This window comes from Nilaparvata lugens, chromosome 3 (assembly GCF_014356525.2).
Source record: "Nilaparvata lugens isolate BPH chromosome 3, ASM1435652v1, whole genome shotgun sequence".
In the NCBI taxonomy this organism is placed as follows: Eukaryota; Metazoa; Arthropoda; class Insecta; order Hemiptera; family Delphacidae; genus Nilaparvata; species Nilaparvata lugens.
Window position 1 is genome coordinate 87,261,203 of NC_052506.1, and position 108,896 is coordinate 87,370,098.

At 35.1% G+C, this 108,896-nt stretch overlaps 5 protein-coding genes and 1 long non-coding RNA gene across 9 annotated transcripts in view; 4 read left to right on the top strand and 2 right to left on the bottom strand.

The window, feature by feature from the left end:
* Positions 1-449: 449 nt before the first annotated feature.
* On the bottom strand, positions 450-7,150 carry LOC120350622 (mitochondrial fission 1 protein-like). Its single transcript, XM_039424928.1, has 4 exons — positions 6,792-7,150; positions 3,605-3,814; positions 2,829-2,934; positions 450-1,238 (listed from the first exon to the last, which is right to left on the bottom strand). The coding sequence occupies exons 1-4, from the start codon at positions 6,840-6,842 to the stop codon at positions 1,117-1,119; spliced, it is 489 nt and encodes a 162-aa protein (XP_039280862.1). The 5' UTR covers positions 6,843-7,150; the 3' UTR covers positions 450-1,116.
* LOC111062277 (protein FAM92A-like) lies at positions 6,330-16,168 on the top strand. Of its 3 annotated transcripts, none has more exons than XM_039424927.1 (8): positions 6,330-6,463; positions 9,611-9,712; positions 10,183-10,311; positions 11,550-11,730; positions 12,406-12,630; positions 13,465-13,497; positions 14,251-14,439; positions 15,804-16,168. In XM_039424927.1, exons 2-8 carry the CDS (start codon positions 9,684-9,686, stop codon positions 15,939-15,941), a joined length of 924 nt encoding a protein of 307 aa, XP_039280861.1. In that variant the 5' UTR covers positions 6,330-6,463; positions 9,611-9,683; the 3' UTR covers positions 15,942-16,168. The 3 variants fall into 3 exon arrangements, with proteins under 3 accessions (XP_039280861.1, XP_039280860.1, XP_039280859.1); XM_039424925.1 differs by lacking the exon at positions 6,330-6,463 and adding an exon at positions 7,441-7,682; XM_039424926.1 differs by lacking the exons at positions 6,330-6,463; positions 13,465-13,497 and adding an exon at positions 7,429-7,682.
* A 1,447-nt stretch (positions 16,169-17,615) lies between these two features.
* Positions 17,616-44,222, top strand: LOC111053133. The gene is made up of 17 exons (XM_039422933.1): positions 17,616-17,834; positions 19,837-20,000; positions 20,146-20,315; positions 20,523-20,667; positions 22,152-22,419; positions 23,748-23,873; positions 25,166-25,340; positions 27,827-27,962; positions 28,129-28,326; positions 33,860-34,105; positions 34,678-34,847; positions 35,483-35,659; positions 37,558-37,844; positions 39,467-39,592; positions 39,740-39,914; positions 41,103-41,238; positions 43,821-44,222. The coding sequence occupies exons 2-17, from the start codon at positions 19,896-19,898 to the stop codon at positions 44,004-44,006; spliced, it is 2,826 nt and encodes a 941-aa protein (XP_039278867.1). The 5' UTR covers positions 17,616-17,834; positions 19,837-19,895; the 3' UTR covers positions 44,007-44,222.
* Positions 44,223-46,878: 2,656 nt separating this feature from the next.
* Positions 46,879-74,225, top strand: LOC111053002 (UNC93-like protein MFSD11). 2 transcript variants are annotated; one of them, XM_039424929.1, is made up of 8 exons: positions 46,879-47,355; positions 62,819-62,988; positions 63,845-64,021; positions 66,041-66,297; positions 66,758-66,883; positions 68,722-68,896; positions 70,997-71,132; positions 73,195-74,123. In XM_039424929.1, exons 2-8 carry the CDS (start codon positions 62,900-62,902, stop codon positions 73,384-73,386), a joined length of 1,152 nt encoding a protein of 383 aa, XP_039280863.1. In that variant the 5' UTR covers positions 46,879-47,355; positions 62,819-62,899; the 3' UTR covers positions 73,387-74,123. The 2 variants fall into 2 exon arrangements, with proteins under 2 accessions (XP_039280863.1, XP_022195525.1); XM_022339833.2 differs by lacking the exon at positions 46,879-47,355 and adding an exon at positions 49,132-49,451 and having other exon boundaries at positions 73,195-74,225.
* A 20,353-nt stretch (positions 74,226-94,578) lies between these two features.
* LOC111056706 lies at positions 94,579-101,010 on the top strand. Its single transcript, XR_002606456.2, has 3 exons — positions 94,579-94,833; positions 97,855-97,970; positions 99,813-101,010. It is a non-coding gene; the product is annotated as an uncharacterized LOC111056706 (long non-coding RNA).
* Positions 101,011-101,957: 947 nt separating this feature from the next.
* Positions 101,958-108,896, bottom strand: part of LOC111056704 (cyclin-dependent kinase 10) — a 14,549-nt gene continuing 7,610 nt past the window's right edge. The window contains exons 6-9 of the mRNA XM_022344094.2: positions 107,513-107,674; positions 104,529-104,813; positions 102,732-102,898; positions 101,958-102,089 (exon numbers count right to left, since the gene is read on the bottom strand). Of these exons, the coding sequence (XP_022199786.1) occupies positions 102,054-102,089; positions 102,732-102,898; positions 104,529-104,813; positions 107,513-107,674 (650 nt within the window). The 3' untranslated portion in view covers positions 101,958-102,053. The remainder of the gene's footprint in view (positions 102,090-102,731; positions 102,899-104,528; positions 104,814-107,512; positions 107,675-108,896) is intronic.

Below are 108,896 nucleotides of genomic sequence, written 5' to 3' on the forward strand. Positions count from 1 at the left end.
TTGAACAAAGTACACGTATGATATAATATTAAAAATACTCTCTTCAACATTTCAAGACCTAATAGCTAATGCACTGTCTATTATAAACAATTATAGCGTTATCCAGAATAAACATCAATCTAATTATCAGGTACAAAATAAACTAATGTGTAAAGGCTAGAATTGATTATTGATCAGCCTCAACATAATTTAACAGACATAACCTTGCAGTGATCTTGTGAGACCGTTATTACATAATGTTAATAATAAAGTTCAACAATGATACATTTATGAATTATCAACAATAACTTATCCTGACTAGTTAGAAAGGATGACATTTTTTTTTAATTCAGTCTTGTGGAGGTGGAAGATTATTAAATTGGAATGAAAGATTGCATGAATAATCTGAAATGTTAATAGATTTAGTGTATACGTAGTAAATCACTGATATTGATATCGCAAAAGTTTTAAACGTTAAGTTTGCGTAACGGGCTATACGTGTACACAGTAAGTACTAACAGCAAAATTAAAAATGAAAACTATACGTCTCATCAATAGGAACAGATTATAAATAACCTGCTATGATTAATGACGATTCAAATCTCAAAGCATCTGCAACCATTGATTTGAAATGGAAGACAATACAATGCAATCTTAGAATGATGTACTAAATAAAACAGATCACAGCTAATAAATGAGATTCTTGTATAGATTTAGTTCTCAACTCCTAGAATCGATTATGGGTCTCTAAAAAGACGATATTTTTGCTAAAAATAAAATACCCATAAATCGATAACAGTGGTTTATCAAGCTAATCTTTTTTTAGTGAGAAATTAAGAAAGGGTAATTCAAAACTTTTCAACTTACTCCACTTTCTGTATAAATTAGTTCTAGATTACTATAAATAACTTACTGCGCATTAGAATCGGTGGTGGATAACAGACGTTATTCTCAAGTTCATTGAATATGAATATAATTATTATGCATTAAACTAACTAAAACCTCTTACAACGGTTTGTAAGATGTATGAGACCACTGCATTATAAAAACTAACTTTATATAAAAACTATTATTATATAAAACTATTATTTATTATTATATAAACACTTGCAAACATAACTGGATCATTTTTCAGTTTCACTTTTTGCATTCGTCATCATTTGATGATTTTTTCTTTGAAAGGAGAGCATAACCCAATCCTATAATGCCACCAATTGCTAGTCCAGCCGCTCCTGCCACAGCTGCGCCTTCTAAGCCCTCTGCAACACAACAAAATAATTGATTATACGTTATTAGACCTTGTACTTGATCTGCCTCAAAGGTGATTTCAAAACATGATATAAAACCGTATTTCTCACCGAATTTATGGGTTGGAAATAAACAACAATGTAACATTTCATTTATTACTTCTTGCCTATTTCCTAGGATATACTATGATATAGGATTATGAAAGTTGAGCCTAATAGATATACATTTTTTCAAAAGCGTCATAAAAATATAAGACATATGAATAACTGAAGCTCAGATTAGAGATCTTCAACTACAAATAAGTGATAATGGCCAGAATAATATTTTACCAGTAAAAAAATTAATAATTATTAAACCAAATTAAATGCTATAAATCACCCAGAAGATTTCTGCTACTGCAAACATTGACAACAGGGTAAACAGCTAGATGGAAATCCGATCAGCATTTAATTTGGATTTCTGTTTAATGATAATTATTAATTACTTTGTTGTAGTTCAGACACTCTGTTACTTGTAAATACAGTATTTGAAAAACATTCCTCAATAAAATGCATTCCTCAATACTCCAAGAAAAGTAAGTGTTTTTCAAATATTTACAAGTAACACAGTGTCTCAACTACAACAAAGTTATAATATAGTGTTTCGTCATGGAAAGCAACATCAATTATTAATTCATTAGTATTTGAATGAATGCAATATCTCAGTAATTTCCATCTGTAAAAAATAATTACACTTATCTCCCTTACACTCTCTTGAATGCATTGTATTTATATTTTGACAAAGTTTTTCAACCTAATTCCTTGGAATGAAGAAATGATTTTCCGAGTCAAGAACAAAATGAGTTGATAACAAGTAACAATGATCAACATTATGCATTCTATTTCACAAAAGCCAAGGCCAAAATAATGAGGCAGAGACGAATTCAAAGCCACACGCCTACATAATGGCAATTGTCACTTGAATAGAGTATAAATACTGATGACAAAGATTATCAGAATCGCTACTTCGTGAAGCTTTGATAGCATTCGGTTATCGAAGATCAGACGATTGAAGTAAACAAATTTAATTTTTGCCAGGTAAGATTTGAAACATAGACAGATAAGAAGGAAATGTAAAAAGCACAATTCCAATTGAAGAGTTCAAAGTATATTCATATTCAAGAACTAATCTATAATATAATAAAGGAAAGCTTGGGTAAGGAAAGATATCGGTACGGGATAGGAGATTAACGAATGACGCATCATCACGTCTGAACCGCTGGACTAGATTCTTAATTAACCAAGGATGGTTATAGATCTATTTTAAATTCTTCAAGATTTCAGTAGGTCAAGATTGCCATATCTGTATTTGTACAGCTTTTTTTTGCAATAAAAATATTTATTATTATTTCAGTTTGTCATGTTTTTAGTCAGACCTTGAGGAGCACGGGTTACCTGATAGTATTTAATATTCAGAAATTGAGTCCCAACTGAAAACCATAAGGGTTATTCTCTTATCAACATATTTTCACAAGATAGAAATAAAAACGTTTTGAAAATGGAAACTGTAGATCAATTTAATGTATCTTAATAAAATTAAAATGATAAACAATTCAAACATACCACGTCTAAGCTTTTTCTTGACAACCTCTTCCAATGCCATAACTTGTTTATTATTTGGTTCTACTGTGAGAAAAGCTTCAGCAAAATGTAAGGCCTTTGAATATTCCTGAAAAAAGAAACAGATGGTATTAAGTAACAGACAATTAGAGTAACTGACAAATGAATTGTGGTATAATAATAATATCGAGTGACCTGGCTGGCTCAAGTCTGGTGTCAGAGTTTTCAGGTCGCAGCTGATCAATTTCAGGGCCTCTGATTGACCTAACGACTGATTTTTCGGCAGTCGGGACCGACAACTAAAGTGTCCATTCGAACCGCGGGAGTGGCCCGAGAAAAAAATTACCCGGGCTGGGATTCAAACCCGGGCCTTTGGATTATAAAGCCAGCATCTAATCCACTCGATTACGTTCACTCATTTGATTATATGGTGAAAAGTAGTTTAGCCAGTCTCATCACACTAAACTTTATCAATATACTCTACTACATATTTATCAATATTATTGCTTGATTATAGATAATGTATAGACCTACAAGGTAAATAAAGTATAGTAGCCTAAAAATCATAGTATCCTTTTTAACTTAGATTTTTATTTGTCACATTTTTCAACTTTAAAGCCAGTTTCAATGCCAAATTCACTTGAAAATGGCATTTAAGTTGAAACATGTTAGGAAAAATAAAAACATGTAGTATGTTCATGTAAAACAAGTTTCTGAAGGAAAATCACCCCTTATTTTGACGAATACTTCGAGTGTTGATGAATTGAAACAATATTTACCTTGATCCTTGCATTTCCAAGAGCTAAGAAGTAAATGTAGTCCCTCTTTTCCTCTTCTCTGTATTTCTTGCACATTGCTTCAAAAATCGAGAGGCCTTTGCGTACATCAGCTGGATATTTACTTCTTACTAAACAATTTGCATAATAGAATTCAATTTCCTTTGTCATTTGTCCTGTCTCCGATGCTTTATAATATGATTCTTCAGCTTTCTGGAAAGAGAAAGTTTATGATTATGATTTAAGAGAGCACAGCTTCAGGTGTACAAGGATAATTTTACACAAATCTCTATTTTATCAAGCATTAGGCCTATTATAAGCATTCTGGAAAGAGAATGTATATTAATAATTATGATCTAAGAGTGCACAGTTTCAGGTACAAATATAATTTTACACAAATCTCCATTTTATCAAGCATTATTATCAAATAATACAAAGATTTACTTTCTTGATGAGTAAAATATATTTCAAAATTGATTATTATTAAAAAATATATCAACCAATTCTAGATTAGATATAGCAGGATAACGAAGACACCAACTATACGGGCGTTTTAGACGCGCTGAATTGTTTTCGCTCGTTGACCAGATGCATTCTCTTATGGGGTTAACTATACGAGAGAAATAGACGCTCCCTATAAGAGGCCATATGTGCTGATGACGCGCAAAAAACGCTCGTATAGTTGGGGACTGAATATTCCAAATTTTGGGGGTACAAGGCCCCCATAAAAAAGGTACCCACCCTCACTAAAAAAGAATACCTTTCAAATCCATCTATCATCCTAGAGAAGCCAGTAGAGAGTAATCAAAGCGCAGATTTGCGCACGAATGTTTGGAACACTCCAGAACTGGAACGTATTAAATTGTTTGTCACCATGCTCTACAATGCACATGAAGAAAACCCTTCTTTGCTAGCTATAGAGTACACCAACTAAATACCTCAGAGAAAAGCAGATTTACAGTAAAGGATGGAGATGGATGGAACAAGAATGCAAAGTTAAGTGAGTCCCATAACCCAGTCAAGGCATCATGGAACCTAATCAGTGATTCATACAAATCACAAACAGTGATAAAGTGCTAGCATAGCACGGATCAAGTTTTAACAATTATTTTCCAAGTGCTGTGACTGAAATAATCGATGGGATTCCAGCCTCTTGTAATAATCCAGCCCTGTCAGTGCCTGAGTCTCCTCAAAGGTTTGATTCTCTCAGGCCTTAAAGTGTGAATCATCTGATGAACATTGTAATTAGGTTTAAGGTCGTCTTCAGCCAAGATGTATATGGAATCTCAGAATGCCCTAAAGAGTATCATGATTGTGATAGCGGGTCTATTGTTTCTGTTAGTTAACTCCTGTCTTGGAGATGGCATCTTTCCTGAGTGTCTCAAAGACAGTACCCAATTTCAAGAAGGGTGATGATCCTGAAGTCCTTGGAAGTTTCTGACCAGTATCTATTGTACCGATCATAGGTAATTGAGAGCATTGAGACGGCCATGATGTTATAGATGAGAGAAATTTATTTTGGGGGATATGCAGCATGGTTCCAGAAGAGAGACAACCTCAGCTACACTCTCTTTGATTGACAGTATTCACAAGATGCAGAGTTAAGTCAAACTGGTGCTTTGTGATCCCACTAAGGCCTTTGACTATGTATCTCACTAAAGAAACTCTCAAGATATATGGCTTTTAGGACATAGCATGAGGCATGGTGGCTGATGGATCGCAAGCAGATTGATTCTATTCAATTTCATTCAATCCATGACCAGTCTTTACACTGGATAGATTTCGTCATAATTATTAATACGTAGTTATTAATATTACGTCATAGAAATTAAAAAACATAAACATTCATAAAATTTACACTAACTATTGAGATATTACACTAACTATTTGTCAAAAAGACAAATAAAAAATCAAATTCTTTGATGAGACCTCAAAAGAAAAGCAGGTATCTCATGGTGTACCACAGGGATCGGTGCTTGGGGCCTTTGATCATTCTATGATCATTGGGCCTCTGATCATAATAAATTATTTGAGATTGCAGAATTCAAGCCTGCTGTTTGCAGACTATACCACAATTGATGGTAAAGGAAGTGAACCCACAGAAGCAAGTGCAAGAGCACAGCAAGTCTTCTTGGAAGCAAATGACAGGTTTGCTGCAAACATGCTGCTTTTCAATGAAGGAGAGACCCAGAAATTAATGTGCACTCTAGGCAGCACGAAACACAATCAAATACCAGTTACTGGTACCATCCTAGAATTTGGCTTAAAGTTGACATGGGAGCCACACATTTTATTCATTTATTTACATTAACCAATGCACAAATCAAATACATGATTAGAAAAGGACCAACAGGCTAGCCCAAAACTGTTCCCTTTCCGAATTTTGATAGTATATAGTAAGCCAATGTCTAAAAGGTAATGACATTCTTTGAGTATGTAAGAGATTATCAAGAGTGATTCATCTCTTCAAGAAACTGAGAGGGCTTCTGAGAATAGAACACTTGTTGTACCATATGCAGTTTTTCCTAGTCGCATCCAGTATGGAATTCTGATCTGGGGCCATTTACAGCATGCTAGTGACGTTCTGCAGCTACAGAAGAGGGTACTACGTGTTATTACATACAGTGAGCATGATTGTCAACCTATCTTCCTCAGATTGGGCATTACAGTCTGTGGTCATTATATTTTGGCTTCTCTGCTACTTGTAAGTATCAACATTGCAGCGGAGGGAGCAACTCCTACAACACTTAAAAGAGGACAGATTTGGATGTGCCACGTTGGCCTCTAACAATAGTAAGGGACAGTTTCCCGATGCTGGCACTGAACATGTTCAATTTTCCAGAGTCAGTGAGAGAGCGCCTAGTAAGTGTTTTTAAGACTCCTTTGTTAAGAGACTGATTGTCAAAAGTCTATATGAGATATACTATTTCTTTATTGAGAATACCTATGATCTTTAACACTGTCATCATTTATTGTCATGTTAGTGTGTGGTTTCTTGACTATTGTTATGGAGTTTTATATAGCTCCTGCAATATATTTCATGATTTTCATATTCCATTTTAAAATTGACGCGATTAAACCAGGAATTTCCTGGCCAACGATCAAAAAACAAAAAATTATTCTACAATACTCTCACTGGAAAGATAAACAAAACATCAAATACCAATAAAAAAACAGAGTTTTTACTGACCTTCAACTGATCCGATGGTACAACATCATTTAAAATTTCTTCTATGTCCATTTTTAAAAATAATTTCCAATCTAGTTTTAACCAAGTAAGTTTATTGATCAGCTTTTCTGAAGAAGGAAATTTGTAGAACTGATCTTGTTAAAATTAGTCTTTCTTGACAATTTTTATTCTCAATAAGGCATTAAACATAGGCCTGTATTAGATTAATGATCTTCAAATTTGAAAAATATATTAAAAATTGTACAATCTACATTGGCACCACATCACGCAATAAATGAAATTCTATTCAAATAACAGATCAGGCACAGTTTTGTAAAAAGTAAACACTTGCAATATTATTGCAATGCTTCTGCTTGTTTGTGTTTCCTGTCCTTGACACTTGGCAGCTGGATCAGTGCATTACCAACTTAAAATAATTTCAAGTATATCTAGTTTAAGATTCTGCAGCTCAAGGTTAAACCATTTAATTTTTTTGCTGATTTTTATCTTTTTCTATTTATATATTCGTGATAATTGATTTACCTTTCATAAAATTTCAAGCAGCATTGTCACGTTTGTGGCAAGCCTTTCTCTCCCACACAGCACCTTAATGCGCATGCCCATGTAACGGTTTTTCCCCGTTCCATTCAATCAGTTCTTCAAATGTTACTCTGTATGTTAGTCAATGAAAGTCTATTAGCACTGGTGTTGGTTGGTGTTGTCATGGCAACCATGAAACTAGTGTTTATGTTTATGTTTTTGTATGGTTGAATTCAAAAGTAATATTATTTTGGGTTTTACAGGGTACAACTTTAATATTTAAAAATATTATTGATGAGAACGATAGACTCTTCAATCGTAATTAGAAATCATGAATATCGTAAAAATTACTCGTCATGAAAATGCAGCTTGGTAATATAAAAGCCCGTTATATAACCTTAATTATTTTTTCTTAATGTCCATTAATATGTCTATGATAAACATAATAATTGTTTTTGAACAAATTTTCTACTATCATACACTTAATGGTTTATGCGATACATGTTAATAATTCAATATCCATTAGTCTCCATCCATGACCAGCACTTTCTGAATAGATTGCGTCAAAAATATTACAAACTTATAAAAACTTAATTTATATTAAGATGGAAGGTTATTTATAGAGTTTGAAAACACCTGTATTGTATCTTCATTCATGGAGTAGAGTGCCAGACTCCCAAGCTTCTCACAAAATGCCAGGCGTGGATCCGTCCAAAGGACTCTGACCCATTGGTGGTGGGGGGTGATCGTCCGGGGACCCCCCTCCCCGCTGTTTAGTCTCCTAAAGATTAACGCAGAGTTTTTCAGCCGATAAGGTGATGTGGTGATCTGAAAAATCTTCTTGTGTTTTGTAGAAGCTGGTTCTTTCTGCAGCCGCTTATATGACCCCAAAGCACAATACCGTACGATAATTGATATGGCTGTAAAAGAGGTCATTGTATGCTGTAACGAGGTACTCCAAAGAAACATCACTTCTCAGCTTGCGCATCTGATGTAACTCTTGACAGTCTATTGTAGATCATGTCCACATGCTGCTCCCATGTCAATCTTGCATCCATCATAAATCCAAGCGACTTCACACTGCATTCCCCGAAAATTGGTGGATTCTGCCCTTAGAGTCCAGAGTAGATTTTGTGCCTTCCTCTCATTCAATGAAAGTTTGTTCACCCAGAACCAATAACTGCCAACCTCCAACAGTTGCGCATCCCTGAAAACGAGGGTTATGTCATTTTCCACTTCCATCGAGCCTGAGGTCATTGATGAAGATGAGAGGCTAAGGATCGAACCTTGAGGCACGCCACAGCACACATTTTGAGCATCTGACACAGCACCACCAATTGACATCCTCTGTCCACGATGATCCCTCAGCTAATCGAAGGCCACCGCTTGTACTCTATATCTTTCAAGTTTCTCTAACAATATACAGTGAGAACCACAGTCGAATGACTTGTTAAGGTCGCACAGAGGTAATGCCACTGAGTGTTTATTCTCCATTGCCTCCATAATGAACAATCTATGAACTACATCTGTGGTAGAACGTCCAGGAAAGCTTTGGAATACAAACTGACGAGGTGAAAAGAGTGAGCTCTTCTCAAAATAGGCACCAAGTTGAGTGTATGTACAAAATAGCTTCAAAGATTTTATCAATCACAGTAATTATTGGTATAGACCTGAAGTTTTCAAATACTTCAGGACACCTTTCTTGAAGACAGAATTTATTCTAAAAGTCTCAAGCAGGTAAGGGAGGACTCCTAATTCCAAACAGCTGTTGATCAAGAGGCACAATGAAGCCGCTACACCCCCAATCAAAGACTTGAGCACATGAGCATTGAAGACGTGATAAACATGGCTTTTGACGCCATCGATCCCGCAATAATTGTGGGTAATGGATGAAGCTGAAGGTATTAAGGTACATATCTGGACTTGGAGAGTTCCTGGAGCCATGAACTATATTCAGTAGATCCTGGTGGTAATCTTTTCGCATATGAGGAACTAGAATTCACATAGAGGCATCCCATTGACAGCATAAACAGGAGTTTAGAAAACGTATCCACTATATCATCTTTAAATAGTCCACAGATAAGTTGATGAAGTCATCCGAACTAGCATTCTTTGTCGTAAAAAGCTCACTTGCACTGTTGATAATGTTGCATGCTTAATTTATAATCTATCCATAAGTCTAGCCGAATCTGGATTAGAATAGAAATCCAAATGAGTTTCTTTTGATAAGCTTGTATTATTAATCATTGCTAGAATATTAGTATTTAGGAATCTAATTTCATTATTTTAATGTTTTCTAGTGAGCAGCAAGCAAAATTTGCCAACGACAGGATAGCATCTGTTGAAAAAACCTTTTCTGAGCTTTGTTCTGTTATGGCTGGCTATACAAGGAAAGTAGCAAGGTAAGGAAATCATTTTAGAAAAATGACAAACAATAAATTAATTCATTAAACATAATATTTATATTCTATTCAAAATGCTATACATTTTTGTTAGGGGAAACGAATATGGTAGCCTATACAATTGTGTTTTCTCAATTCATCTCATCCTCTCTTGACAGTTGTCTATTGTAATGATGAGCAATTTTATTTACTGAATGAGTTTGAATTTACAACCTTTTTACACAGCTATCCAAATTTTTCCCAATATACCGGGATCCTTAGAGAAATAATACACAATATTTTATCTCTTGGGATAGGTTTGGATTATTTTTACTTCAAAATTCAAATTGAGTTTAGTATAAATTAACACAATAGGTGTAAGTAATTATAACAATAAATTCTACTAGCAAGTAGGTTATTCGTGTATTCGAAATCTATAACAATTTTATAACATTCAGTGCTTTCTACAATTTCTGCATTGAATTTTTCAGGGTCAGAGATATGAACGACAATCTGGCGAAAAATCTACATAGCTATTCGGAAAGTGAGAAAATCAATAGAAGTTTGAAGCAGGGCCTCGGTGATTTTTCAAATACTTTGGTTGAGATTGGTGACTATCGGTTAGTGAATCAAATATAATATCTCCTTTAAAGAAGACTATAGAGAGTTATTATTTGTTCAAGTACATTTATGAGTAGGGTTTTCAATAAAATTTAAGTAATTGAATTATAAATTTTACAATTTAAATAGTCAAAAAGTATATAGGTAGGTATTAATTTAAATCAATTTTAACCATTTTACTCTACATTTGAACTTCGATTTTCAGGGTCTGATTGAAAATTCGTGTTTTCCTTGTTCCTTGGCCCCCACTAATATCTTTCAGAGTCAGATCTGTGTTTGGTGGGGGAAGTAAAGGGTCATGACAATTTCCAAATTGAAAAACAATGTAATTAAGACACCATCAAAATAGCGCGCCCTAATAAAATAAAGAAGAGCTCAGTTCCATAGATATTTAAATATCTAGATAAATATGTTAAATATGAGGATATTTAAAATATTGATAGATAAATATCATGTTATTTTTTAATAAAAGCGTCTATAAAACTATCAATTATTTATTTTATATCACAATATTAAAATAGAATAGAATGACTTCTTTATTTTTGTTGAAGTGGCGAAGTTCAGACAGTAATGTCCACTCTATCATTTAACCACGTCGTTAGCAGAAAATACAAAATTAACAATACAAAATATACTGAGATAATACAGAAATTAAACCAAAAAATGACAATAAAATATAATAAAAAATATGAGATATTTTAAGGGTTTAAGTAGTTGAGGCTCAAATTTTTTGAGAAATTTCAGTTTATATTGGATTTTTTTACAATTCAAAAGAGCAGAAGACAAATGAAACACACATTCACTATCTTATGAGGGCAAAGTAGTTTAAAGTTTCCACTACAGTTTTTGTACTATGGTTTTTATAGTCAAATTCATGGAATTTAGATGTGGTTGAATTTTTTTAAGTTCAATATGGAACACTATGGAATGAAGTCTGTGTTATGATCCAGTTGAAACTTTTCTTGAAACTATTTTGGAAACAGCAATGGTATTTTCAAGAGTTTCACTTATCTAGAAACAAGTGAATCCTAATCCCTAATCCCAGAAAAGTAGTAATTTATTATATAAGAATCAAATCTTTTGTTCGTGCTTATGTACCAGTATCTTATATTATAAATTCCTTGAGCCATTTCCCTTGCAACCAGAAAAATTTTAACAGTTTTCCCAGTTTTTTTATGTATTTCCCTTGCTCATGACTTGGGCCCGCAGACCTTCAAATATTGGTTTTTCTTTTCAGAAATATTGAAACGCAAAGACTGGACAAGAGAGTGGTGCAAGAGCTAGTGCAGTACGAGTCAGTTTGCCGAAATGCCAAAGACGAAGTGAAAAATATATTCTCAGCAAGAGATCGAGAACTTGCTTGGAAGAAGCAGCTTGAAAGAGTGAAAGAGAGGAATCCCTACAACAGACAACAAATCGTATCTTTTATTGCAAATTGGTATTAGTTAGCTCATATAATTATTTCAGACTTCTAGAACACTTACGGTAGCCTATTTCATCTCATGGACCATTAAATCTATATCAATTCAACAGATTCAATGGTCCTTCAGATTTAATAAGATTTATGAAAACCAGGCCTCAATGTGTTAGTTGTTAGATCCTTTTATAATACTGTGAACAATTAATTTTTCCATTCAAACTCTTCTTTTTCAGGAAATTCTGAAGTGAAATTAAAATGCTTGAATAAACTAATGAGTTATTTGCAATTTTAAAAAATAAATTGAGTGATTAAATTTTATACTTTTCAATTCTCTAGATATCTTAAAATATCACCAGACGAGAAAACGCCGTACCTACAAGGAAATCATCATGTTTGGAAATAGGAATTGAAATAAAATAACAATAATTTTGTTGGCATTGCTCAGTTCAAGGTATTCTAAAAAAATAACTACTAAATCTCATCTCTTTTCTATCGGAAACATACGCGTATTTTTACAGATAGATCATGATGGTGATGTACCGGTATTGTATACATCACAGTTCCCCTCTAGTCAATTCCTTTCATTCAATTGGTAATATGGTTTTTTGAAAGTGTTCTTCCAGTTTGTCTAGTACAGTCATGCAATACACATTTTCCTTAATGAATTCGATAGACGACCGCGGAATCAGAATTGGTGAAAGCTTCAGTGGAGGTGTCTCGGACTCAAAAAGCCTTGGAAGAGCAGATGGATTTGTTTGAAAAGAAGAAGCTTCATGATTTGAAGGCCATACTGATGGACTTCATTGCCATTGAAATAGAAAGTCATGCGAGAGTTATCGAACTGTTCACAAGAGGCTATCAAGAGCTGATGCAAATTAATGAGGATTATGATTTGGAGGTAAGAACATTTTTTACAAGTGCATTGTGCATTAGTTCAATATTATTCATTATCTATAAACAGATTACAATTCAATGCAGTCTTACATACAAGAGTCGATAGTGGAATATTGTGAACTTATTTTTCAAACTTATTTCAAGGGCCCGGCCTAGTATCCTCAATCAGTCAATAATAGCTACTAAAACTTACATACTTGTGCTGACTCAAACTATAAACTCAAAACTAAAACTTACTCACATAGTATGCTTGTTATGTTATCTAGAATTATTGTAAGATTATGAACAACTGTTGAATATGTACTTTAAAAGTGAAATAATAGTAAATAAGTAGGTAATAAGATTATGAATAATTGTATTTAAATTTACTGATCGGAAGCGCTATTGATTTGGCTACAGATTAGTGTTATGATTATAATTGTATCTTGCGAGGTGGAACCTTCCCGTAAGGGACTCTCCTCAATCAAAAGCCACATGATTATCATATTTTTAACAGTTTGAATAACAGTTACTGTAGCTATTTTACTAAATCGGAAGTCAGGCCACAAATAAATTTGAATCTTGAAATACTGATATTGCATTTAACCGATTCTCTCTTGTGTCAGACACATCACCAGATAGGGAGAGCCGTTAGTAGGATATAAGGAAGCCTATCTTGAGAATATTGCATTCAATTCATTTATTGTGAATATGAATCAGATTATAGGATATGCAATTCTTGAACTATTCGGTATTGGAAAACACAAGGACGGTCATCAATTACTGTTAATTATCAATGATCTACTATATGATTAATGTTATTTGAAAAATCTAGGCTGAATGTTTTTCTGTTAACCAGGACTTTCAGAGAGAACGTGGAATCACAGAGACGGTATTGTATTTATATTCACAAATAAATCACCATTACTATAGTAGCCTATCTATAAAGCAATTTATTTTGCACATCGTTATTTTACATGAAATACTCAGATACTGGGAGCTTTCAACAATATATTTTAGAAAAATGTAGTAAATTTACTCTTGAAAGGAGTACATTCAAACTTGAAGAAATTGAATAAGTCTCTGATGAGCTATCACTAATGTCACGTAAGTGAAAACCAGAATGAGGTCTGAGAAATTCCAATAATTAGAGAATCTGAATAAAGAAGAACTTATTAGTTTAAATTACTGAGTTTTTTTAGACAATAATTTTCTTGATTTGGTAATGATTTTTCCATTTGCTTTATACTGGGAACAAAGTGATAAGTGGACATTCAAAACTAGAGAGTAGAGTTTAATTGTTAATGAGAATTTCTTCATTCATTAGTTAGGTAATAGCCGAGTATTGTCTTTCAACAAAATTACAAGTTCTAGATTTCATAGTTCCTCTTTGCTATGATGCTATAGCCTATAATGCTATGATAGAGTTCCATGAGTAGCTTAATATTACAGTAGTTTAAATTCATTTGTGACATTTAAAAATTAAAACAATTGAAAACCCAACTCACAATCTCCACCAACAACAGAGATTTAGATAGAATTAAGGATTCAAAGATTTACAGGGTTTCACAGACTTGCACCTTCAATGTGACACATTATATTCTATTTGTATAAATAAATCGGTTGCTTGTATAAATATTTTCAGAGCTTTCAAGATTCACTGAAAATGTCAGAGACTGCATCAAGAATTGAGACAGTGAGGAAAACATCAATGAGGAATACATCTTTATTGTCAACGCTACTGGCTAAACAAAAGAAAGTTCCGAAAAAGTCTTCCAGTGGCAACTCATCGTCTCTAACCACCACCACTACTAGTAATAGTGCTGACTTGGTGGTAAGTATGATTGCAAAAAATGACTTTTTCCAATGCAGTGTTTAAATTTTCATGATTTTCTGTTTTTTAGTGAAGGTGATGATGTTTGTTGTAAATAATATTTTTTAATGTATTAACAGTCACAAATCTTAATATTAATATTTGGATTTCTTTCTGACAAATTCCTTTGTCAGTTGGTCTTTTGTTGCAAAACTGAAGATGTCACACTCAGCACTAAACCTGCTGCAACAGTAGAGGGGAAATGCGTAGAATTGTCAAATTATTAATCAAATTAAATAGAATTCAATGCTTTATGAGCTCATAACTAGTATGGATTTTTCTCATAGATTTAAAAAAAAATAACGAGAAATAGTCTAACCAGTTTTTTTTTAATATCACACCTTCAAAAGCAGATATCTATGAGAGATAAGTATAGAGAAAGTTGATAGATCAATATTGTAAAAAATTATGTAAGCTTAAATTTTGTATAGTACAGTCATGTCCGTAAGATACATAGTTTACGATTTATATGGGCGAAACAAAAAAGGTACCTTTGAACCTCCCCCAACCCCTTAACACAGAGTGGAATGGTAGGGACTTTTGATATGTTTACCTCCTTACTACCCTAAACAGAACTAAGGGCACAGCTAAGGGGTCAAAAACTGTTCTCCAAACTTTTCCCTCGCTGCCCTGAACTACCCAATCAACTCTTCGTTGACTGGCCTACAAGAGGAGTTGCTCAAAAGCCGGTCAAATTTTAACCGGGATTAATTCCGCGAGAACCAATCTGATAAGACTTTTTGAAAAGACAGCTTCTCTGATTGGTTCTCGTGAAATTGATCACGATTAAAGTTTAACCGGCTTCTGTGCAACCAGGCCTAAGACAGAGAGACTTGGTTTCTCTTTATGGTTGTCAGTTGTCACAACTGCTTTAAAAAAATTGAAATAACAGTGCTTATTCCATTAATATGAATTGATAATAGTTCTTGAGAATAATAGTCCAGACGATATAGACATAAAAAAGGGGGTATGCTTGCAATTTATATTGTAGTTCTGACTTTTTAATATATTATTTGGGTACATAAAAGAAATCCAGAACCAATTTCATGCAAAATTTTCTTTGTTCTGTAACTTTTGAATTGTGTTAGAATCGGAAGTATTATTTATTGGAGTGGGTAGAAGGGGACAATTTTCACATCCTCACTATATTTGGAAATTTTATCAGAAGTATTTCACAAGACATGAAGCTTATTCCAATACACAAAAAATGGGCAATTTCTATATTCAAGGCTCAAGTACACTGGACTATAATGAATAATTTCAAATTAATTACACTTATTTATAATAGATAAAAAATGCAACTAAAGATCTGTTTCTCATTTTAGGAGGATTTGAAGCAGGATGATTATGAAATGGATGAGGATGACGAAGATCAGATCAGTGTATCGGATGGGGAATCATCATCACTGTTATCATACGACAATGTAGCAAATGAAGTTGATCGATCAAAAAACCAGAAATGAATGTATTGGAGAAAAAACTATGCACATAGATTTATTAGAGACATATAGACTATTATTAATTGATAAATATTGGTTTCATTGGATTTTGAAAATCCCTTCAATATATCAGAGAAAAATATATAGGTAATAATAATTGATTAATGATTGTTTCATTAGACTTCGACGATCCCCTACAGTTAAGAAAAATATAATATAATGATATAAATATAATTATTATTGATAAATAATTGGTTCATTTAATTTTGATGATCCCCTTGAATTGAGAATAATATGAATGATTTTATGATCGATGCAAATCCATGTCATATTAAATTATTGTACTGTACCGTATCTGAAATGGAATGCCCATTCGGTACAGTTGTATTAATCCAAAAAAAACTTCTTGATAAGCATTTTATAAGAACAGTGAATATAGACTTGACTGTAGATATTCGAATTTTGACAAATATTGCTTGTGCAATAAATAGCATTTTATTCTATGGTTGTTCTATTTTCTGAACAAGCTCATAAATTTAATAACTAGCAGCTTGAAAATTATCTGAATGAGGTACTTGTAAGATAAGAAACGGAACTTTATTTGAAATTCTCTATCATAATTTTGCTTTGAGATACGAAGTTGGTAAGCTAGTTTGTTTTGGAGACGATTTTATTTGATTATTTTGCCAAGATTAGAAATTTGTGATAAAGGCTGGCGATTAGGAAACTGGAAATATTATGAGTATGGTATGAAATCTCGATAAAAATAGTATTGAGACATCATGTGAAATAAAGACAGTAACTTTTTAAATGTATATCACTATGATAAGACTCTTCAATATTATTTGCCAAAGAATGAGCTATTTGCTCATTTCACACAACCGAGACAGAGAAACACTTGAACTCAGGCTAAAAGCTAGTGGAAAAGTTTTATTCCTGTATAGTCATCTGAATTATTCTTTGAGTGGTTCTAAAGTAGTTGCAGTGTTACAGTTATTATTTTTAAAGTCTTCATACTTTTGGCAAAAACGTTGAGAGATCACTATACTGTGATGTCTTTAGTGAAAAAGCAGGTACCGTATTACAAAAAACTTGACCGTAATATATTACCCAAAAGTATCATTTATACAAGTATGTAGGCCTACTGTTGGCTTGGCTTTTCACGTTGCTATGGAACCGCTATAGTAAGAGAATCACTTTACTGTGAGTATTATTTGAAAATTGGAAGCCGGTATCAACTATCTTCTATAGAAGGCAGTGGTAAGGCAGAGAATTGGCAAACTCTGTTCTCCTATCTTTCCACACTGTCATTATAACGTGAACCTCACTATAAATACGGTATTCCAGATATTCAAGTACAAGCTCCCCCACCCCATGCATGAATAAAAGCTCCCACTCGTGCAAAAAAAAGGTTGTCAAGCGTTAACTTATTTCTAGCACTGCTGGCCTTTTTTGGGCCCCAATAATTTTTTTCCAAGACCCCGCAAAAATCTCATAATGACGAAGTCTGCGTCTTTGACCTCACCCCCTGTGGGGGTGGACATTTTGATATGCAGGGAAAAAACGCTGAATATTTGAAAGTCGATAATTTCTATTTTTCATGAGAATCGATAATCAATAGTCGAGATTGTATTAAGATCGATAGTCGTAGTCGACTATTGAGATCGAAATGCTGATCAGCTGATGTTGACATAAGCAGTTAACAGCTGACACCTGACATGTCTTTCTGCAAACTGCAACGGATTTCTAAGCTTGAAAGAATAACCTTACTTTTATTTATCTTTTCTAATAATTTTTTAACTCAATAAACAATAAATTATCAACTAATTTGTTATATCAAGTATCTAACATTACAGATTTACAAAAGACAAGAACATGAATTGTTCTACGTTTTTAGATCTGCATTGGATGTGTCTGGTAAGATTTAGAAGTTAATGCGGTACTTATTATTTTTATAATGCATCTTGTTTTTAGCATAATGAGCATCATAAAATATTTTTATTTAAGCTAGATAAATAGTAGTGTTGTCACTATTCCTGAATTAGGCAGTTTATTTGTGATTGATGCAAACCATATAGACCGGTAAATATATGTGATGAGTCAGTCGCATTAATAATTCACCTTCAATCAAGTTTCTCAAGGTGAAAAATGAGGTTAAAAGTTATGCTAAAATAAGCTTGTCCGTAGGAAGGGTGAATGATGATAAGAGATAAAAGTATTTAGATGTGTTCCATTGCTATTAAAAACCTCATAAATAATTTTAAGCAAAGTTAGTTCATGTTTTCACTTGTTATAATTATAATATTATTTGAATTTCTATCCATATCTTGGACAGGTCATATGTGCATGTCCACGAGTAAAGCCCAAGGAGTTATATTGCTCAATATTTTTGAAGCCGAAAACTATGGAATGGGTTTTCTTGCTGTTAAGAGTGTGCCACCAGTCTTCAGAATCCTGCGTAGGTCTGCCATGACCCTAATGATGTCCAATACTGAGGTGTCATCAGAATTGCATTCACATTATTAATCATGATTAGGAACAACTGGGGTCCCAGTGCAGATCCCTGAAGATTCCCAAAACTGACTTCACACAATTAGTGGAGAGCTGAAGACCCTCCAAATAGGAGCGAAGAAGCACCAGAGCAGGGTCTATGAGCAGGGAGCTTGTATTATGGAATATCATGTCCAATGTATCAAAAGTCTTGCCGAGATTGTCTCAAAGTGTCTTGTCCCTGAGATATCAGGCTGGTACTGAACTTCTTGGGAGCTTTTTTTAGAGCTTCTTTAGAGTTCATTCCTCGCCCCGTCTCAGAAGTACCGTACTGGATCCCCCGTATCTGAGAGTAGAACTGGCATGTGAAATCGCCACTTGCTTTTCAGCACATTGTGTATCCAGACTATGGGATCTCTGGAAGTAGTATCATAATATCGAAAACCCTCTAAAAAATCGAACTCTATGACGCCATCGATCCCACAAATGTGGGTAATGGATGAAGCAGAAGGTATTAAATAATGTACCCCCTCACTTGTTCTTCTTTCCGAAACGCTCACGTCCCTTTTTGGCGCCTGTGTGGTTGATGTAGAAGCGCTCACCCTAGTGGACGTGAAAGCACCCACCCTGGAGACGTATATAATTTGGGAAACACGAGCATTTTTCCAGGTCTGTAGACGAGTTAGAAGATATGTCCGTGCCCCGGCCAGACTCACGTACCGCCGAAACTGCGCAGTGCATCGACCTAGGGTGGACGGTTAATTGGTTTGGTTACACTGCAATGCAGGCTAAACTCCTCTGTGATACTCGCCTACCGACTTGGCAGTGCCGATAGGTAGTAACTCGTGTGTCACACCTCACGGGATATGAAAAAGCAGGTGCCCACTTGGAGGTGTGACGTTAACGTGTAGCATCGCGGCAAAAAACCTTGTCACATAGTGTCAGTACAGCAAGGCCTCGAATACGTTTAAATGATAAATTCCACAGCTTCAACAGTGGATTTTTCTTCTCTGAAGCCAAACTTTGTACTTTTTATCTGCAAACAACACATTATTTTTACAGAATTCTAACATCTGCTCTGCTACCACCTCAAATATCTTAGGAAGAGTTAATATTCGCCTGTAATTGTTAGGGTTCCCTCTATAACCTTTTTAAAAACTGGAATTTCTTTTGTTAATTTGAGTTGACTTGTACCTGAAATATTCATTTTGAAGTTAACTTGCACCTGAAATATTTATTTATTTACCACAGGGAGATGGAGATATCTTATTTTTCCCCGTACCATAATAAGAAGAAAAATTGGTGATTTTTGCTTCATTGAGAAGCAAACTTATATGTTTTCAACTCAGCTCAATGTTGAATTCAACAATATGCCTTATTAATTTTATATGTTAAATGTAATAAGTTTTTCATGATTTTCTGTTTTCAGGAGTAGCACAGCCAGCTCGATTCTGATGTAAAAGTACCAAATACGTACCTTATTTCAAAATGATTTGTCAATTCTACACGGATAAGCAAATACAAAATGTCATCTACCTTGGAGTGTGTTTCTTGGTTCTGTTTGCTGCAGATTACACTGTAACTAATATGCAGGTAAGTTTGCAATTAAATACTATCCAAAGATTTGAAAGATTCTACAAGTGTTTGACTTCAAACCCTTAGATAAACTATTTTTTTCCAGAACTAATATAATAAAGTTCACATAATACTGTAGTCTAATCAATTTTTTTATTTACAGAAAACTCTTATCAGCAGCATCCACGATGAAAACCCTGACTTCACCGTTGAAGGCTACACAAGTTTGGGATTAACTTACACTGTATTCTCTTTGAGCTTATGGTTTGGCCCATCCCTAGTATCAGTTCTTGGTATAAGAACTTCCATGGCTGTTGCAGCATTTTTTTACACGTAAGTCTCATTCATCCTCTACTAAAGAAAACTATGTTATATTATTATAATTTGTTTTGAAGATTTTAGTCAGTTTTCAAATAATGTTTATCAAGAGCACTCTTTACCTTCATTAATACGGTGTTCGTAAACCACTAATAGCCTTCTGTTAATTTGAGAATCAGGTCATTACAATATTGTAAATTTATGTATTTTGAATTTTTGCAGGCTCTACATTTTAGCATTCAATGTTGAAGAAGCTTGGGCAATTTACACGGTTGTTGTATTTGGAGGAATTGCCGGTGGAATACTTTGGACAGCAGAAGGAAACTATCTAGTTTTAAACTCTGATCCTCAGACAATATCGCGAAATGTCAGTATATTTTGGGCCTTTCTCCAATCTTCGTGAGTAATATAATTATATGCATTAAATTTAAACTGATTTAAGCATTCTTACTGGAAAACAAGAGCAGAATATTGCATACTGCTATATGCATTATTTCTCAACCGGTGAAGCAAGCATCATTTATTCAGCTCAATAGAGTGTTCAAAGATAAACTAACGCGAAGGTTTATTAATAGCATTTTTCTCCCTTCAACGTAATCTTTTTTAAATAAGGTTTTGTTTCAATATCCAAGGCTAAAGTGAGGCAAACGTTTTAATGGCATTGGAAAAAGATATAAGAACAGCGTTGCCGATTCTCTGCCTTTTTTAAAGGCTAGCTGATAGATAGCTAACTAGTATATAATTATATACTAGTATGATTCAGAGGCCCGGGTTCAAATCCCGGCCCGGGCAAGATATTTATCTCGGGCCACACCCGTGTTTCGGATGGACACGTTAATCCGTTGGTCCCGGCTGCCTGAAAAGCAGTCGTTAGGTCATGTCAGAGGCCCTGAAATTGATCAGTTGCGACCTGAAAACTCTGACACCAGACCTGAGCCAGCCAGGTCACACGATATTATTATTATTATTTATTAGTATATAATTATGATGTATTATTACCTAACTGTTCATTCTTGTTTAAAATAATCATATATATATATATATATATATATATATATATATATATATATATATATATATATATATATATATATATATTAGGTCTATATTTTATTCGTCAAGAATATATAATATTTTTCAATGATTAAAAAATTATAAATTTTCAAGATTGAGAATAAATATTTTATTAAATGATTATATTTTTTCTGAAAAACGATTTGGCAACTTTTTAGAGCGAGATAAGGATAGCGATTTTCTGCTTTGTAGAATGATAGACAAGGATTTCAACACCAATGTTGACCAGATACTGTCATTATAACGAGTCCTGGACCTCACTATTTAATGTAGCCTACTTTTCTGCACATTATATCAATATTTTTTTCTAGTGTGATTTCCAGTTCTATTACTCTAGAACCTAACTTTTTCACTGCTTTTATCATCCTTATCAAACTATTTAAAATGTCTTCTGTTCAATTTCTTGTTTATGTTCACCTACTTGTATGTATACATAAAAATTAAAAATCAAAATACCCTATACATTACAAGTATTTATACATTTATACACACATGTTTCCCAACTGAGGAAAAATCAGTTTTTGTTCTGTATACAAGTATAAAGTAATAAAGCAATAGACTGCTGTAAGAGAGAATCGTTATTTTGATGATCTTGTTTTGTTTGCTCTGGTGCTAAGGAAATCGTTTGTGTTTATTCATTGTATATAAGTTCTGGCTTTTTATAAGTTTAACCATAGTTAAAATTTAATCTTTGTGTCAGCGATAGAATCGTAAATGCATTCCGAAATTGCAGAGTTTTCTTATTAAATACAGTTCATGATTTCATATATGTTTCAGATCTCTTTTTGGAAATTTGTTCACGTTTTACCAATTCGAGGAAAATCTATAATAGACGGCCCCACTCGCCGGCTGGTGATTTATATACTAGGAGCATTAGCTGGTGTATCAAGCATTATGTTTCTATTTCTGAGACCAGTCAAATCGAGAACGCCTTCAGTGATGAATCAACAAATGAAGGAGGGGCCATTAAAGGAATTCTTCAAGACTTGGTCCTTATTTAAATCGAAAAATATGCTCATATTGAACATAATTTTTTGTTACACAGGTAAAATTCTGTAATTTTCTTACATACATTTTCATACAAAACAGGTTGCTATAGTAGTCTCAGTAGGAGATGGGCCATGGCTAATAGTTTGAATAGGAAAAATTGTCTACTAAGCATGCGCACATCTGAAAATGTTTGGTATGAAACAGAGTTGCCAATTGTGAGTTTTTTGCATTAAATCTCAGCCATTTTTTATAACCCAGCTTATCAGGATGACTTGGGTACACATTGTTGGTAGGCCTATTTACATCTTGAAGGATTCTATCTTCCAGGGACCATCTCTTAGTGCATAATTACAAAAATACTTTTATTGAATAATTTAGACTAATTTCACTATAATTTCAACTAATATCACGAGTACAAAGTTTTATTACAAATTTCCAAGTGATTCGTTTTTAATGAAAGAATGTATTCCGTGTGGAAAATTGAGAGGAATAATAGTAATCACTTATGCTTGGATTTCATTTCAACAATATATTATTATTAGTTGAAAAGTTCTTAAATGATAGGGTGTTATAATTTGTTCAACCATTAAATTACAGTTATTTGTATGTAGAGTTTAGAAGAATGTTATAATTTATGTGACGTGCTATATTTTTGTAAGCTTCTATTATTCTATTTATTTCATGTATTTTTCAATACCTGTTAACATGGCCAGTTGTAAAGTGTTGTGGCTTAATAAGATTGAATTTTAATTTGAATTATGGCAGAGAGATATCCTTTTGAATGTACAGCTTCAGCTTCGCCTTAATACCCAATATAATTTCCTGTAATTGGCTGATACACGTAAGAGATAGGAAATTCACGAATGACGCATCATCACGAGTGAACTACTCAACTGATTAACTTGAAATTTTGCATATAGTTTATCAATTTACCGATGATGGTTATAGGCCTATTTGAAATTCTTCAAGTTTTCAGTAGCTCCTAGACCCTTGCGGAGCACAGGTTACCTGCTAGTAGTTCAAATCAAGTTGAAGTTTAATGAAACAACATATTCTGTAACTTTATAAAATTAATTCAAATATCCAATAAATAGAACTAATTACTCCTGCTACTGCAACATATTCTGTGCCCATACAGATTGAAGAAGAGGATTTTCCAATTTCGCTTTTAGTTCAAAGTAGGCCTATACTTCTCCAGGACAGATTTATCCATCAACCACACTAATCTTCAAATTCACTCAAATTTATCAATAATTATTTCATAAATAACGTCGCTATTCAATCGCTGCTTTATTGTCGATTCGTTAATCAAAATTAATATTTCACAGTTTGCTTATTCTGTAATTCCTGCAATGAAATTAATAGAAATTCATCCTCTTACAGGGTTACAGCATGCTTTTATCTATGCAATTTATAGTCCAAGCATAGGATTCACTGGTGCTTTCGGTAACATCTCAAAGCAGTTAGTACCACTCTCAGGAATATTCATTTCACTTGGAGAAGTGGTTGGTAAGTTTTTTATTGAATTTGTTCATTTAGAATATAATAAGAGAGAGTAGGGTTGTGTTTGTTCGCATCAGAACATGTCAACTTGTGGATTGCATACCGGGAAAACGGGAATTATTTAGATCTCCAAACTCTGCACATAGATTCTAAAAATATCAATCTCGTGCACCTCAAAGCCCAAATTTCAATTTTCCTTCTATATTTTTCAGAATTAATGTTCAAATTTCATTCATGGGACATGAGTATATACCAAAGAACTATAATCAACACCTCTTCGAAACAGATGGTTAAAATTGGCAACTGAATTAATAACCAGTCCAATTTTGTCAGTTTGGCATTAAGTTGAGGAAGGTTTCTAAACATTATTTGAGTTTTGGCACTTTATTAGGTTAGCACCAATTGGAAGAACTTATCTATACTATAATAAAGGAAATAACTGGCTCATACACGTACTGGATAGGAAAATTATGTTTGACGCATCATCACGTCTGAACTACTGGACTGATTAACTTAAAATAAATTTTGCATATAGATTCATTTTTTACCGAGAATAATTGTTATATTCAAATCTTCAAGATTTCATTACAAGATGTCAAGTTTTTATTTAGACCCTTGCGAAGCACGGGTTACCTGCTAGTTTAGAACAAATAAGAAATCGTCACCTCAAGGTTTAGAAAAAATATGTTGAATTATCAATCATAATTTTTGATAATTGTTTGAAAACACTTTTTTAAGGTAGGTTTTCGTTTGTGTGACACGATTCGACATCCGAGAAAGAATAGATTCTTCTCTCAGTGTAAAAAGCTGGCTGTGAACCTGTGAATATTCCCATAAGTATTAAAAGTATTCTTCTGTGGTCGTCGAATCGTGTCTCATAAACGAAAACCTACTTTTACTAGTAAAACATTAAGTTACGGGAAACAGCTTGCCTTCTGATTGATTCGATTGACTATAGTATAGAACTATAACCATTTTATTCATTTATTGTTAGAGCCAATTCGGAAGAAGACAACAGGCTATACCCAAAACTCTCTCTATCTCTCTTCGCACTCCCAGGTATAAAATAAAGGCAGTCATTCTCTTGTATTCTATTCTATTCTCTCTCAAACTTTGATGGATAAATAGTTTCCAAAACAAGAAGGTTATGATTTCACTTTTCTAATAAACTTTCAACCAATTTTACCATTGAAATTCATTCAATGTATATTGAACTCGTTTAATGTATGTTAATAAATTATCTAATTTGAAAATTGGTATTAATAATAAATACTATTCATTTGTTTTTCTGCTTTCAGGAGGTTGCTTGCAAATAATTTTCAATAGTTGTATTGGAAAGTTGAAATATAAGAGGATAGGCATCATAATACTTGGTTTGATGATGCAGTTTTGTGCATTCATAATAATATTTTTGAATCTACCCGACAATTCAGTGTTTGGGGAAACTTCTGATAGTGCAATAATAGAGACGAGGTAAGTCACAAAGTTCATTGAATGACAAATTGCAAATTACTCAAACTCATAGGTTACCAGCTAAATTATCATCGAAATCAGAAGTTTAATGATAATGTACTTTAAAGTTTCAATTCACAGTGCACTTTATTACTGTTGGTTGATAATCAATCAGTAATTCCTCTTTTATATAAGTCTAGGTGTACTTACATGTCGATTTAAATTTTTTGTAAATTTAAGCTCGACGTGTGTCAAGCCATAGGGCCTATCTTCAGAGTACAACATGAAGTACTTGGATAGTCGATTTTGAATTTGTAAGTCTTATAGGGTTGATGAATGTTGGATTTGCTGAATAGTAGAGGAAATAATTGATGGTGTGGAATAATTTAAGCATTTGGGGGTAGTGTGTATTCAGTTACTTTATAGAATAGTGTCATATAATAACAGTTATTATATACCTTATAAACTTGTTATTAATGAGAATAACTGATAAGATATAAATGCTCATGTATGTAGGTCTGACATGCGATCCCGCTAATATCTTGCTGAAATAATATCCTCGCTTCGGATATATTTTGCAAAAAATGGCAACAGGAAATCTCATTTTGACTGCTGTTTGTGATCAAAAATGCAAGAGTTGGGAAGAAATATCAGTGGAAATTGAAATGAATCATTGTAGAATAAGAATAGTATATTTTCTATGAAGTAAAGTTCATTTTTAGAGATTCACCCGACTGACATAGTTCTGACTGACATAGACTGACATTTGTGTACTTTCTTAGGGAAAGAAGTGTATCGAACTTCTTCCAAGGGGGTGCTTTCGCTGGATTTACTAATCAAATGAGAAAGTATTGAAAATCTTTACCCTCTAATATCGTACATTACTTCATTATATATAAATAAAAATTAGAAATCTAAGTACCCATTTAAATTTGTTCAATCACGACATGTTTCGGCTATATAAAGCCATTATCAAGTGATTGGAAATCATTTTTAAAGGGTACTTAGATTTATAATTTTTATTCATATTTAAGAGTTGCCCTAAAGAAAAAAAAGACAACTCCATCAGATACTCCACCAAATGGCACCTGTGTATTAATATTCTTGTTCCCAGTTTTGATTAGTTGCTATTTTGACTAGTAAATTGCTTCGTACGACAGATTTCGTATACAGACGAATCTGTATTTCGTATACAGATATATATTTGTATACGGTGTCACACTATCTTCACCCATTCATAGGCAAATATAGCTCACTATTTCATTTTTTTTAAAGCTTATTATATTATTCAATTCACAGTCATTGGACCATATGAATAAAGTTGAGAATTTGCTTATACTTCTAAATATTGAGCATATGTTTCATTTTCTATGAATAAACGTGAGCAAAACCTTTTGCTCATGCTCATCAAAAAAATAGTTTGAGCATTTGCTCAACTTTGAAGCAAATGCTTGGTGAGTCTAGTCTGGAGCAGCTTTTCACCTTTTGCTCATAGTAAAATGGCTCAACTAATTGGTGTCATTTAGAGGAAACTATACCAGATACGATTACAACCAATAGCTGAGAACTATAAAACTATTTTTAGATTCAACCATGACATATATCACCATTATTCCTACAAAAGAATAAATACAAAAGATACATACCCGATATGAAGATAGCCATCACAGAATAGGAAATAGTCATTCATTCAACATTATTCCTACGAAAGAATAAATACAAAAGATACCTATCCGATATAAAAATAGCCATTACAGAATAGGAAATAGGCATTTAAGAAGATGAGAGTGTAGACGATTATAAGAAGGCTATTGAGATGATAAGATTATGCTGAAGATTATTATAGAGATGACATTTTTTCACGCTATCATTTCAAAATTCAGAACTCAACTAAACTAAAACTCAATTCATAGATAGAGAACAGAGCCGACGACCAAACACAAGCGGTGTCTATACTTGCATATTTAGTGCTTACGTGAGTAGCACATTCTAACATTTCACTATAAAAACAAAGTAAGGCCACAAAGGCAAATCAGCCGATGAAAATCTTTAAAATATGTGAGCATTTGCTCCAGAGTTCAGGAGCATAAGGTAAGATAAGGTAAAGCTTATTCATATAAAAATGAGCAAATGCTTATGCTTCTACCTAATGCTCATGAGCAAAACCTTATGCTCCATGCTCATGCTCTGTTTTTATTCATATGGTCCATTTTCTTTGAATTTTTCAATATAATTTCATCATCATTCATTCATTAGATTAAGTCATTACCATCATTGTTGCACGTTTTTATTAATGTCAAAATTCATCTACGATTCGTAGAATACCTTAATGAGCAGAACAATTTTCTGTGCACTTTTTATTAATTTACCTCAATGAAGCAAGTGACTCCTTCATCCAGTCCTATTAATAAAGTATGAAATTGAATTATTCAATAGCATTGATATAGTAAAATACTATAAGTTGACTTGATATGATTCAAAATTCTAATTTAATTCATCTATTCCAGTGCAGTGTTGGCCATGCTGTGCAGTTTCCTCTTGGGATTAGGAGATAGTTGTCTCAACACACAAAACTATTCTATAATCGCTGTGATTTTTCCCGAAGACAGTGCTCAGTCTTCAGCTCTCTATAAATTCATCAAGGTGAGCAATCATTCATCAATAATACTGTATTCTATTCATAATGATCGAACTCTTAGTAGCGTCATATGACTGTACCGCTGTCCTGTAAACTAGACATAGATATTTGGTTAATTCATTGATCAATAAGCTCTTAGAAGTACAGTAATTGATACTATTGTTTTCGCAGAGCCTGTTCGTTGCTGTAGGACTGTATACTTCAAGTCATATTGGGCTTTACACGCAACTTAGCATACTGTTCCCGATGGCATTAATTGGACTAGCATCTTTCATCATTGTAGATAGAAGTGTAATTGCTGAATCACGTATCAGCGAACAGCAAAATCTATCAAAAAGGGAAACTATTGAAAGGTTACAGGTTGATGAATAGGACCGGTATTTTCAATAATACTTGAAAAAAGCAATCCCCATCCTGTGATGTACTAGATTTATAAGCTCGTCGATTTTTTATGGAAGGCTGATGAACTAGAAAACGTTTAATCATCTTTTCCCAAAGGTCAAGTATGATTGTGAAATTGTGTTAAATCTTTATCCTAAATTACATCGAATCCTAACTAACGTACATCGAAAATTCCGACCAATTTTTAATTTTTTTTTTATTGATTATCGTCAAAAAAATGTCATGCAAATATTAGTTTATCCTCCAAACTGTAAATTGGAAAATTGAAACCTTGTGAGAGAACCTGAAGAAATTGTTTATCCTACAAATTGTAAATTGGAGAATTGAAACCTTGTGAGAGAACCTGAAGAAATTATTGTTGAATGTAGGATTGAAATTTCTTACAAAATCTTTTGACGTATTGGCTCTTTCACTGTTCATATAGTTAACGTTTGACTTACCAATGATTTAAGAAGGCATTGCAATGGAGTCAAATTTTATTTATACTGTAATGATCACATGAAGTGACAATTTGCAGACCCCACTTGTGGTTCCAACTACCAGATACGTTTCTAGTAGGAGATGATCTTCCTCTAATAGTGATTTAAACGGTATCTCTTTCCTCATTGAATTCATTTGTCGGGGTGTTTCTTCTCGCTTGTGTCTGTTGTTTGCTTGAGTCACATGATTAGATTGAATAATTAGATGGACCCCTTGCAAAAATTGTCACTGTGTGTTGGGAGATAATCAGTCTGAGTGCCAGTGACGTCAAAATCAAAGCAATCTTCCTTCAACAGTTAACTCACCAATCTTTCACTTATCTGCTGTATACAAATAAAGTGTTGAGTCAGTATCAGAAATAGTCGCTGAGCAGATATTAGTGGTGATAACTCTACTCCTTTTTATCAACCCTGAGTGTACAGTAAAAGGTCTACGTGAAATGGGTGATGGCATGATGGAAGCTTGGATAGTTTTGGATCTCTCATTTCATAATCTGAATCCAAAATTGTGATTTTGTTCATTAGTAAATTTCTGGTCACTTTTTCAATCTCGTTTGAGCTAGTAATTGACGCTTAATGACCAGTTCTAATTCTCTCTGTTATTATAAAAATCGTCCTCTAATCGGTGGGCGCAAGGTGTAGATTTTATTTTATTAGACACTATCCGAAATAAGATAATTCCAATGGTGAAGATGATATTAGGAATAAACTGCACAAATATTGGATTTCATTCATCTCTATTCTGTATAGGGCTACTTTTTATAGAAATAGAAATAAAAATAAAAATCTCAGTACCCTTTTTGAATTATTTAATCGCAACATGTTTCGGACATTGATTTTCAAGACTTGAAAATGGCATCAATGTCCGAAACATGTTGTGATTAAATAATTCAAAAATGGTACTGAGATTTTTATTTTTATTTCTATTTCTATTGGATTTCATTTATTTTTGACTACTTGAAAACCAAGAAATCAAAAATATTTTGAGTTTGTAGCAATCATGTTGAAAAACATATCCATAAAAATAATTATCAGGTAGCCTACTTATTTATTCAGGAAAGTTTCTTTGGAATTATATAATTACAGAAGATATGCTGATACTAAAAATTTGTAGTCATAGCTAATTAAAGTAACCTATTTATAAAACAAAAAAATTCTTCATAAAATGTTATGCAATAAGAAATATTTATTGTATTAATTACAAGAATAATTTATTGATTCTTCTTCACTTTCACTACAATTGCAAAGAACACCATAATTTGCATAAATCATAAAAATATAATACGAATCAAATGGCTCATAAGACTTCTGTCTGATCGTGAGCCTATTAGGAACTTGGACCCGACTTTTTTCATTAAGTACACAATTTTATATGGTTTTATACTTGGGTTCTCCATCTTTCTCTCGATTCCCCTCTCTATCATGGTTTCAATGCAGTTCAATAGTTCAATTGTAACGTCAATAAGCTTCCATTTTAATTAGACAAATCTGAAATATTCTTTCATTTTTCTTTAATTATTAGTATAATTAATTCCCCATCATATTATCATCTTCTTGTAACAGATAAAGAAGCTTCATTAAGACTAACGAACAAATTGTAATTCAGTTTCAATTTTTTTAGGGACTAAAACAGTATTGAACTGTGAATAGTATTGTATAGTACAAATGCCAGAATTAGCGATTCCTTTAGTTATTAGGAAAACTTACAAGTGCCATATCATAATTCATTCCATATGATTGCTAAAAAGTACAGTATTATATTTTAAATTATTTACACGTTATCATTTGGAATTGAAAATTATCATCGAAACTGGTGCTTAAATTACATTAGTTATGATAGATTATATTTTCATATATAAATTATCTAAATATTGTTCATACCATAAGATGGTTGATTTGTATTATAACTAGGGTAGAATATCTTATGTCCTGGCTGGCTGGCTCTGTTGTTAAGAGGTCTTCAGGTCGCACCGAATTGAAGGTGTAGGTTTTTGGTAACTTTTCAGTGGTGGATTTTTTTCTCGATTTTGATACAATTAAGTTATGAAAATGAAACACTTTTCCCAGGAAAAACGTTTTTTGGTTATTAATTTTTGAGACTTGAATTTTCTAACAGATCATTTCAAATTATGTAAAATAAAATGTAATACAATTTTAGGATACATTCATTCTTCACGGTAGTAATAGAAGTGATTGAATAAGACATTTTTTTTCTAAGAATATTATTTTCAAGAAAATGATTCTATTCCAAAAATGACTCGAAATAAATTGAGTTATTTAAAAAAATCCAATAACGCTCTCAAAAAGTATTATGTTGATAAACAATGTTCAACAATATTTATTCAATATATTTAGCGATATTCAATCAACAATACCCTGAAGAATTTGCCCTCAAAATTTAATGGAATTATCTGTTAAATTTGAAATGATCTGTTTCAAATATTTCAACTTTAGGCTTAACTTGATGGAATCTAAATTGAAAACATTGAAAAATGAAATTTCAACATTAAAAGTTCTGTGTTTATGTAATAATTTATGTAATTTTCTCATGACGTGGCCTATACAAATTGTAATTTGTCTTTGGCAATAGATGGATTTTGATTTGATTTTTGATTCCCAAAACGCTGATGCACAGCCTTAATGCCAGGCCCTCTGACGTCACTCGAAGAGGCAGCCAGTACCGAAAGCTCAAGTATTTTAATTTTTTTAGATAACCAGGTATAGCTGGATGGTTATATATGGATTTAGATAATAATAGTAAAAGTACCTAATCAAACTAGGTACTGATTTTTAAAGTTTTATTTCGTTATAAAGGTGGTAGTAAAACTACTTTGTTGTTCTTATTGATTCAATCATTTTGTAAAACTGTTGAAATAAACTAAAATAATTTATTTGAAAGTATGCGTTGTTGACCGTCAAACCTTTTTACTTTCCTTGCCCTATTACCAAAGGTAAGGAAAGTATTGCTTTCCGAAAAAAATTAAGGTATCCCAATTTCTAAATTTCTATACGTTTCAAGGTCCCCTGAGTCCAAAAAAGTGATTTCTGGGTATTGGTCTGTATGTGTGTGTGTGTGTGTGTGTGTGTGTGTGTGTGTGTGTGTGTGTGTGTGTGTGTGTGTGTGTGTGTGTGTGTGTGTGTGTGTGTGTGTGTATGAGTGTATGTGCGTCTGTGTACACGATATCTCATCTCCCAATTAACTAACGGAATGACTTGGAATTTGGAACTTAAGGTCCTTTACACTATAAGGATCCGACACGAACAATTTAGATCAAATGCAATCCAAGATGGCGGCTAAAATGGCGAAAATGTTGTCAAAAACAGGGGTTTTCGCGATTTTCTCGAAAACGGCTCCAACGATTTTGATCAAATTCATACCTGAAATAGTCATTGATAAGCTATATCAACTGCCACAAGTCTCATATCTGTAAAAAATTCAGGAGCTCCACCCCATCTATGCAAAGTTTGATTTTAGATTTCCAATTATCAGGTCTCGGATATAATTTAAACGAAAAATTTCGAGTGGAAAAGATTCATCATGAAAATCTCTTCAATTGATGTCCAGTAACATTTTCACCTAAAATTGAAAATAAGCTTGAAATTTGAGAAAATGTGATTATTCAATTGCAAACTTTTGGCAACTGTTGATTCTATTAAATCATTCACTATGAAGAGATAGCAGATCTCGTGTGTATCCAGCGCTATTGTCCTGTCACCAGCTGGCTTAGATCTTTGAATAGTAGACTCTTGAGATGCGCATCAACACTAGCGTCAGGTGATCAATTTTCATAACGGCAAGGAAAGTTGTGTGAGTGCGCCACACCAGATTTTTGAAATAGGAAAATAATCTAAAATGAAAATCAAGTCTCAATTACAACTGCCGGATAATAGTGACTTCACACATTGAATCATTCAGCAGCAACATGATCATTACCGTAGCCACCTCTAATAGATCAGAATGTATTAGATTAGAATGTATTATTTATATATTCTTATGTATTAGAGGTGGCCATGTCATTACCCAAGCACAACAGCCAAAGAGCTACAAGAACAGACTGTATTGAATTTAATACACATCATGACTGAATAGAATAATATTTTTTTATAATGCTTTCATGAACTCTAGACTCGTTCTTGTGTAATGGAAAAGATGGTTATGAACCTTCAATTATGGGTGAGTTTCAAACCATCGGAAAGTGATATTGAAGCTCATAACTGTTGAGCTGAACAAGGGGACTAAGCACTGCTATCTTATATAATTTGAGAGATTTGATTGTATTATAATAATGAACATAGGTTCAAATATGTATGTGCAAAAGAGAGTGACAATAAAAAAAGACACAGGAACTCAGTGATTTAGAAATAGTACAAGGTTATACTACCAAGTGTTGTAAAATAATCGAATCATTGACACAGTCAGGCGTTCTATGAAGACAACACTTTAAAACAATAAGAGATACGGAAGTTGATTAGGCGTTGAACCCTTTATCAAGGCATGCATTAAAATCTTGAAAATTATATTGCAGCTACCTAATTGAAGGTTTAGGCCATGATACATATCACCGTTTTATTAGCAAATTCCATTCATCATGCTTACAATATTTTTTATTGCGCACGAGTTTATCACACTTCGATACTTAATGTGACATGTAATATTGCTATTGCGTACAAGACTTATAAATGCCATGCCGCAAGATATGTTTAATAAATGACAGTAGAGATTAGCAGGTAACAGGTATGAAGTCTAGACAAGCAGACGGTCTTATCAGACGTTGTAAATCAACTAGGAGTAGCTTTCGAAGCAATGATCACCCTGCATACTCTTGTAAGGTGGAAAGGTTAACTTAGTATAACTAAATGATAACATTCAATACATTCCAAAGTCACAGTCTCAGCTCATTAACCAATTGCTGCAGAATGCATAATTGGAGCGTGATGAAAAATTACATTTTAAGATAAGTTTTATCTCAACGGTATCTCTGTTCACATAAATCGTTCAAATTTACGTTGTTGTTCAGTAAAAATGCTTTAGAAAATCACCGATTTTTCAACGGTCAGTTCCTATTCGAATTACGGTATCTATTCAGAATGAATGTAGGATTTTCATAAGTGGGTTATTATTTAAATACGAGCAATTAACCAACCTTCAAACAACAGAGTGCTTAGAAATGTGTGCGACTGTGTCATACGGTACTGTTAATGTTATATTTCTCTCTATTTGTTTCCTGATATTGTTTGCAGCCGATTTGACTATCCAGAATTGTGAGGTGAGTAGCTTAAATTCTTTCCCTAATAAACTCCAAAAAATAGAATATTTATCTTCCTTGAAAATATTTCTTTCTACTATTCATTTTTTGCTAATACATTATGGATCCACTATTGCAGATGGGCTCCAAACTTCTGAGCTCCGAGTGACATTGACATGAAGCTATAATTATAGTGAAGTAAATATCTCTTGATGTTGCTTTCCATGACGAAACACTACCGTATATAATAACTTTGTTGTAGTTGAGACACTGTGTTACTTGTAAATATTTGAAAAACACTTACTTTTCTTGGAGTATTGAGGAATGCATTTCACTCCTAAAGAGGAGCTGTGAGGTGATTTCGAGTGCATCATAAATGATTTAGTCTATATTGTGCGAATATTGAAATGTAAGGTGATGTTAGGTGCAACAAAGTTTATTTATTTTGGGGAAAATTATGGTAGGCTATACCTTATTATTATTAACATAATATCTGTTTATGCTTATACAATCATTTAAAAAAAACTGTTTTGTTTTTGAAACAAGTATAATTTGAAGGGATATAGACTATTAATAAATTTAATTATTTCCAGAAAACACTAATTTCGAGCATTCATATAGACTATAATGACTTCAATGTTGATGGGTATCACATATTATCATTGTTGTACATATCTTTTGGTCTATTCTTATGGCTTGGACCATCTACGGTACACTTAATGGGACTTCGAACCAGTTTATCGTTTGCATCGGCTCTCTACTTGTGAGTACAAGCATACTAATTAATTTTAACATCATAAATATATCGGTAGCATTAACTAGTTTTTATCTTTCACATTCCTTCATTCAATCCACTGACCAGATCTTCGGATTATGTTATAGATTCTATCCCGTTCATTATTAGTTCCTGATAGCTTCAAGATTTTCATTTGCTGGAAATAACTGATAGAGACATTAGTGTCTTCCTGACTAACACTATTTACAAACTCATAATTGCGTATGGGCTGATAAGTTGACTGAGCCTTGTGGTTAAGTGAAGTTGTCATTTTGCCTTGACCGTGGCTTCTAACTAGATAAAGACTATGTCTGAATCAAATGGAAAATTAAATACATTTTGGAGTAATATCTTTTTTATAAATACAATTATCTTATTGCTACATAATTAAATGAAATATTTATAACTAGGCTATTTGTGGATTAAAAAAATAAATATAATATAGCGGTATTCAATTCACTTTACTTCAAATTCATTCATTCCCTCTCCAATGATACAAACAAGTCTGAAAACACTTGTTTATACTTTGTATTTTTCCAGTGATTATTGTACAATGTTTTTTGTGCAATATAATTGATCTGAAATGAAACTTTAATCCATCAATTGTTCACATCTGTTTTTAGATTATTCATTATGTCGTTCCTAGTGGAGAAGTCATGGGTATTGTACGGTGCAGCCATTATTGGCGGAATCGGAGCGGGAATTCTTTGGACAGCAGAAGGAAAATATATGATCCTAAATTGTACTCCCGAAACAGTCGGCAGAAATATTGGCATTTTCTTCGCAATCTACAATTTGTCGTGAGTTACCAATTTATATATTTTAGAGTCTAGGTTGAGTAAAATTGACAGAGTCAGATTGACAAAAAAATTAAAAAGGGTACCGTACTTAATTTTTTTATTTTCATTTATTGACAATTGACAGTAGTCCTAGTCATAGATGTATGCTACTAGTGATTTATGACGCCTTAGATTTTTTATTTTCATTTATTGATAATTAAGAGTGAGTAGCCCTAACCAAAAAATTTGATATCAATAGAGACAGATGTATGTTACTAGTGATTTATGAAGCCCATACACAAGGAACTCGCCCCAAGCCACAGTCTGAAGAAAATCAGCACATACGGTACAAATGAAACTGACACTTTCTTTTCTTGTTCAAGTTTATTCTATCTTTTCTTGTTCGTCATTCGGAACTGCAACTAGAAAGCAGCTCTCCTGCAATATATATGACACGTCAAAGTTTTGTAATCCAATATTACTAATATTACACCATATAGAAACAACAGCATTACCTATATTATAATAATTTGCTGATAAGATTGTACAACATTTTTTGCTTCATCAGTAACAGTAAAAGTTGTGGTATGAAGCTGGATAATATGGGTAATAATATCATGCTTCATGCCATATCTTCCGCTAACTACCAGGACTCGTTCATTGAATTCAATTTATTCATTAGACTCGTTCAGTGTTAAATGTACAAAGTATGATGAATAATAATCGAAGTTAACAATACTAGAATAAATGAGAAAGTAAATGCAATGTTAAAAGTAAAATATTTCAATTCTAGATTATAAAAATAGTACATTGTCAGGATAATAATATAAGAATAAGAATGACTATGCCCCGACGAATCTGTGTGGAAAACATATTACAAAACCTAATGATATTAATATATTTCCTTCACAAATTAGCCGGGGCCTTAAGATTGCTGTGGCCCTCCTGAAGAATTATTAGCACAGCTAATTCAATGTCTAGGAACGGATAGAATTTTCTATCATTTGCTATCCTCATGCGCCATTACCTTTTGGGTCTTTTCAGGCAAGGGCGGACAAGGTCCTGAATTACTGAAGAAAATTAAGCTTTGTTTGTTTAATTGATAATTTAATAGACATCTGTGTCTATAGGCTGTGTCTGTGTACTTAAAGTAATGTACGAGGGTCACTTTTTCATCATGACACATGCAGCATATTATCATCCCCACCATCGCCCTAAGATCGGTGCGGCCAGATCGTCAATTATTGCTGTCGAGCATAAAAGACTCACAAAACCAATAGACCCAATTTGTAATAGACCCACAAACTTTGCATCCTCACTTGAGTCTGCCGCCAAGTGCTTTCGTAGTATAATTAGTTTTTGCAAGCAAAATTAAATAGTCCAGCATAAATCTAAAGAAAAATTATTGAAATTTACACAGAAAACGTTATGAATGATGCTGTTGTACGTGAATGGTCTCCGAAAATGAAAGACGTCAGTTGAAATGACTCCCAAAATCGTCGTGATGCATGACTACTTGTTTTCACAGTATGGTGCGACCAAACGGTTTCTCCAACAATTCAAATAGAATAATTTAATCACCCACCGTTCGAACCTTACTTGACCACCAATAACTTATACTTTCTTCCTAAACTCAGGTTATGACTCTGAGGGCAGAGCTTTCATACTAACGAGGAGCTCCAAAAAATCTTAGAGCCCACTTCACTCATTTTGCGACAGCATTTTATGAAGAGGGTTTTGGTAGGCTGGTTTATTGATATATTATGATAAATGCCTCAACCTTCACGGCAATTATGTTGAAGAATAATCATAAGTATTTTTTGGTGAAAAATCATTCTTTTATTTGTGGCCAATCGTATAGGTTGAATGAAGAATGCATTCGTATTTTTCCATTTGAATGGTGAAATGATGTGTTTCAGATCTCTGTGTGGCAATGTATTCGCCTACTACAAACTGTTTGGCAAAAGTTACATAGACGAGGAAACGAGAACGGTGATAATATCGAGCATGGCTGGATTAGCTGCAGTTGCCACTGTTCTGTTGGCCCTCCTGCGAAAACCACCGCAGGACATCAGGCCTGCGCAGGCGCAGTTAGCCAATCAGCCTGCCACACAAACAAAAAATGCTCTGAGCGAGTTGAAGAGAACATGGACTGTTTTCACAACTAAGGAGATGCTCTTATTGACCATCACATTTGCTTATACAGGTGAATAAATCACTGTACTCAATAATAGCAAACATGTGTTCATCTACTACTAATAATATATAATAAAATAAAGGAAAGAATTGGTTTATACACGTACGGTATAGGAAATTCACGAATGACGCATCATCAGGTCTGAACTACTGGACTGATTAACTTTAAATTTTTGCATAGAAATTCTTAATTTACCAAGGATGGTTATAGGCCTATCTTAAATACTTCAAGATTTCAGTACAATAGGTCAGGTTATCAGTTTGTCAAGTTTTTAAATAGGCCCTTGCGGAGCACGTGTTACCCGTTAGTAATAAATAAAATGCATTTATAAGGAAACATTTATTATTAAATAATACTATCTAGGAAGTAGCTTCTGCGTTATTTTTGTATATTTCTAAGGAAAATCAGTTTATATCCAGTTGTGAACCTGGAGGCCCCTGCAAAACTAAGAGGTTTTATGGTTGATGGACATTCGAACAATGCAAACTAATGCTCTAAAACAATTCAAATATTTATAAAAGAATGTTAAGTTAGCATGTCGTTAGTTGGATATTTTTTATGAATGTATCCTATCTTTGTTAAACCAGACAAATGTATTTGTCGTCTATTGTCGGACTTCTTTTTTGTAAAAAAAATATTAAATTCATACGAATAAGTTCGTTTTTTTTTGAAATATTACACTAAAGAGGGAAGGACAGCCGGCATTATGTTGTTGAAACTCAACTCATCACTATAGAATAGAATAGAATAAATTTTATTTCACTTGCTCAAAATGCAATACAATATGAATATATAGTACATAGTATATATTTATGCATTATACAATATTATTACAAAGCATCTAAAATAAATAAATAAAAGTATATAATACATAACTAGCATATTACCTTTTTTTATGAATAATAAACTGTAAATTTTAAAATTTGAAGGGAATTTTGTATTATGACCAAATGAACATAAAATATATCTTCTCGAAAATACAAATATATTATATCAATTAACATTGTAAAACCAAAAAATAATGTTTTATATGCAAATTGATGCAAGTGGAATAAATACTAGCTTGCAAAGTGAGAGAAATATCACTTGAGTGCAAGCAGGAGTCGTTTGGTTCTTCAAACGCACACACACACAAGCGCACACACACACACATTCACAAATTACAAAAATTATAAATGCCTAATAGGACTCAAATTTTGAGGTACAAAATTATTCAAAGGGTGTATAATCATGCTCATTGCAGCACAATAAACCATTCCTCAACATCATTTGGACGAGCTTCGAAAAGCCAAGGCTTTAGTTTTGATTTAAATTTAAGGTTCTCAAATTTTTAATTTCTGCAGGCAGAATATTGTAGAACTTCGGCCCAAGAAATAGAAAGCACTTCTGAAAGAGAGTACAGCTTGCTTTAGGGCATCTCACCAATCCCAGAGTTATCTGCCGCGTTTGCTGGGAATGATTACCCTCAACCATGGGCTGACCAAAGCTTCCACTCATCCTGTAGAATAGAGATAGGACCTTGAAGATGTACATATGTCTGAGAGGCTATTATGTGATTCCAATGAACTTTCGATTTGCCAGAAATGTATGAGAAATATTTTTATTAGCAGTGTTTTTCGTTTTTTCTCTAGGAATGCAACAAGCTTTCAATGCTGGAATTTATAGTCCAAGTATAGGATTTACCCTTCAATTGGGGAAAACATCCAAACAGCTCGTGCCTCTTTCTGGAATGTTCGTCGGACTCGGACAGTTCATAAGTGAGTAGAATGTGAACTATTTTCAAATCAATATGATGTTGAGGTAGAAAATTAGTTATTTTGAACGATGCTTTTGAAGGTTTTTCGTCGAAGAATCATCAAGTTGACTTGTATTCATTGAAAGCTAGCCTCTCAATATTGTTATAGGTGGATTACTCCAAATGCTGCTAGGAAAACGATTGAGCAAAATAGTTTGGGGCAGGAGAATCATGATCTTCTGTACTGTTTCTCTGCAATTGCTTGCTTTCGCATTGATCTCAATCAACATTCCGTCTAAAGCAGTATTTGGCAATACTGAGGATGAAGCTATAATAAAAAGCAAGTACGTTATGAGTAATCAATAGTCGATATTTTTTATCTACATTTTATCATCTCTATTGTGATTTATTGATACCCAAAGCTAAAGAGTTGAAGTGAACAGTGCAAGCATTATTTATTTATTTATTTATCTATTATTTATTTATTTATCTATTATTTATTTATTTATTATTTATTATTTATTTATTTATTTATTTATTTATTTATTTATTTATTTATTTATTTATTTATCATTTAAAATCAACTTAAGGACAAAGAAACAGACTACAGTCGAAAACTTCTTTTCATCCCAATTTCATAAAATAAATTGTCCAAATAAAGGTTATGTGCGACTTTCCAATTCTTCACTAATTTCCACATTGAAACAAAACACAAACACTTGAAACAATCAATTTTGAATTTAGAAAGATTAAGATCTAAGATTTTGCAGATTATGAGGCAAGAGGTCTTGTAGTTTTTTCTGATTGTGTTTTACAATAATTGTGTTGAGATATTATTGTTAAAACAAATGCAAATAACATCTAAGGTTGATTTTACATTATAAAAGTAATAATTATTTGACATTATGGCACCAATAAGTAAACAAGTCATCAATAATTAATAACATGGTCAAGGTTTTCTTAAAAGAATAGGAATGAATTACCGTACATTTGCAATGTTCAAAATTTTATTTTGAATCAAATACCTTAGTGTTCACCGTTCTAGTTCTGGTCAATAACATGGATAGTTTAAAATTGTACTTATTTTGATCTAATCAATCTGTCAAATACTGTGATATTCACCAATATTGCATTTGAATTTTATACATCATCGATTAGAGCCTGTTCACATGACAGCGATTTACGCTCGGTTGTCGCGCGATTGACCAACCGAGCGGTTGCCAGGTATAGGGAAACACATGGTGCCGTACACATGCATCGCTCGGTTTTAATAGTCGCCGGCGAATCGCGGCGGTTGTAATCTCAGACTTAACCGAGGGCAAATCGCTATCATATGTGTACGAGACTGGCAAATCGAGCGATTTGCCAACCGCGCGACAACCGAGCGTAAGTCGCTGTCATGTGAACAAGCTCTTAGAATTCTTGATAGTAGTCTTAATTTTGAACAGTATGTTCATTGAATTCATATTCTATGAAGTTTTTGAACTTATTTCATTACTAAAATTTCCTGATCAAATCATCATTTTTTTCAGTGTTCACATAGCAATACTGTGTAGTTTTTTACTTGGAATAGGAGATGGAGGACTTAATACTCAGAATTTTGCAATAATTGCAAATATTTTCCCAGATGATAGTGCTCAATCATTTGCTCTCTACAAATTTACAAAGGCAAGTGAAATTCATAAATTTAAAATCAGAAATTCTATCAATAATATATTAATTATAGTTAAAATTTATAAATTTTCAAATAAAATCAAGTCATTTACATCTCAAAATCATATTTGTATTCAAGACAAAAAAGATAAGTCTCAGTGTATTCATTAACCCTGTATTATTCGAATTTAGTTCCATCATTACACGCGCGGGGTGAATATTACTCCATTTGATTCAAGTATATTATAACATTCCTGAAATGATTTTATTTGAAAATCAGTTTATAGAATCAATTTATAACTCCTTAGAGAATATACTAATATATTACTAGTAGTTCTGTGAACAGTAGACCTCGCGCAGTTATAAAATCACAGTCTCTTCTAATACTGTCAATCAGAGTAAATTTTGTCCTGTCATGTCGGCGAGATATCAGTGTATAAACGACTAATGGCTGTTTGGGTTGTTGTATCGACAATGCTAATAGTTTGATGTAAACAGCTATATTTTTATGCTACTATCATCAAGAGCTTACCGAGTTGAAAGCAGAGAAAAGTTGGGAGAAAATACTATGCTACTTCAAGTTAAATGAATGCCTCACTGCATGCTACTAATATACGACACAACAGCTGTTTTCTCACTAAGCTACATAGAGATATTGAATCGCATGCGTCATTGCATGCAATTAATAATCCACTCTCGACAGCTGATTCATGATAAATTAATCTTTAGTCTGATTTTTACTTTCCTTGCCCTATTACCATAGGTAAGGAAAGTATTGCTTTCCAAAAAAATTTAAGGTACCCTAATTTCATGTTTTCTATACGTTTCAAGGTTCCCTGAGTCCAAAAACATGATTTTTGGGTGTTGGTCTGTGTGTGTGGGCGTGTGTGTATGTCTGTGAACACGATAACTCCATTCCTAATTAACCGATTGACTTGAAATTTTAAACTTAAGGTCCTTATACCATGAGGATCCGACAATGAGAAATTCAATAAAGTTCAATTCAAAATGGCGGAAAAAATGGTGGATAATGACTAAAAAACCATGTTTTTCACGGTTTTCTCGAAAACGGCTTTAACTATTTTCTTCAAATTTATACCATGGATAGCTATCTATAAGCCCTATCAACTGACATGAGTCTCATTTCTGGGAAAATTGCAGGAGCTCCGTAATATTCTTGAGAAAAATGGCGGATACTTACTAAAAAACCATGTTTTTCACGATTTTCTAAAAAATGACATGACCGATTTTTTTTCAAATTCATACCCTGTATAGTTATATATCAGCTCTATTAACTAGCATGACTCTCCTCCCTGAGAAACTAACAGGGGGTCCACCCCATCCTTGAGAAATTTACTTTGTAACCTCCTTCTCGTGCTTGAGGTAGGTGGGTAGAGCAGTTTATTCAAAAGAACACACGTCGATATTTTATTTGTAGAACAGGTGTTTTGACAACTTTTAAAAAATCCTCAAATTTCATAATATTTAAACAAAGGAAAATGTACTCTGAAAACAATAACAATAGTATAATCGTAGTTTTAATAAAATTATTCAGCCACTAATATATGCCAATCGGCATAATGCTATTCCCCTAGATCCGTAGATTATCCTCGTTTAAGAATGAGGCTTACAGATCAATGAACAAGGGAAGTTGTGTGTGTACCACACCAGATTTTTACTCTGATATTGGCGTATGAAGGAGGCTCCTTTTCCTTTTATATTATCCTTGAAATGCAAAATTTCAAAAAACCTTGTATATACGTCGACGCGAAATTTAAAAAGGAACATACCTGTCAAATTTCATGAAAATCTATTACCGCGTTTCGCCGTAAATGCGCAACACACGTATAAACATAAAGAGAAATGCAAAACCGTCTACTTGAATTTTAGACTTCACTTTGCTCGGTCGATTATTGTAATAAAATCATTCCATTCCAGAATAAAACGTATCACAATTACATCGTGAATTATCAAAATTATATCTACTGTAACGTGAATTTGTATAAATAAAACTAATCAGAAATCAATGTTTTATATTTTCAAATTGTTCAGAAATGTAAAGTCTCGTGTAGATAAAGTTAAGAAAATACAAAATACTCATATTTATTCAATCTCAATATCTATTAGAGACAGTAAATATGATCACAACCTAAAATATTATTCATATAAAAAAAATGTTACAGGCAGTAGAGTTCTAAGTGCATGTTTGTCAGATACTGAAACAGACTATACTGAAGTACAGACTACTGAGATATCAAAGTCGGTATTGTCAACGGCAGAAGCCAGTATACCACAAACATTCAGGAGTCATATTTACCCCTTGCGAGTAATGTAGGGTAAATGATCTAATAATACTGTTTCAATTCTAAATAGTTTATTTTTGTTTTGATCATTGAATTATTTTTAAATTAAAAACGTGAAAAGCAGTCGCTCTGAAGAATATAATTATATTTCCAATGACATATAGAACGTAAATAAATAAGGGCGCCATGTGTTCCAAACAATTAATTAAATATCAAACGTAAAGCGCTCAGTGTCACTACTGTTTATTACTGTTCATGCCAACAATAATTCTAATCCATTTAATTATTTTTCAGGCTATCTTTGTGTCGATTGGATTTTTTGTTTCGAGTCGCTTGAATCTCTACCTGCAGCTTCTTATTTTAGCCACAGGTGGTATAATTGGAGTTGCATCATACTTTTATGTTGATTACAGTTCAACTTCTCAACATAACAACAAATCACTGCAGAATGGAGAGAACAAATCGCAAATGTTAACATGAAAGAATTCTGAACCCTTTATACAATTCTTTATAGTGTGATAAGTCTCAATATTTCTCAGACATTCTTGAGGTGAATAGTCGATACAGTCTGCTCAAAGTTGAAATCCTAAAAAAAGTATATTATAATGTAGAATGGTTGTACTTCGTAAAAGTATGGAAAATTGGTGCTCTTAAAAATAGTAACTCGATTCGTAACGTATCAAACCGCTTTTTGTAGATATTGAATTTTGTTTGTCTATCTTGTTTATGAGATCGGACTCTTTTTTCTTGCTAATGATGCCCATGCACATATGTGTATATAAATTATATGTGGGTGATGAGGTCAGGATAATAAATATAAATAATGTCAGACGGAATGGGAATCGAACCCATGATCAGTGCAGCAAAAGAAGACTGAAGTTTCCCCGTTAATGCACTATAAAAGATAAGAGAAAAGTGAGTTATATATTACATAAATTTTGATTCCTTTAATAATTCGTCATTATTTTTATTGGATAAATAGTAATCGATCTCAATAAGAACTAAGTCAGTGCCAACACCTGTTTGAATTTTTTTATTAAATTTTCCATCTAATTGAAAAAAATAATTTTATTTTTGTCACATCCACATTCATCAGTGTACATTTTGTACACAAAACTGCAGTTTCGTGTTGAAACTAACACATCTTCTTCACAATTCTTGAGCTTTACATGGATGTACTTTTTTAGTTTTTATAATGTTAACGTTTTCAACAGAACTGGAATTAATTTTAATTTTTCATGTTTGTAATTTAGAATGTTCTTATTGTTAGGTTATAAAGTGAATCACAAAACACAAACACTGCAAATGAAAAAGGAGTTAGAGTTAGATTAATAAATTATACTTGGCAAACCTATTTTACGGTTCGAACAAATTATTACATAAGTATCTATTGTTTTAAAGTTAATTTCCCTTTATCTGTCTTGTCCACCAACTGTTATTTATAGAAAGTTAAAATTTGTAATATCTATTTCTTTTTTAGTCGATTATTCATTGATATTCGAACATCTTTTGTTTTGTCAAACAAATAACTGAATATCGGCATTGAAAGTATTTATATTATGAAAACTTTTTTTCCGTAAGAGGCCAACTTATGATACAAGCTGGTTTAATTATGAGTAATGTCATTCGTGGTGAGGCACGGTTACTCGATCACACAGTACACTTAGTTTACTCCTCAGCTGGTTGGCCTCTTCAATGGCACTCTGTTGCTGATTCACCATCTTCTCCAACAATTTCTTCAGCTCTTTTTCTGTGTCTCTGTCGTAGCTAAACAATGTGGTGTTACCACTGATGCAAAACTTTTCAATGCTCAGAAGTGGGGACACTCCAAGCTCATTCATCAGCTCTGTGCATTTATTTCGCAGATCATCAATGGAGTTCTCCATCTCTGCCTTCTGTTCCTTGAGCTCTTCTATCAGCTCCTCGAGATTATTCATTTCAGCCTGGGAAGCCACCCCTTTTACCTCTGGCGCCAGCTGCAGACGGAGAAGTTTGCAAAGCTCTTCCTCTTCGTCTCGCAGCTTGTTGTACTCAGCCTGCCTCTCTCGTTTCAACCGCATGTGAGAAGAAAACATGTTGTATAGCTTGTTGTTCACTTCGGCCAGCGGCTCGAACTCCATGTCGATGCTTTCTTTGATGTGAAGTTCCTTTTGTAGCTTCTGTATTTTCGCCAACAACTCTTCAATGTTGGAGATCATTGCCGTTTTCTCATTGTCCGATTCTCATTATTGTTCAGATTTTAACTTGATAGTTTCTAGTACTGGATCCGATCATATTTACTATTCATATTGAAGGCATTATATTTATAGTTTATATTTACGTTTCTATTCATGCAGAGCTCTGCTGTTTTATTTTTGTTTAATTCTTATATTTGTTTAACACTGTAACCATACTATTCAAGAGAATAAAAAATGCATATGGAACATGAACGACCCCACACTTTAGTAACTCAGGGGTTGTTTAAAGCAATATTTTTCCACTATTTTCAGTTATACATTGTAATATATTGTATGTAATTTAATGTATTTTTTGGAAGAATAAATCTCAATTTCAAATTTCAATTTCAATTTCAAATTTCAATTTCAATTTCTTTCCAGATTGAAAAGATATTCCTTCATGTTCTCTATAAAGCTTCTAGATCTTTTAAGGACCTCTTCACTTTGATTTCCGTAGAGCTCTTCCCAGTTTGTTTGTAGTTTCTCATAAACAGCCTTAGCTGTTTTAATCACTTCCTCCTCCATATCAATCCGAATTCCTGCTTGGGACGCCATTTTTTTTTAACATCTTTATTGCCCATAAAAACAAAATACAAAATAAAAAGCTTACAAAAGAAATATTCTAGATTATAATAATATATTATGCTATTTTACAAATAAATTAAAATTACATGGCACCACCCAGCAAGGGCAAAACCCTGACCGCTGAGTGAGAGTATCAGCTGTTTAGACAATATAAAAATTTATTTACTAATAATCAAAGCTACAAAAAATCGAAGTTAACAATAAATTACTAGTAATTATAATATTTGACTGATGTCGAAGAAAAATTTTTGTATCACCCACTTATTTATCTGTTCCATCCTCTGTCTACCCCTATTAGAAAGATATTCTGACAATGCATTTGGCATGATATTTATTATTTTTGAGCTAAGATACCCCAATTGTCTTCGCACTATTGTCAAATCTGAATAGTTAATATTATAAATGTTATGAGATGTAACTCTCAGGTTATACATAGAAACGTTATTATTCACTGTAAATTCCTCCTTCCTCATCCATGCATAATAGAGAAGTTTCTTTATATAAATTTGACGTACTGTCATCACTTTGAATTCGGTGATTACATTTTCGGTGTAGATTTTCAATATGCAAAGAATATTATGTTGATGTTGAACAACTTAATGTTAAATTTCTCAATGGTTGCAACAAAATATACACATACAATAAAAATCACAAAAGCTCCATGTCAAAGTTCAAAATTTCAATGAATTAAGAAAATTTTAAGCCCATTCAAGTTAAAAGAAATCTTTGGAGTTTGATAAGATGTGAGTTATTGCCATTCCCCTTTCATATAATAAGATAAGAAATCTGAAGATGTATGTTGTACTAGTCGAGATTAGTATGAGAATATTCAAGTACAGTATATTATTCATTTATTATTCAAGTATGAGGTATGTGAGAAAGTAAAAGATAACATTCACTTTCACTTTTACTTTTATGTTTGTGCAATAAAGTACTAGAAGATCTTGATGAAGTCGGTTGAATGAGTACGGTAACTGTAACCAAAGGACTATCTGAAGGACATGGACTTATTCACATAAAACCACTCTGTAAGCAATGTTTTTCTTTTAATTTAACCTTGAAATAGTTAGAAGAGATCCTCCTTTTATATTCTCTCAATTTTTTATTGGAGCACAATATATTAAGATCATGAATTTTTGTGTAAGTGTTAATTCATCCCATGTTTTTTCTAAGTAAACTCCATAATTTGTTTCAAAACAAATGGAAGATTTTTTCAACTACTCATGTACATATGATATTATGTGTATAATTGAATGTATTAATAGACTAAATAAATAATTTATCATTTTCAATTATAGAATCTTTTTTTTCTGTGTGCGCAATGTAATTACACTATGTAAAGTAACTATCACATTTATTATTTGGTACAATAATTGCAATTATCAAAAGTTGAGAATCCAAAAATTGGAAAAAATATTTTCTTGAGCTTACTTGAACAAAGTTGTAATATTTTTTTTGCAGCTTGGATCTATCAGAAAATTAGTTTATGAATTAATTGTTCCACTGTCTACCCTTCAATAAGTTGTCATTTCATTAATCTTTCAACATACATTTTCTCACCAGACTAGATCTGAGAAAGAGACGGGATTAATCTAGGACTAATGTTGACAAGCTATAGAAATACTGTTTTCTTTTACATCCGGTGCTTTCATACATTTTATGTTGAAGTAAAAAATATTAAAATGTATAGGTCTTCTACATAAAGAGCCAGTTGAACAAAAGCGTGTTTAATTATGATTAAAGTCCTGAGAACCAATCAGAGAAGCCATCTACTTATTTTCAAAAATATCTTCTCTGATTGGTTCTTTGGCCTTCAATCATGATAATCTAACAACCTTTTGTACAACCAGGACCAAAGTGTTTTATATGAATTACATTCTAAATACATTCATTTTAAATTAGATTTAAAAATACCCGTTTTATTATTGGATCTGGAACCGGCTGAACAGTATATCCCCCCCACCAAGTATTTCTTCACACTCAGGTCCATCTGTAGATTCAACCATTTTTCACTGCAGGGATTAGATCAATGATAGCCTCTCAACAAATGATGTCTAATAAGATCAATATAATCGTTCCGTATTCCAACAAATGAAATCTAGTAAGTTCAATATAATAGTTCCGTTGTGAAATTTAGAAATTTATTGAGAATACATTGCATGAAAAAAGTACAACTTGAAGAGGTTTACAGCTAAACGCCAAGACAAACCTCATTTACACAAAAATTATGACACAAATGATTTGAAAATAATATTATTAAGAACTTAAAATTAAAAAGCAAAACAAAACTAGATAATGAAAACAAAAAATAGTTGCTTAGAGAAAAAAACTGTTTTAGAAATAAGAACTTGATATTAAAAATTAAGATACACTTGATTAAGAAAACAGAAAGAAGTTGCTTAAAAGAAGATAAGATGGTTATAAAAAAGTTGATTATAAATAAGAACTACATTTTGAAAATTGACAAAAAATCTTAATGAAGAAAACGAAAAATTTGATAAAAAAAGAACGGGTGAAAAATGATAGGAAGAATAACAATAACAATATTTATTTTATTTGCTCAATTAAGCTTTCACTGGAAATTAATGAGTTGCATTTGTTTTGTAGATTTTATTTGTCTGAATGCTTATCTCTCTCTTAGGTACTTTAAATGTGCACCCTATCTTTTTTTCAATCGACGAACAGCCGACATCGATTAGACAACAAAGGCGCCCAAACTTGATCTCCAGTCACCAGTCACGATCTTGAGATTTGAAATGGAACAATATGTGCCAGTTGCCGTGAGCAAGTTGGTCTTTTTATAGCCTAGGCGTGTGGATTAGTGCGATTAGTGCAATGGTGCCACCCTCGCAGCTGACAGCAACCACTCCTTGCTGTTGCAACTACTCCAGCTTCCGCGCCAAGGTCAACATGTAGCCGCTCACTGACCACCACCGTTCATTTCCGAATCTGCTGCCGAAAGTGGCAGTCTGTGCGATTAACTCACCGCAGCGGCCGGCAGTCAAACTCCGGCTCAAAAATGTCGTGTGTTGTGGGAATCGACGACAAACTCTTCAATGTCATCTATTTGGGAATTTGTTTTATGCTGCTGTTTGCTGCTGATTTCACAGTTGCTAATATGCAGGTGAGTTAATTTTTTTTTGCTACAGTTATATAACTAAATAATAACCAAAAAGGAGTGAATTTGATTCAACTTGTATTTCGAAACATTCTGTTCATTGAGAATGGTATCAGATTAACATGCATGTTAATGAAAAAATTCTTATAGGCTACTCCTTTTCTTATAATCTATTTTTCAAACGCTTTTCTTGTTTTTCTATTGTTTCATCTTCTCAGCATGAGTTACTAATTTTTCATTTTTAACATGGATTACTTTAATTTATTATTATCAACTTTGTTATCATACACTAAAGCTGCGTTTACATCAAAGTTATCAACAAAATTTTAATAACTTAATCCTTATGGATTCTATTAGATTGAACATAACTTATCATACACATGATGAACATATGTGTTGGTTAAGTTCTGTTCAATCTAATAGAATCTATACACATATGTTCATCATGTGTTTGATAAGTTATGTTCAATCTAATAGAATCTATAAGGATTTAGTTATTAACATTTTGTTGATACCTTTGGTGTAAACGCAGCTTTAAGATTGTAATTGGATTGAATTGAAGTTTTATTCTCAATAAGCTTAATACAAGAAAATGTAAAATACATGCATATCAAAAACTAATAAACAAGTTGATAATATACAGAACTGCAAAGGAACGAATCACAAACCAAATTTAATGCTAATGCTTATGAATGCGTTGGTTAATCAGTTGAAATGAGCTATTTACGAAAATAAAAAATGTTTTGCATATCTTAATACAGTATTTATCCGCATGCTTGTAATTTTCAACATCTTAAATTAATTAGTAAGTTATTAGCTATTCCTAGCTTATTCTTTATGCCTATAGCCTAAACCCTTATCTCATGATCCATTTTTTGACACCCTTTCTTTTTTCTATTTTTTATCTTCTCATATTTTATTTTGAATATGGATTAATAATTCATTTGTTAATATTAACACTGTTATCAAACAAAAATTATTCCAATGCATAGGGTATTGTACACTACCATATAGTTGTATAGAGTTGAACCTTATTCTTCTACTTCAAACTTTAAACTTTTTCTTGAACTGCGTGAGGATGATGCCCAAATATGTCCATGACTTGAGTGTGGATGTGTGTAACGGGAGAAATGATAAGATGTGGATAAACATACAGTTTTGGGTGGATCCTATAATATAAAATCAAGACAGATGTATATATTAATCAATAATGAGTTTAAGATGTAAATGAACGTACAGTTTTATGTGGATTCTATATTATGTAATCAAGATAGATGTATTGATCAATAAACCAGCATGCACCATCTAGCCCAATCAATTTTTCAATTGCTGAAAAATGCAAATCACAGTAAAAGCTCGACAAACGTTTCGGTCAGATTTGTCGGAAAGTATTGTAGTTGTAAGTTTAGATCGTTAGAGTTGACGATCAAGAGCATATACTGAATTGAGAAACTTTATGTTTATTGGGTCAATTATTCATAATCCCTGTTGAATGAGACACATTTTACTGTTGATGATAGGTAATAAAGGTTCTTACACAAGAAAATGTTCATTCGGTACTCAATGATGTTATAAAATCGTTGTAGCAGCTACAGTGCGCTCGCTTGATACCTTAAAAATAGATAATAATTATATTGAAAAATTATTCTTAATGAAACATTGAGTTCGGTGCTCACTTTCAGCGGAAACTTTAGAGCACATGCTCTCTCAAGTTGAGATTGGAGAGAAATAATAAAAGAGAAATGATCCAACTTCAGATTATTACATTTCAGTGCCGTATTTAATGATAATCTATTTATCACGTTTCGTGCACTCATAATAATAAATTAACTACATTGATTACGGCTCAGCAACTACCGGTAGCTAACTTTTTGAATAGTAGTCTACGAAAGTTTTAATTCAAGTAGGCTAATGTAAAGTATAATATATTTTCAAATAAAAATATTTCTCCATATTTTTATAAAAGGAGAACGCTCTAAGCATACATTTTGAACACAATTAACAAAATACCAGTGACCTCAGAGTGATCTGAATAGCTCATCACAGACCAGTTCTATCAAAACAGATGGGGAAAACACTTCCTCATAGAACAGAAGGGGGTTTCCCACTGTCAAAAATCCAAAAGGATTATAAGTTATTCTAAGACTTTTTCTTAGAATAGAGATCTTCAAATGAAACTATAAAAAACTGGTTAGGTGAGTTTTATAGCTTTTTGGTAAGAGCTTTTTCATGAGTCAACTGAACTAGGCTTCTATTACTATGTTTACTATAGTCTCTGTTTTGATGAATTCCATTAATTCAATTTCGATCTAGTGCTTTTTAAAATCCTTTCTTCTGTGATATCTTTTGAAATAATGGCTTCTCATCTATTGTCGATAAAGCAACTAGAATTACCTCAAGAACTAAAACCCTTATTGACCATATTTTCATCAAACATAGACAAATAAATAGTTTTAAGCATGCTATCTTTGATCTGAACATCACTGACCATTGTCTGCTAGGGCTAAAATTTGATGAAAACCGTAATTATCTTGAAGATAATTCATCGTTATCTGTTACTAAGCAATCAATAACCGATATTGATAAAGTTTGTGAATGTCTTCAATTACTTGATTGGAATGATGTGTATCAGATAGAAGATGTAAATTTAAGTTATGAGAGATTTCATTCTATTCTAACGGACCTAGTTAATAAATGCTCTAAAACTATAATTCTAATAATAGACTTACAAAAGCTAAGATCATAAGTCCGTGGATTACCACAGACCTTTTACGTAAAATAGAAAGGATAAGGAAATTATACAAATTATTAAAAAAAAGACCTTATGATACACCCTAAGAGACAATAAATACTTATTTTGACAATCTAAAAAATGAAATTGATTCTACAAAGAGAAACTTCTATTCAAATTGTATTCGTATTGCTGATGGAGATCCGGCCAGACAGTGGAGAGTAATCAACAGCTAACTGGTGAAAGCCGTAATCAAATTTTTGATAAGGTGGAATTGGAGGACGGTACTATTGAGTGCGACCCCAAAATGTAGCCAACAAAGTTAATCGTTATCTAATCAATGTTGTTCAGCCCGATTGCAATACACCTTCTTCTGTCTGCCTTGGTCTTTGTCATCAGTGTCGTTCCTTTTTCATAGAACCAACTACAGATAATGAAATCTTAAAAGTTATCTCTAATCTTAAAAATAAGAAATCATCCGGCTTTGATAAATTTAATGTTCTACTAATAAAAAGAATTGCCTTATATATTGCACCGTACTGACCCATATTTTTAACTTAAGCTTCAGTAAAGGAGTTTTCCCAGAAATGTTAAAGTGAGTGTCGTAATACCAATTTTCAAAAGGAAAAATTCAATAAAATTAAATAACATCAGACCTATAGCTTGCTTTCCGTTTTCTCAAAAATCTAGAAAAGCTTATGATAAATAGATTAGTAAATTACCTAAATAAAATAATTTTTTCTCCCAAAAGCAGTTCGGCTTCCAAAAAGGAAAATCGACTGAAGATGCCCTTTTAAATTTCTCAAATCTAGTTTACAATAGTTTGAATAATAGCAATAAAACAACCGGTCTCTATATAGATTTCACAAAAGCATTCGATTTAATTAATCATGAAATTCTATTTTAAAGCTTGAGGCGGCGGAGTCAGGGGAGTGGCGCTGCGGTGGTTCCGCAGTTTTCTGAGTAACAGGGAACAGCAGGTGAGGGTTGGCGCTGAGGGCTGCCTCAGTACCCCTTCCCGTCACCGTCGGCGTCCCCCAGGGCTCCGTTTCCTCAGCTATTTTATTCATTATCTTTATTAATGATCTCTTAAATATAAAGTTCAATGGAATGGTTAAGGCCTTTGCAGATGACATTGCTTTTGTACTCCCATAAAAGCAAAGAAGTTATAAAAAATAATATAGTAGCTGATTTGAGTATCCTGAGAGAATGGTGCAGTAAAAATAAAATGATAGTTAACGTATCTAAGACAAAATACATAAATTTCGACTATAGAGCTGTAGACTTTTCCGCCCCAATCCTATATCATTCTCAAGGGTGTACTCGAGAGGACTGCGGCTGCGAAGAAATTGAAAGAGTTGACTCTTTTAAATATTTAGGACTAACATTTGATGAAAAAATGTCTTGGAAAAACACATTCAGATTTTACATGGTGACATTAGAAGATCAATAAGGAAATTCTATATCTCAGAAATTTATGTGATCAAACTCTGATGAAATCATTATATTATGCTTTGATTCATTCTCGGCTCCAGTACGGTTTGATATGTTGGGGTGGAACATTCAAAACTTTCATAAATAGATTGCGAATATCACAACATCATATTAGTAATATTACATAAAAGAAAAAGAGAAAGCTCTTTCCCCTTATATTGCAATTTGAAAATCATGCCTATTCAAAATCTTTATATTTTTAAGGTTCTAAAAATGTTTTATTTAATAAGTGGAAATTGTGGAATTGAAAACCTGTATTACAATATGAGAAGTAATGATAGGATTCTGTACCGTACCCCTAAAGTTAAAAATGTATTTTAGAAATTCTTGTTGTTTATAGGGCCCTATTTATTTAATAATTACCACTTAATATTAAAATATGTGCTTCTTACACTAATATTGTAAAAAACTCATACATTGGCTATTTGAATTGAATGATACATCGACCTTGAGAACTGTATTGAGATAACTTATCTGTTCTATTCTTGGCTAATAGTATAATATATACCGTATAATAGTATATTATATTGTTGGCTATATTATATTATATATTATATTGGGCAAGCTTATTGATTATCCTTATCCAGCTCAATGAATCAAAGAGATCACAGAAGAAACGATTTTAAAAAGCACTAGTTCGAAATTAAATTAATGGAATTCATCAAAACAGAGACTATAGTGAGGTCCACGTTATAATGTCAGTATTTGATTAACTTTGGTTTTGCTATCCTTGTCTATCATTCGACAAAGCCGGTGGTACTATCCTTTTCTAGGTCCACAACGATGCCAATTATGTTTTTGACAGTGTAGAAATATAATTAATGCAGAGAATCGGCATCGCTATTCTCCTATCTTTATCTACTGCCATTGTAACGTGGACCTCACTAGTAAACATAGACTAGTTACATAACTGTGACCTCTGACACAATTGAAATCAAACAAACATTAAGTCAGAGTATAGAAATAAACAGATACCTTTGCGAGGCTAAAATACTTGAAACTGATATTATTTGGACTTCCCAAAATAATATGCCAAACGTATTATTTACTATGGAGTAATAGCCTGTAATTGATAAACTTTCTCTTGAGTAGGTGCGTTGCTTTAATGATTCTTTTCATTTAGTTTCAATGGAATGCTGTACCGTACAGGAAGGATGAAACTACTATAATATAAATAACAATATGCCGGCAAACATACGCATTTCACACGGTTACGGTTTTACTGGTTTTGAGCACAAGGTCGTTGGATGATGCTAGGGAACACTGACCTACAAGCTGACGAGTCTCACGAATTTGCCATTTTCTGGAAGCGTTCAATTAATTGGTCAATGTTTAAGTCAAATTGTAATGTCTAATACTTCAACTCCTGTATGTAGGAGCTTCACATATTAATACATCAAAAATAATTGTTGAACTGGGATTGCTATGTATATCAGAGTTAATAACAATATTCCTGCACGAGAAAATTCTACAAATTATCAAAGAATTTGTTTTTGGTAAGGATGATGCCCACATAAGCTCTAAGCTTGTTCGTGAGTAATAAGACATATAATGATGAGAGATGAGTGGACCTACAGCTTTAGGTGGGTTCCGAACCATCGGGAAGCGATTCAGATAGCTAATCAAAACTTTCTTCCACATAAGGCACTGCAGCATATTTTTGAAGAAATATGCGTAATAAGTGATCATGTGTGGGCATCACCTCAGCAAAACAAGTTCTCTCAGTTGATTTAATGTTGGTATTTTAGGCCAATTAATAATAGCATATGATTCATACGAATGTGAAGCTTATTCATTTTTTTATTGTTCTCAAGTCGATAATATAACTTGGACAGTTCGAATTGGCTCAATTGTATATTTATAACAGACTACATAAATAAAGAGTGATCCAATAAATCTTTCATAGAGAGCTGTTAAATAAACAGATTAAAAACAATTAATAATAGCATATGATTATATCAATGTGAAGCTTATTCAATTTTTTTATTGTTCTCAAGGCGATAATATAACTTGGACAGTTTGAGTAGGCTCAATTGTATATATAACAGACTGCATAAATAAAGAGTGATCCAATAAATCTTTCATTGAGAACTGTTAAATAAACAGATTAGAAATCTGTGAGAAAGAAATCTTAAATGGAACTACTTTTTCATCGCATCAACGAATAGAGTCATATAATTATTGAAGGTTATTGTCACCGCAAAAAGGAAAAGAGATCTATATAAGAGATACTGTATAAGGAAGTTGGAGAAAGGTCAAGACCGTCGTGGCAGGTGATGGTTTTAGTGTAGGTGGCATATATGGCAATTCGAGATACCGTTGGCTACTCAAAGATGTGCTTCAATTACTGAGAGGTAGAATACTTCCAGTTACAAGCTTTATTAACACAATATCGGGGCACCGAGCTTCGCTCGTTATTTTTACTTTCCTTGCCCTATTACCATAGGTAAGGAAAGTATTGCTTTCCGAAAAAAATTAGGGTACCCCAATTTGTAAATTTCTATACGTTTTAAGGTCCCCTGAGTCCAAAAAAGTGGTTTTTGGGTATTGGTCTGTATGTGTGTGTGTGTGTGTGTGTGTGTGTGTGTGTGTGTGTGTGTGTGTATGAGTGTATGTGCGTCTGTGTACACGATATCTCATCTCCCAACTAACGGAATGACTTGAAATTTGGAACTTAAGGTCCTTACACTATAAGGATCCGACACGAACAATTTCGATCAAATGCGATTCAAGATGGCGGCTAAAATGGCAAAAATGTTGTTAAAAACAGGGTTTTTCGAGATTTTCTCGAAAATGGCTCCAACGATTTTGATCAAATTTATACCTAAAATAGTCATTGATAAGCTATATCAACTGCCACAAGTCCCATATCTGTAAAAATTTCAGGAGCTCCGCCCCATCTATGCAAAGTTTGTTTTTAGATTTCCAATTATCAGATCTCAGATATAATTTAAACGAAAAATTTCCAGTGGAAAAGATTGAGCATGGAAATCTCTTCAATTAATGTCCAGGAACATTTTCACCTAAAATTGAAAATAAGCTTGAAATTTGAGAAAATTTAATTATTCAATTGCAAACTGTTGGCAACTGTTGATTCTATTAAATCATTCACTATGAAGAGATAGCAGATCTCGTGTGTATCCAGCGTTATTGAACTGTCACCAGCTGGCTTAGAGATCTTTGACTTGAGATGCGCGTTTACACTAGCGTCAGGTGATCAATTTTCATAACGGCAAGGAAAGTTGTGTGAGTGCGCCACACCAGATTTTTAAACAGAATGATAACAGATTGATAAACAGAACACAATTCTCTAAAATGATCGTGTTTATATTTCACAGCTGGCCATATGTCATCTCATGAATTTCGGGGATGCGATATTTTGATTTTTCACATACCCACTTTTTTACTATCCACAGCTGTTTCAGCCAAGGGTGAATTATCCTTTTAATGTCGTTCAGCGAGTTTTCTCAAGGATGAGACCTAGTGCAATCGAATTTTTATATCATAAACCTACTTTTCCAATGTACTTACTATGTTCCAAAAACCTACTTTTAATATGTTCCAAATTTCGTGAAAATCGTTAGAGCCGTTTTCGAGATCCGTTAAACATAAATAGCCAAATTTCAAATTTCAAATTCAAATAATCTTTATTCCTTCTTTACAACATAGGTACTTTACAAAAATAGCAAGCGAGATACATATAGTACACGGAATTCCCCCACAAAGACCAATCGTCTGCGTGTGGAGGAGAGTTCCATGGACAACACATTTGCAATCACAAAATATAAAAACCAGATATAAAAATAGCCAGATATAAAAATAACCATATATATAAATACAGAAATTGCTCACTTAATATAATAGGATACAGTACTATGATTAAGAACGAACCTAAAACAGTTGTTACCATCTATCATGTATAGCCTATAATACTATATATAATAGCCTATAATATACTTGAATATTTGTTGTTATTAACGCATTTTTTTTCTTTTTCCTCTGCTTTCATCAATTTTCTTTCCACAGTGGCACATGTTTCCCCTTAACCTGTTTCTATGCTCAATTGTATTCTTTTTATAACTTTTTATCTTCATTCTGTATTTATCACTTATACTTAGAATACTTTCAATTACTTATTCTTTCCTCAAATTTTTCTTATGTATTTTTAAATTGCATGTACTGTAACTCTTATTTTTTTAGTAACTCGCTTAATACGATTGCAAATTGTAGTGAAGGCTGTTTTGGGCTTAATGCATGAAGTCTTCTTTGTTCTGTAATAGATAAATAAAAAATAAAATTAAAAAAATAATAAAGTGATAATCCACTACCCTCGGTAAACAAAGCCATAGTGCATGACAGGTGGTTGATGGTAACGTCAGCACAGGTAGGGCTCCTACACCAATAAAAACACTAGCTGATACAGATTACCTGAAATCAACAAATTTTTATTGGTGTGGGAGCCCTACCTGTTCTGACCAGAATGCACTATGGCTTTGTTTACGGAGGTAGTGGATAATCTCACCTACACGGAGAGGTAAAAGCACCCATCTTATCGTAGGCTTTATTTTATCGAGTATGTTATTCAGAGAAGGTTCAGTGAACTTTGTATGAAAAATATTTGGTAAGTCGTTAAGGAATTAGTTTGCAAATGATTCTTATAATATAGTAGCGAATAACGCTTATCAAAGCAGAGCACATTATGACTGAATAGCGATTCTGATTCATACGTTCAAGTCATTTATTTTGCAGACCACCCTGTAGTTCATGATAGCAAACAAGGTCCTGTCTCTTGAGAGAGATAATAGTGAGACCGGCTAAGGTAAATGACATATGAAATGTTCCACCCAATCAGATCAAGTTCATAGAAAGAAATGAAGCCTGTGCTTACCCTGGATCAGACCTACACTCTTATTAAGGTCATTGTCATAAAATGAATGCTGCACTGTAATTTCCTTCTTTTAGAGCCACTGATTGCTTTGATTGTATAGTAGGACACTTCATTAGTACTGTCGTATTGATTTAGCAAGTCATTTGCCATTTAAATTATCTTTGTGGTTTTTGCGAATCAAAAAAAGAAGCAAAACAATATGATGGTATATTCTCGATCTTATTATTTTGACGGTAGCCTTTGCGCCTATTCCATAGAATACTGATGATTCTTATTCAAAGAAAGTAACTTTCTTTGAATAAGACCATAGAGAAACAATAACGTAAGCTATTGTTTCTCTATGATAAGACTTGTCATTTCTGTTTATGGAGAGCTGATCATAATTGCATGTAGCCTTCAGTAGTATCTTAAATATATTATGTTCCAGCTTAAACTAATAGTAGTCATAGTAGAGTGTTAAAAAACATAAAAACAAAAAAAAATAATTTAAAGAAAATTATATTCTTTAGAAGACGAACGAATAATTGAAAGGGAACATTACCAAGAATTTATAACAACACAATGATCTATGAGACTAGACCAAAACACGAACTAAAGTATTCGTTCGGACCCGTTCAGTGGCGTACCGTATCCAGGAAGAAATTTCGGCGGGGGGTCATAAGATTGGCGTAGAAACACCTAAACTGCGGGTTACCGGGGTGTCTGGGGTTCTCGATTCACAATTTCTTTTCATGTTCTCATGATTTTTACTTCAGTGCTCAAACTTAATTTTTTTTCGAAGAGGGGGGGGGGAGATAAAGCCATATTTTTAAATATTGGGAGCATGTGTGTTCCCCTGTTTACGGTGTAAGCTACGCTCTTTGATCATAAATGGGAAATTTTGGGGGTACTCTCCAGAAGATGCTGCTTGTGCCTTGTTTAAGGATATATGAATTAAAATACTATGGGCAGCCACACTTTTCAGCTACACACATGAAACTGAATAAACTATGATCAATTGAAGCAATATAAGCTACATTGAATTTCTTTATCTATTCATTTTAGACATGCACAAGATCAGAACAATGATTGGGAGAGAAACAACAGAATTTATCCAAAAATAGATGGTAAAAAGTAACAAAATTGACTCACTTTTTAAAGTGCTATTCTGTAGTTTTCGGCCATCTTAGTCCCTATATAAGCACTGGACCACTCACTGTGTAGCTCATAATAATTGTCATTGCTCTAGGTTCTTCCATCTCTTATATATTTTTTTCAAATTCAACAATATAAAGAAAATATGACATTAGAAGCTAATTTATTAGTGGCCGATCCGGCCACAAAGGAAATTAGGTCCCAAATCCCATTTCGGGGGGGAATACATCCCCATATCCCCCCTGGATACGCAACTGGACATGTTCAAATCAAATCAAATTTTATTTTCCATTTTCAAGAAAAAATACAATTGAAAAATAACATACTATTATGCAATATTGTAGTATACAAAATAATACACTTAATACAATACAGGAAAAAACCTGGTAAGGCATAAGCCTGAGCGCAGGTAAGTTGCAAATAAACTTATCTAGTGCATCTTAATAATAGGAATATTTTATAATTTGTAATATGATAAAACTCAATGAAGATAATTGAATGGAATGCTCAAAAAGGAGAAATAATCAGATGGAATGACCAAAAAAGAGACACAAGTTGCAATAATGATATTATTTGCGGAGAATATTCAAAATAGAGAAATCCTCAGACAAAAAGTGCAGAGTGTGATCTTCGGGGAGGAGGAGGAAAGAAGGAGACGTGAACCCCACAACATCGAACAGTTGAGAAAGGATAGATCACAAAGAATGAAATTAATATGGGCACGCAGACGAATGGAACATCAGAACATAACATAATAGTGACCTGAGATGATGAATGAATAATGAATTTATTGCCAAATATAAGGAATATTTTTACAAATAAAAATAATCATTAAATTACAATAGTTTTTGGCGTGACTATAAACGTGATACTCTCTTAAACGAGCTATTCGAAGAAGAAAACAAATCTTTGTGTGTTATGAATAGGAACTGGAGGCGTGCCTTTATAGTTTTGCTACTTGAATGGAAATAACCAGCATCTAAACGATAACTTATAAGATTTACATACTTTACATATCAAGCTGAAGGTCACTCACTACTATAGCTGGCTATCCACGATTATTTCAACCTTGAAAAGACAAATGATCGTAATCCAATTTATTATGCTCATTTGGCAGAGTGAATGGATAAATTCCGGCTTATGTATCATTCGATTAGAAAAAGGGAAAAACTTTTTCTAAAGTAAAAATAATATAAATTTATTAAATGATTGGTAGTGAATGATTGTTCATCTAGTAATGAATGCTCATCCAGTAATGATTAGTAATTAATGATAAATTGAATGATTGTTCATCAATTATTATCGGTGCGTTATCAAGGAAAATAAATTTCCATACCGTTATCTCATTTTATAACGATCACAGATTAGTGTTTTAATGGAATTTACTGACACTCAAACCGTTATCTCATTTTATAACGATCACAGATTAGTGTTTTAATCGAATTCACTGAAACATGATAGTTTTCTTTTTTTGTGTCTTACAGAAATAACCATAACGTAAGATATTTATGATGTATTAGAAACTCGACGAATTCACTTACTGCTAAGTGAGCATTGTTTACGCATGCATGTGCTGGTATCTTCTCAGACTGATTGTGCATGCGTTTAGCTGTAAACCTCTTCGAGTTGTACTTTTTTCATGTAATGTATTCTCAATAAATAAATCTAGTAAGAGAGACTCAAACTATTCACTAGCATAGTTTACCGTATGCATAGTGCAATTCTCAAAATACCAGAAATCTTGACCAACTTTTTTCTAATTGTGATTAGGTATCTAAAATAATTTTCCAAGATTTGAAAGTATGAATCAGTATCACCATAATCAGCAGGGTTGCCCACCACCCCAAGTCCAATGATGCACCTCCCCCACAAATTAAAAAATCAGCTCACCCCATAAGTTCACCCCGCATAAAAAAGGGTTCGATATTTTATGTTTGTAAACACTGTACTGCTAACCGTTTTTGGAACCCCCAACATTTGTTTTATTATTTTGTTTCCGAGAACCTCCCCCCCCAGAATTTCAAGAACGCAGTCTGTGTTCAAAAACCCTCCCTGCGAGCACCCTTGTCATCGATATCACAACGATGTATAGGTACTTTGTAGATAGGGTGCGTAGATAAAAACTTAGGCATAAAGGCCATGCTCAAACTGCAAACTGCAAGTCACCGATCGTACCAAATGGAGTGCTCACACTTCATGCGCTTCTCACCATCATCAATTATGAATTTAGACCTCTCTAAAATCAAGAGACCTACATCAAGTTTATTGAGTTCGGTGAACAAAATATTCTGGCTAACACTCCCCTGTTATAAATATGGAATCGAAGAAACGGATACCGTAGGCTAGTTGTTATATTCAGTATAGGTACTAATATTATTTGTTGTTTTATCAGTTCTGGAAGAAAAGACACTTTAAAATTACAACGGTATAGGTTCCTTTTTTCCTTTAGTAAAATTAGACTGTGAAAAAGTACTTGAAACGCTCTACCTGATCCAAATTTTCAAGTACAGTGTAGGCCTAGGCTACGAAAGTCGACTTTGTCTAATTGACTAATGCAATAGTCATTTAGGTATGAATGTGTTGACCAATGCAGAAAACAACAATTAATCTTCGGTATACAAAATTTACCTTTTAGAATATCACAGCACATGGAATACCATTTAAAATGCATTCTTATCAGTAATATCTCTGGCTGGAGTAATACAGCAAGGTCTATCACATAAAGAAAAATATAAATTATTTTTTCTAGCAAAAATAAATTCATTATAAAGTAGTCTTCCTAAGTATTCAAGAAACACTTGACAGTTTCTTAGTCTTTTTATTTAATATCATTATAAAATCACCGTAGGCTATATAATACTGCCAAGTCCCGCAGGTAGACAAGAACACTTGATCAATCATCAATTATTATTCATTCACGAACTCATACCATTTCCCACACACAAGCAAGAGGCTTATGCAAGTTTAGCATCAGCCACAATAAAAATAATTTCTTACTCACCTTAAAATCGTATCTTCATTAGTGATCATAAAAGCACTCTAATACTTATTACTTTTACTCATTTTTTCTTGGTGGAATAATCAATAAGTAATGTTTAATGGAACTTGATATGACTAATTTTTCAGAAAACCTTAATATCGAGTATAACTGATGAAAGACCGGATTTCGTGGTTGAAGGATACACGGTGCTTGGAGTACTGTACTCCATGTTCACAGTCACATTATGGATGGCCCCTTCAATAGTTGCAGTTATTGGCATCAGAAGTTCATTTCTTTTCGCCTCAATCGGTTATACGTGAGTACCATATTAGGATTACAACCTCAATTAATAATATTGATTATGACGATGAAGAATACTGAATTTATGTCCTATTTTTGTAATCGTTCATCAACAAATTACTAATTTGTCAACTAATTTATTCATCTATTCTATTATATTGGAACAACCTCGGAGCAGTCTGTATGATAATTTCATTTGTTACAATAATATTGGAAATTTTAATTTCGAATTTTTAAAATGATAAAGAAAATCTAGTCGTTGGTTATCCATCTTGTTTTCTCTATCATTATTACTATCGTATTTCACTTGTTTTTTCACTTTAAAGTTTTATGAAATACGATAGTAATAAGAAAATATAGGTTTATAATTGCAGTACCTTATTTTTTGAAATCAACTTACCACACCATTACAATATGTCTATGAAAAGTGCTTTCTATCAATCAATTTCTTGTTGAAATATTGATACAGTATATATGGTATTATGAAAGCCATTCTGTTCATTTATTTGAAATTTATTTTTAAAACTTGAAAAACATCTAAATTATTTGTTTTAATTTGCGTTTTTAATCTGTTATTTCTTATTAAAAACTTATCAAAAAATAAGGTTCTATGTTGTTATTATTTTACAAATAAGAAGTTAAGTACGGTAGCCCTAAATTTATACATTTTAAGAATTCTGTTCAGATTAACTGTACAATTATAATGGATAATATAACACAATAATAAATAGGTAGTAGGCCTATTCTAATATCCGTGTATTTATCATAAAACGTGGAGTTTCCACAAAGTTCAATATTCGTTCTCAATTCTTACTTCAAATTTATTGGAAATCATATAATTTGGTGAGCTCACTCTGTTTGTTTTGCTACAGACTATACATAATTGCATTCAACGTAGAAGAAGCATGGGCGATCTATGGAGGAGCAATGCTCTGTGGATTTGGAGCAGGAATACTGTGGACAGCAGAAGGCAAATATCTCGTTCAAAACTCCGACCAAAGATTGATGGCAAGGAATGTTGGAATATTTTGGGTGTTTTTCGCCTTATCGTAAGTTTTTGAGGTACATCATCTCTTAACGTTCCAAGCTCAAAATAAATTTGATTAGTCTGAAATAAGATTGATTGATTAGATTTAGCCTGATTAGTGTTGAAATTAGAAATGTTATGAAGTGATTTATTCGACTTGACATTATTCAAATCTGTCTACGCAAATTGAAATTAATATTGAAATTAGAATCGAAGTGGGGGTTCCTTCACAAAGTGCTGTAGCCTACTATTGGTATAGTAACTTTCTTATTGCAAAGGAATCATATCTTAATTTCAATCCATTAAATTTTTCATTCACCTTCCAAGAATGCTTTCTTGGAATCAGATTATGAAACTCCTCCACAAAGTGATGTACTATTGATAGTAACTTTCTTATTGCAAAGGAATCTTAATTTTAATCCATTCAATTTTTCATCCACCTTCCAAGAATGATTTCTTGAAATCAGATATATGAATCTTGTGAATATGAAGAATAAAAATAGAATATTAATGATTCTATCCTCCACTTTCTCAGGAATAAATTATTTCCTATAACGAAAAACTGCACTTTCCAGACGTTTACCATTCTCTATATGGCTGTTGAAGCTGGAGTGATGAACTAGTGAATTACATGAGCGTTCATGACAAAATGGTTTAGATGAGTTGGTTCTACATATATTATACATACATATTTACATATATTGTATATTTGAATTCACTTTATATTTGAATTCGACCTTAAATCTCTACTTGATCTCTTGAATGTTGAATCTTCATTAAATTTGAAGCCAATCCTAGAGTACAGAGTACTAATACCATTTAGTTTAAAATTCATAAACTTTAAATTAATAAACTTTAAAATTCAAGTTTAATACTATTTGTAGTACCATTACTCTTTGGCTCAACGCACACTACTTACTTACTTACTACTTGGCGCTAGAGCTCATTCAAGGCCTTGACCTCCTTCAAAAAGCCTCTCCATTCGTCTCTATCGGCAGCCTTACGTCTCCATCCCCTGACACCCAGCTTCCTAATGTCGTCCTCCACATCCTCCAGCCAACGCTTTCTCGGACGTCCTCTCAGCCTTCTCCCACCTGGGTTGTTCCTGAAGACCTTTTTTACAGTTCAACTCACACTACCTCGACTCAAATCGTACGACTCCAGTCTCTCGACCTTACGACTTTCTTGCTCACTGTCACTACTTCAGTTCCATACTACACACCATTTCTAACCTCACATTATTAAAAATATAAGATCCAATTCGGCACTACTGCGCATGTTACAAATTTTTTTAATTCATTTTAATTCATTCATTCATTTATTCGTGGATACAATTATAAATTATATATAATTTTATAATGATTATTATGAATATATTGTCTTGTCTTTTCTAAAATGATAAAACATAACCTCACTTTCATCAAAAATCCACGGTACTATCACCACTATGCAACACTATGCGACCAGCATCCAGCATGTCGAGTCGACGCTCGACTCAGTCACACAGTCGTAAGGTTGCGGAGACTCGAGTCCACTGGTACTGAGTGTCACCATTTGTAAACACATGCTGCATTGAGAAGAGACTAGAGTCGCAATCTCTTCTCGACTTGAGCCGCGTAATTGTGAGTTGAGCCTTTATCAACAGCATTCTAGAATGTTTCATTTGCTTTCCAACTCAATCATGACTTAAGAGGATCAATTTTCAGTTGAACAATTTTCACTAACAGTCATATCAGGTTGTATCAAAAAATTCTATTGAAACAATAATATAATAGTTTTTTGTAAATTAATAAAACAATAAACTTGAAGTACTCTTTATTATTACAACGACTAGTTTCGACCATAACACTTGAAGTACTCTTTATTATTACAACGACTAGTTTCGACCATAACTTTTCATTTTCAAGTTGAAAGGGTACTTCAAGTTTCAATATTGTTTTATTAATTTGTAAAAGTAGCCCCAAGTGAAGTGTTTTTCATTTTTTGTATTATACGAATAAATAAATAAATAACCTTAGGCCTATTACTTGTTGGTTTTCAGAACATTCTACGGAAATATCTACGCATATTTCGAGCTAGATGGAAAAGTATACATTGACAGAGCAACACGCCATCTTTTGATCTACGTTTTGACAGGCATATCAAGCGTATCCATATTGATGTTCATGCTGTTGAGACCAGTGAAAAAAGAACAGGAAATAGCAGAGTCAGAAGGGCCTATCACAGCGCTGAAGAAGACATGGGCTGTTTTCACCACAAAGGATATGCTGATTCTCTGTATAATGTTCCTATATGTTGGTGAGACTCGATAATCAATTATTTACTATATTGGTGATTTTTTGAAAAAATGTACATTTTTTAGATCATATAATACAATAATACTCAATCTGTAATTGCCTGTTTCTTCTTAACTAAATATTATATTGCATATATTTTCTTCACTTCATGTTCATCCAATAATTATTGAATAAGTGTAAATTAGTTATTTTATTTTAGTATACCACATTTCTCCATCAAACTCTGAATATTGAAAAACAAGCAATAGATTCTAATATTACCAGGCATCAGATGAATAATAATTTAACGCATTATTCATAAAGAGAAGCATGATGTGCATAATAATTGAACATATACTGAGAAGTAGTAGTTTGCCAAGAGGAAAAATACACTAAACTCGCTCGAGCACAAGTTTAAAATTATTGAATTATACAGTGCAAAGTTGAATTCATTATATTTACTTGATCGCTTTCGTTTTCAGGTATGCAACAAGCCTTCGTAACTGGAATCTACAGCCCGTGTATTGGATTCACATTAAAATTCGGCACAGTATCCAAACAACTGGTTCCTCTCTCTGGTCTTTGCAGCGGCGTGGGGAGCTTGATAGGTCAGAAATTATAATAGATAATTCTTCTTTTATAGGTAGTTTATTAAATTCTATGACAACTTTGTAAAGTGTGAATGTGAAAGAAAGAATTAAAATAAAGAATATTTTCAAAGGAGCCAATAAGACTATGAGTTTAGCATCCAAGCAGTTGAGCATTGGATGGTGAAAGATTGCTAGAATTCTCGATACATGATTCACTTTCGATTTGAACTGCAGTGGTTGACTTCGGGCCATATACAGAGTGATTCTTAATTATGGTAAAATAATTTAATACGTGATAGTAGAGGTAAAAATAAGGAAAAAGTTTTTATAAACATATATCCATAAACGCTTTATTAGCGAGCTATACAGAGTGAAAGATTTCGCTACAACCTATCAGTTATTTTTTAAATTAGTTACTAAATTACTCATAATTTAGTTCTCTCCTCATAACACAGCAAATTTTTGTGGTGCAATGTACTACATAAGAATAGGTACATTTCATTTGAATTTAGTTTACACAGCTTACATAATTCTTTTCAGAATTAAATTCTTTACAATTTTTATTGCGAAAAATTATTTGTTTACTGGTCATTAAAGAAAGTTATTGGGCATCAAACGTCTGTGTTTATCTACTTAGATTTTTTGCATATTTCAACTTTTTTCTCAAAAACTACTCACACTACAGCTTCCAGACTAGTTTTATTCAATTTTTCAGATATTTTTCCATATGAATCCAGCATAAGTTTTTCAAAAACTAGTCCCCAAACAATTCAGCATCGGTGTATTTCACCAGTGGAACTGAGTTCCGGGCGAAATCTTTCACTCAGTATAGCTCGCTAATATGAAGCGTTTATGGATATATGTTAATAAGTACTTTTTTCGTATTTTTACCTGTACTTACACGTATTAATTTTTTTTACCATAATCAAGAATCACTCTGCACATGCTAACACTACGTTTTACGCTGAACCACGTTTAATAGATATGGTTGCATTCATCATAATGTGTTTCATACGGGGTTTAAACGAACAGCTGACATTTCCCAGTGTAAACCGAGTATCTGCATACGGGCCTTAGATGATCAACGTCAGTGCAAACCTTGAGAAATTCATGGATCACTTATTTTAAGAAGTCTTTAAAATATTGGACTACTAGCCGTCAGGCTCGCTTCGCTCGCCATATTCGTATAGCCAAAAATGATCGTCCAAAAATGAGATCAGCGGGCTAGCTACGCTCGCCTGCATTTTTTCATTTGAGCATGCTTCATTCCATCAGAAAGTCAAAGTACTGAGAAAAACGTTGGAAAAACGCTGATTTTGGGCGTATCTTTGTCATTATTTCAAATTCCTTCTAACACAACATCATTACACCCCAGCTGAGCTTCTGTAGTAAATAATTTGAACATTTTCTGTTCATTTGTTCTCGATAAAGCTGAGAAAGCGAAAAAAACACTGGAAAAACGCTAATTTTGGGCGTATCTTTGACGTTATTGCAAATTCCTTCTAACACAACATTATTACACCCTAGCTGAGCTTCTGTACTAAATTTAAACAATTTCTGTTCATTTGTTCTCGATAAAGTTGAGAAAATGCTAAAAAAAACGCAGATTTTGGGCGTATATTTGGATTTTTTTCCAAATCCGTTTTTAGTGCGCCTCTAAAGGGCCAACTGAACATACCTACCAAATTTGAACGTTTTTGGTCCGGTAGATTTTTAGTTCTGCGAGTGAGTGAGTGAGTGAGTCAGTCAGTCAGAGAGTGCCATTTCGCTTTTATATATTTAGATTATAGATCAATGTTTAGCTCATCTGTATATTTTCAATCACATTCTGATTATTTTTCTCACGTTTTTTATAGGAGGATCAACTCAAATCCTGATGAGCGACCGAATTAGCCAGTACAGAGCAGGACGCAGCGTGGCAGCTCTGGTTGGTTTCGCATCTCAGCTGCTAGCATACTCTCTAATTTTATTGAATTTGCCCAATTCATCAGTGTTCGGAAACACAAATGAGTTGGCCATCATTGAGAGCAGGTACAGTAGTCACTAACAACCTCCGTACTATAAATTTGAAACTGGATGCATGATATCCGAAAGTAGAATTTGGAATTGGGTGCATGACATCCAAAAGTACTCCTGTCATCAAGTGAACAGAATCGTTTATTTTCCTCTGTTGCATATCAATAGGCCTACTTTTCCACTATTAAAATCAAACTTGAATTTTAAAAACATTTATGAAGTGAAAATGTTCTTACTTTGGTAGTGACGATTGTTTCGACCTGTTGTCGGTCATCATCAGGTCTGATTATGGGTTGAAACGATCGCTTATTTTTATTAATAATCGACTGCATGACGGTGTTTAAACCTTAGACCAGTTATAGAATAGACACGGTTCATTGTATATTCATACTGAAAGTCGATGAAGCCAACATCTACTGCCAAATCCACCCATCTTGACGTCACGCATCGTAAGTGTTTGTGGTGTTTAACTTACATTGTTGCATGCATTACATGCAATGCATTGTTGTTAGCTTGGTTGTGACGTCAAGATGGGTGGATTTGGCAGTAGATGTTGGCTTCAGAGGCTAGACTTCCCAGCGTGTCTATTCTATAACTGGTCTAAGGTTTAAACACAAAATAGTGTATTAATATTAGAGGTTTCAGTCCTCTAAGTGAACTGTAAACCGCAGTAGAGCTTAGAAGTGTTGAGAGAGCTCAATATCCTTTGAAAATTTTAGGCTCTTTTAAAAAAGTGTACCGAATAGGTGCTTCAGTTTGAGCAAGAGAGAAAGTTTCAATGAAAAATGTAAACCATACAGATGTAAAATGCCATAGGCCTACAGTAAAATGTAATAGGTAGTAGCTACCATATTATGTATTCTAAACAGAATAATTTATGAATTGAACGAGATTCCGAAATTAATCATTTATTTAAAATTGATCAATCTTATTCCATTAGCATTTGTTTTAATTCAATCATGCACTTGTTCCTGCATCATCAAATTTCGTGTTTGAAGATGTACGGTCTTGAGCAAAGCAAGAGAATTGCCTACAATATTGATGTTAGTTGATAGCACAGATACTAGAATAGGCTACATGTATTCTAGTATCCGTGGTTGATAGTACAATATTGAAAGCAAAGCTAGATGCCTATATTTCCAAAGTTGATCGTAAGATAATACCAAGAAATTGAAAAGAAAAATAATTTCAAAATATAAAGGTAATTTGATAATTTCCAGCAGAGCCCTCTCGACTATACGAAAAGCGGGAACTAAGTCACAAAGCATTCTCTTCTATCACCATCAAATTGATGGGAAAACGAACAGAATCTGTTTCATAGAACGACATGGATATTATTTGGAAATTGTGAACTAAGCATTCCTAGTTCTAGCAATTTGATACAGTGATCATGTTAACTATAGAGTGATATTGGAGGTGAAGTTGATATAAATGACCTACTAACAGGCAACCCGTGCTCCGCCCGCAAGGGTCCATTTTGAAACTTGACTGAGTGGAATGTTGAAGAGTTTGAAGTAGTCATAGAACCATCCTCAGTTAATTAAGGAATTATATGAAAAGTTAAAGTTTATTTCAGTCCAGTAGTTTAGATGTGATGATATGTCAAACTTAATTTTCCTATCCCGTACGTGTATAAGCCAGTTCTTTCCTTTATTTTTGTATGAATGTGTTCGATCTTCAACTTTGTACTAACATAATAAAGTGACGTAACTCAAATCTTGTTCAGCAACCTTGCTCAACTTGATGCCAACCTGACAAAATTGGACTGGCTATTAATTTAGTTACCAATTTTAACAATCTGTTTCGAAGAGGTAGTCTCTCTAGATTATAGTTCTATATTAACATATGGTATGTATTCATGTCCCATGAATTAAATTTCAACATCAATTCTGAAATATCTAGAAGGAAAATTGAAATTCGGGCTCCGAGGGGCACGAGATTGATATTTTTAGAATCTATGTGCGAAATTTGAAGATCTGAATCACTCCCGTTTTTCCGGTATGCAATCCACAAGTTGACATGTTTTGATGCGAACACCACCTTACTCTCTCTTATTATATAGATATATACTCTCGAAAATTGAAAATAAATGGAGTGTTTTTATTCGATCGGCAGTACTTACATTGCATTGGCGTGCAGTGTCCTTCTGGGGTTGGGAGACAGCTGCTACAACACTCAGATCTACTCGTTGATGGCTGAGATGTTTCCCCACGACAGTGCGCAGTCATGTGCTCTCTACACATTCACCAAGGTATCACATCACTGCAATATATGCAACTACAAAATATCAATTATAATTTGATTTAAATTGTAGTACCCTCATAGAAAACAAATAGTAACCTTGAAATATTTCCAAATTGAACACTTTTAGACTATGGTCCATACAAAATTAGTTTTGACTTGGAAGGATATGCGGAGCAGAGAAATGGAGGAAGATCGGCCAATAACAGTGATGAATAGAGTCATAGAAAGAAGCGCAGTTGCCAATTTGTCGATTAGACTCAGTCGACTCAGTGCTTTCAGAGAGGAAAAATCGTATGCGCATCATGAGCAGTTGATACTGCTGGGGCTTTACCCACTACGCTGGGGGCTTTACAGCACGGCAACATCGCCGCAGCTGTATCCCTACTTTTCTCTGCTCTAAATATCCCTCCAAGTCAAAACTAATTTTGTATGGACTATAGATACCATACTATTATTTAAGGGTAATAGCAATTTTCTATAATTCAAGTAGCCCAAATTAAATACTTTATTTTAGTAGTATATAATATTTATTACTCTATATTGTGGTAATATTCTATATGAGGACTTGAATTCTTCTAATTGAGTAGATTGAAGTGTTTTTGTTCAAATATTGAACCATTAATAGGCCTATAATAGAAAAGTGTCACATCAATATTGTATAATAATTTATATTTTTATTACTTGAAAATATACACTAAATTTATCCAGCTTGAGCAACCAGAAGTTTTTTTTTAAGAAAATATTCTTGTATCATGCAATACCCAATAATTTCATCATCCAATCACCCATAATCCATGCATTTATATGACTTTTACGGAGTAAGTCCTAATTTATTTGGAGTAAATGAGTCCTCTTATTCATTTATTGATACCGTAAATTAACAAATTATAATCCTACATTAACAAATTATATTTTTCGTTTTATTAATTAACAAATCATAACTACTGTGTACATCTATAACGTCTTAAACATCTTCTATAACATCTATAAATCTTTATTTTCGAATAGGCGGAATCACACGCATCTGAATTTATTTCAAGATCTTAGTGTCGAACCTTCGGACTGGAAGAATTATTTGCGTATGGATGAAGATACCTACAACCATTTACTTCGTTTGGTAACACCGATGATTACAAAGAAAGATACAGTCATGAGACAGTGCATTACTCCCCATGAGAGGTTGGCTGCAACTCTACGTTTCTTGGGATGAACTATGAAGAGCATCACAGCGATATCACCGATGAGCCTCTCATCGAGTTGAGCTTCTTAGTAACTACATCTTTTGTAGCTGTGGGATCAACAGTTTTAAAAAAATCAAGGATCATCTCCAGAGCAGCGTTCCCTTTTACCTTGTCATGGTAACCAGGGTCTGTTATTTTCCACAAACAGGTATGATCCCTGTACATCTCGATCACAGAGATTACAAAATCCCGGTTCGAACTCATGACAACACAACAACACAAGAACAAAACAACAATCAAAACAAGAGCAAAACAGCAATCTATCCTTCCAAGTGAACGGTCTGACACGCACTGAGACGGGACAACCCACAGGTTTCCACATTCACGGTCGTTCCGTCGTTCCAGCATGCCATCGAGATTCCCCATTCACGAGGAGTTGGAGTGACGTAGGTTTGGCGTGGCGCGATGGATTTTCAACCGGTTGGAATTCCATCGAGCCTCGTCGCTCCACCAAAATACGAGCGCGATTCACCATTCACGTCGTTCCAATGGCACGCTACCGTGCCATTTGGCTTGTTGGAACGCTCGTCAGTGGCCAGCTTAATATTAATTCATCAAGGTTCCATTCAACATTGAAATGACGACTTGCACACTTATAATTTATTATAATAAATATAGGTAGCATATTTAATCACTGACTGCTGGAGTATGCTTTCGAATCTCATGGAATTAATAGATTGTCAATCTATATTATTTTAAAGCTGCATATTAATTAATAACTACTGGAAGCTGCAGTATAATTTCAATTCGAGCAATATAAGCTATAACTGTATTAACATTTTTTTTCGTTATGTTGGAATAATTTATTGAATGTGTTTGGGCTTTCAGGGAATTCTTGTGGCAGCAAGTTTCTATTGCTCAAACAGCCTGGGTCTGTACACCCAGCTGGCCATTCTAGCCCCCAGTGCAGCAGCAGCTGCCGTTGTCTACTGCTATGTCGACAGGATAACTGTGCAGAGGACAAGACCTCAACTCAAAATACCTATTAGTCCCAGTGAGGAGTTGGTTGGTCCAGCGTAGTTTCCATTTTTGCGTTGCAATCAAACTTGTACAAATTTTGTATTTTCTACTATTGTTATTTTGCGGTTAGATTCATTAGCGTTAGAACATTCCAAGGATGAAACAATGATGTAGTTTCTAGTTTTTCATTAACTTCGTGCACATTCAATATATTTTTTTCTACAAATACCGTAATAGTTATAATAGTCCACATCTAGAGTTATAATACTCTTTCTACGAGTTTTACAAGTAATCTAAGAATGTATATCAATAAATATATATATAACGGAAAAAACTTTAAAGTTTTATAATATAAATTTAAACAGGATACACAAGTCACGGATAGATTAAAAACACTTGAAAACTTACATTTTAACGAAAATCTATCCCTTTGGGGGAAGTCACTGTGACTTCCTGTTTGATTGACAAAGGGGGCCCAGCTCCCGAAAATTTTCGTTTAAAAATAAATATATATAGGTAGGTATTTGATTTCTGAAGATAATGAAATAAGCTATTATATAGCTCACATTTCCATAACCTATTTTGATTACAGTATAACCTCAGAACTGGGCACACTGCTGATAATGTTAAACAAAAATTCTGTGATAGAGAAAAAACAAGCTTTAAAATTGTTGAAACTGAAACTTCTGTTACCGATACCTATAAGGCGTTTTATTACAGTATTTTTCCTATAAATATTTTGAAAACTGGAAAACTAACATGACTCTGTATATGCTATTAAACCTATTTCAAAATGAGTTAGGTTTTAACTAATTCATATTATACAATTACACTGTATCATAATAGGCAATATATTTTTATACAAAAATCTCTATTAAAAGAAGAGTTTTCATTTTCAATCTCGATTACTTTGATTTTAATTCCATTGACTTGCTAATTTTTTATTACAAACTGTCTGTCTTCTCCTCTGACCTCTGACTAATAAAACACACAAACTGGTTGATAATAACCCGCGAATGTTTTTCTCGAATTTTGATGAATTATGTTATAATGAGTGGTCTTGATGATAACTTTTTCTACCAATTAAGAACATTTCTACTATCAATATTTCAACATTCAACTCAGTTTCAAATTTTTATAATCATTATTTGTAAAGGTAGGCGCACACAGATCGTCATCGGACGGACGGCACGCTTTGGACGATTTGATTTGATATATTGTTTTCAATTGGAGTGCGCATACCTATATGATGCGGATAGGTATGCGCACTCCAATTGAAAACAATGCATCAAATCTAATTGTCCGATGCGTACCGTCCGTCCGATGACGATCTGTGTGCGCCTACCTTAACAGCATATTTCTCATGCATGATAGATTAGAGATAGCTTCATTGTGATAGGGAATGATAGATTGATAGTTTAGGCTATAATGGTCCATGATTAGTTATGTCAATGTATTCACATGCAAAATTTGCAAGGCAGAGAATGGGTAACGCTGTTCTCCTAACTTTCTACACTGAATTTATAAGGTGGACCTCGCTATAGTAAATAAAAAATTGAATTGAAGTAGGTAAAAAACTAAAATTATTGTATTATGTGTAGGCTAATATTATTATTTTTTACTTAAGGTAGGTTAATTACTTTCTCCACCGTTGTTCGAAGAGAGTACGTTGAGTGTAAATTTTCAATATTTTAGTTGATTGTGCTTGCTGAAAGTTTTTCAAAAATGAATAATTATTTGAATATAACAATGAAAATGTACTTTCTAAGCGTATCTTTCGTTAATGCAGCTTTCATTTTAGAATTTTGTAATAGTTTTAGTAGACTGGTGCGCTAGATAGATTCAGAGATAGCAAGGTCTATCGCTCTGCTCACACCTACGCGACTCAGGTCGAGAAGAGACTCGACTCTAGTCGAGACTCGAGAGCATGTATTTTCAAATGGTGACAGTAGCGGAGACTAGAGTCGACTGGTCTGAGTGTCACCATTTGAGAACATATGCTCTCGACTATAGTGAGGTCCACATTATAATGACAGTGGATAAAGATTGATGTTAAATCTCACTTACCGTTTTCCACTTTTTAGGTTACTTATTTATTTTGTTTTTAGGTTAATTGACGATTTTGATTTCTGACAGCAGTTGTGTTTTTGGTGTCTGTAACTCACTGCCTTTTGTATCGCAGTCGAGATTTCATGGCCGCTTGTAGTTTTGGTTTTTGTCTCAATTTTGTCTTTTAGATATTCTTATGGATAAATAATCTATATTCACTTTTTGTAATCATTTTCAATTATATTTTACAAATGGATTGTCTCTCATTATATTAGTATTATCGTTAGTTATGTGTTGACAGTATTTTGAGTCACGTAGTCATTTCCTTTCTTGCTTCTTTGTTCCAAGCCTAAACGTTACTTTGTCTTCCGGCTTGTTTCCTGTCTCTTGTGCACTAACTTTTCGAAGTCCCAAATGTTTCTTCAAAACTTCAAGTATTTTTATGAAGTATGGTCACTGTTAGCATTGATTTCGACAACTCAATCTGCACTATACATCTCACCGTTAATTGATTCATTAGTTTTTGATCTATCTCAATTCCCAGTTTTCATGTGTGTCACAACCTTGCAGTGTACATGAACTTTTCTTCAGTGTTGAGACCTTTTAATTCATTCAGTTTTCAATCCAAATTCATCTTATGTTTTGGATCTCGCATCTAGCTTGCAATTTTGGATCTTTGCAATGCTACTCATTGAAAAATTGGTTTCTTCTTTCATATTGGCTTGTATCTGGAAACGCTACTACCATACGTTCAGATTCAATCTCGCCATTGCCTTTGGAGTGTCCTCGTCGGAGTTTCATCGGTTTCTTATAGCAGTGAGGGGTTCACTGTTGTCAGCCTGAGTCATCCTGAATTCCTGCTGATCTCCAGAATCTTGGTTTGAGTTTCTCATCCTGATCTGCACCACCTGTGTGGACTCGCTGGTGCTCGTCTCCACCTGCTGTTGCTTCAAACTTTCTGAGCTAAGTCCTTTTATCTAACATTATTTTTTCTTGTTTCCAATTTCAATCTTTCAATTTTCTAATATCATGATATTGATATTTTCACATCACGTCAACTGTAGCAAAATATTCACTTTGGTTATAGATCTTGTGCTATCTCTTCTAAATTGAATATTTTGAGTTTAAAGTATATTTGCTCTACCTTCCCAGACTTGTCTCAATCTATCAGTGAATCTTATATTCAATATTATCTCAATATTCAATGAATCTTTTTAATTGAGTGTTTTCCACTAATTTTAAAGCCTTCATCTTTCATTGGTGATTGTATCCTTCTAGTTTTAAAATTGACAATAATTAGTAACCTTCATAATGAATAATTGTTATTTGTTTTTCAATTATTAGTTCTCATATTAATGTATTTTCATTTTGATTTCTAAAACTTTGAATAGTCTCAAACTCATTCAATTATTCTGGTTATCTATCAAGTCTTTAATCTCATGATTTCAAATTCATAGTCTTATTGTAACTCAATCTTTAAATATTTCAAAGAATTGAAAGTTTTTAAACATCACTCCTGTATCTTGTCATTATCTAAATTCAAGCAAGCAATTAGAACCATTCTTTTACTTGTATTCTACTAATATTGTATTTCTATTAGTTTCCTTTGTGTCAGTTCAGTTTCTTGATTCTTGCACCTTTGCAGATCTTGTCTTATGTATTGATTATTACCTCAACTTTGTGACTACTGTTGTTCAGCTTATCCATTCTAAATTTATTGTAGAACTTTTGTGATCGATCATCATTTGTTTAATTTTGAACTTTCTTATTTTTATAAAACTTTTCATTACAAATTTTGCTGATTCAGTTTTTAATTACTCTTGTATTTGTTACTTGAGCACCTTTTCAATTTGAGCATTTAATTGTGATTTTTCAATATTCAGTAACTTTCATCATTCATCAAGCCTGTTGATTAATTTTGGTTGAATCATTCACTGTTCTAAATTTCTCATAGTTTTCTCAGTTATTATTTGCACTACAAACAGTTTAATTAAAGTTGTGATTATATTCAACCTTTCATTTGGTATTTTTTATTTCAATCTCAATCCTGAGTTACCATTTGCTGTACATGCCAATTTGCTTTCATTCAATACATATTATGTAAGCACATTAGATTTTTCCTCCTTTCAAATTTATATGTGGATTTTCTTAGTTTCTGATTACTCTACTAAATTTCATAACCTACAAGTTCACTCTTTATACAGTCCACTCTTTTGCTTAGACAAATTTCACATATAAAGCTGGTCCTCTGGGCCGGATTTTTCTGAGCTGTGTGCACTTCAGTAACTACTAGAGTTCCCTTGCAATTTTTCAGTATTTTATCAATTTTTATGCCAAATGGGAGGTTCAATCATTTCTCTATAAACCAAGTCAATTTTTTTGTTTTTACATCTACACCTGTTTAATGCACTGTGTAATGTTTTTCATGCCTATCAATCTGCTGAGACCTGTACTACAACCGTCTGGCTACCTCGCTGTGATTGATGACTGGATTCAACTCGCCCAGATTCGGCTATTACAATCTAAGCCAAGATTGTCGACCAGCTACTTCAAAGGTCAACAGATTGTCCTATCATTGTAGGAAAAGCATTCTGTGCGTGATTGACTCCAGACAGTTCATATCAATGTGGTGGTCAGGTTGTATTGCTCTTATTGTCATTTTTATGAAATTGTAAACATGCCTCCTAAAGGAATCAATGCATCATTTCATAAATGGACAGCTATAATAGCTGAATTTGACAGATTGTATGATAATTCAATAAATATTACAATCACCAATAGTGATGAACTTCAGAAAGTGCTTACTATTTGCACTAGACTGTCAAAAATAGAAACTCTTTATGAAGTGTTTTTCTCATTGGATCCTGATATAGTCAATCAGGACTTACATAACAATTTCACAGACAGGTTCACTGAATTTATCTAAGCTCACCATTAATTGTGAGTTATTTGAGAATCAGCAACACATGTTGCATTCACAAAATTTCAGCAACTCTGACATGCCTCATGAGTCACATCATGACATGCCAACTCATGCTCAGGAAGTGGTATTCTCTGCAGCTCCTCAGCTACAGCTAGCAGCATGTAGGAATTGAATCTGCTGTACAGCCTCCTATTGCTAATCCAGCATCACCCTCTGTGGCATCAAGTAGTATTCCTCAACTGATGCATCAGGCCATGCCTCAGGTGCCCATGCATTGGGCTCAATCACCCATGTTTCAATTTCAAGGGTATAAATTACCAGACATTCCATTACCTACATTTAATGGTAATTTTGATCAATGGATTGAATTCCGCTCCTTGTTTTCTGCTATTGTTGTAGATAATCACACAGTTGCTCCGAGTACTAAATTTCAGTATTTGAAGCAAGTGCTAAGTGGAGAGGCACTTCATCGCATTGCTAATGTTCCTTTTGGGCAGTTTGACTTAGCATGGTCACTGCTGACACACCGGTATGATAACCCGCGCCTGATTGCAGACACACATGTTGCTGCAATCTTGGATCCACCTTCACTCAATTCAAATTTGGCTCCATCATGGAGAAATTTTATTGATCATTGTAAAACTCATATTCATGCTTTAGAATCAATTGATTTAAAGGTAGACATCAACATTTATTGTATTTGTATATTGTCATTTCACGTTTTGACTCTCGTACCCTGCAAGATTGGGAGCGGTACAATACCTCTGCCACTATGCCATCAATGGAACAGTTATGGAACTTCATGGAGGCACAGCATAAGGTTGCACAAGCCATATCTGTCAGCTCGTCTAATCATGTGCATGAGGCACATAAATTGGCTAGCAACACAAATGCTGACCAACTAGTCATCCTCAAAATGCAAACGTTAACAAAAATAAAGTTAATAATTCTCATTCTAACAATAGCAAATCTTATGTTTGTCTCTATTGCAAAGATGCTAGTCACAATGTTTTCAAGTGTCCAATTTTACAGAAAATCGACCCTGCCGGTAAGAAGGATGCTGTCAGAAGAAAAAATCTCTGTTTCAACAGTACTGTCTGAAGCCATTCATTTTCGCACATTCTTGTCTTGGGTCCTGCCATCACTGTGGAAAGCAACATCACACAGTATTGCATGAGGTTTTTTCCAGCTCCAATGGTAAGAATTTCTCATCCAACAGTATTCAATCATGTTCCACTCCATCTGAGGGTGTTTCCTCTATGAATTCAAGAGTTCAGATGCAGTCACCCTGTTTGTTGTCTCTGCTTCAGCAATCTGCTATCAGTTTGCCAACTGCTAGCAGTTCCAACTCTGTAGTGAATTTGCATTCTGGTTCATCCCCTCACTCAGTGCCTGTCAATCAAATTGCAGAAAATCAAGTTTCTGCCAATTTTGTTCTCACACCATCACAGATCATCATCTATTGCCATCATGCCTACAGCTGAGATCATCGTAGTTGATTCAAAAGGTCAGCACATTTCTTGTCGTGCTCTGTTAGACACTGGCAGTGACACTTGTCTAATGTTGGAGAATTTGGCTACTCGATTGGCTCTTCCAATCATTCACAGAAACACTTCAATTCATACTGTTGCTGGTGATTCTGCAAAGTCCACAGTCGTTCACGTTGTTCAAATCAAATCAAAGAATCAGTCATGGTCTACTGTTGAAGAGTGTTTAGTTGTTAATAGAATTTCACTTAATGTTCCCCACTTCAATTTGGATCTCACCAATTTTCAAGTACCTGATGGCATTGAGCTAGCAGATCCCTGTTTCTTCAAAGCTCAAACTATTGACTTACTGTTAGGTGCTGCTGTGTTCGCATCTGTCATAACCGCTGGGCAAATATTCATGGCTCCCGGACATCCTGTTATTCAAAATACATTGTTAGGTTGGATAGTGTTCGGCGTGCTTAAGCTTTCACAGTCTATTCTTAATGTTAGGCAGGCTAATTCAAACTTTCTCTCCACTCATGATATTTCAGAACAGCTAGAAAAATTCTGGACTATTGAAGAGCTATCTAAAGAAATTCCTCTCCATCCTGAAGATGTTAATGTCGAAGAACACTATGACAAAACCACAGCCCGACTCAATGATGGTAGATTTGTAGTGTCTTTGCCGCGCAAAGACAATTTTTTCACACTTGGCCAATCTGAATTTCAGGCACGTAAACGTTTCACTTCACTAGAAAAAAGGTTTTCTAAATCTCCTGATTTAAAAGCCCAATACGTTGAGTTCATGCACGAGTATGAATAATTAAATCATATGTCACTTGTAGAGGATGCTAGGGAAGATGAAAAGGTATATTTTATTCCCCACCACGCTGTATTGAAGCCTGACTCGACCACCATCATTAGCATCATCTGCATAGAGACACACAGAGGCATGTGCTCTAACCACATCAGGCAACCGTACGTTGGTAACCGTTGCATTGATGATGCGTGTCATATAGCGTCAGCGATCCTTAAAATTGCTTGTTTAAAATTTACAATTGATTGAGACAGAAAAACAAAAATGCATAATATTCTGCTTGAGAGATTTATTGTACCGTATGAACAATAATATATCATTCAATACAAAATAAGTAATCATTTGCATTGAGTGTTGTTGAATTATTTTGACACATGAAAATTAAATAGTAAAGGCTGATATTTTATTAATGGTTATTTTCACTTTATCATTGTATTAATATTTCAAGACACCGTAAATAACATTTTTCAAAGATTTGTTGATAGATAGTTCATTGAAAAAAATGTTGTCCCATAATCTTATCAAATATTTTGTGCCCGTTGCAAAAATGTATGTTAATTTATTCTTTTGTTTTCTATTTCAGACAAGAGAACATATCACAAAGTCCTCATCGTAGTCTGCTCATTGTGTGTGTTGGTTTTTATACTGCATTTAAGAAACATTCTAATAAAAATAGGACTACTGCGCTGCGGCGGCCAGCACTCTGGACTTTCCTAAGTCCTACTGGCCGGGCACTAGCTGTCCTCCTGGGGTCCGGATCGTCCGCGGAGTTGCGGGAAAGGCTTTTCCTGGCCTTCCTAGACGTCCTCTTGCGATCCCGCACTGGACCAGCGCGCTGCGGCGGCCAGCACTCTGGACTTTCCTAAGTCCTACTGGCCGGGCACTAGCTGTCCTCCTGGGGTCCGGATCGTCCGCGGAGTTGCGGGAAAGGCTTTTCCTGGCCTTCCTAGACGTCCTCTTGCGATCCCGCACTGGACCAGCACGCTGCGGCGGCCAGCACTCTGGACTTTCCTAAGTCCTACTGCCGGGCACTAGCTGTCCTCCTGGGGTCCGGATCGTCCGCGGAGTTGCGGGAAAGGCTTTTCCTGGCCTTCCTAGACGTCCTCTTGCGATCCCGCACTGGACCAGCGCGCTGCGGCGGCCAGCACTCTGGACTTTCCTAAGTCCTACTGGCCGGGCACTAGCTGTCCTCCTGGGGTCCGGATCGTCCGCGGAGTTGCGGGAAAGGCTTTTCTGGCCTTCCTAGACGTCCTCTTGCGATCCCGCACTGGACCAGCGCGCTGCGGCGGCCAGCACTCTGGACTTTCCTAAGTCCTACTGGCCGGGCACTAGCTGTCCTCCTGGGGTCCGGATCGTCCGCGGAGTTGCGGGAAAGGTCTTTCCTGACCTTCCTGGATGTCCTATCTCGCCTCGATGCCCCACTGGTGGCCTACCAATGGGGAGTCAGGTTTCGACCAAACCTGACGTGTTGTCGTTGGTCGAAACTGGCAACCCGTCGTCCAAACAGGTTAAGTGTCGTTTAACACTCGCCCCAAACGAGTGTAGAGCAGTGGAGTTCACTGTGTGAGAGGCTAATCAACTTTAGCCTCGACACAACTCCCGGTCGCTGAAGAAATCGGAGTTCACGTAGTACGGGTGTACTGTGACGTTGCTAGCTGCTCGCTGCTTCCTTCTCACCTCTCTCGACCGCTCGACTTGGCTCTCCGAACCCGACTGCCTCTTGCTGGCCTTTCTCGAGCCTCCCTCAGTGACCGAGAGGGAGGGGAGAGAGGATGCGCAGTAACGCTGAGCGGTAGGCCAGTGGCTGGCTTGAACGTTGACCCCTCAGATACTATGAAAGATAGCCGAGCGTCGAATAAACGAGCCCTAAATTCAATGCCTTTCTCTAGTTACGATATACATCGTGACACACTGTTCCTACTAAGGGAAGGGGGGGAAAAGAGAGGGGGAGGAGAGGGGGGGGTGAGGATGGAAGGGGTAAACGGCAGACAGAATGTCCCAAATGCCTGAGTACATTCTGACGCCTCTCCGCCGGTCAACGTAGACCGAACATAAACTGGGCGCCAGGTTGGTTCCTCGCCAACCGGTGGTGATGCGTCGGCACCATCCGAAGAAATGAGCAAGCTACCCGGCCAGATCCTAGGCCTAGCTTCAGAGAAGATCTTGAAGATCTGCGCCGTGCTTTCGCACTGCGTTGAGACGCCGTGTTCGCACACTGCAAGAGACCGCCGTGTTTGCACACTGCAAGAGGCCGCCGTGCTTCCGCACTGCGATGGGGGACGCCGTGCTTTCGCACTGCAAGAAACGCCGTGCTTTCGCACTGCAAAGGACCGCCGTGCTTCCGCACTGCAATGGGGGACGCCGTGTTTGCACACTGCAAGAGGCCGCCGTGCTTCCGCACTGCGATGGGGGACGCCGTGCTTTCGCACTGCAAGAAACGCCGTGCTTTCGCACTGCAAAGGACCGCCGTGCTTCCGCACTGCAATGGGGGACGCTGTGTTTGCACACTGCAAGAGGCCGCCGTGCTTCCGCACTGCGATGGGGGACGCCGTGCTTTCGCACTGCAAGAAACGCCGTGCTTTCGCACTGCAAAGGACCGCCGTGCTTCCGCACTGCAATGGGGGACGCTGTGTTTGCACACTGCAAGAGGCCGCCGTGCTTCCGCACTGCAGATGAGAATCGCGGTGCTCTCGCACTGCCAGGAGGGGCGGGTAACACAAAAAACGAGGTGAACAACACCTCAGACAGGTTCTGAGAACCTAAATAACATTGCAAGGGAAACGCCGTGCTTCCGCACTGCAATAAGTCACCGTGCTTGCGCACTGCATGTGCCGGGCTTTCGCCCTGCATGGCCGTGTTTTCACACTGCTTTGCTTCGCCGTGCTTGCGCACTGCATGTGCCGGGCTTTCGCCCTGCATGGCCGTGTTTTCACACTGCCTTGCTTCGCCGTGCTTGCGCACTGCATGTGCCGGGCTTTCGCCCTGCATGGCCGTGTTTTCACACTGCCTTGCTTCGCCGTGCTTGCGCACTGCATGTGCCGGGCTTTCGCCCTGCATGGCCGTGTTTTCACACTGCCTTGCTTCGCCGTGCTTGCGCACTGCATGTGCCGGGCTTTTGCCCTGCATGGCCGTGTTTTCACACTGCCTTACTTCGCCGTGCTTGCGCACTGCATGTGCCGGGCTTTCGCCCTGCATGGCCGTGTTTTCACACTGCCTTGCTTCGCCGTGCTTGCGCACTGCATGTGCGGGCTTTCGCCCTGCATGGCCGTGTTTTCACACTGCCTTGCTTCGCCGTGCTTGCGCACTGCATGTGCCGGGCTTTCGCCCTGCATGGCCGTGTTTTCACACTGCCTTGCTTCGCCGTGCTTGCGCACTGCATGTGCCGGGCTTTCGCCCTGCATGGCCGTGTTTTCACACTGCCTTGCTTCGCCGTGCTTGCGCACTGCATGTGCCGGGCTTTCGCCTGCATGGCCGTGTTTTCACACTGCCTTGCTTCGCCGTGCTTGCGCACTGCATGTGCCGGGCTTTCGCCCTGCATGGCCGTGTTTTCACACTGCCTTAACTTCCAGCATCAGACAGCTGGAATGAATCTCCAACACGACCAGGAACTCGTCGTGGTCTCAGCAAAAGTCAGCTGAGATACAGCTCCAATAATTCCAGGAGCTCGTCGAGGAAGTAGACTCAAGTTGCAGTCCCCATCCTCAAGAAGAAACGTGATACACAACAATGTAACACTTCACAGGAGACAGAAGTTGATAGAGGTGAATTGGAGTCCAGGAAAATCACCAAGTGTCAGAGTGATGGATACCCTCAGTTAGTTCAGTGTATCAGCAACTTATTGTTCACAATAAAAGATGAGAGATGACAATATGATGTAGAATACTGAATTATATGGTTGACATGAAGCCACTAGTTGTGATGTTACACCACATATTTCGATTTTATATCACAATTAAATGTGGTCGAAATAATAATTCATTTCCGATCTGCTATGAGGATCTCAGCCTTCTCACTATATCACAATAATTAAATCGAAACTATAAATTTCAACTCAATATTCCACTTCTCACTGTTCATTTCAATAATGAAATCAATCACATGATTTACTTATGCAAAGTAACCTTCCATTGGATATAAATGACAGTGTGTTTATTATAACAGACCAAATCTGCTAATTAATTCACAATCAGTGAACATTTATTGCTCAATCTCTCTTTCTCACTCCAAGACTTATTTCACCCCGAAATAAATCTTAATTTACTTTTTCCAAGTAATTATTCACACAAGGTGTGTATAATGACACAACAGCTGTTAATAAATCACACTAAGTGAATATTGATTTTCCGAAAAATAATCACAACAATTAGCACAAATAATAATTATTCAATGAATCAATACACCGTCAATAATAACTCATGATGGTAGGCTGAGTGAGAATTAGATTCACTCTCGAGACGTGATCTAATTCCAAAACTCACAATAGCACAATCAAACTCAGACTGACTCAATAACAGTAGAATATCTGGAAAAGCTAGAATTCTCATGAATTCAATTTTATAAATTGTTTTCGAAAAGGAGAAGTAATTCTCTTCTACAGACTAGAAACTTGGCGATAACAGTTAGCCAGTTGAGATAATGTTTATCTTATCTTTACAGCACAGCACAAACAACTTTTCGATCCAACATAGAATTAATTCCAATTGAAATAATAATTATTTTATTCCAATTTATAGTAAGTCCTCCGACTTTATTTTCAAGTTGAATATTAGAAAATTTAAATCATAATCTGAAGCTAATAACCCCCGATTGTAGTACATCTCGACTCACAATCAAACGCAATTTATTCATTCCACATGAATAATTAATTGCAACGTAATTCACTTTTATCCCACAGTATAATAACGTCTGTTAATTAACTGCATCGTAACACTTTACACGGATTAAAGCAATTACCACCAGCTTCATTAAATGATTTCAATTATTATAACCATTACCTCATGGTTAAAATATTATTCTGATCATCCTGATCTATAATATTTTCTAATATTCTCTATCCACTCATTTCGCCATCAACTATTCATGGCAAGTAGAAAACAAGCTACTGCAAGTTTTGTTTGTTAACCTGTACCTGGTTACAACAATATCGGTAACATACCGATTAAGAAAATTTAGTCTAGTTTGAATCGACCTTAGCTGTTATTAACTAGTCATAGACTGTAGAAAATTTTCTTGATTATCCTTGCTTGGTCACATCTTAATATTGTAAATAAATTTCAATCTGAAATTATTGTGATTGCCTTCAGATCAAAAGAAACGTATTGATTTGTCAATAATAATTTTTTTCCATTTAATCCAGCCAGTGCTTTATGACTGATTATATTAATTAAACTGTAATGGTTGAGTTGCCATTTAGTTTAAGTAGAACTCTATTTTATGGGAAAAATTAAACGGAATATGCTGTTTCCTTTTAATGAACTATTGACCAATTTCTTTCAATAACAATAATATTGTCAGTCTTTTAATATTTTCATCATTTTCGGAATCGTGCTAATGCTATTAATTTTCAAAATTCGGCTAATAAATTCGTGCTAATAATTCTGAATTAATTTTCTTCAATTTCTATGCAATTCTGTCTTTGACAACAAAATTTAATTTCCTCTTTTTAAATGGGATAATTTATGAATTAAAAATAGCTCTAAAGCTGTGATATGATTGAACTCTTTATGATATTCACCCCTTCTCGCCTCTTACCTCCTTATTGGCGGCGCGTGACACCTCTCTGGTATTCCATCCTCCGGATAGGCAGCGACCCTCTATAGACTCGCTCAGCCTCCTGCTGTCCATCCGCTCGACTTCCGTCCACCTTTTCCGCAACTGCTCCATCACCATCCTCTTCCTCATCTTCGGGCAGGTGTGGCTGGAGCTTGGTGCCCTTCTCGTGCACAGTAAACCTCTTACCGGCACTCAACATTTCCTCGACCTCATATGGGCCAGAAAATTCCGGCGCTAACTTCGCGGCAAGCTGATTAGCACCCGAGGACAGGTGACACTCCTTCCTGTAGACTAGCTGTCCAGAGTTCACCTTCATCGTCCTCCTTTTCCAATTATAATACCGGTTGGCATTATAATTCTTGTCTCCAATATCTGAAACTACTTTGAGTGTAGTTTCCAGCACCGGCAGTCTTCTAGACTGCACTGCTCGACGATTATCTCCAGCTCCTTGCTGAAAATTATCCTCCTTCTTCCGCCTCCGGTACAGTTTTTCCGGACAGTTGAACCTCCAGTGCCCAGCTCGTTTACAGTGCCAGCAAATGAACTTTCCACGGGCTGGAGAAATTTTCTGAGAAAGAAATTCCTCTTTTCCAGTCTTCCACACGGCTCCTACGTGTTTCTGGACTTGAGGAAATTTCTTCTTCTCCTGCTTCTTCACAGGAATAATTCCAGGTGGCTTCCTTGACCTCCCTATGTCAGGCTGGGTTTTAACAGTAGCCAGCCTCGAGTTGACAGCTCCTTTTCCCACTTTTGGAGTGGAAATATCGTCTCCAATGTGCTTTTTGACGAGATGAGGATCCCATTCCACTGACCGGGAATAGGGGTCTATTTTCACCCGGTGCTCACGAAGAAACTCCATACCAAGCAGAACATCTGGAGAAAGCCCATCCATTATTGTGAGTGTTGTTGATAGGGATATTCTGCCAATTTTCAGGTTGGTTATAACACCACCTCGCAGATGTGCAGCCGCTCCGTTAGCCATAACAGCGCCGCGCTGCACAGGCTCTCGTTCCACTGCTTCCAAACTATTAAAAGCTTTAGAGCTAATATAGTTGGACTCTGCTCCGGTGTCGAGAAGAGCACTATACTGTCTGTCTCCTATTTTCACTGTAGTGAAAAGACGGTTGTCATCCTGGAGCTCTGGCTCTAGCTGGATTTGAAGCCTCGTTTTAACCACAGCTGTTTTATCAGAAGTCTTCTTCTGCTCTCTCTCACAGGAACAATTTGGTCGTGGCTTCCCGCACTTTGAGCAGAGTGAAACCTCCGGACACTCTGATCTCCAGTGTCCCACCTTCTTGCACTGCCAACACACGGGGCCTTCTGGAGGTTGTTCACTCCGACGCTGTGTAGTAGTAGTCTCCTGTCGAGGCTTGGTCTGCTTCCTCACCTCCTCCTGCTTCACTGCTCGTTGTCTCTGTTGAGCACTCTTCTCCTCGAATTTAATTCGTTCATATTGCCTCGCTAAGTGTAGCAAGTCGTCGGTGGTGTACACTTCAGCCTCCCTGATGTAGAGCTTGTAGCGTGGTAAAAGATTTTTGTACAATCTCTGTACCTGGCTACTCTCTGAAAAACCACCTCTTCTCCTCATCAGCGTTAGCAGCTCCTCAACATAGTCGTCTATGAGCTCGCCTTCTTTCTGCCGCCTGTCGAGAATTTCATTCTCAAGATCCTCCACATAAGTAGGTGGATAGTAACGAGACCGAAAGTCTCTCAGGAAATCGTCCAGTGTCTCCACTGTTCTCTCCTATTCCTCATCCATAAGGAACATTTCCCCGCTAACATTTCAGGTAGCGCTGGAAATAACTGTCTGCCAGACAAGCCATATGCTTGTTGCAGCTCCTCGAGCCGCTCCATAAAACTTGGAGCATCTCCACTCCCATCATATGAGAGCCGCCACCCTCGAACCTTGTCACACACGGCACCCGGGTCCATACAGGATGTAGCAGGCACCGCTGACCGGTAGGTGACCTCAACACATGCCTAGGCATGTTATTATGCCTCTCCGGCATCTCCGGCCTCACCAGCGCAGGCTCTGCCTCCTCGCTAACTGGTGCTGGCCTTCGCGCTCCTCGACGAAGCGCCTCCTCCCCATTATCCAGAACGGGGAGCATCGCAACAATCCGCTGTCGTTGCTCCAGTAGAGCCCTCCTCAGGCTCGTACTTGTGCCATCTGTCAGCACTGAGTCGAGTAGTAGATCAATCAAGCCTGATCGTGCACTCTGTACACCCAGGAGTTGCTGGAGTCTCCATCAAACTCTGGAGACGTCTCCTTGGGTATTTCTTCCAGTCTGGAACATGCAGTGGCCTCCGCGACTGGTGGCCACAAAGCTGCAGCTCCTTCCTCTTCCTGACCTGTGCCAGCTCCGCCACCGATCCTGTTTAGACCGGCGGCCTCCACCATTGTCCTCCGGTGGTTTTCGACAAGAGCTCTCCTGAGCTCTGCCATGGTACCTGTTGTAGGTAGCCCTGCTGATGCTGCTAGATCCACTGCTTCATTCCGGTGGAGTTTGTAAATCCAGGACACTCCTGGATCGCTGCTATCCTCTCGCGCCTCCTGGTCTTCTCCGGCGCGATTACATTTCTCTTCTGCACTCATTGCTGCTTTACTCCTCCTGCCTTGGGCCCCACGTTCGTGTGCCAATCTTCTGAGTAGATTTTTGCCCACACCTTTCTCTATCAGAGTTCCCAGTGTCGCTCTGGCCGGCTAAACTCAGTCGGCGACTGGGGAGGGCCGCGGCAGGGGACGGGAGTCTTGGTGGGGCGTCCGCCAACCACCCTCGTTCGAGTTGGGGGTTGAAACAGGGTTTTGAGTGCTTTGGAGAAATGTTTCCCTCTTTTAGGAAAGAGGGGCCGTGCTGTCGCACTGCCAAACAGGATTGGTCGCGGAATGAAGGGAATAGGAACCTTGCAGTGTTAGTCGTGAGAAGGGCTTCGTGTCGGGACTAAGTCTTAGTCCTCGGGCACCGGGTGTCTTCCCGGGGTCCGGGTTGGTTGCGGAGCTCTGGTAAAGGCTTTCCCTGGCCTTCCCAGAGGTCCTCTTCCGGTTCCGCACTGGTTTAGTGCGCTGCGGTGGCCCGCGCTCTGGACTTTCCTAAGTCCGACTTGCCGGGCACCAGCTGTCCTCCCGGGGTCCGGATCGGCCGCGGAGTTGCGGAGTTGCGGGAAAGGCTTTTCCTGGCCTTCCTAGACGTCCTCTTGCGATCCCGCACTGGACTACTGCGCTGCGGCGGCCAGCACTCTGGACTTTCCTAAGTCCTACTGGCCGGGCACTAGCTGTCCTCCTGGGGTCCGGATCGTCCGCGGAGTTGCGGGAAAGGCTTTTCCTGGCCTTCCTAGACGTCCTCTTGCGATCCCGCACTGGACCAGCGCGCTGCGGCGGCCAGCACTCTGGACTTTCCTAAGTCCTACTGGCCGGCACTAGCTGTCCTCCTGGGGTCCGGATCGTCCGCGGTAGTTGCGGAAAGGCTTTTCTGGCCTTCCTAGACGTCCTCTTGCGATCCCGCACTGCCAGCACGCTGCGGCGGCCAGCACTCTGGACTTTCCTAAGTCCTATGGCCGGGCACTAGCTGTCCTCCTGGGGTCCGGATCGTCCGCGGAGTTGCGGGAAAGGTCTTTCCTGGCCTTCCTGGATGTCCTATCTCGCCTCGATGCCCAACTGGTGGCCTACCAATGGGGAGTCAGGTTTCGACCAAACCTGACGTGTTGTCGTTGGTCGAAACTGGACCCGTCGTCCAACAGGTTAAGTGTCGTTTAACACTCGCCCCAAACGAGTGTAGAGCAGTGGAGTTCACTGTGTGAGAGGCTAATCAACTTTAGCCTCGACACAACTCCCGGTCGCTGAAGAAATCGGAGTTCACGTAGTACGGGTGTACTGTGACGTTGCTAGCTGCTCGCTGCTTCCTTCTCACCTCTCTCGACCGCTCGACTTGGCTCTCCGAACCCGACTGCCTCTTGCTGGCCTTTCTCGAGCCTCCCTCAGTGACCGAGAGGGAGGGGAGAGAGGATGCGCAGTAACGCTGAGCGGTAGGCCAGTGGCTGGCTTGAACGTTGACCCCTCAGATACTATGAAAGATAGCCGAGCGTCGAATAAACGAGCCCTAAATTCAATGCCTTTCTCTAGTTACGATATACATCGTGACACTATAATACCATTGTTATAAACGAAGACATTGTACGATCTGTTTAATAAAACTGAATCTATTCTATTTTGAACTCAATCATTCTATCCAATAAAATGGATTACAAAATTGGTCCAGCTAAGCCTAAATGAATTTTACAGCAGGTGCCCACAAATAATAAAATACATAAGTAGAATGATATGCTAACTATAGACTAAAGAGAGAACATTATTCATTAAATTTAAATTTTTTGTCACGACGAAACATTTCGTGACAAAATAATATAAAAGGATACTCAGATTTATATTTTTATTTATATTTAAAGTAGCCCTGAAGAAAAAAGACAGAAAGTATATCATAGTATTTTCTCTCGACCTTTCTCTGCTTTCAACTCAGGCTGACCTGTTGCCAGTATGTATTGAAGGAGATAAGGATTTGATGTTAGCATTTTTATACAACAACCACAACAGCTATTAGCCGTTTTCACACCGATATCTCACCGACACGACTTACAGACACGTTTTACTCGTATGAACAGTATAAGAAGAGGCTGTGGTTTATAACTGCGTGAGGTCTACTGTTCACAGAACTACTAGTAAGTTGGAAATATCTTCCTTGGAGTAATCTCGGATGATAATATTGGAAGCAATTAGAAAGTTTTGAATAGTGTATTTTAATTGTCTATTTCCGTACAAATTGTTATATCTAGGAATTGAGTATAATCTGCTGAATGCTCTAAGATTACATTGAGGTATAGGTGCGAATATTCGGGAAGAATAATTATTATTTCTGCACATTAATGCTAACTTATATAAAAGAATTTTTTGGAGTGAGTGTGCTTCACAACAAACCTATTATCTCTATCTCTGTTCATTTGTGCTTTAGATCAGTGGTTCTCAAAGTGTGGGGCGCGACCCCCAAGGGGCGCGCGATGAATGTTCAAGGGGGGGGGCGCAAAGCTCTACTTTTAAAATTCTACTTGAAAATATTTTAATGAGAACTTGAATGGTTTTGCATGGATTCAAATCCCATTCAAATTCTCAATCAATGAGTGCTCCCTCAACATTATAGAAAAAGAAAACCTCGTTGATCTCCAAGGTGACTATGCGCTTAAAATGAAGTTTGAAGAATATTCTCTCACATCCTTCTGGATTGGTGTGCACAAGGAACACCCATTTTTGAGTGAAAAGGCATTGAAAATATTGACTTCATTTGCGACAACTCATTCGTGTGAAACTGGGTTTTCTTCTCTAGCTGCCATGAAAAGTAAATTTACATCAAGACTGGATGTGACCCAGGAACTTAGAGTACCTAGCGTAATCAGAGCTGACACCTCTTTTCAACAAACTCTGTGCGAAAAAACAAGCTCATCCTTCACACTGAAGTTCTTTTTATTGTTAATTGCTATGAGAAACAAAAGTAACAACCATAAATTATAAATATAAATAAATTTATAATTGTTCATATAGAATTTGTTGTTATACGCTTATACATGTACGGGGCCCCGGCTTACAGCTGTATTATGCAGAGGGGCACGAAGTGAAAAGATTGAGAACCACTGCTTTAGATAATAATGTTAGCATCGTTTTCAAACTAACGTTTCAACCATGGTTGAAATGATCGCCCCGCCCCCAGTAGACAACTCTCAATGGTGTGCTCAACACATAATTATTATATTCTAATTGAAAAATAAATATATTGAATTACTCTCTCTCTTACACACACACTCTCTCTCTCTCTCACTCTGTCATCTGGAATCTATGATCTATCAGAGGATCAGAGCTAGCAATGTGAAATGTATCAATATCTCTGAGCATTATTCTTACCTTTAGATCAGTAATAAAAACGTTTGTCCATTACTTAGAGTGGTAGTGAAAAGCGTAATGCCACTGATTTATTCACTCACTCATTTCATAATCAAGAGAACTGAAAATCTACTGGGTAAGTTGAAATTTGGCAAGTTTGTTCAGTTGGCCTCCTGAAGGCGCACTAAGAATGGATTTTAAAAAATCAAAAATAAACCCAAAATTTGCGTATTCTCAGAACTAATCGAGAGAAAATGTTCAAAATTGGTACACAGGCTCAGCAGAGGTTTACAAATTAATGTTGTGCTGTAAAGGATTTTGAGATTAAGTTCCGCCCAAGATCGGCGGTTTCTGATGAGCGTTTTTCCTGCGTTTTCTAGGCATTCTCAAGAACTATATAATTATTGCAAAAACTCAGCCAGGGTCTAGAAATTTTGTCTTGAGAAAACTTCAGAATTACGCCCAAGATTTTACTGCTTTTTCTAAGCGTTCCCTAGCATTTTTTCTGCGTTTTCTCATCACTTTCAAAAACTAATTCACAAAAAATTTTCAAACTTGGTGAACAGGTTCATCTTAGATGTTGAAATGTTGTATTGAAAATAAAATGGCTTAAAAATAACGCAATAACATACGCCTAAAATCTTCGTTTTGTTGCTTTTTCAGTAACAGATTGACATAAAACGTTCAAATTTAGTAGCCTACATAGTCCAGGCGCAAATGTAGGTAGGCTACTAGAGAAGGCATTCCGTGGACAAAAACTTGAAAAATACATCTTTCAAAGATAAAATTTTACCCTCCAATTTGTAAAAATAATGCATCTCTGCAGTGGACATTAACTACGTTGAAACAGCGCCATAGAATATTTCCGTAAAGCTTCAGAAATGACATCTAGTTGAGGGCTGTGGGCTAAATCCATTTTCCACACCTGGAACCTCATTATAAAGAAAAAGAGAGAAATGTACTGTTATTTTTGATACCTGTCATCACAGCGCTTGGATACATATCATTATGAAGCTAAGAAAACTATATAAATTTAATAGATTATTCTCTGTAGCTCGCACAGAAAAAGTTATAATTGGTACAGTATTAAATGTCTGTTTAGAGTTTTGGAAGGTTATTATAACTAATAAAATATATAAACGTTTTAGAGAAAACCTTGAATATATTAATGTATTATTCAGGCTACAATATCGAAAATAACAAGAATGACTGTGTATGTTAAATCATGGGATACACGGTATGCGTTTCAAAAATACGGTACGTTAATGATTTTTTTTAATTTTGACAGATTGATTTGAAAATTTAGAAATTTGTTAAATTGACAAAGAAAAAAGTTGTCAAATTTTCCCAAAAAAAGCCCTAAATATTGGCATATGTTTCAAATTTTGGGCTCGATATGGTGGGGCGGCAAGGGACCTGGTTACCTACAACCCTTCCCCCCCGCTGACGGCGTGTTTATCGAGCCCAAAAATTGAAAGTGGTATCATATGATAGCTGAATACTTGTTCCATCGATTCTCATAATTTTTTTCTGGAATACACTTTCCCTGGCGGCGACAAGGGACCTGGTTTAATACATTACCCCCCCTCCCCCTGCCTATAACGTTTTTCCTCCGCCCGCCGCAGCGTAATATTGAGCCCAAAATTTGAAAATGGTATAGATGAAAGCCCAAAATTCGCTCTATCGAATGACATATTCATCTTCAAGATCGGTGATGGTGGCGGGCTAACCGTGAAGCTGGCCCGCCGAATTTGAAAACTTTCGAAGTCTCTCACGGTCGTATTTTTTGAGCCCAAAATTTGAATAATTCTATAGTCTGATTCTTACTCCAATATTGGCGTATGTAGGCTCCTTTTTCCTTTTATATTATCCTTGAAATGCAAAATTTTCAAAAACCTTCTATATACGTCGACGCGCAATTTAAAAAGGAACATACCTGTCAAAAACATTTGATAGAGGTTCTGATATAGTGTGGTCCACGTTATAATGGCAGTGGATGAAGATAGAAGAATAGCGATGCCGTTTCTCCGCATTAATTAATTATATTTCTACACTGTCAAAAACATAATTGGCATTGTTGTGGACCTAGAAAAGGATAGTACCACCGGCTTTGTCGAATGATAGACAAGGATAGCAAAACCAAAGTTGATCGAATACTGTCATTATAATGTGGACCGCACCATATATTATAATGTTAAACTTTCTAACAAGATGGAAGATTTTTTTTGTGCCAGGGTACTAGCTGAGTTTCTATTCTGTATCTGTTCTGTGACTGAAGGTTGAGTTTGAACCTCATTTGGATATTTAGCCTCTCAGCGACTCGTCCATGGTCAATCCGTCAATCGTTTTCTTTTCTAGTTTTCTTATCTTTTTCAAAGTCTCCAATGTCTGCGTATTCATACCAATAATCAAATTGAGTTTATCAAGTGCATTTAATTGAATAAAATGTTTGAATCATTCTGGACAGTGTGGAAATTTATAAACTACTGGTATTTTCGATACTTGATGGTTACAGAACTTTACATGGTGGAAACTTGGGAAAGAGTTGTTATGAGTATCCTTTTGAGGTTATAATTTATATTTATGTAATAGTCTATAATTCAATGTATTGCAAATTTAATTGTTAATAATAGCTACTGTAAAGCATTATATTTATCGGTATTAAGGATCAAATTTATAGGTTATCAAGTAAAATGTTCAAATGATATCATACCCCGGTAATCATATCCATTGTCTATCAGATAGGCTATCTTGTTTTTAATCTAATCTACTGCAGTTGAAATAAAATTTTACTGTCATTTTTCTGATTACAATTAAAATTATTAATATCTACTGAATCGATTCTAATTTAGACTCTAACTAGATTAACCTATACTTTACGGGGTAGTCAGATATATAAACGTATGCATTTTCTAGTTATTTTGATATGGTATCGTACTAAATCCATTATAATAGTATAGATTCAATGTTAGGAATTATGGTATAGATTCAATTTTACACTCCTTAAGATGACGGTAATATTACATATCAAAGAAGAAGCCAAGAGTTGGTTCTGCGCAAATAAGCTAAAGTTGAATGAGAGCAAAACTCAGGAAATAATGTGTATTTTGGCCAGATTAGCAGATGTTAGAGCAGCTCCTGTCTCTATCAGCGTGGACATCAAATTGTCTTGGGAGCCTCACATTGTTGGAGTTTGCAAAAAGCTGTCACAAGTAATCTATTCACTTCGTAAAATGAGAGGATGAGTGCCCAACGATTGCTTATGCTGTTTCACGCGGTGTTTATCCAGTATGAAATATTGGTGTGGCGACATTCGGCTCATGCAAAGGACATTCTCCTATTCCAAAAGAAAGCACTCCGTGCGATGACGTTTAGCAAGTTCGATGCTCATTGCCTGCCCATATTCCAACGGTATAGACTGTAAATATTAGCATCACTACTTCATGTCAAAAAACACCTGTCATCGTTTTCAAGAAGAGAGAAAGTGCACATTCATGTCAATTGAGGGAGGATCAACGTGGACTTGCCACGCCGTCGTCTGTGTAGGGTCAAGGATTGTTTTCCAGTGCTGACAATCAGGATGTTCAACTGCCTGCCACACTCAGCGAGAGAGTGCTCACCAGGAACACCCTATCAAGGTAGCTTATTAGGAGGAGCTTCTACTGTTTAGAAGATTTTTGGTGACTTTGCTGGTCTGTAACGCCGCCATCCAAGTAATTGAGTTTTTAAATTTTTGACACGATCTATCCTAGTCTTTGATCGTGATATTGGATATGAACATGGAATAGTATGTCAATATTTAACTTTCCGACATGAAATTTTGCGTGTTGTCTTGGTAAAGTTGCCTATACTAGATTTGCGCGGTCTTATCAACACCAAATTCTCAGTTATCTCGGGCACATTCAAAATGCCTTTCACTTTGGCCACCAGGATCAGAGCCTCGGTTCAAGCGGTTTGTCAGTATCCGCCGATGTGCTCATCTTTGTTGATTAAGCCTATACAGAAAACATGGGTTTTCCGAGCTCATAGCAAAACTTTACAGAGTAGAATACACAGAGTAGCCTACACAATAAAGAATTACTTATCGCAAAAGTCTCAACGCATGCCGGCAGACGACCACTCTAACTGAGCCCGAATAATCAGACAATTGATACTTAAAGTCGTTTCCAGATAGTCAGTGTCAAAGTTTTCCAGTCAATTACCGTACAATAAAGGTTATCTGCATTTTTATTCATGCTGTAGAGGTGTTAGATCCCCAATATAGAGACTCCTCACTCAGAAGAGAATAAAGTGGTCTTTATTTTTTTTTTCTTTAGAGTTGCGCAGAACTTCGAGTACTGTACGTCTTGAATATTCTTAACTAGGCTATTAAAGAATTTAGGTTCCTGCTAATCTGGTTCGTAATTTTTGGTCCTGCAGCTAATTGAATAATCAGAAACGAGCTCCACTAACTGAATCCGATATTGTCGCATCCACCAACGAATAAGCACTATCCTAGTTTTTCTCAATAATCGAATTTTCAAGCTCAAAAATCTGTAAATTTGTAAAATCTGTAATTTGTGTATTTCAGTGGAACCTCGAAATAGTACACCCCGTTATAGTACATTTCTCTACAGCCCCTTGTAAAGACCGCCCTTATAGCTTTCAACCGTGGTATACAACCTGATTTAGTACAGAAATCGTAATAGTATTTTATTTTTTGAGAGGTCCTTGAGATCTATGTCCTTGAGTTTCCACTTAAGTTGGTAGGTTTCATGTTGAACCACCATGTTTCATGTTGTACAACCGTGTTACTGCCCTTCTTGGTTTCAGATTTTTAATAGTAATGAAAAATCACATTATTTATCGCTGAAACTTATACTCAATACAAATGTACAGTCATGACATACAATCATGAAAATCTTATGATAAGCATATACAGGGTCTGTATAATAAGTAGCCGGACTGACCTCAGGAAAAGTTGTCTCTTGATCTTGGGGAACAAAAAGATGTCCGGTGGTACCATAAACGGGCTGTAAGGAGGATGTGGCAACGTTACCCTCGACTGTTTGGCCAACTGCTCGGTGACGAGCAGGCAGGTGTGCGACGGAGCATTGTCGTGATGGAGTATCCACGAATCGGCAATCCCCGGACGGACTTGATGAACCCGGGCGGTTAGTCGACGGAGCACCTCTCTGTGGTACTGGCCGTTTACAGTTTGGCCGGGTGGCACAAACTCGCCAGTACTACAGAGAGGGCTCTAGACAGCATAGAGGTTGCCGACTTCCAGGGAGCGTTCAGGGATTGAAAAATCCGGTATCAGCGTGTTATCGTCTCCAATGGGGACTACTTTGAAGATTCCTAAAGAAAAATTGTACATATTTTGCCAATAAAAAATTTCCTGAGGTCAGTCCGGTTACTTATTATACAGACCCTGTAAGCTACTTGGGCATAACAGTCTATTTCATTTGAATCAACTAACTTTTGTAACTTGTATAAATGCTTATCTTCTGTAATAATTTTGAAAATCATTCCCAAACAACTCACTCGTTATCTCTCAGATTGAGGCGTCGGTGTTGTCCTTAACTTGCTTCAGATACGTCTATATTGACATTGGGGAGTCTACTGTTCTACTGCAATTATTTGCTGTTCTCATTCTTCTTTCGTCTACTGTGGAGTCCTGATGTGTTTGCTTCCTGATAACATTGAAAGGTAAACTCATAACGTATATTTATGTTCATCTATTGTATCTTCATTCAAAATTTCATATTGCGATCATCAATATCACTACCATTTATCAAGAGATATTGCAATATGAATCCATCATTTCGTCAGGTTATGTCGTTAGGTTAGCCGAGTGGAACATTCAGTCTGCTAGCGCTGCCGGGTCGCGGGTTCAAATGGTTTTGGGGGGGGGGGGGTTCGGGGACGAAGTTTCCTCAAATATTTAAGAACCGTATAATTGATGCACCTTGAAGCCCTAAATTTATTTTCGCCACACTGCACAGAAAGCAGCTGTTTTCCAGTCCCTACGTAGATCTGAAAGACATTGTTTGCAGACGACTCTCGTCTGACGTCAGAACAGGTTTCTTTCCGGCCTAGGCTGGAAAGAGTACCCTTTCCAGCCGCTAACATGGAACTAAGAAAGGCGATCAAAAACAGCTGATCAAAAACTTTTCATTATTTGTGTTCATTATTCAATAACTAAAACATTTATAATGATATCATCTTATTGTCATTTGAAAGAATAAAAAAATATAAACTCAACCCCCCACATAATTGAGCATCATCTTTTAGGTTATTTAGACAAATCAGAATAAAAAATAAAAACACTTGGACAATTTCCTGATATTCAGATCACCTCAGATTTGCTAGAGCTATCACCTTCCACTTCTGCTTTCGGAAGTGTTTAGTAAACAACTATTCTCATATATATATATATATATATTATATATATATATATATATATATTATATATATATATATAGTTTATTTTTGTGTGTGGCGAAAAATAGCGTTCGCACCACGGGCAAAAATGTTTTGAAACCCGATTTCGAGCCGGAAAAATCTCATTTTCTGCTCTAGGTGCGAAATATACTAGTATATCCTTCTAGATGTTTCAGAATTGATACACAACATTCAAGATTGAGCATGTTGATTTGAAAGATAACATCATCATAATCTACATTTCAAATGTTGATTTGAAAGATAACATCATAATCTACATTATTGTCAGTTGTCCAAATACAAATAGTATATAACCATTTAATGAGTAGCCTAAAAATAAACTAATAATTTATGCTATTTCGCTTTAGTAAAGCAAGAAATGAAATTTAAAGTCAATTTATTCTCTCAACAATTATATGTGAGAGATAAAAACAGACAAATAAAACGAGCAGTGTTTATTTGTGGACATTCAAGATTGAGCATGTTTATTTGAAAGATAACATCATAATCTACATTATTGACAGTATGTTGTCCAAATAGACATTTAATGTGTAGCCTAAAAAGAAACACATAAGAATATGCTATTTCGCTTTAGTAAAGCAAGAAATGAAATTTAAAGTATATTCTCAACAATTATATCTGAGAGATAAAAACAGATGAATAAAACGAGCAGTGTTTATTTGTGGACATCAAGTTCAGTATTTTATCTTGAACTCAAGCAAATAGAATTGGTAAAGAAGGTCATTCCTTAATAGGATACATTTACATTCATATTATATGAGTTTTATAACATTTTATAGCGTTTTTATTAGCTGGTGAAATGAAATGGAACAAAGTACATAAAAAGGAATGTTGTAAAGATAATATTGAAAGTAACTCAAATCATCATTATGGCTCTATTAAAAATTAATCAATTCTTTGTTAATTCTGAGATAATAATTCTAAAATCGTACAGACAACTGATATGAAGGTATCCAACTGAACGGAAATTTGTTGACGAGAAATCTCTTAGGATTTCAGTCGGTGAAAGGTATATATTATTTATTTCTTAAGAATTGTTCAAACCTCTTAGCAAACTGCATTATTGATAAATTATTTCTTTTCCAGATACACACATGTAAGATGCAAACTACATAATACGCTGAGCCATGCATGTAACAAGAAATAATAATAATCCATCCTATTGTAAAAAGTTTATATAAGGTAGTATTTAAAAACTTGCTATTTATCTACCAAAAATTATTCGTAATACAATCATGTTGTACTTTTTATTTCACGGAGATGATTTAAAAATGTATAGTTGAAAAAAAAGGCCGGCCACGTGTGTCGAACATGTGTGAACGGATATGTATTTGAAAATACATTTACGCGAATGGCTTCGAACGTAAAAAAGGTTTGACAACAGCCTCTAACACAAAGTAAACAACCAATAAAAATAAATAAGCCACTCAAAAATAACCTCATTAACCAAATTTGCCCTCAAATAGAGCAGCGAAGAAAAAATAAACAAAAAATCAAGATACATAAACAAAAACGCACCCAAAAAATGTTGTTCAAAGCCTTTCGTTGATGACACAACTTGTCTGTCGAACGTGTTCACACATGTTCGATACAATTGAGTGGCCGGCCTTACTTAGGAAACTCAAAATTATTTTCTGTATTTTTGAGCCATCCAATCTTGAGAAATTGACTATTTTATCGATAGAATTCATGTGCTTTCCAATAATTTATACTGATTTATTTCACAGTATCATAATAATTGTAAATTGATAAATTGTGTTGATTAGTACATTCATTATAATTGAAAGAAACTTTTAAACGCGATCGGTGTCAAGAGATTTTTTCATAATCTGTTTCTAAATTCATTCATTCTCAACAGTAATTTGAAAATTTCATGTGATACTACTTAGACTATTGAAACTAGTTTGTAGGTTACTCATAATTGCTAAACTGCCATTTCAATAGCATTTCTTTTGTACACTGTAATATTTTAATAATTGTTATAGACTTCTTAGAACTGTTGAATACTAATTACAATTTTTCGAATGAGTTTATTGGATATTGAGAATTTAAAAAAAAAGTATATAGAATAATTTTTCTAATTCTGAATTTTATAGAAATGTTATTTAGACTAGAAATATTATTTGAGTGCTGTATACAGTAGTATTGAAATTTCAATGTTATTAATATGGAAGTCAATTCTATATATGTACCTTAAGAAAATAACAAAATCCATCACAAAGTATTAGGAACCTTTTTATGTGAACTATTGATACATATTGAAAATTAAAACTGTAAAAAACAACCCTTGAATAATATTTCATACCACTAAATGTAAATTAATTTACTTTGTGACACGAAATATTGGCATGCATTAATAGTTTTGACTTTGGGGTGGAGGCAAATCATTTGTGTGTAAGACTGGAAAAGAGATGCGGGTGACGGATATAAAGGCGGATTTCCACACATCAGTATCAGTGAAAGTATCCGGTACAGTGAGAATATTATTCCTATAGTGAGGTCCACGTTATAATGACAGTATTTGATCAACTTTGGTTTTGCTATCCTTGTCTATCATTTGACAAAGCCGGTGGTACTATCCTTTTCTAGGTCCACAACGATGACAATTATGTTTTTTGACAGTATAATTAATTGATGCAGAAAATCGGCATCGCTATTCTATCTTCATCCACTGCCATTATAAGGTGGACCACACTATATAAGTTCTAATTGGACTATCCATATTCGCTCGGCCAGGGCTAAGTGGAAATAGTCCCATTATGACTCGTGGAAATTGTAATTTCACTGAATTTGATGCTGATGCGTGTGAATCTGCCTAGGGTAAATGGAGAGTGGAGAAGTTACATTACGCTATGAGAATGCCGACATATGATGAGAATAATAGATTTGAATTTAAAACACATATTCTTATGATTCAGATAAAAAAACTCCCAAGATTTGTAAACTTGATGGTTGTTGAAACTAATGGAAACAAAGTTAACATTGAATGAGATAAAATGTAGATAAACTGAATCAACATCAATATTGAATAAAGCTTTAGAAGGGCCACAAGGATGACTATGAAATAAATTCTACTAGTTGAACGTTGTACGCTGGATATGCATAAGAAATAAATTTAAATCCTCAAACAACTGAAATGTGTCGTTAAGACAACAATTATTTACCTCATCTGATGATGAAAAATAAAACTATACTGGTCTAATATGATATATTATTCAAGAAAATCACGTATAAAAGTAGATATTTCACACACTTTATTGTATCGTATTAAAAGAAAATTTACAAAACCATTACTTTAAAAACAGGAATGCTGTTTCCATGAATTGATTAATCCATCCTTCGTTTTTTCACCAACGAACCAAGCTGGAAAACAAACACAAACGTATTTTATTAGTTTTCTACACCTTTTCCAATTGTATTTGAGAAAGTATCAAGTTCATTTGAGAAAGTATAAATTGTATTTGAGAATAGTCACTTGTAATTGAGAGAATGTCAGATATAAATGAGAATAGTCAATTGTATTTGGGAAGTCATCACATGTAATCAAGAATAGTGAATTGTATTCGAGAAATCGTCAAATGTAAATGAGAAGATATCAATTGAAAATGAGACAATTTTCAAATTGACATGACGTGACTCTTCTTTAGTCTACAGTACAGGTTTGATTTGAGCAGGAAAGGATACTGTATTATGTACACAGTATTCCAATTACTACCATAGGCTTTGCATTGGGGAAAATTAATATTTTCAATGGTGAAATTACAATGGTGACTTTTTGGATACCTGGTATAATACATTTTTTGAGAAAACTTATTTTAAGAGTGATGAGACAGTTATTATACAAATATCCTTCAGAATTGAAAATATTTCTTGTATTGTCAAGATATATTTCAGGTTCGGAAAGGAATATAGATTTGATTTGGGTCACAATCTTCCCAGTAAGAATAATCAACTTCTCGCGGGAAATTGAATGAGCTAAAATGATATTAATTTGTGTACACATACCAGATCGGAAATTGTAGGCAAATTCATAGTTTGGTCCATGACGCCTGTGTCTGTAGCACCTCCTTGACTAGTACCACCACCACCACCACTTTGATTTGGATTGGCCTTGTTGCCAGCTTTCAGGTTGCGATGCTGCGGAAAGCTAGGCATCATCTTCGGATCACAAGCTGCAAAATCACCATAAACATAGCAACATCACCATTACAATTTGCAATAAGATGGCATTGATTCAACCAATCAATTTATAATACTTAGGGCTAACACTACGTATAACGCTAAACCACGTTTACTTGTAGATATGGTTTCATAATGTGTTTCATTAACGGGGTTTAAACGAACAGCTGACATTTCTCCGTTTAAACCGAGTATCTGCTTAACGAAAGGTTGAAATTCTGAACAATTTTAAATACACCCTTTTCACAGGCGTTCTTATGATACAAGTTTTGCAAGTGAAATACACACGATTCATATATTCGATAATTTGTATATTTTTATAAATACTGGCTCTTAGAATAGCCTTTACTCTCTACATTTAAATGACAAATTGGGACAGAAGGCCCAAGTTGTGTCGTGTATGGTCAGAACAACCGTTTGTCTGACCGCCAGTAGGCGTTAGCTCATTTAGCGTTATCCAGGGTGCACCACGAGGAGGCCAACTAACATTACACCCCCTTTATAAAACATATTTTTTGTCATACTTACTCAATTGCAGCTGTTTTCCATGCATTAAATCAAGCCGGTAAACAGCTGTTTGCAGAACAAGAAAACATGTGATTTTCATTACAGCATACTATACTGTAAAGAGATCATATGTTCTCTTTACAGTCGAGTATGTTAGGACTCAGTAGACATAACATCTGAGTAATATACTAACTCTAATAATTAAATAACTCATTCAAGGATTTTCAAGTTTTAAGAACTCATCTGAAATCTTATAATTTAGGCCTTTCTTATTTTATTTGAGCTCGAAGGGTCTGTCTGTTATGAACTAGGCGCTATGGGCAAGGTCATGTTTGTAGAATGCAGTAGCTCGAACAGCAGCAGGTAATGGTTTCTGTTTCTTGGCAAAAAATATTGTACTTAACTTGTACCGTAACGTATTTACCGCATTCGTATGATAATTCTGCCCTGAACTACGTTTCGGGCAGAAACAATCATACTTATGCGGTAAATTATCGTTACCGGACTTGTTACGTAATAGTATCTCAAGTCACAAGGACGGGAAGGGCCGTTTTGCAGGCGAGAATGATGTTTCTAGTCGAGGCGTTAGCCGAGACTAGAATTTCATCCGAGCACTGCAAAAGACATTCACGACCAAGTAACTTACACTATTTTTTGTCATAATAATCTAGAAAATAATAATTGAGAAACAGAAAACATTACCTGCTTCTGCTGACCTACATCCATTCTATAAACATAACCTAGTTTACAAGTTTCGAATCAGGAATTTCTTGATTGTAGTTGACAAAACATCCAAATGGAGCGCTAAAAGGCGGCAGTTTTGCTGTTCCAAATTCGGAACTAGGAAACATACTCGACTGTAAAGAAAATCTATGATTTTATTACAGTATAGTATGCTGTAATGAGAATCATATGTTTATTTGTTCTACAATCAGCAGTTTACCGGCTTGATTTCATGAATGTAAAACAGCAGAAATTGAATGACTATGACAAAAAGTACTATAACATAACATTACTTTATGTTAGATAACAAAGATTTGTGTCGTAGCGCCATACGCTAAATAAATAAATTCGTATATTCACATATACGATTGGTAATTGAGATTATTGACTCACGTAACGGCTGCTCTTTGAAGTAGGAGCTCTGCAGACACTCCTCGGCGGTGGCGCGCTTCTTGGGATCGTACATGAAGAGGAAGTTGAGTAGGCGAAGGCCGGCCGGCGACAACCAGGGGAACTTCTGCTTGAGGTTGTTGTAGGGCTGCGCCTTGAGGCTGAAGTTGGCGAGGGCCGGCAGTGACGAGTACTCCGGCCAGATGGCGTCCGACGGAGTGCCGAGCAGGTCCACGATCTGCTCCAGCTGCGCGATCTCCGACGTGCCCGGCAGCAGCGGCTGGTGGCCTGTGCCAACAACCGACAACCACAAAATCACAACACATTAAAATCAGCAAATTTCAATTACATACTAATCTATTCAAAATACTCAAAAACACATTAAACCAGCAAAATGGTTCAAATCAAATGAAATCGTCTTGATATTGTCAAAACAACTTGAGATACAATTTCGGTTGTTACACAATAACCAATAAGCTAGTATACTACCAAAATATCAATAGTGGTAGTATTGGTTAGTTGACCGAACGTAGTGAGGTCTATGTTTTAACTCGGATTTTCTTTGTCTGTCTGTATGTAACGCGATTATGGCCAAACGCGTTGATAGAATTCGATGAGATTTGGCAGGAATATTCCTTTTTCAACTGCGCGTCGATGTATACATAAAGTTTTTTGAAATTTTGCATTTTAAGGATAATAAGAAAATGAATTCCTCCATACTACGATATCACTATCGTCTGCTCTGAAGATAGGATTAATCAGACTATAGAATAATTATTCATAATCAAAAGATTATCTTGGACCTGGATGAATTATATAATATGGAATACAAATTAAAACGTGAACTGAGTTTGTTAACATTTCAAACAGGTGACATCAGATACTTGTGGATGAGAAAACTGCGTGAGGTCTACTGTTCACAGAACTACTAGTATACTGCCAATCTCTAGTAAATTCAGAGATTGATAATGTGGTAAACACTTAATCTCTGTAGTAAACATTTGATATTCTATCTTTTAGTTGTTACACCATTTTCAATCCCTAGTGAATTCCGAGATTGTAATGCAGTAAAAACGTTGTAGTAAACACTCAGGCCCGGTTGCACAACAGCCGGTTAAATTTTAACCGTGATTAATTCCACGAGAACCAATCAGAGAAGCCGTCTTTTCAAAAACGCCTTCTCTGATTGGTTCTCGTGGAATTAATCACGATTAAAATTTAACCTGATGTTGTGCAACCGGCACTCAATCTCTAGTTAACACACTAGTATACTAGTGATAATGTTGTAACAAATGAAACTATAATCCGAGCAAACCTTATTTTGCAGCCAATGTAATTTCAATAGAACAATAGGAGCATATATTTGCCATCTTTATGCTGATTCTATCAAAAAGAATTACGCTCTCTTTTTCGTTCTTTCATACAATTATTTTAAAGGATCTATGGATTCTGTGAAATCTGGCAGCACTGTACTCCATAAGTATTTATGCACTTTTTGTATTTTTGTATTCATGCACCTTTAGTTATCATTATTTTGTGGACAAGAGTCACAGCTCATGCTGTAAGCAGTGATATCTTACTTCTATTAGTATGTTATATTTTGTGTATTGACGTTATCTTTTGTTCTATGAATGTGATGGCAATGAAATTATATTATTTATTCAAGACTAATGCTGCAAACTAAGGGTTTCAGAGACTAAGAATACATACAGAATGAAAACTATTAATCAAACGCCTATCCAACCAATGCTTTTTACATGTCGCCAATACTTGAGTGGACAAAGACCACGTCACGTGACTGCGCCATCTTGTTAGAAATTAAAATTACCGCTATCCGGGTCTTTTGATTGTGTCGCGGCAGTGAACGAGACCGATTGACCGGATCAGTAAAGTGATCCGAACTTCCCATCCTATCTATACTATTACAATGCTCAACTTTCTTTCAAGACGGTGGATTTTTGCGTCAGGATACTAACCGACTTTCCATTCTGTATTGTATTCTGTGATAGTACCTCAATTTTTTTGATAAATCAGTGGTTTGAGAATATGAAGTCTTCTTCATTATTTAATACGGATATTTACCACAAAATCAACTTCACAACACAGAAAATGTATACATAACAATTAAAACATAAAAACCAATAGGCTACTTTATGTCATAAAGTGGCGAAATGGAGAGAGGCGGGGAGGTAGAATACCTTACCAACAATGGTTTTCTATGTGATAGGCTTGATTAGATTTGATGATTGGGAAAATAATAAGATATAATATGCATACAGCCGGTAGCACAAGTCTGTAAAATTGAAAAGGTGATTAAATGACGTTTAAATACCAATTAAAGAAGCAGGAGACATATTTAATTAGTACTTAATCATAGTTAAATTTTAACAGACTTTAGCGAGTTTTGCACAACTGGCACTTTATTTCTTAACTGCAGAGCAGAATAAAATTTTTAAAAACGCAACAAGATATTGTAGAATTTTTCTAGAACAAATAATATAATTTGGAAACAATTTAATTTCAAAACAGCTTCAAATTCAAAATGTTTCTTTACCATGAGCAAATACATGTTATTGACATCATCAGGGGGACAGCATACAAATTCAAGAAAACATAAAAATATATGTAACTAACAGTTACAGAAAAATATCATTTTATGATGATCAGAAATTGCTAGTTTGCTAATTTGAATAGCGATCATCTTGTCATACCACAAAATAAATGCATTCTTAACATATCGAAAACTGACAACGAAGTGTTATAAGGTTGGTCACACACCGATTAGTCAAGACAAGACTAGTCACAATACTTCACATAGTTGTATGGAGTCATGTCTAATTGCAATGACTAATCAGAATGTGTTGCGTCATAAGCAGCAATGTGATGTATTGTGACTAAACGTGACTAGTCTTGTCTTGACTAATCGGTGTGTGACCAGCCTAAGAATAAAAAATTATTAAATTTATTGATTTAGCTAATTGACTGACCTAATAGTTCGCCGAGTATACATCCAGCAGCCCACATATCGACCGATGTTGTCTGAGTTCTGGCTTGCAAGAGAAGTTCAGGCGCACGGTACCATAAAGTCACAACTTTCGGTGTCATAGGTCTCACTGGCAGTGAAAACCAACGAGCCAAGCCAAAATCAGCTGCAATTTAAACATATCATTATCACCTTTTGGAAACGAAATGAAAAAATCTGATGTGGCGCACTCACACAACTTTCCTTGCCGTTATGAAAATTGATCACCTGACGCTAGTGTTCACGCGCATCTCAAGTCTATTTATAAACAAAGATCTGAGCCAGCTGGTGACAGGACAATAACGCTGGAGACATACGAGGTCTGCTATCTCTTCATAGTGAATCATTTAATAGAATCAACAGTTGCCAACAGTTTGCAATTGAATAATCACATTTTCTCGAATTTCGAGCTTATTTTCAATTTTAGGTGGAAATGTTACTGAACATTAATTGTAGAGATTTTCATGCTCAATCTTTTCCACTCGAAATTTTTTGTTTAAATTGTATCTGAAGCCTGATAATTGGGAATCTAAAATCAAACTTTGCATAGATGGGGTGGAGCTCCTGAAATTTTTACAGATATGGGACTTGTGGCAGTTGATAGAGCTTATCAATGACTATTATAGGTATAAATTTAATCAAAATCGTTGGAGCCGTTTTCGAGAAAATCGCGAAAATCCCTGTTTTTGACATTTTCTCCATTTTAGCCACCATCTTGAATTGCATTCAATTTGATCGAAATTGTTCGTGTCGGATCCTTATAGTGTAAAGATCTTACGTTCCAAATTTCAAGTCATTCCGTTAATTGGGATATGAGATATCGTGTACACAGACGCACATACACACACACACACACACACACACACACAGAGACCAATATCCAAAAACTACTTTTTCGGACACAGGGGACCTTGAAACGTATAGAAATTTACAAATTGGAGTACCTTAATTTTTTCGGAAAGCAATACTTTCCTTACCTATGGTAATAGGGCAAGGAAAGTAAATATTAAGTCGGATATAAACACTTGACAGAAATATTTTACAACTTCATATTATTAAGGTGAATGAACAGACAAGTATTGTTTATTCTACATGTGTTTTAATCATTCACGTTGATAAAGACTGTGTCCATTATTAGATATAGTAGATTAGTAGATAATGGAGGCTCAAGTAAGTCCTTTTTACTACTCAAACTTTAATCAATCATTCAACACATCATATTGTGTCCTTTCTATTTCGAAAGACAAAATCTATTACACAAAATATAAGATTTCTCTTTAAATAATCACCATGAGCAAACTAATCATATTTACTTAGATTGTTTAAACTAATTCGTACATCTAAATAAT

Bases quoted from the DNA above. Each gene is read 5' to 3' on its own strand.
- LOC120350622 (XM_039424928.1), bottom strand. From the start codon at position 6,842: ATGGACATAGAAGAAATTTTAAATGATGTTGTACCATCGGATCAGTTG. The intron at 3,815-6,791 runs GTCAGTAAAAAC...TTCTCTTTCCAG, and splicing joins TACCATCGGATCAGTTGAAG to AAAGCTGAAGAATCATATTA. The intron at 2,935-3,604 runs GTAAATATTGTT...TTCTTTTTTCAG, and splicing joins TTGGAAATGCAAGGATCAAG to GAATATTCAAAGGCCTTACA.
- LOC111062277 (XM_039424925.1), top strand. From the start codon at position 7,642: ATGAATATCGTAAAAATTACTCGTCATGAAAATGCAGCTTG. The intron at 7,683-9,610 runs GTAATATAAAAG...AATGTTTTCTAG, and splicing joins CGTCATGAAAATGCAGCTTG to TGAGCAGCAAGCAAAATTTG. The intron at 11,731-12,405 runs GTATCTTTTATT...TGAATTCGATAG, and splicing joins CCTACAACAGACAACAAATC to ACGACCGCGGAATCAGAATT.
- LOC111053133 (XM_039422933.1), top strand. From the start codon at position 19,896: ATGATTTGTCAATTCTACACGGATAAGCAAATACAAAATGTCATCTAC. The intron at 20,316-20,522 runs GTAAGTCTCATT...GAATTTTTGCAG, and splicing joins GTTGCAGCATTTTTTTACAC to GCTCTACATTTTAGCATTCA. The intron at 25,341-27,826 runs GTAAGTCACAAA...CATCTATTCCAG, and splicing joins AGTGCAATAATAGAGACGAG to TGCAGTGTTGGCCATGCTGT.
- LOC111053002 (XM_022339833.2), top strand. From the start codon at position 49,347: ATGTCGTGTGTTGTGGGAATCGACGACAAACTCTTCAATGTCATCTAT. The intron at 62,989-63,844 runs GTGAGTACCATA...GTTTTGCTACAG, and splicing joins TTCGCCTCAATCGGTTATAC to ACTATACATAATTGCATTCA. The intron at 64,022-66,040 runs GTAAGTTTTTGA...GTTGGTTTTCAG, and splicing joins TGGGTGTTTTTCGCCTTATC to AACATTCTACGGAAATATCT.